Here is a 144179-nt window from a genome sequence, read left to right as displayed (position 1 = left end):
CAGAGAAGGCACAAACTTCCGAAATCATGGGAAAGAGGAATAACACTGGAGCAATGAATGCCCACAACCCCACAACATCAGAACCTGATAAAACAGAAAATCAAAGATTTCTAGAGGATCAAATCAGGTAAATAACTGTAGAAATAATAGAGGTGCTTCGAAAAGAACTCAGAGAGAGCCAAAAAGAGATAAAGGATGCAATTAATGAAGTAAAGGCCTCAATTCAAAGCACAAACAACCGATTAGACCACATAGAGAACAGAATCTCGCTCTTAGAAGATGATCATTCCAAAAATGAACGCATAGTTTCTAATCTAGAAAAAAATATCCAACAACAGGAATCTGATATTGAAGAAATATGGGCCCATTTTAAGAAAGCTAACCTAAGAATAATTGGAATAGAGGAGGGAAAAGAAAGTGAAACCAAAGGGGTCAACAATCTCTTCAAGGAAGTAATAGCAGAAAATTTTCCAAACATAGAGCAAGAGGTTGATACACAGGTCCAGGAAACTTATAGAACTCCCTTTAGACAGGATCGGAGAAGAGGATCCCCACGCCACATAATTGTCAAAATGACCAATGTGGAAGCCAAGCAGAGAATCTTAAAGGCAACAAAAACAAAGGGCCAAGTGACATTCAGAGGCAAGCCAATTAGAATCACTCCAGACTTCCCAAAACAAGTCATGAGAGCCAGAAGGGCTTGGAGTAACATATTCCAAACTCTGAAAGAAAACAACTTCCAGCCAAAAATTTCCTACCCAGCAAAACTTTCTATCAAATTAGATGGAGAAATAAGAAGCTTCCATGACAAACAGAAACTGAAGGAATTTATGTCTTCAAAACCAGCACTAGAGAAAATACTCAAAGAGATTAACTACAAAGAAGAAATAGGTAACACACACCAGAACCAGAGAAACAAGAGTTTCCATCCAACAGTCAACTAAGATTAGTTATCTGTGGAGATTCATTACTTATGTTAGTCTTTTATCTATCTCTAAATTGTATTGTTTGCCTTTATTGTTGTTAATTTTTAAGATTTCTAGTTGGAATATTAATATACCTTCAGATATAGCATTTGGAAATATTTTATCCAATTCTATTAGTAACTTTTAACTCTGTTTACATTGTCTTTGGATATACAATATTTTTTTTTATTTTTTAGGGAGTTTGTATACTCTTCTGTTGCCTTTGCCATTGAAATCATATCCAAGAAATCACTGCCAATTTCAATGTTGTGAGGTTTTATGACCCAGATTTTCTCCTAAAAGTTTATAGTCTTAAGATTTATATTTAGGTCTTTTATCTATTTTGAGTTAATACTTGTATATGGGATTAGGTAAAGGTCCAATTTTATTCTTTTCCATGTAATTATTATTTTTCAACAATATTTAGTTAAAAGATTATTATTTCCACCACCAAATGTTCGTGGAAACCTTGTCAAAAATAACTTGACAATATAGGGAAGAATTTAGCTCTAGGCTTGTATTTAACTCCAATGGTCTATATATCTGCCTTTAGAACAGTACTACACTGTTTCAATTATTGTACCTTTATATGGTTTGAAATCAGAAAATATATATCTGCTAGCTTTGTTCTTTTTCAAGATCGTTTTGGGTATCTAGAATTCATATTCCATATTAGGATAGATTTTTTTCTGAAAAATAAATATATAAATATATGATAGTTTCACCTAAAAAAATAGAAAAAAATATTCTCTGGTAAGAAAGAAAGCAAAAAGAAATATTGAAATGTTATCTTTAAGTCATCAAAAGCTTGGTATCAGACAAATGAAACTGTTATGTGAGATTATCATTGTTAATTTTGGATAAATTGCTATAATACTTGATGTCAACCACTAAGCCAAGCATGGGAAGGAGGGATGGGGAGAGAATGGGGTGGGGATCGGGTGGGGGCTGACTGGGTGATGTGTGTATGTATGTCTACAAAAGTTTGTATCCCACTATGATGTATGAATACAGTGCACCAATAAAAAAATAAATAAAAATAAAAATAAATAATAATTAAAATAAAGGTCAGGGGAAGGCAGTGAATGAAGAGAGGGAGAAGAAGGGGTTGGGTGACAGGATCCTGCAGAGAGAGAAAGAGAGAGAGAGGGAGGGAGGGAGGGAGGGAGGGAGAGAGAGAGAGAGAGAGAGAGAGAGAGAGAGAGAGAGTGTGTGTGTGTGTGTGTGTGTGTGTGTGTGTGTGTGTACCCAGGTAGTCCTACCTTCAGCCTACACCCTCTACCTTCTTTAAATTTTTTTGTTTTGAAACAGGGTCTTGCTAGGTTGCTGAGACTCCGGCTATGGTGCTGAGGTTGTCCTTGAACCTGTGATCTTTCTCTCTAGGCCTCCCAAGTACTGGGATTATAGGCATGCACCACCATACCTGACTGTAACAGGAATTTCTACTAGCTGCTTGATGCCCTTGACTCTACTGTCCCTAGAGGTCCTCTCTAGTTTAAAATTTGAATGTTGGCCATTTCTTTGCTTGTTAGAATTAAAGAATAGAAGAGAAAATGGTGGCCAGAAATGTTTCGCCATTCCACTCCTCTATTCCCCCCTCTACACACACACACACACACACACACACACACACACACACACGAAAGTGTGTGTATAAGGCCTGGTGGTAGAATTTGTTTCTGATCATGTTCTATTGTGTGTGGGGGGGTACTGGAGATTGAACCCAGTGGCATTCTATTTCCGAGCTATACCCCCCCATCCCTATATTTATTTATTTATTTATTTATTTATTTATTTATTTATTGTAGGTCTAGGGATGGAACCCAGAGGTGTTTGACCTCTGAGCTACACCCCCTGCCCAATTTTTTATTCTTTATTTTGAAACTGGTTCTCATTGCGTTGCGAAGGGCCTCACTAAGTAGCTGAGGTTGTTCGCGAACTGCAATCCTTCAGTCTCAGCCTCCCGAATGCTGGGATTACAAGCGTGCATCACCACGCTGAGCTTCTATTTTTTATTTGAAAACACAGTCTCTGAATCTTGCTAAGTTGTTGAGGCAGTCTCCATACCTGCCATCCTCCTGTTTCATTCTCCCTAGTACTGGGATTGTAAGTGTATGCCACTGTGCTCAGACCATGTTCTGTTTCTTTCATTCATTCTTTTTTTTTTTTTTTTCAGTACTGGAGGTAGAATTCAGTGACCTTCTATCACTGGGGTGTACCACCACCCCTTTTTATTTTTTATTTTGAGACAGGATCTCACTAAGCTACAGAGGCTAGCCTCAAACTTGGAAACTGCCTGTCTTGGCCTCCCGAGTACTGAGATTGTAAGTGTGTGTCACCACGCCTAGCCCATGTTCAGCATTTTGAGCAGTTATTTTTCTAGATCTCTGCTTCAGTAATCCTTACTGTCTTTCCTAACTGACCCATATTCTGTAATCTTTTGCCTGCATATTTATTTTCAGCCACTGATCCTGACACTGCTTCTAGTATTTTACCTTTTCAGTTCTGTCAGTGTACCCTGTATAACAGGACTTGTTTGGGCTCCATATCCATAAAGAGAGCGTTTACTTAACAGTAGAGTAGGTTCCGTTTCTTTGTTGACTCAGTTCAAGTCCTGGTGGGGGGAATGCCTTGGCTTCACAAGCTACCTTATAACCATCAGCGTCACTTCATTTGACTGAGGTTGGGGGTGGAAGGTGGACCGAAGACCAAAAAAGAATATGGTATTTAAGCTGATGACCGCATTAAGCCCTTCTCTCAGCGCAAACTATGTAAGAGATGATTCTTCCAAAGGAAATGCAGAGCTATAAATTTTCACTGAGATCCAGAAGGAGAGAGAGTTCACGAATGACAGTGTGGGCATGGGGCAGGCAGATCGCTGATGGAAAGATCCCCAAGACCAGGGCTGCGGGTGGGGGCCTTTTACCAGCGGGAGCCTCATGGCTCCACTTTCTATCAGTCCCCTGTGATGGCACCATCTCTGAATTCCTGGACATCCTAATTCTGGAATGTTTGCCTTGAGCATTTCCTTAGCTTGGCGGAAGAGGTGACAGCCCAGCCATCTTTGTCAACATTGTTTCTGAAGCAGCATAGGCGAAACTGAGAAATGGGTGTGGCTGTCCTGAAGCCAGAAGGTGTCCACTGCCATGGGTGTCTTAGCTCAGATCAGAAGACACTGCCACTGTCCCCTAAGAGACCGGCCAGTCATCTGAGGACTCAGGCACAGGACGAGCTGAGAACCCCAGGTCTGTTAAACTCCATAACAGGCTGCTCATGCCCAGCTGCAGTTTTCACAAATGCTTTTGTCTGTTAAAAAGCAGTAGAGTTAGCCAGGTGTGGTGGCGCGTGCTTGTTATCCCAGCATTCAGGAGGCTGAGACCGGAGGATCACAGTTCACGAACAGCCTCAACTACTTAGTGCTGCCCCCCGCAATTTAGTTAGACCCTGTTTCAAAATAAAAAATAAAAAATAGTACTGGGGGTGTAGTTCGGAGGTCTAATACCCCTGGGTTTCATCCCCAGACCCGCAAAAAAAAAAAAAAAAAAAAGTAGTAGAGTTGGGTGTGGCCTCACACACCTGTAATCCCAGTATTTGGGAGGCTGAGACAGGAGAATCCAGGTTCACAGCCAGTCTCAGATACTTAGTGAGGCCCTTTGTAACTTCAGTGAGACCCTGTTTAAAAAATAATTAGCCAGGCATGGTGGCACATGCTTGTAATCCCAGCACTTGGGAGGCTGAGACCAGAGGATTACAGTTCCTGGACAGCTCCAGCTACTTAGTGAGGCCCTTTGCAACTCAGTGAGACCCTGTTTAAAATAAAGAATAAAAATTAGGGCAGGGGGTGTAGTTTGGAAAAAATAAAGTAAAATACATAATAAAGAATAAAATAAAATAATAAAGTAAAATAAAGAATTAAAAATAGGGGTTGGGGGTGTAGCTTGGAGGTAGAATGTTCTGGGTTCCATCCCCAGTACTGCAAATAAATAAATAAATAAATAAATGGCTGAGAGTGTAGCCTTTTGAGAATATAATTATATCTTTTGTAAAACCTTCATTTTGTAACCTTGTTTAAGATCACATTCTTTTCTTTTTTTCTTTTTTTTTTTTTTTTCCAGGTCTGGGGATGGAACCCAGGGGCATTCTACTTCTGAGCTATACCCCCAGCTCTATTTTTTATTCTTTATTTTGAAACCGGGTCTCACTGAGTTGCGGAGAGCTTCACTAAGTAGCTGAGGCTGTTCACGAACTGCAGTCCTCTGGTCTCAGCCTCCCGAATGCTGGGATTACAAGTGTGAGCCAACACGCCCGGCTCTCACATTCTTTTTTAAAGTTATCTTTTCTTTTTTTTGATGGTGGTACTGGGGTTCCTGGAAACCCTTCTACCTCTGGGCTACACTCCCAGACGTATTTTATATTTTTATTTGGAAACAGGGTCTCTTAAGCCAGCTTGGCTGACTTCGAAACTGTGCGATTCTCCTGTCTCCGCCTCCCAAGTGTGGGGGTTAAAAGCATGCGCTACCATGCCCAGCTAAAGTTATCATTTCTTAAAAATTGCAAACGCCAACCCCTTCCCTAGCATCCCTTCTAGCCAATCACATAAAGATTGTGAAGCTATGTTTCCACCAACAGGAGTATAGTATAGAAGCTCCTTGTTAGGAATAAAAGGCCCAGTGGGCTTCTGGTTTATTGTGCTTTAGCTAGCTATTTTTGAACATGTGTCTTTTCTTATGAAATTTCTTTCTAACGGCATAAAGGTAGAAGGCCTCTGTGTTCAACCTCCAGTGTCCCTCCCTTTAAAAAAAATAGACAAAGCTTAAACAACTGGGCCACTTCCTGCCAAAGTTTCCCCAAGAAACCCTTCTTTCCAGCTTTCCCCACTGTAGGACTTTGTGCTTAGAGGCGATGCCCCTGAATTTGCTTCATCTGCAGTTTCTATTTAGAGGCAATCCCAGACAGAGAAATATTTGCCATAAATTGTTACAGCGATGTGACAATGGCTCTTCTGCCGCTAGGTCACACTGCCATTGGCCTCCCCCTTCTTCCAAGGCTTGTTCACTCTCTGGGCTTTCCTCAATTTCAGCAGTTCCGGTGGCGTGGAACTGCCTGCCCAGCCATTTATCACCAGTGAGAACAGGGAGAGCTGTGACCCTTTACATCTCCGCACAGTGATTCTAATCTTGGAAGGCTTCCCAAACACCATCGCTCCCTCTGCCTGGCCCGGGCCTCTTTTCCTTTCTAAGTGTGACATATTAGGGGCTCAGATGCAGGGCTCTCCCGCTGTGTAGGAGCTTGTAGGTCACAGTGACATCCAATAGATTCATTAACATAGCGACCGGGAGAGAGAGAGAGAAGAAAAAAAAAAAAAGAAAAAAAGAAAAAAACCCGCTAGGCAAATCTTCTGAATGCTGAGCCTTGTTCTAAATCCTCATATAGAATCCTGATAGACCCGTGGGAGGGAGGGATTTGAGGCACTGTTTTACAAAAGAATTTCAGTGAGCCACAAGCATGGGAGTGGAGCCTCAGGATGGAAAGCCATTGCACTGCAAAGCCCTACTGCAAACAAACTCAGCTATGGGGAGAGTCCTCCCTAAAATAACAGCATGCGGTGGGCATTGGGCTGCCCAACTTTATTGCAACAGGTGAAAGTATTTTAAAATTTTGAACAAAGTTGAGGAAACCCAGATAAAGCCAAGAATTCCTTTTCTCCCGTCAGTGGTCCTCTTGTGGTTTACTCTCTTAGAACATGGTACTTTTTTTTTTTTTTTTTTTAGTCCTTGTTCTGTTTTGCAGAATCAGGGAATCTTTTTGCAACTTGCAGACACGTCTATTGATTTTGATGGGTCCACCCACCTTCAAGGGTGGGAGTTAGAGTGTGTTAGTCATATGCAAAATTCCCAGAGATGTATTCCTGGAGGAAGCAGGCCTGAGTGAGACCTGCTTTATCCCTATTCCAGAGGTCACCTATAGCTATCACCTATGAACAGGTCACCGACCCAGTGACCTGTGGGGTTTTGCCCATCAGCACAAGACTGTGTAGTCCATACACAACAGAACCTCTACATGTAGGGTCTGAACAATGGGCCGTCTTGAGTGCAGAGCCACATTTGGGGGGATAAGAGTTGTGCATAGGGAGTTAAGGAATTCAAAATTCAAATAAAAGAACAACAATTCTATGAGATTGAGTTGGGGGGGGGGTGGATTGCTTTTTGTCCCATCCACTTTTGTGGCTACAAATCCCTAAAAACTTGTAGAATTGCTTATTCTAGAAGTCTCAACTGGAAGACAAATCCATAACATTTTCCCAACCTTAGCCAGCCACTTCCTATTAAGATAGTGTACATTATAAGAACTAGATTTAGAACTTAAAAACAAACAAACAAACAATTGACCTTTCTCTACTTTTTGACTACATATAATCAGACACACGAGGAGGTCACATATTTGCTTTTTAAGTGATCCTCTTTCTTTCTCTTTACAGTTTATTTTGGTGGTGAATTGCTTTGGAGAAAAACTAATGATAGATGTGGCTTGTTTGGTACTGGTGTTTCTTCCTTAGTAAACCAAATCCCAAGAGAGGAGAGAGGAGCAGTGAACAGCTGCACTGTCTCACCCCAGGAGACTACAAATCACACATTCCTTCAGCAGAAGAGGAAGGGTCCCATGTGTTGGTGGCTAACAGTCATGGTCTCTTCACATTGTTGGTCTGGGTCCTTCTTATGTCACAGCAAAAGGGATGGGTGTGGGGAGATGAGACAGACTGAGCAGGAGAAGATTGGTGCTTGAGAAGTGATCAAGGTGGGATACTTCTTAGAAGCACAGCCAGGATGGTGCAGAGAAAGGTAAGAAGGGTCAGACCAGGGCAGGGGCAGGACTGCTGAGAGGGCATAAGCCATCTACCAGGCACCGTGGCCATGTGCACAGTTCCAGGGCCCCATTCACCCTTGAAAGTATGCAGTGTTGTTCTGTTGAGCCTGTGGGTCCCAGGAAGGCCTTATGACTCTACCCCCCTACACCCTGCCTGTAGCCCCAGCCTTTCTATTGTGAGTCCTGCAGAGACTATGTGGCAAGGAGTCTGCCTTGAGGGCTGAGATGTCTGTTCACTCACAGAGGCTGAGGCCAATGACCAGAGAAGAAGTGAGTTTTTGAAACTTGGCCTTCTAAATTGTACTTCATGTCCCACAGGGTTTCCACCAGATCTTTTTCTACACTCGGGGCTTGGCCCATATCCATCCATGTGATACCTGAGGTCATAGTTTGGGTCTGGGATAGGTCGTCTCATCAGGCCCTCAGCTGTATCAGTAATGGTAGATGTGATCAGGACAGATGTGGCAATCCCACAAGAGCCCAGAATCAACACAGAGGACATAAGGTACTCATAGAAGAGGGAACAGAGTTCAGGATTGAAAAGTCTAAAACTGCAGCTGGAATGTTGGGTTAAAGTTGGTAACAATTGCCGGGCGTGGTGGCGCACGCTTGTAATCCCCGCACTTTGGAGGCAGAGACAGGAGGATCGTGCAGGTTCGAAGCCATCCGCAGGCGCTGGCTGGCTCAGGAGACCCTGTTTCCAAATAAAAATGTAAAAATAGCTCTGGGAGTGTAGCCCGGAGGTAGAAGGGCTTCCAGGAACCCCAGTACCACCAAAAAAAAAAAAAAAAAAGTTGGTAACAATTAACAGAAGGCACTGCATGTCCTATTCTTAAGGCAAATGGCAGGGACAGGAGTATAGGGTTAAAATTTAAGTTGGAAACAGTTCAAAGAAAAGTACTGTGGGCTTTATTTGTAACATGAGTAGTAAAAGGGCCTGCCCAACTATATCCATTGTTCAGGACAAATAAAAAAACATCAAAACTGGGAAGCAGAGCTAACATAGTGGTGCATGCTTGTAATCCCAGCATTTGGGAGGCTGAGACAGGAGGATCATGGTTTGCAGACATCCTCAGCTACTTAGTGAGGTTCTTTGCAACTCAGTGAGACCCTGTTTCAAAATAAAGAATAAAAAATAGGGCTGGGGGTATGGTTCGGAGGTAGAATACCCCTGGGTTCAATCCCCAGTATGGTCCCCCAAAACCAAAAAACAAAACAAAAAGTCTAGGAAGCAGGTCTGATCACCAACTCTTGACCCAAAGTTACTGGAACCTTTCAAATGCCTGTATTCCCCAGTAGCTGGAAGACAAGAGAATTGTAGATTGGAGGCCAGCCTGGTTAACTTAGCAAGACCCTTTTTCAATAAAAGGGGTTAGGAGGTTGGGGGTGTAGCTCAGAGGTAGAATGTCCCTGGCTTCAATCCCCAACACCATGAGAAAATAATAAAATACAATAAATACATTTCTATTTAAAAAAAAAAATAGATGGGGTAGGTACCTACCTCAGTTTTAGGCACATTTTGGACCACATGCAAACATTTTGACCATGCAGTCAAAGATGTTAATTTCTAGTTCTCAAACATACATATGTTGTTTACCCCTTGACCTCCTTGCTACTCTGCCTATGGGATTGACACCTTGCTATCCTAATCGATGTAATAAATGATTCTTTCTAACTCTCTCTTTGTTGGCTGTGTTTGATTTCCATTCTGCATGAGCTAAGGGACCCACTGAGCTAGTGACAATACTCGGTGGCCGATTCTGTTTCTCTTCAGAGCGACAGTTCTGCACCCCACCTTTAAGGTGCCTGAGCTCTTCTCGTCTTCCCTGGACTTTGTCCCAGTGTTTCTCACCTGCCTGCTGTCCCGTTACTTGGGCTCAGGACACTCATCTTTTACTTACTCAGGATTTTGGTTCATTTGAGGACTCTCCTTGCTCTGCACTAATCTTCCAGTGCTCTCTTTACACTATCTCACATTTAAACTCTACAAGAGACAGAATTTTGCCCACTTTTGACACCAATCATCCTCTGGTTATCATGAATTGCCACGTACCAGTGTGCAGATCCCCTGCCTAGACCTGACCTTAGCAGGGGCACAGGGGTTCTTTCCCCTAAAAAGGGACTGCAGCACCTGATGGTCCCCTCCTGGATACAAGACAAAGTGCGAAAAGGGAAAAAACGGGAATTTCTACTCTTCTTCAACAACCCAAAAGCACCCCTGATGCTGAGGGCTCTTAAGAGCCCACCCTTGGCAAGGTTCCTACCGCATGTGGCACTTCAGTCCCAGCGGAGTCTGCAGGTTGCTGGTCTCAGTGCACCCGTTCGGTAAACCAAATCTTTGCTCAAGGCTGTGAATTCGAAAATTTGCTGAAGGAAGTGGTGGGAGCCGCATTACTTAAATCCTTTGAAAGTTGCCTGAATAAAGCACTTCACTCAGGCGCACAGAGAATAGATCGGCCTGACCCTGCGGGGCATCCATGAGATGACCTCAGAGCTTTTTTTCCTGCATCTGGTTTCTATGAAGGAGAAAAGCTGGAGCTGAACCAAGGAAACAAAGATGTTGAGTTCAGACCCCCTCCCGCCCCAAGCCCTTTCATCTTGACTCGGGTTCTGAGTCCAGATCATTTCCATCAGAGAAGTTTTAAAAGCATCCACACATAATGTCAGCCCCAAATATTATAAAATCATCCTTTTACTTTAAAGTGAGAGCTTCATTTCAAAGAGCCTTTCGTGTTTCCATTTCTTGTTCCGCAATTACTACATAAGTCATCAGGAGTGGACCTGAATACTTCTCCCAGTTCCCTCTGGTGCCTCAAAATGCCCTCTGCCTTGCGGCGGTCACATTGATTGAAATGCTCCCTTGCGCGGCTCTGGCAGCGCCGATTGTAAAGTAAGGGTTGTTTGCTCTTTGGGATCTAAAATGATTATGTGGCAGCTTCTCAGGCAACAGCTAGAATCCAGAAAAGTAACAGCAGAAGGAAATGGGCATCTCTTGCAGGAGGTATAGCTTTACTTTCTTTGCTTCTTTCATTCAGTCTTCCTTTAAAAAGCAGATAAGGAGGTATCATTTATTGAGAAGGAAGTGTGTGCATTAGCTACCATGGTAACTTAGGTTACTATTGGCACTGTCCGGGCCAATTAAGGCCCTTTCATAATGCTCATGTTTTTTCTCTGACTTGAGAAAGCCACTCAAGTCAGAGATAGATAAGTATCTTACAAGCACTAAGCATCAGGCTTCGTATGGCCCTCTGTTGACTTTCTTGGATATCTGACTGTGCACAATGCAGCTGCATTGATTTCCAGGTCTCTGGGAGGACCTTGGGTCTTGGACTGTGGCCAGCATGGGGAAGGAGCTCCTGTGGCAGGGGTTAGTCTTGCCACTGGACCATTTTGCACCTGCTTCCTATTCCCTCTGCAATTAGATCCTGTGCCTCTCTGTGCAGTTCTACGAATGTCTCCTTTCCCAGGCTCATGGTCTCAGCTAGCAATCTCTTTGGTGCTAGAACTGCATGTCTGCGAGATCGATTTGTTCATCTACCAGTCTTCTATCCATTCATCCACCTATCTATTTCTATAGTAACTGTCACATACCTGGTGCTGTCTTTGATTCAGGGATACTGAGATGAATAGGACATATTCATCTGAAGAAACTTATAGTTTAATGGACAAGGCAGACAAAAAAGGCCAGTGATTTTATATATGGATATATAAAATTCACATGACATGAAGGATTTACAGGAAAACATTTCATTTCCACTCTTGTGCAGATCCCATTTCTACTCCCCACTAACTCCAATGAATTAATTAAAATTCTCTCAGGGGTGTGTGCACATACATGCCCCATGTATCTGGATTGGGTAGACACACAGCAGCTGCCACGTGGACATGGGGATTCTGCTTGAAGTGGTGGAGTGGTCCTACTTTAGAGGGACCCTGTGGAGCCATGTCCTGTTCTCAGTATGCCAGCAAACATGCTCTTATTCTTTCAGCTTTATTTACATACTTGTGGGTTAACTTTCATAGGTTACTGTGATAGTTATGACATGCACCAGTCTAATTGCCTGCTGATCTTGATACTTAGCTGCTTCCTCAGCCACTTCTTTAGAGGCCACAAGGTACCCTAAAACTTACATTCTAAAACCTAAATGAGTCATTTCCACAGTTTCTTTGGCCAGGCCCAACCCTGTGACTTCACACTTGATTGGCCATGATGGGTATTGACCATACTGTACAATAATGGACAGGAAAGAAGACCACATCAGATTAAAAGGGTAGTTGTCCAACTCAGGAGCTTGTAGCTGAGTGCCAGTGCTTCTGGCATAGAGAAAATATATACTAGTAGAGGATTTCCAGTGGAGAAAAGCTTGTAGATGTTCAATTCTTAAGCTCTGGGATAGCAAGCTTAGTTATGTATTTCTCATTGCTCGGTGTTCATGGCATACAGATTAGAAAATATTTCAGAGGTTGACAGTATTAAACACTTTATTTGACAACTTTAAATGAAGAATGTCTGTATTTTGTTTGTAATTAAGCATACATATTAGGCCTATAATTTTAAAAACGTTTCTTGAGCCACTTTAAATTCTCTTTGGGGGTTTCTCGGGGATGACTTTTTTGGGTAAGCAGCAGGATCAAGCAGGTAGGGCCTTGGGTTTCCCTCCTTCTCCTACCTCCACTGCTTCAAAGCTCCTGATCTTTTGTGTTGGGTTCTGAGTGAAATTTCTTTTGAAGAAATAGCTTCATTAATTAGAAAAAAAAAGGTTGAAATATTCTCTGGGTTTATTTTAAATTGGATATACAGTGATAATACTCTGGTGATATTTCTATAAGGTCATAGGGATGCCTAGGGAAGGGCACCTAATCTAGTCTTTGTAGTGCAGAATGGCTCAGGAAAGACCTTCCATAAAAAGGGATTCCTGCATGGGTATAGGTGGGGCAGGGCGATTGTGTACCTTCCAGGCAGAGGGAGCAGCATCTGGAAAGTCCCCAAAGTAAGACAAGGAAAGTTTAGCTTCTGCCAGGCGTGGTGGCACATGCCTATAATCTCAGTACTTGGGAGGCTGAGAAAGGAGAATCACAGGTTCGAGGCCAGCCTTAGCAACTTAGACCCTGTTTCAAAATGAGAAAATAAAGTAGGGATGAGGGTGTAGCTCAGAGGTATAATACCCCTGGGTTCAATCTCAAGTCCTCCCACAACCTTCCCTCCCAAAAAGAAAAGAAAAAGTTTAGCCCCTTCGGAAAAGTTAGGTCATCCAACATGGCCAGAGAGTTTGGCATAAGACAAGCCTTAGAAGGTGAGGTGCGATGAGGTGAAACCTACCTTCCCGCCATCTCCCTTCACTAATGTTCTGACTTTGCTAGTGTCTCCCAAATTCTTGAACTTCAAACCCAGTGAGGGTACCACGCGTTCTTCCCAGTCCATGCGGCACTGCTGAACTTTGACCCCAGCCACTTTCTCAGAACACTTTCCACATGACCAAGCCTGGGCCACTGGATGTGGAATCCAGATAGCTCGCCTGACGTTTGCTTTATTGCAGTTTACATTTACTAACTTCCCAGATTCCTAAGCCCCATTGAGTCTGAGGCCTAATTTGTCTCAATCAAGTGCTGAACTGCTCTCAGAATTGGAAATACCGGATAATTCCTGCTCTCATGTTCTGTTGAGCACCAGGCTGGCTGCCAGCAAGGGAATTCTGGGCTCGTCCAAATCAAAGAGCTCAGTTGAGAGTCCAGGGAGCCAGCTATCCTTTCTGGTGGAGAAACCATCAAGTCCTAAGCTGCTATTATGGTCTTCAAACTGTTGATTGTGACAAAGCAAGTTTTGTGTACAGGAAATAACCATTTCCTTTCTACTTTAGAGGACCTAAGAAAATGTGATCTTAGATAAGGCCATAAATAATTACATAAACAATTACTCAGCCTTTGCCCTTTTTTTTCTTTTAATCCTATACTGGTACTTTAGCACTAACATCAACATTACTGTTTCCCTTCGGGGAATGAGCCTTTGCCCTCCAGGACGAAAACACTAATGGAAGGGAATGTTTGATGTCTCGGACACAAGTGTGAACAGGGTGCAGAAGAGAAACAGGGGAGGTGGGGGCTGCGTCTCGATGGATGGGGCCTATCTATCAGGTCTTCAATGCAAGACTGACTTGTAGGAGATGAGAAGCTGTCATGAGGAGAGCGCTGCGTGGAGAATCAGGAGACTGAGTTTCACTCTTTGTCCAGCTCCTAACTAGATTTATGACCCTGGGCAAATCACTTCAACTCCCCTAGTTTTTTCATCTACCAAATAGAAGTAGTAATATGGTGCTCAGCCATCTCACAGGATGAGCTAGTCCATATGAAAACCTCTTTAAAAGATTATGTATGTGTATGTAATATATACTATATGTATATTTTATATAACATAATACATAACAATAATATGATATATAATATAATATAATATAATATAATATAATATAATATAATATATATCCCACAGTATGGGTACTATATCCCATTCCAAATATTGTGGCTACTTCAGGACTTCGTAACAGAAGAGGAAGATGAAGTAGAAGAGACTCAGAAGAGATAAGTAAGTAGGTAAAATAATAATAATAATAATAATAATAATAATAACAGCAACAACAACAACAACTAAATGGAGCACTGTGGACAGCCTGTACAGTAAATACAGGAAAGGCTGCAGGTGTTTCCTATCCCTACTAAGAACTGAACAAGAAAGAATGGGTTTAAATTCCAGCCCAAGGTATTTAGGTTAGTAGTAAGGATAATTTTGTTGTGTTGTTTTGTTTTTCTAAAGAGCTGTTAAAGCCTTAAGATGGTCAGGAAAGGAAGGTTGTGGTTCTCCCCCACAGGGAGTCTTTAAAATAGGGAGAATGCCAGGTGTGGTGGCGCACACTTGTAATCCCTGTGGTTTGGAAGCTGAGACAGGAGGATCGCACAGGTTCAAAGCCAGCTTCAGCTATTTAGTGAGGCTCTCAGCAACTTAGTGAGACACTCTTTCCAAATGAAATATAAAAATAGTTCTGGGAGGATAGCCCAGAGGTAGAAAGTCTCTGGGCTCCACCCTCAGTACCACAAAAAAAAAAGAAAGAAAGAAAGAAAGAAAGAAAGAAAGAAAGAAAGAAAGAAAGAAAGGAGCTGTCTAGAGCTGTCTTTGTGGGACACTGTTCAATGGAGCATATTTGCAACAGTCTAAAGTACAAGAAGCACAGAGATGATACTTGGCACAACTTTGTTTTTTTTTTTTTTTTTTTTTTTTTTTTTTTTTTTTTTCAGAATCCTGAGAGTCACATCAAGGCCCCACTCAGCCTTCTGGACACAGTAAATGGAAAAGGTGTGTCTCCTCTTCCTCAGACCTCCATTTTGCCTTGTTCCCTTGTAATTCCAAATGTTTTGTGATATATCTATATAGCTCGAGGGCTATGAAAGTCATTTGCTTTAGGACGAATCAAACATTTGACTGCTCTCTCTTAAGTGCTTGGGCTGATCCCCACTTTGGAGGATTCTGTAATTCCATCCCAGTGCATGTACAGTTCTGTTCAGGCCTGGTGGACACTGGGCCAACCCAAGCCTGGCGATGATTCTTACTGCAGTGGGCGTGGCTCAGGGATTACCAGCTGGCAGGAGACATTGGGACCTATAGAAAATGCTTGATTCTTTTCCAAACCCTATAGTGAAGAGAGTGAACCAGGTCTTCAAAGTGGCCAGGTATAGACCTCATCCAGGGCAAAGACAAGGGATAGTTGACACAACCAGCCCAACCTGTTGGAGTTGTTCTGGGATATTTTTGAACAGACACCATGATGAAACCTGGTTTCCACTCTCAAAAGATGAGAGCCTGCAAATGACAGAGGCCCTCAGTGGATTTGCCAATCTGGCTGTGAGCTATTTCCACTCTTTCTGCCGCCTCTGCCCTCCTATGGCTGTGAGGAGGACTCAGGCCTGCAGGATGCACTGATGGGGCTTCTGATTTCCAGTTGTGATATTTGGGTCAGACCCATTCCTGAAGTGCTCTGCTCTTTCTTAAGCTTATTTCCCATCTGATTATACCATTGCTTGGAGTATGTGCCGCTTTTTTCCACCCTTCACCACTGGGGACCCTGATTTCTCTGTATTTGTGTAGCCAGCAGGGAAAATGACAGAAGTAGGAGGGAGTTTCTGTTGTAACATCTATTTTTAGTGGCTCATAAACTCAATATTCCTTGGCCCGAAGCTGCACATGCTTGGTTTCAGCCCAAGGGGAAGTTACTTTGGAAAGTTTGAGCAAAATCCTCTCCATGGCTGCTTCGGGTTGGTAAGGGAGACTGAAATAAATGGACTTTTGGAAAAACAGGTCTGTAACTTTAGGCTGTGGTAGAACTGGGTGCTAGAGTACTATGTGCTGCATCCCCTTCCAGAGCCTGTTAGAGGAGGGACCGCTGGACACTGAGGATGCTTTGTGACAGACTTTTCTTCTAGTCCCAGGCAAGTGGCAGACTGCAGCCCCTGAGGGGAGAGCTGATGGCTGAGCAGTCGCTAGGCTCCAGGGTGATGGGAAAGGAGCAAGAGTTGAATCCAAACTCAGGAAACTCATGGTCTAGTCAGATCGCCATCTCTTACTAGCTATACAGTCTTGGAGAGATCTATCCCCTTCCCCAGGAATTGGTGGCCTTCTCCATCAAATGATGCCTTTTGAATTCAAATTCTGATCTCAGAGGATAGAGATATATTTCTTCTTGAGATGAAAGTACTCAAATAATTGTTGGAAAATAATCTTCATATTTTATAGATAGTGCTGGCAAGGAGTCATTGAGACCGAAGAGCAGACTTTTCCTGATCCCTTATGAGTGAGAATAAAAAAGTGGCACTCTAGAGTAAAAATACGTGGAGAATTTCTTGTTTGTGGAGAGTGGAGTTTCATGAAAGATTTAAATTAAAATGATGATTTAAAAAAAATCCAGAAATTCCATATTGTTTCCCAGAAGTGAAGCTATTTATTAAAGTGGAAGAAAGCCAAACTCAATTCTTTCTCCCAAAAATGAAAAAAATAGTTCATTTGTTTATTCATCTATATATTTCTTCAACTAATATTATTGAGTTCACAAATTTATACCTTTACCTTGAAATGAGACAGGAAATGGACAGGAAAGAACACTGGTTGACTGTCTTGACACAGAAGGTGGGCCTTGGGACCAGGAAGGACCCAGCGCATCGCTGAACAAACAGGGTGACCAGATGGCTAGATTATATGTTGTGTTTTCCAGGTTTCAGGAGCAAATCCCTGTGCCCAGTTAACTAAGTGAGATGCCACAGCTCTGTTCTGAGACCATTGGCAGGTGGCCATCACACCTATATTAACCTTCTCGTTTCCTTGCTCTGTTATCATTCCCATGGGAAGCTCTGAGTTCCCACATGTCCTCAGCCAGGAAGGTCAGCGTGGACACGGCTGTGAATGTCAGGGTGTGGCTGATAAGCACCAGCTGCTGGACCCTACTTGGACTAGAGCGCCATATCCTCTTTCATATCAGCTCCTGCAGCAAAGCCAGAGACCAGTCCCATAGCCTGATCCAAGCCAGCTTTGTGAAGGGGAATATTGTGGGGAGTTTGATTGGGTTTCTTACCAACCAGACCACATAGACCAGGTATTGGATCTACTGCTGTCTAAAGCAGAAATATGTGAACTTTTATCAGTCGGAGAAAACAACTAATAGAGCTTTAAAACACACACTTTAAAACACACACACATTTATGCTAATACATAAAAATATTAAAAATGTACATATTATTGTTAACAAACTCCTAGTTTATTCCACCGTGTTGGTCCATGAACCATACTTCCAATAGCAAAGTTCTACTTTAGTCTCCCCAGTGCTCCTCCCCAGAAATAGAGACCTGATCATGAGTTTGGTAGGTTAATGATACTATCTCCCTGTGGGCCAAGGTGGTCACACGTTTTAGGGAGGCTAATCAGAGTTTTTGCCCTTTTGTTGCGGGACAGAGCTCTATCCTCTCTACTTGCTAAAATGTGAGTCAGAGCCACTACCAGTAATGATTTCCCGCTCATGGAGGGATTGGTCTAAGAAGATGCAACAGACACGTGGGAGATGTAGAGCCTCAGAACACAGAGGAGAGGGACTGTGTTCATTCTGGTCCTAGTCATTTTAAAGGGCAGCTCTACCTGGCTCTTCTGTGCTTTTCCTCATGAGTATGAAAATTACCCTTTATTGATTGAACCAGTGGTTTTCAACCTGGTTGTCATTAGAATCTGATGCTCGGGCTTCTGGGGATTCTGATTCAATTAGTCTGAGTTAGAATTGGGGCGTATGATGGGCGTGGTGGTGCACACTTGTATTCCCAGCATTCCGGAGGCTGAGGCAGGAGGATTGTGATTTGTGGACAGCCTCAGCTACTTAGTGAGGCCCTTTGCAACTCAGTGAGACCCTGTTTAAAATAAAGAATAAGCCGGGCGTGGTGGCACATGCTTGTAATCCCCGCGCTTGGGAGGCTGAGACAGGAGGATCGCAAGGGTTCGAAGCCAGCCTCAGCTACTTAGTGAGGCTCTCAGCAACTTAGTGAGACCCTGTTTCCAAATAAAATATATAAAAGGTCTGGGAGTATATCCTGGAGGTAGAAAGCCTCTGGGTTCCACCCCCAGTAACACCAAAAAATAAAAAATAAATAAAGAAAGAATAAAAAATAGGACCGGGGGTGCAGCTCAGAGGTAAAATGCCCCTGGGTTCCATCCCAAGTACCACACACACACAAAAGAATTGGGGCATATGTTGGTCTTAAGAATCCCCAGATAATTCTAAGGTACTACCAAGATGAAGAGCTACTAAAGTAAGTTGGTTGCAGGTAGGTATCCATCAGCAACCTTGGAGGGGGTCTAAAATAGATTCTCAGTAATCACTCGTCTAGGAGAAAAATCAGACTGAGCAGGATGGCTGGAACCAGCTTCTCGGAGGATAGCACCTACCGAGGACTTGAAGAGGGAGTGTGAGGGCCATGCCCCGGCCTTCAGTGACTCTGTTCCCTACACCCTGGCACAGGGTACCATCTCTGACCTAGGTGTAGTGTTTCCATCTTGTTTGGGTCTTTAGTTGTTTCCAAAGGGTTAGTTCTTGCTTTTGATTATACATTCCTAAAGTGTAGAAATAGTACCTGATGCCTCTTTCCACTGTGTGTGTATTTACTGGCATTCCTAAGTACAGGTGATTAGTGGTAGCTCAGCCTGCACCACTGTTGGTCGGCTTCATTGTTCAAACCTAAATCTTCCAACTTCCCCCTTGATTGGGAAGAATCCCCAGGGCAGCCCGGTAAGTACTCAGCATGTGTTTGGAGAAAGGGAAAGGAAAGTTCGTGGGGGCTTATCTTATAGTTTAGGCCCACTTGTTTAGTGGAGAGTGGATGGATCGTGCCAGAAGAGGGGTATCAAGGGCTTTTGAACTCTCTTGCCACTTCAAGTTTAACAGCTTGTTCTCTTGAAATAGAAAGAGCTGATTTTTTTTTCTTTTTTTGTCCAAGTTCAGGCCCCTTTTCTCAGAAATGCAGTTGCCTGTGGAAAACTGACACTCCCTCACAAGTCCTTAACAGCTGTCAGCCCCAGAGCAATAGTAATTATTCCACAGCTTTCTTGCTAAATTCCAGTGATCATCTCTGCCGGGGCCTGGAAGCAGATGTCCACTGGGGTTGGTGGAGCCTCACGAAGCTCTCTGGGTGGTATCCATCCCCTGCACTCAGGAGGACGTGCCCTGGGAGGCTTCTTGGAGCTTCTTGGGTGTATGTGCAGAGGCCTGGAGAGTGGGTGGAGAGCTCTCAAGATGAGCCTCTGGCCAGATCTCTGAACTTAAAGAATGATGATCAAGTAGACGTAGGCCTTGCCAGAAAAAAAAAAAAGTCCCCAAAGCTCATTAACTTGTAGAAAATCTTCCACAAATATGAACACTCTCATTCTTCTTCAGTGTTATTCATGAGTGAGAGCAATAGTATGTATAAGATGCCTTCTGTCAAAAGCCCTCTGTTAGGAGTGCAGAGCTTGGCTGTGGTCCTCAAGATTTTATTCTGTCACTAATGGTCCAATCTAGCAACAGTTTTATAGTTTAGCAAATTAACAAAGGTCGGTAACCTTCAAATAACATGATGGCAACTAATTATAATTATTGGCAAGAATGGTAGAAGGTGATTTTCAGGTAATTTGGATCTACATAGGTGTCAACTATTTTGTTTCATGGAGATTTGGCAAAAATAGAAGGCTAATTGGACAAAAACTGTTGCCTCCTAGATGTAGGCTTGATATATTAAATGGTTCCACTTTGGCTTAGTGAGACAGAAAATTCATTTTTCTAGCTCATTTGAGGACTTTTGCTGTGCCTTTTTTTCTCTCCCTCCTTCCTCCTCTGGGCTGAGTGTGATTCCCAGGTACTTCCTCCCAGCATACCTGGAAAAGCTCTGAGTATAGGGCAGGGTGGGCCAGTCAAGCCAGAGCTACTTACTGCAGGGGCTAACAGGGCAATGGGCAAGTGGCAAGGGATGCCTGCCCCAAGAGCCGTCCTTCCCAGGCCATGTGCTACAGGTGGGACCCAGCCAGGTCTTCCCAGCTGGCTCTGAAGCCATGTGCCTCAGTGACTGATCTTCCCATCCCACTCCAAAGGACTGCGTGCCAGGGGTAATGGGAACATCTCTCAAGAGTGTGTTAATCCATCATTCCTGAGAGGTTTACAAACACCACTCTCCTCAGTTGCTTTCTAACTTGGCTGCAGATCTTTCTGTTGATAGTCTGAAAACACCTCTCAGTGTCATATTGAAGGGTATTTCCACTTTTTTCACTATTAGACTGTGAAAGTTCCAGGACTCATGGTTTGTATATTACATGTGCCCACAGTTTTTGTGTGTACCACTCTGTTGCCATGTATCATGGTATATTTTAATTAGAGATGGTCCTCAACTTGCAGTGGTTCAATTTAGGATTTTCAACTTTATGATGGTGTGAAAACATACTCATACAACCATTCTATTATTCCTTTCATTGCAGTATTTAACAAATTACAGGAGATATTTAGTTCTTTATTTTAAAGAAGGCTTTGTGTTAGATATTCTGCACAATGATAGGCTACTCTGGGCTAAGTTATGATGTCCAATAGGTTAAGTATATTAAATGCATTATTGACTTAATGATAAGTCAACTCATGATGAGTTTATCAGGACATACTCTCATCAGAAATCAAGGAGCACCTGTCTTTGTGTACTCTTTTCTCGCTTAATAACCAGCAGAACTATACCTTATTTATTTCTGTAGACTCAGCAAATAACAGCACAAAGTTCTGTGCACATTGTAGGTGTTGATTAAACTTTATTTGAGTGACTGCTGTTCTTGGACTACATAAGACTTTTGGTGATTTTCCAGGAAAAATGAGACCATGAAGAGTTAAAATATAAAGAACTGTTCAGTGTCAATGTATGAGTAGGGGAAATATATTTGACTTCATGTTCTGAGCCTGAGTTAACTTTTGTTCTTAATTAACTTTTGTTCTTAATCAAATTATTGGTTAAATCAATATTCTGTCTTACAAATAAGATTCTGAAGCTTTCTAAAATAATCATATGATATCTTAAACATTGAGGCTCTTGCTAAGTCACTGAAACTAGCCTTGAACTTTCTATCCTCCAGTTTCAGCCTCCTAAGTACTCAGATTATAGGCCTGCAAGATCACACGTTAACTTCCCTTGAACTTTCTTTTAACTTTCTTTGAACTCTATTATTTAAAATAAAAGCAAGCTGTGCCATTAAGTGAAATTATATATATATATATATATATATGTAAGTTATATACATATATATGGTACAGTGTGTAGCACATAAATATTAGCTATTAAGTTAATGTAAATAAGAAAGTGTCATTCAATATAAATCACAGTTAATGTCAAGAACTCTTCACATTTTTTAAAATCAAAAGCAAATAAAAATAATGTGAAAAATTCTCTAGATAAATATACAGAATAATTTTTGTATCTGAAGCTCTTTTTGTTTTATAGCTTTTATTCTTCAGCAGTTCTTCAGTATTGCAAAGCAAGAAATAATATCTTCAAGCTGGGCATGGTGGTACACAGCTGTACTCTCAGTACTTGGGAGGCTGAGACAAGAGAATCACAGTTTCAAGGAAAGCCTCAGCAAGTAGTGAGACTCTCAGAGCCTAGCGAGATCCTGTTTCAAATTAAAAATAAAAAAAATAGGGCTGGGATGTAGCTCAGAGGCAGAATGCCTCTGGTTCAATTCCCAATATATATGAAAAAAAAAATGGGATGGGGTCTACAGAGGTGAGTTCAAACTCCAGTACTGAAAAAAGAGAGAAAAAGAAAGGAAAGAAAAGAATTTATAGATGGAAAGATTGATCATTTAGAGCCAGGCATGGCAGTACACATCTGTAATCCTAGTACTTGGAAGCTGAGACAATAGGGTCACAGGTTCAAAGCCAGCCTCAGCAACTTAGTGAAGCTGTCAGCAACTTAGACTCTCTTTTCAAATAGAAAATAAAATAGGGCTGGGGTTGAAGCTTGAAGGTAGAATGCACCTGGGTTCAGTCTCTGGATCCCCCCCACCCCGACAAAATTGGTGGCTTAGAAGCAAAACATGGCTAGATCCCAGGTCTTCTTGCCCAGTCTTTCTTCAGTGGCTTGACTCTGAGCTTGGTAGCCTGCTAGTTCTTGTCATACCTCCTTATGTCCTTTGCAGGACGCTCAGTGAGGACAGTTAACTGATTCTGGGTCCCGATGCTCCTCTAAAATGGGGCTCGGTTAAAGGACTGAGAAGAGAGGATGTCTCCATCCTTGTGTGTGGCTAACAGCCCAGGTAATTTATACTGGATGCAAATGTTCTGGCTTATGGTTTTGGAGGCTGAGAGGTCTGTGGTGGAGGGGCTTAAGCTGGCAGGGGCCTTCTCAGCCTGGTAAAAGGCCTCACATCATGAACTGGGCATGGTGGCACATACTTGTAATCCCCGCGCTTGGGAGGCTGAGACAGGAGGATTACACAGGTTCGAAGCCAGCCTCAGCTACTTAGTGAGGCTCTCAGAAACTTAGTGGGACCCTGTTTCCAAAAAATATATAAAATAAGTCTGGGAGTATAGACCAGAGGTAGAAAGCCTCTGGGTTCCAACCCGAGTACCAAAAAAAAAAAAAAAAAAAGAAAAGAAAAAAAAGAAAAGAAAGAAAGAAAAAAGGCCTCACATGGTGGCAGGATAAAAAGAGAGAGACAGAGAAAGCAGCAGAAAGGGGACCCCCCTAGGATGGCAGCATTCTCTAAAGAATCTACTCACTAGATAACAGCTTGAATCCAGGCATCCTTAAAGTTCCCATCTCTTAGTATGATTATAATGGCAATTAAATTTCAGCATAAGTTTGGGAGGGGACAAACATTCAAACTGTAGCAAGAGGGATTGGAGGAGAATGTGCTTTCCTTACTTACTGATATCTTCCAGGGGTGGCCACTTCCCTCAGGGATGCAGAGGCTGCTGGTGTTCTTAACAACCTGGGCAATTGGGATGGAGGTGTCCTTACAGGGCAAGCATTTCCCTCCCCATCTCCACATCTCCCCATCCCTCCCAGAGAGATGACCAGGTCCTACCATCCATGTGGTCTTCCTATCTCTCTCCAAGTCTCACTTGGTTGTAGGTGGGTCCCTGTGGGTCCCCATCCTTCCCTTTATACAGATTAGGCATTGTTTCTGGCCTCCCGTTACCCTGGTGTCCCCATATATGGGCACAAGAGTCATTCCCATTTATGGGCTGTTCTGCTATTTATGGACAGGAAGACAGACAGGAGATGACAACCCTCACAGAGTGCAAGGAGCCACTTCACATGGCTCGGAAGCAGGACCCAAAAGAGGATGAGGAAGCAAGGATGAGTCACACATGCAGGGCTGGGCCCAATCCTGACTTCATTTAAAATGTTGATATTTTGTTCATTCTAGATTTTGAAAAATTTTTTTGCGTTAAGACAGTGTTCTCTTGCTTTTTCATGTTTTTGATGCCCCTTACCTTTAGACCAGGTCAGCAGTGTTTGAATTGCTGGTTCTGCCAGCTTATGTTTAGCTACCCAAGGTCTCCTCGAGGGTCTCAGAGCAGATCCAGCCCTGGTGTTGGTGCCTTTCAAGAGGCAGCCTTGGTCTCTTCTTAATTGACACAGGGCAGGTGGCAGTGCCTAGCCCAGGTCAGAACTCAACAAGGAAAGGAGCCGTTTTTCCACTCTTGAGTATGGAAACCACTCAAAGCTGGTAGGAATTATTTCTGTCATAATTCATTTGTTCATGTGGAATGTGGAGGGTAAGGATGTCTGTGGATCTCTTTCCTGACATGGAAGGACTTTTTTTTTTTTTTTTGCATCTCATGAAAGGCAGCTGTTTGCCTGCCTCCAAGCTTTCTCTGCACCTTGCTCCTCCTGGGTCCCAGCTCTTCTCTGCTAGTGTACCCATTCACACATCTGCCTCCCCAACACCTTGAGCTTCTCTCTGCAGGGAGAAGCGGCATAGAGAGATTCAGCACCCGCCCTGGACCTGCTCAATAAATGTTTATGGAGTGAAGGAACAAATTAGGCAGTTTCTGGCACATGCAAAACATTTCTGGGAAACACCTTATTACAGTGCTTTTTCTTGGCATGAACTCTTTGTACCAGAAATTCTTTAATGAACCCAAGCCAGTGCTCTCTGTGAATGCCATCCAGCGCTGTCTTCCACCATGTCCATTTGTGAGAGTTCAGTTGACATGCGGTGTAGTCCACTTAGGGAAGTTCTGATAAGGCCCCTGGGCCACGTGGCCTGGGTAATCCACTAGGGGTGTTTGGTGAAGGAATGCTGAGTCTCTGGTGTGTGTGCTTGGGGAGGGGGTGCGCTGAGCTCTCCCACCCCAGGCATTTGTCTGTGCTGTTATCTCTGTCTGAAATGCCTTGGCCAGGTCAATTTCCACTTGTTCTCCCTGTGTCTAATCAGATTTTGCTTCCTCCAGGAAGCTCCCTGGTCATCTAGACGGGGTCAGAGCCAGGGTCCTTTCATAACTGGCCAGTGTAGTCCTTATGGAAGCATGTGTACTGCTGGAGTCAGGTCCGAATGGGCAGTTAACTCTCTCGAGTAGCATCTTCTCTGACCCCACTGCACCTGCACACATCGGCACCACGTTGTTTGATGCATTCCTGTTCACTTATCTTTTTCTCCTAGTGACTAGTAGCTCCTTGACTTTTCTTTAACTCTTTTCCTAGTGTCTAGAACAGAGCAGTTCTTTGACAGATGTTGGGGGAAGGGCCGGCCCGTCCACTGGCTGTCTCTGAGGCTTCATTAGAGGCCCCTGCCTTTCCCAGTGCGTTCTGTGAGCGCTCCTTTGCCATTCCTGGGTGTCTTATTTCCTTTATTACATTGTAAAGTTCCTTGTGGCAATTGAGCATGCCTTTATTCATTTCTATTATCTGTTATTATTATAGTCCAATATCAGACACACACCATAGGTGCCAAATAAGTGTAGAAAATATTTATAAACATATTTCTTTTAAAAGCTTTTTTTTTTTTTTTTGGCCAGGCGTGTTGGGAGACATTTAAAAAACATCTCTAGGATGTAGCTTAGTTGTAGAGTGCTGAGATAGGAGGATCACGGGTTCGCACCAGCCTCAGCTACTTAGTGAGACCCTCTGCAACTCATTGGAACCATGTTTCAAAATGAAAAATAAAAAATTGGTCTGGGGATATAGCTTTTTTTTTTTTTTTTTTTTTTTTTTTGGGTGGTACTGAGGATTGAACCCAAGGGGATTTTACCTACAAGCTATATTCCTAGACCTATTTTTTACTCTCTGTTTTGAAAGAAGGTCTAAGTTGCAGAAGTCTTTACTAAGTAGCTGAGGCTGGCTGCGAACCTAAGATTTTTCTGTTTTAGCCTCCAAAGTACTGGGATTACAAGCCTGAGCCACCATGCCTGGCAAGAAAAAACTTTTTTTTTTTTTTTTTTTTTTTTTTTTGGTGGCACTGGGGTTCCTGGAAGCCCTTCTACCTCCGGGCTACACTCCCAGACCTATTTTTCCATATTTATTTGGAAACAGGGTCTCCTAAACCAGCGCTCGCAGCTGGCTTCGAACCTGTGCGATCCTCCTGTCTCTGCCTCCCAAGCGCGGGGATTACAAGCGTGCGTCACCACGCTGGGCAAGAAAAAACTTTTAAATAATAAATTATGAGTTGGGCATGTAGCTTGGTGGCATGGTGCTTAACATAGAATGTGAGGCCCTGGGTTAAATTCCCAGCATCAAAAAAAAAAACCCCTCTTAAATGGTCGATTATTATATATGCATTTGTTTTTACCTCCTGAAGTGCTTGGCTGATTTACTATGAACTAAAACCATGTGACACTCGGTTTGGATGTGTGTATGTATGTATGTGTGAACCCAGGGGTGTTCCACCTCTGAACTATACCTCCAGCCCTATTTAATTATTCTTTATTTTGAAACAGGGTCTCCGTAAGTTATCAGGTGCTGCTGGCCTTGAACCTGGCTCCTCCTATCTCAGCCTCCCAAATGCTGAGATGACAGGCATGCACGCCTTGCACCCAGCATAAACAATGTGTTTACTTTTTTTCCTCTTGACAGTACTGGGGATTGAACCCAGGGTTTTGTGTATGTCAGGCAAGCACACTACCACTGAGCTACATCCTCGAGATGTTCTTTAAATGTCTTCCATTACCAGATGATTAAGTAGCACAACTAGACTTCGGTTAGCCTTGATAATAGGAGAACAAGCGTGGAGACAGTGAGTACCATCTGGGCATCTGGTGCATCCCACGGTACTGTTACTTCCTGGGATATGTCTTTATTCAGCACCAGAGGTGGGGCCCAAGACTTTAAGCTGGGATCCCTGGGATTACCTCAGAATGGCAATGCAAGCCAGTGGGGCTGGAGTCTGCGTCCTAAAATGAGGACAGGGCTGTACAACATCCATGCTGGTGGGTGGAGAGCTAGAACTGGATTCCAAGTAGAGGTTCTTAAAAAAAAGAAACGACTAGAGAGAGCTCCGAAAGGAGGTACTAGAAAGCTTTCCAGAGACAATAGGCCTTGTCACCGCAAGACTGTGATGAGTCTCAGGTAGAGAGGGATGGTTTGGGGCAGAAAAGGGCTGGCCACCATGCAGTGGCAAGCTTGAGGGCCACCACCGATGCCATGTGTGTCTGAGAGCATGATATAGGCAAAACAGTCCAGCCTCGCTGTCCAGTGGTGGAGGCCACAAATACAGACACGGTGGTGGTTATCTTCTCTGTTCTGAGCAGCCAGATTCTAAGAGCAATGCTTCTCTCATCCTACAGTGCGGCAGAAGCAGCCTCGATAAATCTGGTTAGTAACGTGTCAGATGCAGTGCAGATAAAGCCCAGCACGCGATCTGCACTCACTGGCTGGCAGTTTGCACACAACCTGTGCTGGATAAACCAGGGAAGATGGGGACAAGCTCTGGGGAGGACAGAATGACAACACAGACCTCTAGGTTCTTAAAATTCCAGCGAGGTTTAGCAGGATTTTTAAGTATGGAGAAAACAGACTGGAGCCACTTTCCTCTCGGAAGGAGACACTTTCGTTCCCGGCCAGCTTACGTCAAAGCAGAAGACGAGGCTTTGATAAAACAATGTCTTTATTTCCTATGTATATTTCTTTGTTCCAAAAAGAGCACTAATGTGTTTTCATGTTGGGTTCAAAGAAGAGACTGTCCTGGAAAAATCATAGCTCCTTTGGAAGGGCAACCAGGACGTGAAGTCCTTACCACTAAATCTTTACCCTGCTAAGCTACCAACTGAATTTCCTGAGCCAGGGCGAGCTCTTTGGCTCAGGTGGTTTTTAATTAAGGCAATTTATATTCAAAGAATGTGAACACATGCAGGCTCACACAAAATCAATGCAGTCAAGAGAGGAAGTGGAGAACAGCCAGTGTAACCGAGAAGCACTTATGTCAAAGAGCAAAAATATTCTAATTGAATTTTTTGCTTAGGATATTTGTGGACGTAGCTCACTTCAGCACAAATTTGAAATGTGTTGCACACTATTTACTATTGTCCCCTCCTTCCTGGTCTACTCCTGCAAAATAAGGCTGAGTTCTATCCTAGATAGACATTGCCGCTCCTTTTTCTTACATTTAAACAAGTATGGATTCGGAGCGCCTGGTAGAACACACAGAACAACCTGCTGTTGCTTTTCTTCGGGCCGCTCAATGGGAATGAGGTCTTAATAAGCGTGTTCCCTTGAACAAGCTCCGCCGCTGTGTCATTTCCATGAAGATCTGTGGCATGAAAATATAATCTTGCGTTCTGTTACGAAATACATAAATGCAATAAAATAGTTGCTTTAGTTCTTTTCTGGAGGCAGAAGGAGAAAAATGTCAAACTTTCATTGTTCACTGTTCCTAACAGACCCCTTTTGTATAACTGGTATGACTTTTCAGCCCAAAGTTCTTCACTGCAGATAATAGCTTAAGAGGCTATCTGAACTCACTCTGTTATGTAGATGAAAGAGAGTCTTTAAAATTAATCTGTGGCATCTCTGAAGAAAAAAAAGAAGGGCATGCATCCAACTCATCTCCTTGGGCAAAAGCAGTGAGCAAGCAGAAGAAAAATGCCAAAATTCTGCTGCTCGAAAACCAAAGTTAGATGTGGCACAAGCTCAGCTTAGCAACCAGATTTTTGCTTCTGACCTGTCGCTGTTTGGAAATATGCAACAGCATGCTATTATTCAGTGTGATCACTAAATAAAAGTTAATATAAGGCATCTGATTAAATAACATGTAGTATAAAGATCAAGAATTGTTACATTCTTGTTTTGTTACAAAATATTATCTTATGAGATGCAGATCTTTAAGGGAGGTAAACTAATACTATTTAAAATTTAGAAGACTATTAGAAGACTGTCTCAACCAAGGGAAGCAACTGAAAAACGACGTCAAGTTAGATTGAACATCCCGGTAAACATGTACGACACCTCATCCTGGAGCATCTGTCTTATTAATAAAATTGTGTATCTCCAGACACATTAAGGAATTGAATACAACTATCACCAAAATCAGAGTTAAAGTTTTTCAAGTTAATACATCATTTAAAGTAGAATCTTCCATTAGTGGTATTTAAGTGAAGAGGATTGGAAGTGCTGGGTTATAAAAAGTAATAAGCTTTCATAGGGATCTGTTCGAAATAAGTATGCAAATCAATACTGTTTCTCTTTGCAAGCGTTAAAAACATATAAAAATACAGACTCTATTCAATGTAACACACACACACACACACACACACACACACACACACATACCATAAAATACACAGGGCTCTCAGTGATAGAGCATTTGCCTAGTGTGTACAAGGCACTGGGTTTGATCCTTAACATCACAACCAACAAACAAACCCCACAGTGCTATGGTATAAATGTGTCCCCCAAATTCATATTGAAACCTAATCCCCAACTTGATATCATTAGAAGGAGGGTGCTCTGAGTAATGAGGGTTTCAACTTTATGAATGGGATTAATGCCCTAACAAAAGAGACCCCAGAGAGCAGCTAGCCCCTTGGACTACGGGAGGGAGGACACAGCAGACCCTGCGCCTGTGAGGAGCAGTCCCCACCCAGCCTGCCAGTGTCTTGCTCTTGGAGTTCCTGGCTTCTAGAACTGTGAGAAATAGATTTCTGTTATTTATAAGCTACCTGGTTTATAGTGTTTTGGTTATGGCAGTCCATACAGACTTTGTGTCACAAAGGCATAGAAAGATGCTAGACCTTCAGGTAGTGAAAAAAAGCCAATATTTTGTTCATTTATTTTGTTTCATTTTTTGAGAAATGTAAAAGAGGATTTGAATCATGGAAGTTTTTTTTTTAACCAGAAAAGATACAATATTTTAAAACTTGTTAGTATTGGGGATTGAATTTAGTGACATTTTACCTCTGGACTACAAGCCCGGGCTTTTATAGTTTTTATTCTGAAGCAAGATTTTATTAAGTTGCTAAGGCTGTCCTTAAACCTGCAATCCTCCTGTCTCAATCTCCCAAATACTGGGATTACAGGCATATAACACCGTGCCCAGGTAAAATGCAATTTTTTTGTGTGGTACTGGGGAGTAGAACCCAGGGGCTTTCTATCTCCAGGCTACACCCCCGGCCCTAAGTTACTGAGAGCCTCATTAAGTAGCTGAGGCTGGCTTAAAAACTGTGCTATCCTCCTGTCTCAGCCTCCCAAGCTCTGAGATTACAAGCATGAGCTACCACACCTGGCAAATGCAATATTTTTAAGTCAACCTCACAAATTAAGATCTGATTTTTGGCACCTAGCTAATAAAACTGTCAATAAGATTTTAGGAAGAACTTGACAAAAAAATATTCTAATGTGCATCTGGAATACTCCACATATAAGTATCTAGGAAAATTCAGACAAAGTAGAATGATGATATTGGATTTTTCTAGGTTTTAAAATGTATCATACATTTATTTTAATCAAAATACTATGGTATTATTACAGGAGCAGATTAATAGGATGCTATTCCTAATACCTGCACAGTGCTTGGAAAATAGAATATGTTCAATGTTTGATGAAAGAATAAATATACATATATATGCAAGAATGTACTATTTATTTATTTATTTATTATTTTGCGGTATTGGAAATGAACCCAGGGACATTCTACCTCTGAGCTACTCCAAACCCCTTAATTTATTTTGAAACAGGGTCTTGGTAGATTGCTGAGAGTCTTGCTGTACTGCTGAGGCTGGCTTGAACCTGCTATCCTCTTGTCTCAGCCTCCCAAGTACTGAGATTACAGGTATACACCACCATAGCTGGATAAGAATATGCATTTTAGTTGAAAATTTGGAATAACTTGGGTAGATTCATAATTAATTCTCAGATTGAAAGCCCTGTGTGGTGGCACACGTTTGTAATCCCAGCATTTGGGCGGCTGAGACAGGAGGATCACGGTTTGCATCACGGTTTGCAGCCAGCCTCAACTACTTAATAAGGCCCTTTGCAACTCAGTGAGACTCTGTTTCCAAGTAAAGAATAAAAAATAGGGCTGGGGGTGGATCTTGGAGGTAGAATGCCCCTGTGTTCAATATCCCCAGTACCAAAAAAAAAAAAAAAAAAAAAATCAAGCCGGGTGTGGTGGAACATGCTTATTATCCCAGTACTTGGGAGACTGAGACAGGAGGATCACAGGTTCAGGGTCAGTCTCAGCAACTTAGCAAGGCCCTCCACAATGTAGTGAGACTTGTTTTAAAAAAAAAATAGGGCTGAGGTGTAGCTCAGAGGTAGAATGCCCCTGGGTTCAATCTCCAGTATCACTAAAACAAAAACAAAACAAAACAAAACAAAACTCAATGAAGGTTACAGAGAAAATTCCATTAGAGTAGCACAGGGGAAAAAATCTTCTTAATAAGTCCAAGTCTCAGCTAATGCCTTCATTCTTTCTCAAATATGATCAACTTATAGACTGCTTTTAATGGAAAAAAATCTGAGTAGCCCAAGAAATGACTCAAATTATTTTAAAGTTGCAATACTTAAATATAAATACAAAACTAATTACGTACTTCTTAGCTTTTTGACTCGAAATATATTTGTTAGTAAAATATCCAAAAAATTTAAACGAACAACACTTTTAAGACATGATAGAAGGTATTCTGTTGAAACATAATTGCTGGTGTTGGGCTTAACAATAAGAACTTGTGTTTGGTTGTTTCAAATTTCACTAGATGATTTGATTCTTTTGATTTCTAATGTGATGGACCATTACTTGAGCCTTCATTGTTATCGTTGCTGTTATTTTTTAGTTCTTATATTTGTTCTTATTAATTGATCTGCTGTTGATTGTAGAGTCAATTTAGTACGTTGTCTGGTCTACGATGTTGGGTAGAGTATGGTATTGAAGGTACAGCCCCAGCTCTCCTCAAACACAAATGTAGATCATGAACTCAAGACAGTGGTTACAAAATACTCATCCTGATGGTCCAGAATATGCTTATATTACTGTTCTTAGAATGTAATCCAAAGGAAAGCCCTGAATTTAAAAAATTCTTTCAGCCAGGTGTGGTGGCGCATGCTTGTAATCCCAGCATTTGGGAGGGTGAGACAGGAAGATCCTGGTTCACAGACAGCCTCAGCTACTTGGTGAGGCCCTCTGCAACTCAGTGAGACCCTGTTTCAAAATAAAGGAAATAGAGCTGGGGGTATAGCTCAGAAGTAGAATGACCCTTGGCTCCATCCCCAGTACCTAAAAAAAAAAACTAAATAAAATAAAATAAAATAATCTTTCAAGACCTGGGCATGGTGGTACACATCTGTGATCTCAGTACTGGGGGGCTGAGACAGGAGGATTGCAGGTTTGAGACAGCCTCAGTAATATAGCAAGAGCTGTTTAAAAAATAAAAGGTCTGTTGGTATAGTTCAGAGTAGAATGCCTCTGGGTTCAATCCCCAGTACCACCTTTCCCCCCAGAAAAATTCTTTCAGAACTTGTGAATCTTAGTTTGAGAATTTCATGTAGTAATTAATTTTTTTATTTATTTCTAAAGCCGGGCATGATGGTGCATGCCTGTAATCCCAGGATTTGGGAGGCTGAGACGAGATGGAGGATTCACAGCTAGCCTCAGCTACTTAGTGAGGCCTTTAGCAACTTGACCCTGTTTCAAAATAAAGAACAAAAACTAGGGCTGGGAATGTAGCTCAGAGGTAGAATGCCCCTGGGTTCAGTCCCCAGTACTGCAAAACAAAACAAAACAAAACAACAACAACAAAAAATAAAAACAAAAAAAAAAAAAACAGGAGAGCAGAAGTTATTGGGAAATCTTTTATGATTATTACAAATGAGACTGAATTTGATCTGTATTTCAGCAGCAATCTTGGGCATGAACCAACTGCTAACTTGGGCACTACTAACCCTTTTCTGTAAATGTATACATTTGGCATTTGGATTAGAGGTCACAGTTGTGTCTGAGAGGTGATCACCCCAGCCACCAACCCTTTGGCTTGCTCACAATCATTCAGCTTCACCTTTCTTCTGGCTGCACAGGACTCTGGGCACAGAGCCTTGGCTGTGACTTATGCTAAATGCACACCCTGTACCTCAACCCCTGCGTCCTATCCAGCCACAGGGGAATGAATGGAAACGAATAGTCTCAGACCATGAGAGCCAGCCATTAGCTTGCAAGGTGTTATTCCCCTTCTAATTATAGGCTTTCAAGAGCTGACTGCTTAAGACCATGAGAGCTACTCCTCATTCCCAACTACAGGTGTCCCTCCCTGAACCACTGCCAGCTGCTCGGCAGCCCTGGGAGCCATGCAGATAAACAGCACCTGAGGTTACATCGCCTCAGCTGTGGCATGTGGAGGCCTGGCCCTCAGGTATCTGGGTGGAACTTGACTTAGTCATAGAGAGACTGGAGAGAATGTTCCTTTGCTCAGACCAAGTTAAAGTCACCTCCCCAGATAATCAAGAAAATATCACCTAAGCTATAGTGAGGGTTGTAACCAAGAGAAATCACCAGAGAAGGCAGAGTAGGTAACCAGAGAGCTCATACCATGTGAATTTACGAGTGTTAAATAAGAAAACAATTAACACTAAATATAGCTTGCCAATGCTTGAAGGCTTTTCTGCAGCTCAGCAAAATAGGATGCGAAAATTATCTCAGTTCCATAGTTGTTAGTAGTAACTACAGTAAGAGCTGGAGTCCTGTTTCTAGATGATCAAATTTGACTTGTTTGCATCTTGTGGGTAACCTGCCAAAATTAAGCCAGGTTGCCCTTATCCTGTACTTATATTATTGTTTTTATTTTTAGGATCCTCAAGGAAGGGAGTTTTACTTATGATCTTTAATAAGGAGCTCTTAAACATTAGTCAAAGTTTAAAAGCCAAATAATTATAAACATGTTCTTACATGCACAAAAGGGAGGATGTAAACCAAACTGTTAACAATGATTATCTCAAGGGAGTGATATCACACGGGGTGGAAAATGCCACTTTCTGTTTTATACACGTCTATTGTCTAAGTTTCTTTGTTTAATAGTGAGCATGTGACTCATGCTTTTAACTTTTTAAAAACATAGTTTTTATTTAGGATAATTTCATTCACTTACAAAAACTTAAACCGGATTCACACTCATGCCAGAGGCAGATATGATTCAAGGCATATCAGAATAGGTTGATATGAGTTGATTGACTTAGGAGGAAGTCAAGGAACGAAACTGACACCATCCAGCGTAGACCCTCTCCCTGCATCATAAATAAAATAAATAATTTTTATAGGACTGTTCTCCCCATTTTCTGAGAGTTTGAATTTCTATTATCTTGTAGAATATTAACAGTTTCGCTAAATTTATTAATCACATAAAATTATAGGCAAAGCTGGATGTAGTGGCGTACACTTGTAATCCCAGTATTTGGGAGGCTGAGATAGGAGGATCACAGGTTCACAGCCAGCCTCAGCTACTTAGGCCCTCCACAACTTAGTGAGACCCTGTTTCAAAATAAAGAATAAAAAAATAGAACTGGGAGTGTAGCTTGGAGGTAGAATACCTTTGTCCTTAGGTTCAATTCCCAGTTCTGAAAAAAAAAAAGAAAGAAAAAGAAAGAAAATAAAAAATAGGAAAGAAAAAGAAAAGTAGGGGCATATATTTTAGTACTTTATAGTCACATAATACATGCTGATATTAAATAAGGTACATTGTAAGAATGAACACCCTGGGACTTCCCTCAGAGCATCCCAGATAAACACAGCCCATTAAACACAACCATCTTCTGAGTTCAGTCCATTAATCATGACTCTTTAACTATTTTCCAACCACCGGGGATCACATTGGAAGCAATAGTACGATTGTTGTTGTCTTTCAGAATATTCTCTAATATTCCAATTAAAATTTTTTAAATTCTATATGAAATAGTTCACAGAGGTAGTGCTTTGAATCTCGTAATGATGTCATTTTTTGCACCCCCCCACACCCCCGTATTACATCTGGACTTGAAGCACTTAGTGTCTTGAAGCTGTAAGTGTATTGGTGGAAGAGTCTGTACTGAAACAGACACAACTCGAACTCTTGGATCCCAGTTAATGAACTGCTAAAGCCTGTAAATAATGGCACGCACCGTAGCCAGCGGTCATCTCGAGCCAAGCTTCGAGAGCCCTGCTCCCAGGTTCAGTCACACTAAATAGACTCATCTCACTCAGTTTCCATATCAGGCTCACTGCCTCTGCAAAGGCAACCTCTCCTGACTAGTAGTAAACATTTTGATTAGTGAGAAGTGTTTCCACATCTGCTTATTTCAAGCGTAAGTGCTTTTCTCCTTCTTACAGAAAATTTGGGATAAGGCAGATATTATCAGCCCCATTAATTTCTACTTGCAGTTTCAGTTAGTACATAAAAACAAGTCTAGAAAGACCAGAAAATGGCTTAAATTAACACAGCATTAGAACTGCCTCACCCAGTGCCAGGAAATGAGGGGAAACTGGCATCCTTAATGGAGCAGTGGTGAGGATTCATTTTTCCATCTGGAAGCTGAGCACGTGCAATTTCAGAGATTGAAAACTGGTGTCACTTTAGCACTACAGCCAACTAAACTTTATAATCCTGATAGTGAAATTCACATTTAAAAATGAATGTGTTTCTAGGGCAGGGGTGTAACTCAGTGGCAGAGTACTTGCCTAGTATGCATAAGGGCCTGAGTTCAATCCCCAGCACGAGGGGAAAAAACAAGTTTCTGTAAAAGTATGTAAATGAGAAATAAAATGGAAACTAAGTCAATTGTTTCAGAAGTAATCTGGGTATGGCTATGTTAAGAAGAAAAAGAAATCATGGGTAGGTAATCCAAGACCACACTTTGATCACTATTAATAAAGCCCTTAGAATTTGGAGACATTCTCTGCTCTTTTCTCTACCGGGTTTCAATTTCAACAAGAGTTGCTGGAATCTCCTTAGAAACACCGAATATCGGGGAAATGGAAGGAAAATTAAGTAACATGAAGAAACATTTTGTGCCATAAATTAAATCCTTTTGGGCGATCAATAGCTCGTTCCTCTGTTAGAACTGCCCTTTGGAAATTAACGGGCTTGGCTTTGTATCTCCGACTGTTCTGCACAAATGAACCAAACTGGGAATCAGTTGGAGCCACTGAAGCTTAACACAACTCCAGCTATTGTTTACATGGCTCCCATGAAACCCCTGTGCCAAGCTGATTAGATTTACAGTTCATTCGATAAGCTTGTCTGCTCATGGCACATGAGGCAGTGAACCTTTTCACAAGATGAAACTAGAACTGGAGAGGGGGAAAACACACAGAACCTTTAATGAATAAGGAGGTTGAGAGACTTTGGTGGGGAGCATTTAAGTTTTAGAAAGCTTCCCTCATGCTAGGATCTTTAGGCTCAGTGTTAAAATGACACTTGGTGATTTGCCCTCTGTTTACCAGAAACTCTGCAGTGCTATTTTAAAATTCTACAGCAACATATGCATACCTATGTTCATAGCAGCACAATTCGTAAGCCAAAATATGGAACCACCCCAGGTCCCCATCAACAGATGAATGGACTGCAAAATTATGTGAAATACACACGATGGAATTCTATTTAGCTATAAAGAAGAACAAAATCATGTCATTTGCGAGAAGATAGAAAGTCCTGGAAAGCATTATGTTCAGTGAGATCAGCCAAGCACAGAAGGAAAAGGGACATATGTTTAATATGCCCAAACTAGGGAGCATTGGGGATACCAGAGGGACTCCAGATAATGGAGGAGAAACCTCAGCAAAGTTTGAATGGAAAGATAGGAGAGGAGGAAGGCTGAACTTGATTAATGAGAGACTACATCCGAATATGTGTAAAAGTATGAATATGGCATGGTTACCCTGAACAATCATTGGGGGGAAGGAAAATGGGGGTGGGGGGAGAGGGCACCAAGTACAGTTTAAATGTATACCATTTATTTTCAATAAAAATTTTGTATAAAAAATTCTTTGTGACCCTGGACATGTTTAACACTGATTCAACTAAGGTCTAGGAAAGACTCCTTAAAATAATGATGAAGTGGGTCAGGAAGTACTGTGTGGGTCTGTGGAAGCCATCAGCAACCGCACAATGACAAGAGTCGCTCTTGTCTCTGGCTCTTCCCCCTCCCCAACCCCCAGGGGAAGTGTATAACTTATCCCAGTGGCACTTGCTTTGGATCTGTTATTAAGTGGTAGGAATTAGTCATGGAGCTATGAAATCATCACCCCCAAAACTCATTCTAGTCACCTTCTTCCAGTATAACTGATACCATCTCTCAAAGTCGTTGACTCTACAGCTTGGTCAACCATGGCCTAGTGCTATGGACTTACTCCATGAAAAGTTCAGAGTTGGCCAGCTGATGCCAACCATCAGAGGAGTCCTTTGTGGGAACTTGATACCACATCTGTTTTGGTTACCCACTGCTTCATCACAAACGGCCCTGAAACAGTGGCTTGAGACAATCATCGTTTTATTAGTACTGCAGAAGTCTGTGGTAGGGTTCAGGTAGGGTCTGACCAGGAGACTCATCTGCTCTACTTAGTGTCAGTTGGGGCCACTCAGTGGTACCCAGCTGGTGGCTGGGAAGGCTTGTGGGGTCCAGGGTAGCTTCATCCCATGACCTTAGCATAGACAGCCAGAAGGCTAGAACTCTTCCTCTCCACGAATCCTCATGTCCACGCCACTGGGGAAGGTAGACTTCTTACATGATGGTTCAGGGTCCAGGAATGAGTGTCCCAAGAGTCTCAGGAATAAGCTACAAGGCTCCTTATTTAGTCTTGAAAAATCTCAGAATTTCATATTTCTCTCTCTCTTCTCTCTCTCTCTCTCTCTCTCTCTCTCTCTCCTTCCCTCCCTCCCTCCCTCCCTCCCTCCCTCCTCTCTATCTCTCTTGTGGCCCTGGGAATTGAACCCAGAGGCAATGTACTTCTGAGCTATACCTCCAGTGCTTTTTGCTTTTTTATTTTGAAAAAGAATCTCTCTAAATTTCTGAGGCTGGCCTCAAACCTGAGATCCTCCTGTCTCAGTCTCCCAAGTACTGGGATTACAGGCATGTGCCACTATGCTTAGCTGGATTTGTTAATTTCTATTGGTCAAGAAAGTCACCCAAAGCCGGGCAAAGTGGTGCACATTTGTAATCCCAGCATTCGGGAGGATCGCGGTTCGTGAACAGCCTCAGCTACTTAGTGAGGCCCTCTGCAACTCATTTAGACCTGGTTTCAAAATAAAGAATAAAAAATAGGGCAGGGGGTGTAGCTTGGAGGTTGAATGCCCCTGGTTTCCATCCCCAGACCCACACACACACAAAAAAAAAGTCACCAAAGCCCATTCAGATTCAAGAAGAAGGGAAGATCCCACCTCTAACAGAAATGTAAAAATAAAAATGCAATCATTCTGAATCTGCTTCAAACACTTTATTGTAACCGGAGAAAGAGAATTCAGTATTATAAGTCATTTTTCAAATCTCTTATCCAGTAACAGAAAAAAATAACAACACATTCCTAACCCCCCCCCAAAAAAAAACAACAAAAAACTTTATATAGCCCCAAGTGAAAAAGACATTCCATATTAAAATGATATCATATTCCTTACCAGGTTTTGTTGTGGTTTTTCTTTTAACTAAGTTCTAAATTTGGTTTTGCTGGTGCCCTCTCCTTCCAACATGGCTTTTAATCCTGGCTGCCACCATTTGAGAGATCCATTAAAGAGAATATATGATCGAAACTCTCACGTGGCTTTCAAATAGATAGCTCTTGGCTAGAAACTTCACTATTGACCTTGAATAAATCACAGAGAAAACTGATGTTTCTGTAAAATGGCTGAGTCTGTGAGTGTCAAGGCCTGGGACTCACACTTGGGCTCCTTTCCATTTTTTCCCTCCTGGCCCACCATTCTTATTACAGCAACCACACTACCTTGCTCACTGCACAAGTCTCCAGAATCTATGTAAACTAGACCTGTGGCTTTAAACCACATCATCTCATCACTTGCAGGTGTGAACACAAGCCTCTCTCCTTCAGGTTTTTCATTTTCATTGCAATAAAAAGTCTCATTTCTAGTCTTCTCCAAGTTCAGGAGCCTCAGCCACGTTGTTCTAACACTCCACGGGTGCCTTTCTCCCCGGGGCCCTTTCCTAAGAGTACTCAGCTGGCACTGAGCTCCATCTAAGCATGCCATAGATACGGGTAAAGGGCAGGGTCCAGAGACAGACCCAGTTATTTACTGCTGGGTGGGGTAAGTGGTGAGGGGGGTGTTTAGGGAAATCTATCATTTGGACCATTTTCTTCCTGCTTCACGTCTCCATGTTCTCATTGCTTGGTGACAAAGGGATGGTATTCTGAAGGTGGCAGCTTTGTGATCATCTTGGGATAGCAGACCAAAAAGTGAAAACAAGTACACTTTCCAGTTCAGGGAATCTTGTCTTCCCAGAGCACTGCTGCTTTGTTCAAAGGACTTCTGGATTTGCAGCCAAATAGACTCTCACCCCACCATCCACCCTGTCCTCTCCGCTGTCCCTCCAACTTTCTCAAAATCCTGTGCTAAGCTGGGCGTGGTGGCCCGCACTTGGGAGGCAGAGACAGGAGGATCATGCAGGTTTGAAGCCAGCCTCGCTGGCTTAAGAGACCCTGTTTCTAAATAAAAATATAAAAAATAGGTGTCTGGGAGTGTAGCCCGGAGGTAGAAGGATTTCCAGGAACCCCAGTACCACCAAAATAGAGAATAAAATATTGGGCTGGAGGTATAACTCAGAGGTAGAATGCCCCTGAATTCAATCCCCAGTACCACTAAAAAAAAAAAAAAAAAAAAAAAAAAAAAAAAATCCTGTGCTAAGAATTTCCCATTGGAATTATATAGTCCATATTTACTTTTCCTAGGTACCTTTTAACTATTGGTAGGGTTATAGCACTAAAGACTGGGAGTCCCAAATGGTGCCTTGCTTGTTGGTGGACTTGATTGTAGGAGTTTTCTATTTCTGTTAGAATTACTAATCTATGTAAGGAAGAAGTGTCTTTTAGATACAGTGCACTGTTGGATATGCTGTTTTAAGCATCTGTACAAAGTTTTATGCATTTTCTCAAACAAACAAAATCTCTCCAACTTGAATTTTACTCAGCCATAAAGAAAAACACAATCCCATCATTTACAGGGAAATGGATGGAACTGGAGAACATTATGCTAAGTGAGATTAGTTAGACGCAAAAAATAAGAACTCAGATGCTCTCCCTAATGTGTGGAAGCTAGGGAGAAAATGTGTCATAGGAGGAACTCTAGACGAAAAAGGTGATACTATAGATGAGCAAGTAAGGCGACATCACTGAGGGGGGTGGAAGGGGGAAGAGGGAAATCCCCTAATGTACATGATGTACATTCACAGACATATCAAAGTCAATCACTAAGACCAACATGAGCAGGAGGGAGGGGGAAGGAATGGAGTGGGAATCAGGTAAGGGCTAATCGGGTAATGTGTGCATGTGTGCCTATATCATCTTGTACTCCACTAAGATGTATGATTACAATGTACCAGGAAAAAATAAAGAAAATAAAAAAAGAAGTCTTTGGCACACAAATGATGATTGGCAAAAACCCTTAGGTACCCAGTCAGTCATTTTTTTCAGCAACTCCCATGTTCCAAGCTCAGTGTTTGGCATGGTAGACACAAAAATGACTAGTGCACTCTCTACTCTGAAGGAACTTATAGTTTAGTAGCAGGCAGCCATGTGAGCAGATAAATTATAACATCACTCAAAATGAGGTAGGAGAGAGGTATATGCAGTGTTGACTAAATAAGAAAGCCTGGGCAGGAGGTGGACAGGTCTCTACTTAAAAGTATACTACCTTCTTCTTTGAATACTTATCCTAAGTGGCAAATGACTGGAGATTATATATATATGTATATGTATATATGTGTATATATATATATATTCCATATATATATTCCAAATATATATTCCAAATATATATATTTGGAATATATATTTTCCATATATATATTCCAAATATATATTATTCCAAATATATATTCCAAATATATATGATTTCAATGTCTGAAAATACTTGAACCTTGAATTATATTTTAAAAATATAACACTTAAATGACTTCTGCATTTGAGTTTATTATTATTATTATTATTATTATTATTATTATTATTATTTTGGTGGTACTGGGGTTCCTGGAAACCCATCTACCTCCAGGCTACACTCCCAGACCTATTTTTTAATTTTTGGAAACAGGGTCTCTTAAGCTAGCACGGCTGATTTCAAACCTGGGTGATCCTCCTGTCTCCGCCTCCCAAGCAAGGGGATTACAAGCGTGCGCCACCATGCCTGGCTGCATTTGAGTTATTTAAAAATACAGATTAGCTGGGCGTGGTGGCGCACGCTTATAATCCCCGCACTTGGGAGGCTGAGACAGGAGGATCGCACAGGTTCGAAGCCAGCCTCAGCTACTTAGTGAGGCTCTCAGCAACTTAGTGAGACCCTGTTTCCAAATAAAAAATATAAAATGGGTCTGGGAGTATAGCCCGGAGATAGAAAGCCTCTGGGTTCCACTCCCAGTGCCACCCCCCCAAAAAAAAAATAAATAAATAAAAATAAAAATACAGATTGGCACACACTTGTAATCCCCGTGCTTGGGAGGCGGAGACAGGAGGATCGCATAGGTTCGAAGCCAGCCTCAGCTACTTAGTGAGGCTCTCAGCAACTTAGTGAGACCCTGTTTCCAAATAAAGCATAAAACAGGTCTGAGAGTATATCCTGGAGGTAGAAAAGTCCCTGGGTTTCACCCCAGTACCACCAAAATAAAAATAAATAAATAAATACAGATTGAAACTGTATATAAGCAACCAAAGGCATCATTAGCTGACTGTAGCCAGCACATACTCTCAGAGAAATAGATGTGTTTGGTTATTTACAGAGTAGAAATTAGGAAATTCTAAAAGAACATATGAATCAAAAAGGTGACTGACTCCCATACTTTACCTCCCTTTCAACAGATGTGGCATTTATCTGTTTCTGTATCCAACAGCAAATGAGGGTGGGTTGGCTACTTGGGGACTGGAACTTCTAAAGCATTCGGGTAGAGAGGCGTTCAAGGCTGAAAAAATTCCCTCTGGTTCATTGGACTGGGCAGGGGTGTGAATGCCCTAACGAGGCTTTCCATTCTTCTCTAAGCAGGAAAAGCAAGTAGCACGTGTTCATGTTTGAACATCCCAGCCTAACTGACAAAATGTTGCTAGTGTTTTTTTCCTGCCAGAAAACACATTGGATCAAGTCACACTTTGCGAATAGCTACAATTTCTTCTTTGGGAAGAAGCAAACTTGGTCTCGGTGGACTCTTTGTCTGCCAAGACTGAAAGGGGTCTGAAGGAGCGGTCTGGGTTATGAAATCAGAAGTCGGGAAATCCTGAATCTTAATTTGATCAGAGACACAGGCAGTGTCTCTTATGAAAAGTCCCTGTTTCTGTGTCTTCAGACATACATGAACAATGGCTTTTGCCTTGTGGAGATGCAGCAACTGTAGGATTTCTAGATGCTTGAAACTGAAATGTGATGTATCAGTGGGTTCAGTTTTCTCCTTTGTCACCAGGGAACGTCCAGCAACAACAAAACTGTATAGAATGGAAAAGTTTGGCCCTTCACTTTTGGTCATGTGATCTGGAACAGCAAAGCCATTGTTAAAGGAATAGTCTCAGCTATTTGGTGGTCCACGTTTCTGCATTCTTCTCCTCTTTGTCATTTGTTCTGTATGGTTCACAGTGTAGAATTTATTGCATTGCCTTCCTTCAATGTCCTGTTAATATACTAGTAGAAGACATTTCCCTATAGGATACCTAATCATTCATGTGCAAATATTTGACTTGCTTCCAGATTGGAGAATTTGAAGAAATTTTAAAAGTCTGGGTTTTTTTTGTTTTTGTTTTTGTTTTTGTTTTTTTTGCTGGTTCTGGGGTTCCTGGAAGCCCTTCTACCTCCGGGCTACACTCCCAGACCTCTTTTTACATTTTTATTTGGAAACAGGGTCTCCTAAGCCAGCGCGTGCGGCTGGCTTCGAACCTGTGCGATCCTCCTGTCTCTGCCTCCCAAGCGCGGGGATTACAAGCGTGCGCCACCACGCCCGGCAAAAGTCTGGTTTTTTGTTTGTTTCAGAAGCTTTGTTTGTTACTGGGTATTGAACCCAACCCAGGGCATTCTACCTCCAAGCTCCACCCCTGGCCCTATTTTTATTCTTTTTTTTTTTTTTTTTTTTTTGTGCTACTGGGGTTCCTGGAAACCCTTCTACCTCCGGGCTACACTCCCAGACCCAATTTTCTATTTTTTATTTGGAAACAGGGTTTCTTAAGCCAGAAAGGCTGGCTTCAAACCTGCACGATCCTCCTGTCTCTGCCTCCCAAGCGCGGGGATTACGAGCGTGCGCCACCACGCCTGGCTATTTTTATTCTTTATTTTGAAACAGAGTCTCACTAAGTAGTGAGATTGGCTGTGTGTGAACCTGTGATCTTCCTGTCTCAGCTTCCCAAGTACTAGGATTACAAGTGTGCACCACCACGCCTGGCTCAAGGTCTGGTTCTTCTATACTGTTACATGTTCTCTTAACCACCCTGCCAATTTATTTTAAAGAGTATAAGCTGCTTTAAAATAAGAAGCAAGATGTATGTATTCAATAAGATAATGCTTGAGCCAGGTATGGTGACACTTACCTGTAATCCCAGTACTTGGGAGGATTTTATTTTTGAGGCCAGCCTTAGCACCTTAGCAAGACCCTGTTTCAGAATTAAAAAGGGCTGAGGGCATAATAGCTAAATTAAATAAGCAATCTATGTGTCCATCAACAAATGAACTACAAAATTACATGATGTACATTATGATGTAAGACTATAATACAGTAATAAAGGCATATTTTTAAAAAAGAGCTGAGGGTATAGCTCAGAGGTAGAAGCCCCTGGGTTTAATCCCCAGTAACAAACAAAAGATAAAGCTTCAAACAAAGTAACAATGCTGTGTGTGTGTGTGTGTGTGTGTGTGTGTGTGTGTGTGTATGTGTGTGTGTAGAACTGGGGATTGAACCCAGAGATGTTCTACTGCTGAGTTACACCCGAAGACCTATTTATTTTTTTTAAATTTGAAACAGGTGTCATGAAATTACTACATGTTGGCCTGGAACCTATGATTCTCTTGACTCTGCCTCCCAAGTACTGGGATTGAAGGTGTGTACCACTGGGATTGGCAATAGCAGTGACTTTTAAGTTGGCTATGATTTTAGATCAGTTACGACATGAGCCCTCCCCCTGGCTGAATGGATTGTGAAAAGAGGAAGATAAGTATGTGTTTGGAAAAGTCCCTCTGCTTTTGTCTCTCTCTCACCAGGCCTCCCAGCTGGCTAGCCTTCTGTGCTGTTTGTCTTTTGTGAAGTTATGATGTCGAGTTTGGGATTCCTTGTTGCTTCTCCAAACACTGGCAAGAGCTAGACATTGTATAGAGCCAGAGTGAAGCCCAAACTTGCTGCTAGCTAAATTTTAGGCACTAAGAAACTGTGATGTGACAGGAACTCTTTGCCAGGCTATAACCAGACAAATGGTTTACCCTGGTCATTTGAATGTGGAGCACAAATCAACTAATTCACATGTTCTCTTTTCCTGTGTTTAATGAGATAAGATATCTGGCCATTTTCTAGTCTAGAAAACTGAGTACTAGAGAAGTAGGGTCACTTGCTCCAGGTCCTGGTGGGCAAATGGGGAAGGTTAAGCTGCTTTTCTTGAGTGCTTACTATGACCTGACTGTACACACTGCAGAGATAACTGGTTTAAGACTTAAGCCGGACCTTTAATCCTAGGAATTGAGAGGTGGAGATAGGAGGATCTCAGGTTCGAGGCCAGCCTCGGGAATTTAGAAAGTCTACTAGTAACTCAGTGAGACCCTATTTCAAAATAAAACAGGGCTGGGGTATACCTCAGAGGTAGAATGCTCCAGTACCCCTTATCCTAAAACATATATATATATTTTTATAGAAAGCAAGTAATTATTTTCCTTAAATCAATTAACTTAAAAATTTTGACTAAAAAAAAAAATGTTGGCTCCATGTTTGGCCCTTCAAAACTGTGTGGGATGAGATACCTATAAGCAAACCATGTCTGTTTCTAATGATGGCTGGGATGGAAAACCAAATTTACCAGGTGGAGATTTCATCCCATTTTTGGGAGCTCAGTTCTAAATTTAAATTGATGCAGTTAAGGTTTGCATTTATTTCTGGCTGGCACAATGTGGCTTCCCAATTTAGAAAAAATTCCCTCAAAACAAACTGGAAAAAGGAATCCCACCTAAAATGGCAATGTGAAATACTCTACCACATTTTAACGAGCTCATGGTAAATGAATTAGAAACATTCAAATACAGTTTACTTTAAAATAGAGCTGGGTGTTAAAATAAAGGACAGCTGGAAGTTTGGATTTTTTTGATACAAACCAAAAGAAAGTTTCCTCTATAAAATGTACTATGACTTAGAACAAATAAATGTCACTTAAAAAAAAAAAGCATTAAGGTTCAGTGTGGAAGAGAAAACCCTTGAACACTTATATAAAGAGATAAATTTTAAAAAGCACTGTGGAAAACCCTGTCTTTTTCTAAAACAAAAATAAAAAATCCACCATTGATATGTAGAATTCCCATTTCAAACACTTTCTATGTGTATCTAGTTCCTAAAGTATAACTTGGGTCAAAATGCATAGCTCATAAAAGACATGCATTTGGAAAGCCTGTAAGTAGGTGGAAGTTCTAGTTTTTAATCACAACATTGTAAGTGCTTTATATCACAATAATTCTATAAACCTTAGGCAAGGCAATTCTGGGTACAGGTCATTCCCACTTCCTCTCTGGGAGCACAGAGGTGTAGGGGATTTAATGGTCACATGGGTAATGTAGCTCAGGGGCAGTGTTTGAAGCAAGGAATTGGGGTCCCACTGACTGCTTACTGCTCTGACATATGGCCGCCAGTCAAAGGACCCTGGGGATACATAAAACTGTGTAAGATTGCTACAGAAGGAGATTAAAAGATGTTTGATCGAAACCCTGTGCTGCATAAAATCAACAAATATGATATTCTCCGCTCTTGGTGATGACAAAGTCCATGTAACAGTGAACCTGACAGTGAAATGATTAAGTAGGTCCCAGGAAATGACATGGGTTTTTCAGACGTCTACATGAGTGATCAATATTTTAAAATTATTTGAAAGCTCCCCTACCAGAGGTGTACTATAGAATGAGTACATATTCTTTTGAAAAGTATGCTGATAAAACATAAAAATCCCCCAGCTTTCATCTGAGAAAATGCCTGTATTCATAGCTTTTCACTGTATTTATTTATTCATTCTGGAGATTGAACCCAGGGGCATTCTACCTCTGAGTTACACCTTTAGCCCTATTTTAATTAATTAATTTGTGGCACTGGGGATTAAACCCAGGGGTGTTGTACCTCTAAGCTGTACCCCTATTAGCTCTTTTAAATTTTTGTTTAGAAATAGATTCTCACTAGGTTGCTGAGAGCTTTGCTACATTGCTGAGCCTGTCCTCAAACCTTTGATCCTCCTGTCTCAGCCTCTCAAGTACAGGGCTACAGGCGTGTGCCACCACACTCCGCTACTGATTTTTAATTTAAATTTTCAGTGTATAGAAGTTTCTTCTGTTAAAGTATAATTGTGTTTTTCGATTCCTTTTTGTTCTCTAACCACCTTTTTTTCCTTTTTTTTGTTAGCTGTTTTTCTGGAGCCCTTTCTTCCTACATGTGCACACCTTGTTTTCTGTAGGCACATGTGCATGGAAGCACACACGCACACATACCACATACACTCCATGCCCTGTATGGCTAGCATGCCCTTATGACCCGCTGTCTCTCTCCCTTTGGTTTCAGACAAGTATCTCCCTGTCTCAGCTTTCTGTCTTCCATTTAAACTATGTATCTCACTCCCCAGATTTTTTGCCTTATGACTTTTTAGACTTTCAATTCTTTCATTCCTTTGACCCCAGAGACTGAGTCATCTGCAGTAGGTCCTGAACAACTTCTAAGTCCCCCCTTTATAACATACTTTTATAAAATACAGAACTCCGTTTTACCATGGGAATGACAACTAAATTACAAAATTTGATGGTGATAGGAAGCGATGACTATCTTCAAAGAGATTATGTTTGGAGTATGAGAATTTGACTCAACTTCAAGTATGTTTGGTATCCTAGGGAGGAGATAGGTAGGAGGCAGATCAATAGCTGATAAGATTTTCAACTGTAATGGGCCCTAGGCATACTCCAACACTAGTCTCATTCTTATTTTCTTTATCCAATCCTCTTCTCTCATGAGTATTGTTTAGTTCAGTAGTGCTCTGTGTTTTTGATAGTTAAATCTTATTTTATTTAGAATTCCAATTTGAGCAGAATCAGTGTTTGAGATCAAGTAGATAACACTGGCCATTCATATCTTTTTTTTGTGTGGTATTGGGAATTGGACTCGGGTGTTCTGCCTCCGAGCTACACTGTTAGCCCTAATTTATTTTTTTATCTGGAAACAGGGTCTCTCTAAATTTCTGAAAGCTTCACGAAGTTGCTGAGACTGGCTTTGAACCTGGATCCTCCTGTCTCAGCCTCCTAGATACTGGGATTACAGGCATGCATCACCATGCCTGGCTTCGTGCATCACCATGCCTGGCTTCATGCATCATTTACCGAAGACATCTTAGGAAATAAGTAATGAATGCTCCACAGAATTACTCATAGAAACAAGGGGTGATGTTCAGAATTGTTCACAGGTGGTATGACAGGGACAGACTCAATCAGAAGGAGTCCTTGCAGTGTCAGGACTTAATGTCCTGAGAAAACTGGTGAGTCCCAAGAAAATGGGCAGGATGGAGGCTGTTGCATTTGCAGAGCTCAGGGCAATAACTTCTATTAAGCTGTTCAGAAGTATTTCACAGCCATCGCAGCCCTGTCACTAGCTCCTGGCTGAGTGCTCCCCGAATGCAGTGAGGTTCATTGTGCCCAAATTTAATAGCTTGGACCTTGTCTCTCTGGAAGAAAGGCCAACTTGCATGAAAAAAATTATATTGCAGTTGTTTGCTATTTTACAAGATGATCATGTCCAATACTTTCTCAACCTTATCAATGTGAATTTGTTTTTTGGTTTTTTGGTTTGTTTGTTTGTTTGTTTTTTTTTTTTTGGTGGTACTGGGGATGGAACCCAGGGGCTTTTTACCTCCGGGCTACACTCCTAGACCTATTTTATATTTTATTTGGAAACAGGGTCTCTTAAACCAGCTGAGGCTGGCTTCAAACCTGCGCGATCCTCCTGTCTCCACCTCCCAAGCGCACGGATTACAAGCGTGCGCCACCACGCCCGGCTGTGAATTTGTTTTTTTTTAAAAAGTGTGACCTCTAAAAAACATCTACTGCATTTAAATTCACCTCATCCTACTTTAGACTACATTTGACCAGAGGTACCGATTGGGAAAGAAGGTGTACACATCCCCAGTATGCTGAGGGATTCATTCTGGCAGCTGCTCCCACCTGTGAGGACTTTAATGATGTTCCCCCAGCTTTTCTAAGAGGCTCAGGCTGTTCCCTTGGCACAAAATTTCCTCAAGGTGAAGAAGAGTGCCACCCCCCACTGTGCATACAGCTCTAGCTCTTCTGGGACTCTGCCTGCTTCCATTTCTGACACAGGAATGTCAGATTCCAAGGAGGCCTCTGCAGTACATTCCAGGATCTTTCAGGCCAGCACTTCAACCTTTCCACGCCATGGGGCATCTTTGGTCATCTGCTGAAAACCATGGACCACTTTTCAGAACAAGGGTTTTAGATATACAAAATAAAACACATGGGTTTACAAAGAAAACAAATTGTGCTGAAATACAGTTAATGAAATGTTTAAAAACTGTGTGCTATTACCAGGCATGGTGGTGCACACCTGTAATTTCAGTACTTGGGAGGCTAAGACAGGAGCCAGGTTCGAGGACAGCCTCAGCAATATAGTAAGACTTTCAGCAACCTAGCAAGACCCTGTTTCAAAAAAATAAAAACAAGCCGGGCGTGGTGGTGCACACTTGTAATCCCAGAACTTGTAGTTGAGAGGTAGAATGCCTCTTGGTTTCATTCCCAGTACCTGCCGAAATAAATAATTAAATAAATAAAATATCAGTAAAGAAGCTTATACATTTTAATAGCACACTCTTTTTTGGGGGGTACTGGGGGAACTCAGGAATGCTCTACCACTGAGCTACACCTCCAGCCATTTTTTTTTTTTTTTTTTTTTTTTTTTTGGTATGTGGTACTGGGGATTGAAACCAGGGGCATTCTACCTTCAAGCTAAACTCCCAGCCCTATTTTTTAATTTTTTAATTTTGAAACAGGGTGTCACTAAGTTGCAGAGGACATCACCAAGTAACTGAGGTTAGCTGTGAACCTGTGATCCTCCTGTTTGAGCCTCCCAAGTACTGGAATTACAAGCATGTGTCACCACGCCCAGCTTATTTTTTGACATAGTATACAAGGTCTAGCTTAGGGTCCTATGGGGGTCCTAAGAACTACTGTAACTCGAGATATTTGCAACAACTGTGTGTAATGTCATGTACAAATCTCCTGTTTTCAACTGGTGACTAAGTCATTGATCCTTCTCCTGTCAACTAGATATGTTGCCTACATTCATAATGGAAGGAAATGCCAAGTGGCAGTTAGAGGCAAGTGAAAATTAAAAAGTAATCTTTTTTCTCATCCAAGTTCAAAATAGTGCTCTCACCCCTAGTTTTTAACCTTGTAGAATAAGTTGCCCTAATATTGCCCCATAGAGAGGCCCCCTGACTAGCAGCGGGGTGAGGGGAGCCCCCAATGAAGTCATTCTTTCCTGCAGAGGGGCTTCTTCCCTACATCAGAACTCCTGAGGTGACTTTCCCCACAAGCTCTTCTTGTCACCTGGGCACAGATCCTTGGGAGATCATGGGCAAGACTTAAACTTCGCTTTTTTCTCATCTGCAGAAAGAAAACACCCACCTCCCAGGATGGTTAGGACTAAATGAGGAAACGAACGGCTGCTTTGTAAATTGTCCAGCACTATTAAAGGGTGTGTCCTAACAGCATTTTCGACGGTTAGGTGTTTGAGGAGCCCAAAGGCATGCAACTCCAGCTCCCAAGAGTTGGGCACGCGTCAAACACTTCATAAACCCTTCTAGAATGAATGGCTGTAGTATGCTTTTGCACGTGGACTCGGAGCTGCCGGAGAGGCTGCTAGGGGAGGTGAGGCGCGCTATCGGCTGCGCCTTTTTTTGCTGACAGTAAGTTGAGCGTCCCTGCAGCTCCAGGGCCCTGCAGGCTCCGCCGCGCCGGGGCGGGGTGCGGCTCGCGGCTTCCGGGCAGGTGAGGGCCGCGGGCGGCGGGGCGGGGCGGGGCGGGGCGGCGGGAAGGTGCCGGCGGGGGCGGGGCCACGCGGGGGGCGGGGCCGGCCGGCGCTCGTCACTCCATAAAACGCCTGCGAGTCTCCAGAGAACAACGGGCTCATTGAGCGGCGGGGCGCTGCGGGCGACGGGAGCGCGGGGCGGAGAGCGCGGCCCGTCCCGGGGGTGGCGCCGGGCGCAGCGGCCAGAGCAGGCGGAGGTGGCCGCGGCCGCGCGGCAGGCAGCCAGCCTCGGACCCGGCCCGGAGCGCCCGGCGGCCCGCAGGTCCCGCCCATGGCGGCCGCCCGGCAGCTGTGCCTGCTCTACCTGTCGGCGGGGCTCCTGCCCCGGCTCGGCGCAGCCTTCAACTTGGACACCAGCGAGGACAATGTGATCCGGAAATCGGGGGACCCCGGCAGCCTCTTCGGCTTCTCGCTGGCCATGCACTGGCAGCTGCAGCCCGAGGACAAGCGGCTGTGAGTTCCCCGGCGCTCCCACCCCCACCGGGGCCGCGGCGGCGCGAGGAGGGCGAGGCGCGCGGTTCCCGCCCGCCCCAGCCCTGCCCTGCCCCGACCCGCGGCCGCCCCGGGAGGAGGCCCCGAGAGAGTTCAGTATCCCCCAAAGAAGTGCTCTGCTGGGTCTCCGTCCGGCATGTTCGTTGGGACCCCGGCAGGTGGCACGCTTCGCTGAGTTTCACATGGGGCTGGGGGTGGGATGTGAGGTCGCCGGACGCTGCAGTGGGGTTGCTGGGAGTGTCGTTCCAGGAAGATCCAGGCCCTTCCCAACCTCACGGGAGCCCCGTGTCCTCGCAGAAGTTCGAAAGCCACTTTCATCCTGGGTGCCCTGGGTGACTTTTTCCCTGCAGGGCGGTGCTCCTGTAGGCGATACTTTTACATGCTCCCCCTTGCCCCCTTAAGATGGAATTGACCAAGCACCTGTTCCCAGGGCTAAATCAACCCTAAGAAAATAAGTTTCTCCGAGTGGGTGTGCCTGGGCCCCCCGGCAAGTTTCCTAATCTTTCAGTGGCACCCGAGACCCCCTGCGCCCCTACCTTGGGCCGGCTCAGCTGAAGGGTTAAAGCAAAATGTCCTAGCTGAGCTGGGACTTAGCAAACAAGGTTTGGAAGTGACAACCCCCACCAGAGCTGCGTTCCTCGCTGGAGAAAGTGGAGACCGGAGCTCATTGCCTCTCCTTTTCTTTTAAAAGGAGAGGTTCCCACGTGAGAGCTAACTCTTTAGACTGAAGAGGGTATTTTGGAGCTTAGTGGCCTTAATCGGTGTGGGGCTGCGTTCTTGATCCATGGCACGGAAAAACAGACTGACGACAAAAGGTCCCTTCCCCACCCAGGCCTTTAGTTGAACCGAGGTCCTTCCAGGACCAACAGACCAGAGAAGACAGAGTGCAGCCACGGTAAAGAGACTTTCCTCTTTATGGAATTTTAGAGCTGGAGGAAACCTTGATTTCAGCAGTTAGCTTCCTTGGAATTGTGGCTGTTGCGTTTCCTTGAATCTTAAAGTCCGGTTTCCACACCACCCCCTAGGGACACCTGCTAGGTGAAGCAAAGAAATAGCTTGAGGAGGGGCCCCACAAGCCTGTGTCCTGACTTTGCAGGCTTGACCAGCTGCATATACTCTGCTGTCTTTCAGAAATAATTGTTAAGCTGTAACTCTGAAATGAAAGGTGATTTCTGCTGAGTTAATGGTTGATGTTCAGTGTCTCAGTACTTTGTGTAGCTGTGCCTGCAGGCCACATGGAGTTGAACTTGTTAGTACAGAAGGGATTGTGGGCCAGAGAGGGAAAGCCTTCCCCTTGGCATTCACTGCACCACAGGCCCACTGAGACATACTGTCCAAGCAGAGGTTGTGAAGAGAAAGTACTCGGGCAAGAAATGTTCTTGGGATGGAAATTTGCAAATGCCTTTAGCTAGGAATCTCCTGTCATGAAGTGAGCCGAATGCTTGCTCTAACTCGTCACTGCCACTGTGCTACTTGGGTATTAGAGCTGCTGCGGGCCTGCCCCAGATCAGAAGAAGCCTCTGACTGGGGCCTGGGGCCTTCTAGGTATGCTTTTCTTTAGAGTTGACCCAGGGAAGCAGCTGGTCAGACCCTGAGATGCGGAGAGGCCCACCTTAAAGAGACTGTTTTTCCCTAGAGCTCAGAGCAGGAACCACACTCTGGGGCTGTGGTTTGTGCCTAGTGCCATCCCTGCCCTTTGGTAAAGTATTCTAGCTCCAGCAGTAGCATTGATCTTCCCAGGATAACCAGAACATGTGGCCCATATCACATCTATCTATTGTCTTCTTTGACAGGAAAGGATGTGGGTGTAAATGACAAAGCCAGTGAGATTCAGACAGCTAGTCCTGTTTCCTAAACTCTGGAAAAGGTGAATGGGTGTATTTCAGGAAACTGGTGGGAGAGAGACCTGCACTTGGATTCCTTTTTGGCCGTTGTTTACTTTGCGCTTTAGTTTCTCTATCTGTAAAATAGAGCTATCACTGCTCAGTAAGATTGTTGTGAGGATTAAAAGAACACACAGAGCGCTAAATGCCTGCCTAGTGTGGGTATGCACTAAATGATAGATGCTAATGATAATAGATTAGAAAGCAGTAGGGATGTTCTTGCTGTGTGTCAGATGCTAAAGGTGTTCTAGACACTCTGTGCCTAAGACTGCCTAAGAGTAAAGCCAGAGGTTATTAGTGCTTGAGTAATTAATATCCTAAACTCTCAATTACATTCATGAAGCCTAAAGCAACTAGTTAGTCCTAATTAGACTAATACCAAAAATAAGTTTACTGAAAAGCAGCTTTGAGGCAGAAGTAAAATCTCATAGATGTGTGGGAACACCAGATAAATGCTTTATTATGGGAAACCCATAGATTTTGTGGTTTGAGTTTTCTACAATGCCATCTAATAAAAACATCTTTAATTCTACTTAAGATTTTTATATCAGGATAATACTGTCTGAGCTCAAGACCCCAAATAAATTGGATGTTCTGAAAGCTTTGTAAAACTTCATCCAGGTGTTCAAGCTGTGTGTTTTAGGTGGTCACAGAATGACTGAGGTCAAGGTCTGAGCGCCTTGAGATTTTTCATTTCTCTTAGGTAGTTACAATTGAGTCATCGTTAAAGGTAGAAGGTGTGTGGCAATGATGTGTATATACATCCTGTGAATCATTCCACAGCTTTTCTGAGAAGAGATGGAGCTGTATGTGGCCACAGGGCAGAACCTAGGAGGAGGAGGACAGGCTCTGTCAGTGATTCTGGATTGCTCCCAATCCTTACATTCTTCTTTGGAGACTATCTCTTTAAAATTTTCTTTTCTTTGTACTAGGGATTGAACCCAGGGGCATTCTACCTCCAAGCTATACCCCTAGTCCTTTTTACTTACTTATTTGGTACTTGGGGTTGAAACCAGGGATGTTCTGATTCTGAGCTGGATCCCCAGTCCTTTTATTTTATTTGAAACTGTCTCGCTAAGTTGCTTAGGCTGATCTCAAACCTGCAATCCTCCTGTCTTAGCCTCCCAAGTACTGAGATTACAGGTGTGTACCACCACACGCTGCTGGAGACTTTTTCTTTTGATCACCATTCTCTTCTAGAAGCTTTCCAGGCCCACTATCGTTACTTTTCTGACTCTACAATGTCCGTTCTTGGATTTACTCAGATTTGTGATGTTCTATCTTTTAAATTTGTTTTCTAATTTAGAGATAATGTTTTCTAACTGCCTCCCTTTACAGATAAAAAAAACTGAAGTTGAAAACTGTGAAATACATTGTAAGTCTCACAACTCCCTAAGCAAAATCTTAACAGAATCTGGATTTAAAATTGGTATTTCTACGCCGGGCGTGGTGGCGCACGCTTGTAATCCCCACGCTTGGGAGGCGGAGACAGGAGGATCGCGCTGGTTCGAAGCCAGCCTCGCTGGCTTAAGAGACTCTGTTTCCACATAAAAATATTAAAAAATAGGTCTGGGAGTGTAGCCCGTGGGAGTGTATCCCGGAGGTAGAAGGGCTTCCAGGAACCCCAGTACCACAAAAAAAAAAAAAAAAAAGAAAAGAAAAAAAAAATTGGTATTTCTAGCCGGGCATGGTGTCGCACACTTGTCATCCCAGCATTCAGGAGGCTGAGACAGGAGGATCACGGTTCACAGCCAGCCTCAGCTACTTAGTGAGGCCTTTTGCAACTCAATGAGACCTTGTTTCAAAATAAAGAATAAAAAATAGGGCTGGAGTGTAGCTTGGAAGTAGAACGCCCCTGGGTTCCATCTCCAGTACCGGAAAAAAAAATTATATTTCTGACTCATGCTCATGGTTTCTCTAAAAGAAAAAGCCAGAAGTGTCCTTCAGATCTGGAGAAATTGGCAAGCGTTTGAGTTTTGGAAATGTACTATATTGTGCTTGATTTATTAAACTGCTTTCCATATGGGTCAGGGCTATCTATTTAAATATTGGTGCTGAGACTTTTCCTATTGACCCTTATTCCAACTGGCCATAAGTTCTTCCTTCTGAAAAAGGCCAGTGAAGTGTGACCCGCTAGCCAGGCATCAGAGCTGTGCTCAGGATGTGTACCTGAGCACTTGCTTCCTTCCATTCATTCCTTCTGTCAGAGTGCCATGTGGCCCAGCGCCATCTTCCAGGACTTGCTGGTCACCTTGTGTCCCGAGAGTGGAAACAAAGCAGAAATGAGCAGGGAGACTGAGAGAAGATCTTAGGATTCTATAAGAAAGTGGAGATAGACAAATTTAATTTTAACACAGGCTGGTGTGAGGATTGTAGGTGTCAAAGTATAGTACAGATTGTCAGAAAAGTCAGGTTAAATGTTCATAGATTAACATTTTCTATGACAATTACTCTGCCTTCTTAGTTGTATGGACTACGTTAGAATAACGATATATTAAGATTTATTTATTTTTTTATAACTGGAGAGTGCTGGAACGATGGCACAAGGTTCTCTGAGGACCTTGGATCGACATCTTACTGTGACCAATGAGGTCACTGAATTCTGTGGCATTATTAAGAGGGACCATGGAGACAACAAAATACTATCAAATGCTTGGATGGCAAGGTCCCTGAAATGCTGATTAGTGCTGAGTCAGCCTACCTTAAGAATATAATCAAATCTCAAGAATCCATCGTACCCTGCAGCAATTTCTTCTTTTTCTGGATGTTGATAGCACATGTGTCTGACAGTTCTGATATTTGACTGGTATCCTGCATCTTCAGGGGATGATCTGATCTCTCCCAACTGGATTACAGGTTATGTGAAGACAGGAATCTTCTGCTCATTTTTTTGCATGATAGCACCTAGCATGTGCCTTGAAGATACAATGGACTCATATCATACACTCAGTTTAACTTGGGGAATTAACTCTTCCTTGCTGAGGGTAGTGGGAGTAGAGAAGGTTCTTGTTTTTCCCTGCTCAGGCCTTGATGTCTGTGGTCCCTAGGGAAGAAGAAGCTGTAGAAAACAAAAAAGTAATTCTTTTAAGTTTAAGCACCCAGGTCCTGGCTTAAGGCTTTTCATAAGTAATTTTTAATTATACTTGGCTTTTGCCCTAGAGGCAGACTTTAGAACTTAACCCCAGAAAAAACAGGTTGACCTGCACTGCAGTGAGTGCTCAGGATTTGCTGCGTTGGTTGGTTGTTATTAGAGTCTTGCTAGAGAGGCATGGCTGTAGAATAGAGCTCTTGAAAGCAACTCAGCAGTGATGTGTGTTCCGATAGGACTAAGCACATGAGGGTTCTTGTAAGCTGTAGTGGAAGGGTTGGTCAGATTCTGAGCTCAGCCCAGATCTATTCCATAAGTGTGGTCCAAGATCTACTCTTACAGCTTTTGGGGCTTGAGCTAGAGGAGCAGAAGGCAGCACATGGTGTAGTAGATAAGAATTGAGCCCAGAACCAGCTGGAATCAAATTTGCTTTGCCATTTGCTTGCTGTGGCATTGTGCAGAATGCCCCTCTGTGCCTCCTCTCCTCAGTTGTAAGGCAAGGATACCTTGCCTGAGATGAGTTCTGGAACAGAGGGGGTATTTAAGTAAATGTGGACACTGAGGCTATAAGAGGTGAAGTGGCCATGGGGTGTTGGGCAGAGTCAGTCTTAATCTGTACAATGTGGATTCTTCCTTCTTTGGGATTTGATTTTGATAATGTTTTAGTGTACATTTTTCCATTCTTCCATTCATCAGTTCATGTATGTTGGAAAGTATGTCTCAGAAGAAGCATGCCTGGTAGCCTTTTGTAACTGCCAAGCAGTAAATCCCAGTGAGGTTTTGTCATTCAGAGGAGATGAATTGACAAGTGGGCCAGCATCATGAGGCCCTGGGATGGATAGTGAGTGCATGGTGTACCCTTGCGGGGTGGGTTGGGCAGTGACGGGGTGGACTTGTTGGTGAGGATACCAGCTGTCTGGTTTCCAGGACTTCTCAGACCTCTGACTCTGGAAGCACCTCCACATTCCCATCCTTAAGAGGCTGGGTCATTTGCACTCTGCTCAGGGCAGGGTTGATGATTTATTTTTCTTAGTTCTTTATTTGGCATTATTGTATGGTAGGAAGGAGCTTGCATGGGAGTGAATTTCACCGTTGACACAAACCTGCCTAAGGTTGGGAGATAAATGGTCAAAGTGTGAAAGTAGTGTTTTACGAGCAGATTTATTTGTTAAGCCAGAATTTAGAATTGCAAACAGTGATCTTTTGGAACTAAATTTATAAGCTGGAGACTTCCGGGAAGATGGCGACCGAGAAAAGCGGGGCTTAAGAGTCCCGCTAACAACCAATCTCCATTACCACAAAAAGAGCGCCTTTCATAGCCAGAAAACACCATCACCAGAAAAACAAAAAAACCACCAGGCTCCAGAGAGAAAGCGGACTGAGAACAGAGCTCAGGGCCACAGAGGAGACACACGCGCCCGAGGACGCGGCAGCAGCGCCATACTGCCGGCGGCAGCGGCGAACTCAGCGGACGGCTACAGCAAGCCGAGGTGAGCCGATGCGGAACAGCCAGGCGGGATCTTTCGGCGCAGACAGCATTTAAAGCTCCCAGTGGCTGAGCTCAGCACACGCTGCAGGGATTCAGAGTGGAAATCAAAACCAGAGAAGAAAAAATACGCCAGCCTCATGGCCGAGGGCGTGGCAGAGGCGCCATATTGCCACCGGCGGCGGCAGCAGCAGTGAATTCACCGAGTCCAGTACAGCTACATCTGCGTACTCAAGAACAGTGAGTCAAATTGCGGGCCACAGAGGAGAAATCCCAGTACTGTAATCCCTGGGACTTGACCCAGTGGGGGAGTGGTGATGGCAGAGATATCACACCATAGGAGAACGTGCAACCTGGCACCCCCCACAGTCTAAAGCAGCCTCTATCGACTCCCTGGGTCGGAGACTCTGTGATACAACCCAGTAAAGGAGTAGTAGGGTCTGAGATAATACAGACTCGAGATCCAGAGCACCTTAAGTGAAGCCATAGTGACTCAAGGGAAGAACCCAGAGAAGGCACAAACCTCCGAAATCATGGGAAAGAGGAATAACACTGGAGTAATGAATGTGCACAACCCCACAACATCAGAACCTGATAAAACAGAAAATCAGAGATTTCTAGAAGATCAAATCAGGAAAATAACTGTAGAAATAATAGAGGTGCTTCGAAAAGAACTCAGAGAGAGCCAAAAAGAGATAAAGGATGCAATTAATGAAGTAAAGGCCTCAATTCAAAGCACAAACAACCGATTAGACCACATGGAGAACAGAATCTCGCTCTTAGAAGATGAGCAATCCAAAAATGAATGCATAGTTTCTAATCTAGAAAAAGATATCCAACAGCAGGAATCTGACATTGAAGAAATATGGGCCCATCTTAAGAGAGCTAACCTAAGAATAATTGGAATAGAGGAGGGAAAAGAAAGTGATACCAAAGGGATCAACAATCTCTTCAAGGAAGTAATAGCAGAAAATTTTCCAAATATAGAGCAAGAGGTTGATACACAGATCCAGGAAACTTATAGAACTCCCTTTAGACAGGATCCGAGAAGAGGATCCCCACGCCATATAATTGTCAAAATGACCAATGTGGAAGCCAAGCAGAGAATCTTAAAGGCAACAAAAACAAAGGGCCAAGTGACATTCAGAGGCAAACCAATTAGAATCACTCCAGACTTCCCAAACCAAGTCATGAGAGCCAGAAGGGCTTGGAGTAACATATTCCAAACTCTGAAAGAAAACAACTTCCAGCCAAAAATTTCCTATCCAGCAAAACTTTCTATCAAAGTAGATGGAGAAATAAGAAGCTTCCATGACAAACAGAAACTGAAGGAATTTATGTCTTCAAAACCAGCACTAGAGAAAATACTCAAAGAGATTAACTACAAAGAAGAAATAGGTAACACTCACCAGAACCAGAGAAACAAGAGTTTCCATCCAACAGACAACTAAGATTGGTTATCTGTGGAGATTCATTATTTATGTTAGTCTTTTACCTATCTCTAAATTGTATTGTTTGCCTTTATTGTTGTTAATTTTTAGGATTTCTAGTTGGAATATTAATATACCTTCAGATATAGCATTTGGAAATATTTTATCCAATTCTATTAGTAACTTTTAACTCTGTTTACATTGTCTTTGGATATACAATATTTTCTTTTATTTTTTAGGGAGTTTGTATATTCTTCTGTTGCCTGTGCCATTGAAATCATATCCAAGAAATCACTGCCAATTTCAATGTTGTGAGGTTTTATGACCCAGATTTTCTCCTAAAAGTTTATAGTCTTAAGATTTATATTTAGGTATTTTATCTAGTTTGAGTTAATACTTATATGTGGGATTAGGTAAGGGTCCAATTTTATTCTTTTCCATGTAATTATTATTTTTCAACAATATTTAGTTAAAAGATTATTATTTCCACCACCAAATCTTCGTGGAAACCTTGTCAAAAATAACTTGACAATATAGGGAAGAAGTTAGCTCTAGGCTTGTATTTAACTCCAATGGTCTATATATCTGCCTTTAGAACAGTACTACACTGTTTCAATTATTGTAGCTTTATATGGTTTGAAATCAGAAAATATACATCTTCTAGCTTTGTTTTTGCTTCGAGATTGTTTTGGGTATCTAGAGTCCATATTCCATATCAGGATAGATTTTTTTCTGAAAAATAAATATATGATAGTTTCACCTAAAAAAAAGAAAAAAATATTCTCTGGTAAGAAAGAAAGCAAAAAGAAATATTGAAATGTTATCTTTAAGTCATCAAAAGCTTGGTATCAGACAAATGAAACTGTTATGTGAGATTATCATTTTTAGTTTTGGATAAATTGCTATAATACTAGATGTCAACCACTAAGCCAAGCATGGGAGGGAGGGATGGGGAGAGAATGGGGTGGGGATCGGGTGGGGGCTGACTGGGCGATGTGTGCATGTATGTCTACAAAAGTTTGTATCCCACTATGATGTATGAATACAGTGCACCAATAAAATAAAATTAAAAAAAAATAAATTTATAAGCTGGTTATTAATTTGTCCCAGAGTTGGGCAGGTAGATGGACGCTTTACCAGACTTGGTTCCCATAGCCTAGTAACAGAATGAAATGGTCACCGTCTAACCCATTACTGTCTGGCTTTTCGGTTTAGACAAATAAGACAAGACAGTTCCAAGTGATCACACTGACCCGAGGCTGGCCTGGCCGTAGAACACCACACTGCACAGGCCAATGCAGGAGCAGACCCTCCCCACCTCACCCTCATGTTGGGTTCCAGTGTTGGCTGCTGCTGTCACTTCATCAAAGCCCAAATGGGTAAAAAGATAGGCAGAAAACCTTTAAGTCATTAAGACTGATAAAATGGTAAAAACAGGCTGTTCTGAATTTGGAGGATGAGAAAGAAGTGCCACAGAAGGAAAAATAAATGACATGGAGCCACAAGCGTCTTCTTGATATTTATTTGCCAACCAGCTGTATTCTGCATGTCATACAATCTGAAGCTTACTTTTTGGGGAAAAGTCATGTCAGATCCAGTATAAGAAAAACCTTTTAGTGAAATATGCTTCCTAAGCCTACAAGTATAGAAACAAAAACAAACATTGGAATAATGTGAAAGGGGCACATCAGTCTTAATACAAAGAATAAACAAAGCATAGGGTAATGCCTGTTTGCTCCAGATCTGTTTGCTTAGCTTGGTGATACCAGGGTCACTATGGTTTCTTCATTTTGAAAAGCACATTCATTAGTAGTGAGGTTGTTTTAATTATGTACACCGGTGTCCAGCAAATAGAATAAACAACTCAGACCTGGGGGGAGGGAGAGGGTGTCACTGGAAATACCCTCTGTGTCTTTGCAGGTCTGAGACTCTTCTGTTTAGGATGTCCTGCTGTTGATCAAGGATCAGTCTCCTGTTGTCCTGACAAAGCATTGGGATATAAAGTTAACTAAAGGATTCTAATAATCCCAATCAATTGATTTGCATCCAAAACAACTGTTCTGGGTATGGGGGACTGCTGGCAGCTCAGCATGTGGGTCTCTGTTCGTTCTCAGCCTATTTCTGCTCATTCCTCTGTGGGATGATGACTGGACTTCCTAATGCAGTGTGGTTGCTAGTTTCTTTAGAACACAGGTCATTGAAACAGTAAAAGTAACCGAATGGAAATGTTTAGAATTCTCCAGGGATCTGGAGAGATTAGAGAAAAGAAAAGTACTTGGAATACCTGAATGTGAGCTGTGGAGAACCTGTGGATTGGACTTAAGGAATCCAGTTTTGCTGTGACAGATATACCAGTGTTTCCAAAAAAAGGGAAAGTTTAAAGAGGCTCAGATGTGATCAGGTGGATGTGATTCTAGGAAAACAGTATTATCTGCCACCGAGGCTTTGTGGCAACTAGTGACACTAAGCCCAGATGCTAACTTGAGACAGCTTGGGAAAAAGTTGAGAGCTGACTTTAATATCAGTGTGTTAGTCACCTTCCTGTCACTGTGACAGAATACCTGAGAAAATTAATTTAAAAGAAGGAAGGAGCCAGTTATGTGATACACACTTGGAGTCCCAGTACTTGGGAGGTTTGCCATCACCTCAGCAACTTAGGCCATCTGCAACTGAGTGAGACCCTGTTTCAAAATAAAAAAATAAACTAGGGCTGGGGGTGTAGCCCAGAGGTAGAATGCCTTGTATTCCATCCCCAGTACCACCAAAATAAAAAGGAAGGGGTTAATTTGATTCATGGTTTCAGACCGTGGTTACTTGGCTTTGTTTTAGGCTTGTGGTGAGGCAGAACACATGGCAAGGAGCACATGGTGAAGCAAAGCTGTCATCTCATAGTGGCCAGGAAGCAGAGAGAGAGGCGGCTGGGGCCCCAGTCTCCCCTTCAAGGGCACACCTACAGTGACCTAACGTCCTTCTACTAGGCCCCACCTCTTAAACGTTCCACAGCCTTCCAATAGCTCCATAGACTGGCAACCAAGCGTTTAGCATATGGGCCTTTGTGGGACATTTATGATCCACATCATGATAATCAGGGCCTTCAAGAGGTTCAAGGAGAGGGGACCTAGGGAAGGATGAAGGAGAAGACTGCCCAAGTAGATGGTCCAAAGGTCAGGAGGGGACTTTAGGGATCAGAGAAGCATTTTAATTCTAGAACACTTTAAAGCTATTTTAATACTATATTAGATTAAGCCAGTAATCTAATAAGCAGATAAACCAGGTAATCTAATACTTGTGTTGTATTTAGAAAGGGTACAGGGCTGTACTGAGATAACTGAGAAAGGGAGGTAAAGGTTTGGCAAGGCATTCTAGGGACCCTTGCTCAGAGGGTGATCCTAGGAGGAGCTCTAAGAGACAGTGAGATTCCATTCCACCGAAAGCTTAGCAGCAGTCAGAAGCTTTTGGAGAATATTTTTCAGTGTCTGTATGAGCTCATAATTTCTTTGTGCATATAGGTTTATTTATATTTGCTTTCTATTTCCATCTAAAAGACATAGGAAATTTTATCTTTATTTGAGCATGAGAAAAAAAAATGATGTGTTCGGACGGAATGTGCTCCGGACTTGGCAGAGAAACCATGGCCAGCCCAGCTTGTTTGGGTCTTTCTATAGAAATCATTCAACAGATGCCCACGCGTATGTGCTAGAGGTACAGCTGCACAGGGGCAGACAAACAGCAAGCAAAATAAATAGATATATTATTTTAGATGATATTAAATGATATGGAAGAAAAAAAAAGTAGAGAAAGTCAGTAGGAAGTGGCATTGGGCTAGGGAGTGGATGGCAATAGGAAGCCTTGGAAGAATCCAATGAGCAGGTAAAGCTGCAAGTGAACAGTATTCCTGGCATAACAGCTAGTGCAAAGGCACTAAGGCAGCAGCATGCTTAGGAAAAGCAAGGTAGTCTCACTGAAGGCCAACTGTATTGAACCTTATGGGTCATTTTATTCTTGGATGAGATGAGAAGCCATTGGTGGGTTTTGGAAAGAATATGACATGTTCTGACTTTGATTTTAAATGGGTTTTTTTTGGGGGTCTGGGGGTGGAACCCAGAGGCATTTGAACTCCCAGCTACTTTCCCCACCTAATTTTTTAAATTCTTTCTTTATTATGTATTTATTTATTTATTTATTTGGTGGTAACTGGGGATGGAACCCTTCTACCTCTGAGCTACACTCCCAGACCTATTTTTTATATTTTATTTGGAAACAGGGTCTCTTAAGCCAGCGAGGCTGGCTTTGAACCTGCGCGATCCTCTAGTCTCGGCCTCCCAAATGCTGGGATTACAAGCGTGCGCCACCACGCCCGGCTTAAATGGATTTAAATGGTTTCCTCTGACTTTGGTTTTAAATGATTTTCTCTGGCTGCTACATTGCTATATGAGTTGTAGTGACACTAGTTAGGAGGGCCTGCAGTAACAGATAAGAGATGATGGTTGGCACCAAGGTAGCAGCAGTGAAAATAGTAAGAAAGTGGTTGGATTGTGGCTATATTTTGGAAGTAGAGGCAGCGTGATTTCCTAGGGACCATAGGAGGTGAGAGGCCAAACTTAGAAAAGAATATGTCCAAGGTTTTTGCTTGAGTATCTGGAAGGATGAAATTGTATTCTTGTTTAGGGAGGGTAGTGAGAGTGATAGATTTTGGAAGAGAAGGCAGGGAATTTTCTTTAGACACATTAGGTTGGAGATATAGAGATGTGCAAGTGGACTTTATTGGTAGGTGGTTGAATGAATCTGAAGCTCAAGTGGAGAGGTTTGGACTGACAGTACAAATAGAGGCTTCTAGCATGTATTTAGAATGATGAACAGAATGGTTTCCAAGGATGGGGCCTAGTACTGTGCTCCAGGGTACTCCCTACAGGTAGGAGTCAGGGGCATGAGGGCAGCCAGCCCTGGAGACCAAGACCAATGGCCAGCAAGGTAGGAGGACGAGATGTGTTGTCCTGGAAGCCACCTAATGAAGGTATCGCAGAGAGAGAGAGTGACAGGTCAGTCGTATCAGCTGACACTGAGATGATCACTGGATTTGGAGGCTCTTGGGACCTGACAGCATTGGAGAAGTAGGGAGAGCACTGCCTAACTGAGTTGGCTGTGAGAGAATGGCAGAGGAGGGGCTGTAGACAAAGACCAGGAAACGCTTTGTTGAGGATGACTTAGCAGAAAAGGAAAGGTTGATGCAGGAGAATAGGATTGCAGATGTGGTGTCTGAGTAAGTGAGACCACAGGTGGGAGTGGTCACCTGCTTCCTGGACCCAGGTCTGATCTCATGTCATAGTCCTGATTTGAAAGGAAGGCAGAGTTAAGGGCACAGGTGGGGAGTTAGGTATCCTGGTGGAAGGCTGAGAATTGGTTAGGTCTCTTCTAATTTCTCAGTGAATAAAATAGGTCATTAGCCCTAAGTTACTCAATGCTTGTGTAGAATTTTGCCTCAGAGGTGTGAGAACTTTATTGCAGAGGTATGGATTTGGTTCCCAACTCCTACACCTATTGATTTGACCTTCTGTTAGCATGTCCTCATCAAGCACCAATGGAGGCACTAGTCCTCTGCTTCAAGGGCAGGGAAGAATGGATGTGGGGAGTATAAAGCGCTGACAGAATACCTGGCATGTCCAGTAAAACCAGCCTGTACTGTTGTGGGTACCTTATAATACAACATGAATGTAGCTCCCCATATTGGGGAGGTCTTATTTTCACAGTCTAGCCAACAGCAGGAGTTAGCTTTTGGGGATCAGATGAAAGGCTAAGTTACCCTATGTGGGAAGGCTACAGCTGGAGTGAGGGGCAGTTCATAATGGGCAGATGGGAACCATAACAGCCTCTGTATGAGGAGAGGAAGGGGGATTAAGATCAGTTGAAAGTCTCAATTTCCTAAGGCTATATTTGAGTTGCAGAGAACCACAGCTTTTTTTTATGCTGAATTCTTCCAAGGCTCATCTGAGGTGTGGAGAGAACTTTTCCTCTGTGGAGTAGCTGCAGGTCCAGAGTTTGGTACTGTCTTGAATGGTGCTGTCTCCAAATGCCCTGAGACGAGTGTGTACACCAGGATGTTGAGTGGTGGGTGTGGGAAGGGAGCTCTCTGGGCTGGAGAGTCAAGGCCTCTCTTCCTGTTCCTGCTGGCCCAGTTGATTGTCTGTAATCCTAGCCAATTTATCCAGCATTCACTGCACTTAGTGAATAACAATGACCTATGGTCTCACTGAGTTGTCTGGGGTGCGGAAAAGGAGGCCAAGTCACTATTTTGGATTCTAAACTACTGTGGGTTTTCAAACTCTTAGCCAAGATAAGTGGAATAGATCTTGAGACAAATCCAAATCTGAAAAGAAATAGAGTATCTTTGAAGTTATGCAAAAGTATGAATAATCAGGATGTTGGTATCTATTCCATGGGTATGCCACAAACTAACTATGGAACATCTTCCTGAAGGTAGCATGATGATTTGTTATTTTTTGAAAGGCCACATCATTATAGTGCAGGATGAAATATAAAAATTTTAATGTGAATCACAAACGTTTAAAGACATTTTAAGTTTCTAGTGGTCACCTGTGCTGTGCCCCATATGCATTCACCTGCATCCATCATTGAGTGCTTTTGTGGAATGGCTGGGAAACACCAACAAGTCCAATGTTATTTCTATGGAAGGAAAACAGAGATCCAGAAATCCAAGGGACCGCAAGTTAGTGGCAATATGGATCCCGAAACCTAATTATGTGGTGTCCAGTTCACCTAGTGCTCTGCCATATACATCTTTCGGTGAAGTTGCCCATTCTTGGAATTAAACTTGAGCCTCATAACCTTGCCCTTAATAGAACAGTATTTGTTTTTTAGGTGTCTTCCACATAATGGGCTAGGCTAGAGCAAAGACACAGCCACCGTCACCCCTTCCCCTGCTGTTGGAGGTCCTCCACATGACCACAGTACTTTTTTTCAGCGGAGTGTCAGAATTCTTCAGCCCCTGCTGATGTATGGTGTTTGCACACATGACAGCACCTGTTTGCCCTCTTGACCCAGCCAAATGCCTTGCATGTGGAAGGCACTCCATAAATGTCTGCCTGGTGGAAATGAGCCCTTTTGGCTTGTGAGCCTCTTAAGAGCTAGGCTGACATCTCCCACTTTGGGTTCAACTCTAATACATAGAAATGGATATTCAGTAGGTATTTGCGGAGTTCTATAAGTTGATTTAAATCCTCAAGTACATTAAAGACTTCAAGAGAATAGGTACTGGGTTGATCATTTCTTTAGAATAATACTTTATGCCCCGGTCCTTTTTTTTCTTCTCATTTGTGGTATTGGCAGTTGAACCCAGGGATATTCTACGTCCAAGCTATCCCTCTAGCCTTTTTATTATTTACAAAACAGTCTGTTTAGGTTGCTGAGAATCTTTCTATATTGCTGAGGCTGTCCTTAAACCTATGATCCTCCTGTCTCAACTTCCCAAGTACTGAGATTACAGGTGTGTGCCACCACGTCAAGCTCACACCTTGGTGCTTTTAAAAAATGTGTTAAAATATGCCTACCATAAAATTTATCATCTTAACCAGGTCTGGGTGTACAGTTCAGCAGTGCTAGTGTATTCACATTGTTGTGACACCTGGTACTCCTTAAACTTGTTCTGTAGTGCTCAGGAATGATGACTACCATAAGAGATTGGCCACCTAAACTTGGAGTATGGAATTGCACCAAATTGTCTATCGCCTGAGAGTATATTCTAGTGTGGACTAGTGGCAATGAAATTATGCTTAACAAATTTCTTGTGGAAGTTAAAATTTGGTCTCATAGCTTACTATGTGTTTTTCTAATTTCATAAGGGCTGCTACTAGTTGAATTCAGTGCTTGTGTTGAATTCCATCGGCGGGACTCTGGGGTTCTACAGCAACATCCTTGAGAAACCAAAGTAATTTGTTAACAAGTTTTTAATTGCATTAAAGAGAAAATTGCAGGGAATAAAAAGCCTGGCCATCTTAGTTTACTTATAATCTTGCTACTCTTCTATGAACTCTTGGTAGCTTTAAAATGAAACTGAGAGTGACTTTAGTCCCATACTGCAGGCTAAGCTGGGGTTCTGTATGACAATGGTACATTTAGGGGTCAAAGTTCGAAAGGAAGCGCCTGTTTGTTCAGTAAGTACCAATTGCAGTAACAGCTGTCCTTCGTAGTAGTACGGCCATCTTTAACTTGTCTTGCAAATACTTTTCTTGTTCACAGACCCCACCCCCACCCCCACCCAGTTTCCTTTAGAGTCCTGTTAGTCTATTACCTGGGAGCAGCTTGCTTTATTTATTTATTTATTTATTTATTTATTTATTTATTTCCTTTCCTGTCCTTTCACTCACTGATTCTGCAAAGACTATTTCTCTTTTGCCCATATCCTTTTGAGGAGTTTTAGGCTCTCTTTGTTCTTAATAATGTTTTCACAATGAAACTTCTAGTATGTTCTTTGGGAGTTGTCAGAATAGACGTGTACTGGGGGTTTTGAATTCCGAGGGCTCTGAAGGCAGGGAGTTGGGTCTGGTTTCTTCTCCTTTGCCTGTTGCTTAGAGTTTTAATGTGGAACCAGACACTTGTCACTCCTCAGAAATAAATACATACTTTAAAGAAAATATGAACCCAAGGTACAAGACACAAGTGTTGTCATGTGTACAAAGAGAGTGGACATATCCCAATATTATTACCCAGTAATGCTTTTGTGAATTTCCTTACCATTGAAACTACTACTTGCAGAAGTTGTGAGGATGCAAGGGAATGGTCCAGAAAGGTAGACCACCACTCTCATTTTATAGATCAAGGAATGGAGGCCTAGGATGTGTCATGATGCAGCTACCTCCTGACAACCTTTCCCACAAGCCCCTTGGTTGTTTCTCCTTGGCTTACCACTGGGGCCCAGCCCAGCCCTCACCCCATGCAGGGGTCCACCTAGCCACTGTGTTTATTTTTATAAAATATCACCATAAGCTGAAGCAGATCTGTCCACTTCCTACCAAACTTGTCTCTCTTTTTCACTTTAGGGAGTTGTGAGGTATAAGCATTTCTCAGGAGGAACTGGCCAGGATTTGCCTTTAGAACCACAAATGCAGAAGCAGCTGTGTGCCACCCCTTGTTACCTTTCTGAATGTGGAGCCTTAGTTCCCTCCACACCTTCTCCACCGCTTTAGATTCCATGAAAGGCGAGGTCCTGATTCAGGCTGTGACTCACTCTGTGCTGGGTACACCGGCTCCTCCCTGCAGGAAGTGGTGGCTGCAGGCAGGTTGGGCATCACAGACTAAGGCATTGGGACCCTGTGGCTGTATATAAAGGACTTTCTGTCCTTTAGCTCTGAGCTGTGGGATACTCCTGAACTGAACTGATTCATTCGCTTGTAAGAGGAGCCGATGAGGGATGAGGAGTTTGTTGGCTGTTTTTCCGTAGCTGAGATGTTCCCTGGAATGCCTTCAGTGCTACTCCTTCATCAAGGTCCTTGCAATCTACACTGCGCTTTGTTTGACCATGAACTGCGCTGGAAAGCTTGTCTGCTCCTTAGCTACCTGTGCTGCCTTTCTGTAATATCATTTAACCTCTGCCTTCACTGCCATGTTTGCACTTTATTGCCCAAATTGTCAGCACGGTGGTGGTGCGCAGTAGGCATGTGTTGATATGTTTTAGGTGCATTGCAATACTTCTGGAATGTATATAATTTTTTTTAACTTTTTTTCTTTTTGCCTATAACTGTCTAAAAGGATAGTATGCATGAGCTTGTTTACTCTGTGACTTTTGATTTTTACTTCTGATTTTTGCCATTAATTTTTATCTCTATGACTGTATGTCATTTTCTTTGCCAGATTTCCCAGTGACTCCAGTGCTCATTGACAGACACCATAGATAGATAGATAGATAGATAGATAGATAGATAGATAGATAGTAAGTACTGGGAATTGAACCCAGAGGTCTTCTACCTCTGAGACACACCCTTATTTGTATTTATTTTTATGTAAAACAGGGTCTCACTAAGTTGCTGAAGGTTTTGCCAAATTGTTGAAGCTGGCATTAAAGCTGTGATCCTCTTCTCTCAGCCTCCCAAGTACTGGGATTAAAGGTATGTGCCACCACACCCAGTAATTGGCATCAGGGGTGTGTGTGTGTGTGTGTGTGTGTGTGTGTGTGTGTGTGGTACTAAAGATTGAATTCAGGGGCATTCTACCTCAGAGCTATATCCCCAGCCCTTTATGTTCCTTATTTTCATATTTTGTTTTGAAACAGGGTCTTGCTAGGTTACCAAAAGTCTCACTACCTGCTGAGGCTGTCCTCAAACCTGTAATCTTCCTGTCTTAGCTTCCCAAGTACTGGGATTATAGGTGTGCACCACCATGCCCAGCTCTGAAGCCGTTTGTGAAATTACATTTTAAGTTTATCCTTAAAAAGATAATACAGTTGCACAGCACAAATATAAACATGAGTGTGTAGTGAAAGTCCCACTCCGTGCTTGGTCTGTAGTCATCCTGTTCTTCCTGGAGACAAGCATTGCTTTACCAGTTTGTCGTGGGTCCTTTGAGAGGTGTCTGCTTTTGTGTGCATGTGGTTTGTCCCTCAAAGGTTCATGTGTTTAAGACAGTGCTCTATAGATGTGGAGAGGCGGTAAGGCCTAGTAGGAGGCAATCATTGGGGCTGAGTCTCCTAAAGGGATTCTTCAGGTACAGCATGCGGGAGGCCCTGGATTTGATCCTGAGCAACACACACACACACACACACACACACACACACACCCGCTCAAGGGACCCCAATTAGTTTCCTTGAGAATGGGTTATATAAAGAGTGAGCCTGAAAAAGCTGGGCATGGTGGTACGTGGTAGTAATCCCAGTACTTAGGAGGCTGAGACAAGAGGCTCATGGGCTTAAGGCCAGCCTCATCAATTTAGCAAGACTGTTACAAAATAAAAAAATAAAAAGGGATGAGTGTGTGGCTTGGAGGCAGAATGCCCAGAATGCTGGAGGGATTTGTAAGATCACGCATCATGCCCCATCACTGTGGCCAAGTTTACAAAGTACTGGCATTGTTTCATTTGACTCTTGGAGCAGCCGTATTAATATCCAGCTAACAGGGTGCATTTAGGACTTGAACCCATTACGTCTATATGTAAATCCCTTGGTATTTCTTATTATTCCCTGACAGTCTGTTATGGGGCAAATAAGAAGGCGTAATCTTTCTGGAGATAGTAGTTGCTATTAAGCAAGTATCACATTCTCCCAGTAATAATAGGCCCAAGGAAGATTAATCTAGTATATACCAGTGAAGTAACACTAGTTGCTAAAATATGGAAATACTTCCATTCTGGTTGGTAAATAGCTTTGCTCCAGACTACCTAAATGTCTTTCCCCACTGTCATGGCCACTCTTCCCATAGGAGCCCCTCCTGTTCCCCAAATGTGCCCCCCATAACCCAGAAACTAAAAGGGAAATGTCCCACTACAGAAGGGAGCCTCTGGGATACAGCTGTGCAGATTAATTGGTTCCCAAGCCATGCTGGTCTCTAAATATTTTAAAAATATCAAGTACAGAATGGAGTGTAATAAACAGTACAAACATGTAGCCACATCACTAGTTTCTGTAAACATACATACTTTTAAAAAATGCATTCTTTTTTAATTCACACTATTTTATTTATAAATCCAGCTTTTAAAAGAAGCCCCAAGCTGGGCGTGGTGGCCCACGCTTGTAATCCCCGCGCTTGGGAGGCTGAGACAGGAGGATCCCACAGGTTCGAAGCCAGCCTCAGCTACTGAGTGAGGCTCTCAGCAACTTGGTGAGACCCTGTTTCCAAATAAAATATAAAATAGGTGTGGGAGTATAGCCCGGAGGTAGAAAGCCTCTGGGTTCCACCCCCAGTACCACCAAAAAAAAAAAAAAAAAAAAAAAAGAAGCCCCAAAGACGTTTTTTAGTTTTGCTTTTGTCTTCCTGGTCTGTGTAGGTCTGAGTCTCTGGAGCTGGTCTGAGTGTTTGACTCAGGACTCACTTTTGTTCCACCACTGTAGCCTCAACCTCATGACCCAAGTGGCAGGACCCACGCTCGAGGCAGGTGTGAGAGGGACGAGTAGAAGGCTCATGTGCACCACCTTTTTGTTTTTATTTTTGAAATAGGGACTCACTAAGTTGCTGAGGCCGGCTGAGAACCTGTGATCCTTCTGGCTCAGCCTCCTGAATACTGGGATTACAGGTGTGCATGGCCACACTCAGCTTGTACACCACTTTTTAAGGAAAATTCTTGAAAGCAGGGCTGTGATACATTGTCACGTATCCCCAGTTTATGGCACGTCCAACTGGAAAGGGAGCCTAGGAGAGGGAAGCCAATTATTCAGGGTGGCCTTATCCCCAAATAAAAAATCATCTAGCCCGGTGTGGTGGCACACACTTGTAATCCCAGCGTTTGGGAGGCTGAGACAGGAGGATCGTGGTTCATGGCCAGCCTCAGTTATTTAGTGAGGTTCTTTGCAACTCAGTGAGATCCTGTTTCAGAATAAAGAATAAAATTATAGGGTTGGGGGTGTGGCTTGGAGGTAGAATATGCCCCACCCCCACCCTAGGTTTCATTGCCAGTATTCCCCCCCCAAAAAAAAAAATCTACTGTGGAAGAAGAAGAGAATGATGCTGGGCATTGGCCAGCAGCCCTGGTGGCTGCTGAACCTGTTGTTTCAGTTATCTCAGTTAGAAAATAAACTATGTGATCGTATTAATTTCCTTTTCAAAACACTGGACAGTTTGGATTTCCTAAATGATTGGAAAAGTGAAATGGATGTGGTGACCTACCAAGTATGAGCTCTTTAAATATAACTTTTTTCTTCCTAATTTTTATTAAAAACTTTACTGAAAAAGTGAAGCTTGTTCACTTTTTTCTTTGCAAAGGAGCTATGAGTATTTGATAACAGCTTTTAAGAAACACTTGGTCTATAAAAACTTGCTTGGTTACTACATAGTCAAATATTAAATTATTAAGAGTGGTGGTTAATCATAAAATAAACATTCTCTTGACAAAAATTCACTAAGCAACTACTACAGTCAGGCAGTGTGTGAAAGCCCTGGATGGGAGTGTGGCTCCCATTCCAGTGTTGACAACTTCTTAAACTTGGTTCCTTGACAGGAGAATTCACTAGAGATTGGACTCCTTGAAGGGCAATTGTGATTTGGCAGCTGAAAAGTCATGTATCTGATCATTCAGAAGCACAGGAAATGATTAAATGCCACATTTGACATGTCATGGCCGCTGCTTTGTGAAACCGAAAGAACAGGGTTGCTGGGAGACAGTCATTAGAACCTGGGGCTTTCCTTTTTTACTGTCTTAAAGCAATAGATAGTAGTGTCTTTATTGTATTTGAGTGATATCTTACCAGTTTGAGTTGCTTGGCTAACTGAAAAACCCCTTACAGCTAATAATTTTATTTTTTTAAACAAACTGGTTGTAGATTTATGCCTATACTTTGTAAATTTTGATTGATTGGAAGTGGAATTCCTGGCCACTTTAATAATAGGCCAGTGGCTATTATAATTTTATATGGTCAGTGCTAATGGTATTCTTTTTCCTTGAGGTTTTTTAAATCCTTATTGGAAGCCAAAAAGCAAGGATTGCTGACCCAAGGTCACACCAAAAATTGATCCCAGGGAATAGAACCAGAACTCTTTCCCCATCTCTTCCTTTTGCTGATCTTACCACTCATGTTGGTTGGTATTCCATTTAAGTTGTTTAAATCAATGTTGTGATTTCACTTTTCCCCAAGGACATGGTATAGATTTCTGAGCTACAGGAGTCAGATGTGTGGGTAACAAAAATAGGTTCTGCCTTGGTTGAGCCCTGTTGTTCTTAGTGACGCACCTTTAAAAAAGTGCACAGAAGCTGGGTGTGGTGGCGCACGCTTGTAATCCCCGCGCTTGGGAGGCAGAGACAGGAGGATCGCGCAGGTTCGAAGCCAGCCGTGCGCGCTGGCTTAGGAGACCCTGTTTCCAAATAAAAAATGTAAAAATAGGTCTGGGAGTGTAGCCCAGAGGTAGAAGGGCTTCTAGGAACCCTAGTACCACCAAAAAAAAAAAAAAAAAAAAAAAAAAGAAAAAGAAAAAGAAAAGAAAAGAAAGAAAAGTGCACAGAATCAGACAAGAACTAAATCCCATAAGCTCAAACATCACTTGAATCTCATATGCAGTCTCATCACTGAGTCCTGGGCTTAATTCCAGTATTCTCTTTCAAGGAGACAAGGGGATAGGGTGGGGGAAGGGCCCTTGTGAAATTCTGGGAAGGTCAGGGAACAATTACTGGTCTTGTGATCTAAAGTCAACAAATAATTCTTTGGGCTTCTGTGGCACAGATCATAAAGCACTTAATAGACCTTAATTATAACTGACATCTTGTAAATACTTCTAAAAAATGTGTCTAATTGAAGTGCTCTAGGGTTATCTGACCAAGCAGAAAGCAGACTAGGGGTACAATGGTTCAGAGCAAGATCTGGGAGCCAAGGAGTTTTGGACACAATTCCTGTGTTGTCACTTACCAGTTGTATGACCTTGGACAAGTTACTTGTCCTCTGAATTTGGTTCCATGTATGTTAACTGTTAATAAACTCATAGAAGAATGCCTCGCATCTTATAAAAACATAAGCGATGATAGCTTGTTTGCCCTAATCTTCAGAGAGGGTATATTTTTCTTGTTAGATGATTTCTTGGAAAGTCATTAGAAATCCAGTTTTTTGAATGTGAAGTTGTAGTTTATAGAAAGGAAAGTCTCAGCCTTATAGTCAGCTTTCCGTATAATGAAAAACTCCAGGGCTTGGAGGTGAACATTTTTGTTCCACTGTGAGTTTTAGCTCATGCTTGCCTAACTGGACCAGCCAGTTAGAGTCATTAAATAGGGAATTGGTTTTTCTTGGCCAGATACCCTTGAGGTTACAAAAACTAGTCCCTGATTCTTGCCCTCAAGGAGTTTATAGCAGAGTTAAGTGGTGGTGGGAGAAATCTTTGCCAGGGTGGTTCTCTTTGGAGACGGTGAAACTTAAGTAGGGTCTCTAAGGCAGATTCATAGTAAAGCTTGGAAGTTGTAGGTGAGGAAGCTATGTAGGACGTGGGTGGGTGGCAGGGAACACAGGAGCAGAGGCACAGGCCGTTGGTGTGCTTGGGAAGTGAGGGGAGTAGGGGCAGCTGGGGTAGGGGGCACCCTGATGGTGGAGGGTGGCTCCAGTTGTAGGGGAAGGCTGTTGGGCATGTCAGGGAATGAGCAAGCTTCAGAGTCCATCCTCTAAAATGGAGAGACCTGCTCCTCAACTCCTGAGACATATTTCAATAAAATCACATGTGAAGAACTTTCTAAGTATAGAATGCCCCACAAATGTGACTAGTTTGTGCACTGCTTGGCTTTGCTACCTTCCTTGCCAAGAAAACCTCTGTGATGAATGAGTAGTACCTACTGAGAGCTGGGATGTTCCATCTATCGAGCGACAAGGATGTGCTAGGTGCTGCATGCAGGGCAAGAGCCCCCTGCACCTGTGGGGCTAACAACATTCTAGTGGAGGAAAGGCGGGGAGTTTGCATAGCATCATCTCAGGTGCTGAGGAAGACTGGAAATAGGGTGAATGTGGGGAGCAGGTCTGGGGAGAGCTTTAAGTTAGGATGATCAAGGAAGGGCATCTCTGAGGCAGAGGACAATTGAGTTAGCCCTGAGGAAGGTGAAGATCCCAGGCAAGAATGCGCTGAGCTGAAGGCAGTTGTAAAGGCCCTGTGTTGGGAGGAGGCTGATGTGTTCTGAAGGACAGAAGGAAGGTCAGTGTGGCAGGAGTGCCCTGCACAGTGATGAGCTGGAGAAGCAGATGAAGAGCAGTTCCCCTAGCACCTCATTCCAGCAGCCCGGGAAGCCACCGGAGGCTGTAAGCAGAGCAGGGGTGGAATGTGGCTTAGATGAAAGTAGAACAGCATTTGTTCGCTCTGTGGCGCATGGACTGGGGTGGGGCCAGAGTGGAAGCAGACAGACCATTTAGAATGATTCTACAGCTGTCCAGGTATGGCCTGACGGTGGCTTAGACACTTGAAGCAAAGTCATACCCAGAGTGGAATGCACAGAAGAAGCCTGGGAAAATTATTGATGCAAAAGATTTGGGATGTGAGGGAAAATGAAGAACCCAGAATGGCTTCTGGCATGAGCACCTCGAAAGATATGGTACATTTATCATGATAGAAAAAGCTTATGCGGGCCTGGCAAGGGAACGAGGAATTGGGGACTGGCAGGTAGGTGCACTTTGGAGAACTGACAGATTTTGCATACTGTGGAGGTGCAGCTGAGCTGTTTTGAACATATTGGATGTGGAATGCTATGTGGAGATGTCTAGTAGGCAGGAGGTGTCTGCGTATGGAGTCAGGGAGAGACCTGGGCTGGAAACATGTTCTGAGAGCCATCAGTAAATGGATGTTTCTGGCCACAGGATGAGACTTAGGAAAGGCTCTAAGATCTGATGGAAGAAGAGCAGCCAACTCAAATGAGGGTAAATATGGTGAATACCATATTGTGACGCTGACTTGTACATTATCTTTCTGTCCTTCCTCCAACTATCCGGTCTAGTTCCTAATTGAATTGGATTATGTCAGAGCTAAATAGGTACAGGCAGAAATAGATCCTTAGATCTCTCTCTTCTTAAATAAGAGAAGCAAGTTTCCAGCTTAAGTCTCCTTTTGGGGGTTATAGGAACAATCACAGCAGACAAAATACACAGGTATTAGGACACTTTCCATGAGGAGAGAAAGGTTAGAAAGGGAGGTGCTGCCTGCCTAGTGCCCTCTAGTGTATTGGGAGCACCCGCTCTGAAGAGGTGCCCTGGTGTTCCTCCCCCCTGCCAACTTAACCAGGGTTGTGATTGACCCATTAAGTTCTATGTTTTGCCTCGGGGTGGCCCCTCCATTGCTCTGAGCTGCTGCAAACTCCTCTAACAAGCTAACATTTTCAAATCATACAATTAGACATCAGAACAGTAATCCCAACCCTCATAGTTTTAAAATCACATAGTACTTAAAGATATATGTGTTGTCTTGTCTGTTGTTTTTTTCTTCCTCCATTTTATTTTTAGCTGGATGACTCACATATTAAGGTCAAGAAGGCTTTTTTTTTTTTTTTTTTTTTTTTGCGGTACTGGGGCTTGAACCCAGCGGCCATTCTTCCTCTAAGCTATACCTCCAGTCCCATTTATTTGTTCTCCATTTTTGAAACAGGGTCTCACTAAATTGCAAAGGGCTTCATTAAGTAGATGAGACTGGCCATTAATCAGAGATCCTCCTGTCTTGGCCTCCCAAGTAACTGGGATTACAAGCATGCACCACCACACCCGAGTTCATGAAGACATTTGACATTCTGGGGATTCCACTTAAACAGTGTAATGAAATGTGGTTTTAGAATTTGATGCAGAAAGAGGTAGAATGTGGCCAGTTTCTCTGTCCAGCCTCCCTCGATCTTCATTTCTTCCCTCCAGGTGATGAATTGATGAGACCTTCAGAGGTCTCAAGTGCAGGCTCATAGTTGACAGGTGACCCATGCAGGTCCTCTCTGAGCCTTCATCCCTGTTTCTGTAAACTTCAGAGCATAGGTGCCATCAAGCTGGGCTCTCCTTGAGCTCCTCCAGGGAATAGGGACCAGTGGGGGCTGAGAGGGCTGCCATTCCCAGTTACAGTGCACAGCAACAGGGATGGGGGAAGGTAGGCTCTGCTGCGGAGGTGAGTGAGGAGTTGGACGCTGGCAGGTTTGTTTTGGAGAATCAACGGCATTCACATAGTATGGAGGTGCAGACGAAGAGCCTGGTAGAGGAAGGCAGTCAGATGGACACATTTGGTCTGGTAGAGTCTACATGGTTGTGGAAGGGAGGTAATGATGGTGACGAGGCTACAGTGTCACGGGCTGCTGCAGATAGTGCTCTTGCTGTATTTTTTCATCTGTACGCAGCCATGTGGAGAAGCCACGACAGGTCCAGTAAATTCAGTCAGAACCATGAAGCCTCTTAGTGCTGTCGTTAGACAACTAGAACCGAGATCTAGCGTCATTCCACAGGTTGACACTTCTTAAGCCTTCTCTTGAAACTGTCACATGGGTTCATTTGGTGTTTCTTTTGGCTGGTGTGTTACAGGTAAGGGCATTTGCCTTACTTAGAGCTTTGGAAGCCTCCAGCCTGATTTGGTTTCCCAGCATGCTTGTGTACTTGGGCGAACCAACACAAGGCCAGTGTTCCTAAGGATTGATTTTTGAGGGCTCTGTTTTTATTTTATTTCTTTTAAATGCATTAACCAGTAGGAATTGCTGGAGTTTAGAACCACTGTCTCCTAAGAAGTTGGTTAAAGTGGGGAGGTGGGCCCAGTCACAGCTAGGACAGAGCGGGTCATTCAGCAGGGAGCCGGCTCAGTATTTGCTGAATGAATGGTGCAGGGAAGACTGAAAGGCTGTGTTCTCATGCCAGCAGCCTGCACCTCTGGGTCACTTTTACTCAAGGTTTGCAGGCAGAACCTTTTGTTTAAAACAGTGCTACATTAACTGTAACCTTTTATGTGATTTAAAAAAATCACAGTACAAGTGGACACAAGCACTTTTTTTTTTTTAATGAACATACAAGAGCCTTCAAAGGGGTCTCTCGTTCACTGGTATTGGGCCAACAGTAAGGGTGGGGTATTGGCAGGAGATACTGCTGTTTTCCTTTGCTTTTAGAGATCTATTTTTAGAAATACTGGAAAGTTTAAAGTTCCTCCAAGTTTTAACCCATTTCATCTAAATTTGTGGAATGTTTATAAAGACTTATCATATATAATATGTAATATAGTTATATAGCTACAATAGATTATAATTATGCCAGGCGTGGTGGCGCACGCTTGTAATCTCAGCATTCGGGAGGCTGAGACCGGAGGATCGCGGTTCATGGACAGCTTCATCTACTTAGTGAGGCCCTCTGCTACTCAGTGAGACCTGGTTTCAAAATAAAGAATAAAAAAAAAAAAATAGGTCAGGGGGTGTAGCTCGGAGGTCGAATGCCCCTGGGTTCCATCCTCAGACCTGTTAAAAAAAAAAAAGAGAGTATAATTATTTAATAATTAATTATAGTATGTTTAATCTCTAAATTATGATTCCCAACTTTTTTTTTGTAGTACTGGGGGTACAACCCAGGGGCTTTCTACCACCTCTGGGCTATACTCCCAGACCTATTTCATATTTTATTTGGAAATGGTCTCACTAAGTTGCTGAGAGCCTCACTAAGCAGCTGTGGCTGGCTTCAAACCTGTGTGATCCTCTTGTCTCAGCCTCTCAAGCATGGGGATTACAAGTGTGCGCCACCATGCACTGCGATACCCAACTATTTTAATGCAGTTGCCATTTGCATTGAAATATTCATAGAATTGACAACTTGGGACTTACTGGGTTAAGTCTGCTGTGTTGAAAACTGAATTTTTTTTTTTTTTTTTGGTGGTACTGGGGATTGAACCCAGGGGCATTCTACCTCCAAGCTACACTCCCAGACTGATTTTTTTATTCTTTATCTTGAAACAGGTTGTCACTAAGTTGCGAAGGGCCTTACTAAGTAGCTGAGCCTGGTGGCAAACCATGATCCTTCTCAGCCTACCAAGTACTCTACTTACAAGCATGTGCTATCATGCCCAGTTATAACTGAATTGGTTTTAATTGTATAAGATACCAGGTTAATTGCATTGAGCATACTCTTAAGTGCCAGGCACTGAGCTGGGTGCTGGGGGCATAGCAGTGGTTGGCACAGATTTGGCCTCTGGCTCCATGGAGCCGACCTGTGATGAGGCAGAGGGACTGTTAGCAAGAGCCATTCATTTGCTGACTGGTCACTTCTGTGAAGGAGAAGTAAATGAGAAGAAAGAGATGGACCTGGCTGGGAAGGCAGGGAGGGTGATGGGGAGGATGTCATGCAGAGGTCCTGGGTCGCGAGAGGAGGTTAGGGTGGGAAGGTAGAGTGAGAGTCAGAGTCATCCTGAGTAAAGCATGTAAACCTAAAGTGTTTTTTTTTTTTTCCTCCAGGAAGGTTTTTTTTTTTTTTTTTTTTTTTTTTTTTTACCAAGTCCATTGTCAAACTCAGGTTCTTGGTATCTGAACATAGTTTTATGTGAATAAAAAGAGACACAGAATGATGCCCACAAAGAAATCTATATCCTAACTGCCAGACGTGTGTATGGGTTTAAGTAGTAGTAGAGGGACATTTTAGATTGCTAGCTAACTGACCTAAGTTAGGGATATTATCCTGGATTATCCAGGTAGGCCCAGTGCGGTCACAGGGATCTTTATAATTTGGAAGAGAGAGACAAAGGTTAGGCGCATAAATTCTCTGCTCTGGACTTTGCAGATGGAAGGGACCATGAGAAGGAAATCAGGCGGCTTAGATAAAAGCTTGAAAGGACAGAAAATAGGTTGCTCTCCAGAACCTTTGGAACAGAACACAGCTCTGCTGACAGCTGGATTTTAGCCCCAGAGACCTGTGTTGGACTTGCGACCCAAGGAACTGTAAGATAACTAGTGTATGTTCTAAGTCATTTGAGTTTGTGGTAACTCCATTACAGCAGTAGTAGAAAACCAACAGAGCTGCCCAGCGCAACATCTACTTGCAGAGGTGGCCATTACACCAGGTCGCCTGTTCGCACCAGCCCATGATACCTGCCTTGTTCACAGAGCAGTGGAGAGGGCCTCCACAGATCACACCTGCAAGGTAGCTCAACTGCAGTCATCCCTCAGTGATCCTTCTTCCGAGAGCTTGTTGTGTGCCTGGCCTGTGCCCAGAGCTTGGGATCAGTCCCTGGGTAAGGACATCAAGAAGTGGGCCCTGGCGGAGCCTCTCTCCAGATACCTCCAGCCCTGAGCCACACCGGGACCAGCGAGGGCCAGGAGTGCATGGCTAAATGTGAAACCCAGCAGTGGACGGAACACTGTCCACTATCATTGTCATGATAGCAGTGACTTTTCCCTGAAAAAGAAGTTGGCTCCCTGTCACAATGACTTGTAGGAAAACTAGAGTTAATCTAACCTTTTTATACTTAAATAGTTTCCTTTTAGGTTGTTTCAAAATGATCTTTAGGACTGATATAATAGGACAAACTAAATTCAGTAATGTTTCCTGAAGTATAGCCCACTACTGCTAGATATAACATCTTGTGAGTGCAGTGTTCTCAGATGTATTTTTAAATCTTCAAATAACCTGTCACCAGAATAGGGGAAATAGTCATTTCATTACTTTAAGGGGGGGGGGGGATGAGCTAGACGCAGTGGTACGCACCTGTAATCCCAGTACTTGGGAGGCCAGGACAGGATGATTGAAGGTTCAAGGTCAGCCTCAGCAACTTAACGACACTGTTTCAAAATAAAAAAATAAAATAGGGCTGGGGGTCTATCTAACTCAGAAGTACTGGGTACAATCCCCGGTACCACACAAAGAAAAAAAATATATATATACACATACATGTGTGCATGTGTTTAGGGGCTTGGGGTACCTCATACAGGTGTTAGTCAGACGGTCTGGACAGAGGCCAAGGTACAAGGCTTAGATAAAAGTACCAACCAGCTTTGATGTGAATTTCCACTTCTGACAATGTGGGGAAGGCAAGGAAGGAAGATCTGAAGGTAGGGGGTAAAGAGCACAACTCCTCAGCAGTCTAGCAGGCCACTGGGTACTGTACGCTGATAGTAGCCTGGGCTGGTGACAGGCTGGGATATTCTTGTTACCCACCAGTCTTTGAAAAACAAGCATAGTCCTCTTAGAGAAGGGACAGTTTCTCTCCATGGACACCTGGGGAGAGCAGAGGGGCCCTTATAAGGCCAGTAGAGCTTAGGTGACCAGGCAGCTGCCCTCAGGTAGCCTGATCACACAAAGACTGACCACAGGACTCCCAGGCCACAAGAACTGGCCAGTGCCTGAGACCTCGGCCAGAAGACCTCGCTGTGTAATTCAGGCCGCTGTGTCAGTCATGTACTGCAGCCAGCCTTATGTCTGAGGCTGGGTTGTCCATATCATTTGTCTTCCAACCTGGGGCATTTTTGAGTAAAAAGGGGTAGGGTGAGTGTTGAGCTTTCAACAGCAGGTGTGACCAAGGACTGGCCTGGAGAAACCTAAACATACAGTCAGTCTCCCTTAAGGCCTGGAAGCATTAACCGCTTCATGAGACAGTCTGATGACCAGAAGTGGCTCAGTAAAAGGTGGCTTTGTGTGGAAGGGCCCAGGTGCCCTTCCCAATGTGCCTATCCACAACATAGAGGCTCTGTCTGTAGGAGTCCAGAAAGGGTGTTTCCTGCATATCCTTGAATATAAGGCAAGATCTGTTTTTTTTATCCCCAAATTATTATTCCTTAGATTTGAGCCTTTACAAAATTGTTCTTAAGAGATAACTGTGGATACCTATAGAAGTTAAATTTGGTTGTAAAATATTTAAAATAAAATACACTTAAATTCATTTAAAGAAGGAGGCTTACATTAAAATTCACATTCAGTACTAATTCCTAGGGATTTGACACCAAAATTGCAAGTCTTGGATGTTATAAATTTTAAGTACCCTGGAAATGTTCTGGTAAACTAAGCTAGACATTGCTCTCTGACAGTAATGTTAAAAAAGCATTATGGAGTTTGAGTAAAATTGCTTTATGAGAGACGAATAAAACTCTAAACATGTTAATTATAATATAATTTGAAATGGCTGTATAAATTGAATGATCAAATGTTGTCAGTGGATTATTTCATCGACATTCACACAAGTGCAGTATACAAATTAGCCAAAAAACCTCTTTGGGTATTATCCCCCCCCCCCTTATGCCCATTCTTCTAGACATATACAGTATTTGTAACATTACAGGGTGTGTGAGGAAGGAGCAGTGATAAGAGAGAGGCTGTGGTAAACAATCAGAAGAGAGATGTTCACCTTTAAATTTAGGCAGATGAAGCTGCAGTGGAAATCTGATTCCTTTGAGAAATGACTGGAGTTTTGCTTGTGGTTCCAGATGGCAAACTGGGCCTCTGGGTTTGCTTCCAGCTCCTCAGGCTCCTTAGTGGCTGAGCCATTACTAAAAGGCAGAAAGCACATGGGATCTGGTATATGACCTTACCAGGGAAGGCACTGCAGTCTGGAGCCATTGTGAGGGTCTGGGGAAGAGGGGGAGATGGTTGTGTGATGCCCTCTCACCCGTAGTCAGACAGGGTCTGGGAATGAGGAAAGGGTCTGGTAAGCCACAGACACCAAACGATGCCATTGTTCCCCACCTCTGTACAGTGTAGGCTGCTGGTCATTACCACCCTGGCCAAGAAGACTCCATAGCATTCTTTTAGGGGGTGGTAAATGTTGATGTGTACCTTTTACAAAGCTTAAATCGATCGCATTGTACAACATTAAATTTTTATAGAGATAGGGAAGGCCAGGTCATGACACTTAAAAAAAAAAATCATACTACCCCCCCACTAGTACTATGACTGAGTGTGAGTAGTGCTGACTCTTTGAGAACTAAGCCCTCTTCCTTCTGGCATTTGAAGGCTGGTGTGTAGGCTGGTGACTGCCACCACCACGGACCCCACCCACGACTCCCTTTCAGAATTCCTGCTCTGGGTGAGACCAAGCCAGAAATGCTTTTTATTCAACAGCCAAACAAAACCCAGCCTGTGACAGGAGCTAGCCTTATGAAGGCAGTGGCCAGGGTGAACTCACAGAAAAGCTAGAAGAAACAGTCTAGGGACACAGAGCTCAGAATTTAGAGAACATGTGGAATGCACAAAATAAGAATAGGATCTGTTATGTAAAAGGCAGAACTGTGCACTCTGCCGCACACTTGTAATCCTAGTACTTAGGAGGCTGAGACAGAAGGATCACAAGTTGGGCTTCAGCAACTTAGCAAGACTCTGTTTCAGAATAAAGAATAAAAAAGGCTGGGCATATATAGCTCAGTAGGAGAACAGCCTTCAGTTCAAGCCCCAGTACCTCCCCCTACACACACACACAGCTTTTGACTATTGAAATTTAGAGTTTCAGTAGGCTGGAAAACAAAGTTGAAAAGCATTAGAACCAGGGAAAGGAGAAGAAAATGAAAGAAAAAGTAGGTTACCCCAGGAAACCAAACACCTGACTAATTAACAGAGGTTCCAGAAAGAGGACAGAGAAGATGTGACTGAAAGGATGCATGCATGATAAGAGGCATTTCCTGGAGGTTAATGTCCTAAGCCTGGAGGGTGAAGTACATGAAGAGAGGCTCAAACACACACTGTCATGCTGTCCAGGATGCCTGGGGTCAAGTAGGAAGCTTGAAAGTCACCCTCAAAGGAGCGTGAATCAGTAGGAGCTACACTGGCTGCACTGGGTGCCAGAGTCCCTTAGAGAAAAGTCTCCTACCAGATCACTATGCTCAAACTCTCAGTCCAGGAGGAGAACAGAATAAAGACAGTTTGGGGGCTGGTAGTACAGCTCAGTGGTAAAGAACCTGCCTAGCTGGTATGCCTAAGACACTGGGTTTGATCCCTAGCACTGAAAAAAAAAAAAAAAATGGCAGGACTTGGTTTACATATCATATGCTGTCAGGATGATATTTAAGAAAAAAAATTAGAATAAAAGGATAATGTTGGATCCTAGGTCTAGCCTGACCCTGTGTAGCAGGCTTAGAAGCAGTGGGTCTGTGTTGTGAGGGGAGTCTTGAGGACAAGGTCTTAATCTAATACAAGGTATGATTGGAAACGGAGTAGATTGAGGCTTGAAAAAAGGCAAACAATGTAAAAAAAAAAAAAGACAATAAGAAACACCCAAAAAAAGTAGAAGTCATGGTCTAAAGGTGAAGCACACCAAGCAACTGACAGAATTATAAGAGAAGCGAGTGCATTGAACCTTGACTCGAGAAAAGGTTTCCTCTGAGGACAGGAACAGCTGATACAGGTTTCACGTGGAAAGAGGGTAATCTGAATACAGTTTGGTTTGGCACTAAATAATATTTACCTGGCTATGTAAAAACAGATGACCAAACTGGTTATAAGACACAGCACAAGTGATGGTAGTTCCCATAGTATATAAAAATAAAGCTGACAGTTGGTAGGACTTGGAGAAACCAAGAGGAAAGTTCGGGTCAGTGTGCTTGACAGCTTTGTCTCACACTGGAGAATGCAGACTTTTATCAAATGTTGAATGGAAAATAGAAGCTAAGGATTTAAAACTTAGTAGCAAATAGGAGCCAGGCGTGGTGACACATACTTGTAATACCAACATTCGGGAGGCTGAGACTGGAGCGGACAGCCTCTGCAACTTAGTGAGACCCTGTTTCAAAATAAAGAATAAAAAATAGTGCAGGGGGTGTGGCTCGGAGGTCGAATGCCCCTGGGTTCCATCCTCAGACCTGTAATAATAATAATAATAATAATAATAATAATAATAATAATAACTTAGTAGCAAATAGAACTAAGTATGGTTAGGATGGAGTGGCAAGCTGTAGTTCTGGCCCTTCCATTTTCTTTTTGTGGGGCAATGGTTACTGCCTAAAGCTGGCGAGTGAAGAAAAAAGTACCACAATCTAGAGTTAAGGTGAAGCAAGTCCAGAATAAAAAATGAGATTCACCTGAGTGGGGCTTAAGATGAGTTTGGAATCTGCCTCTTTCCACTCTTCCAAGTTCTTTACTTTTTACTTCTTGTCACTGGTCTATATTACTTTACCAAAACTGAATATTTATTGAAGGTGAAGATGGTTTTAATGTAAGAGAGGGACAGTTACCAGAGTAATGTCAGCTTCTAATTTTTCAGGTCTTAATTTGGATGAACCAAGGCAGCTGTATTTTATATTAAGCAATAATAGTGTTCTTGTTCTAATGCAGCACAATTTCACATTTCCTGGGACAAAGTTGCATAGCCAGAGGCAGAATCTTTAATCCTTGAGGAAATGAAGTATTGCCAAACACAGTGAAGCAAAGCTGCTATTGTCCTTAGAATCTTAAAAGTGCTCCAAGTGTCCAGAACTATTTTTTTCTTCTTTTTTTGTGGTACTAGGGATTGAACCTAGGGGCATTCTACTCTGAGCTACATTCCCTTCCCTTTTTTGGGGGGTTGAGGGTACTGGGGGTGGAACCCAGAGGCTTTCTACCTCTGGGCTATACTCCCAGACCTATTTTCTACTTTATTTGGAAACAGGGTCTCACTAAGTTGCTGAGAGCCTCACTCAGGAGCTGAGGCTGGCTTCGAACCTGTGGGATCCTCCTGTCTCAGCCTCCCAAGCACGGGGATTATAAGCGTGCGCCACCACGCCCAGCTCCATTCCCTTCCCTTTTTACTTTTTGTTTTGAAGCAGGGTCTAGGCTGCTGAGAGTCTTGTTGCATTGCTAAGGCTGTGATCCTCCCGCTTCAGCCTCAGCCTCGCAAGTACTGGGATTACAGATGTGTGCCACCATGCCTGGCTTGCTTCGTGCCTTTGGTGGAAGAAGCAGTTGGGCACAAGTAATCCAGCTGTTCTTGGAGAACTTGAATATAGGGGCAGAAGTGTAGTGTCTCTGAAGAATTTTGAAATAGTTGTCGCTAATAGCATGGTGGCGGGTCTTGAACCTTTGTGCCAAGAATTTGGATCTAGACTCTGAACACTTGAATTTATATCATACTCTCAGTTACTGTCACACTTGCGTAGTTTAAAAATTAAGTTGCATTTTATGATTTTTAAAGTTTATTTCTGCCGGGCGTGGTGGCACACGCTTGTAATCCCTGCGCTTGGGAGGCAGAGGCAGGAGGATCGCACAGGTTTGAAGCCAGCCGCACGCGCTGGCTTAGGAGACCCTGTTTCCAAATAAAAATATAAAAAGTAGGTCTGGGAGTGTAGCCCGGAAGTAGAAGGATTTCCAGGAACCCCAGTACCACAAAAGAAAAAAAAAAGTGTATTTCTTGCCTTTTGAGATTATACCGCAGTTTTGCGAGTGTCAAGTCTTCCTTTACTCTGGTTTTACTATATGTTGGACTCCCCAGGCAGTTTCTATTTCAGCATAGATTTGAAGCTCAACCGGGGTATCATCCCTTGGCTCTGGAAAGTAATCTTTTTTTCTTTTTTTTTTTCAGTACTAGGGATGGAACTCAGGGGCATTCTATACACTCCAAAATAGAACTATACTGCCAGCCCTATTTTTATTCTTTATTTTGAAACAGGGTCTCACTGAGTTGCGAAGGGCTGCCTGCGATTCTCCTGTCTCAACCTCCCAAATGCTGGGATTACAAGTGTGAGCCACCGTGCCTGCCTGGAAAGTTATCTTGAAAGTGATTTTCCCTATTCCTTTTGGTGTCTGGGACAGTCTTGGTTCAAAACCAGACTGTGTCCTTCATTTCTATGGATCTGAGAATAGACGTTTTAGATGCTATTTTGTTAACACCCATTATTTCCCTGTAAAGGTGTGAGTGACTCCCAGGGTCCTGTGGGCCTGTCACTCTGAACACAGAACTGTCACTCTAGTCTGGCTCCCTCCACGCAGGCTGGGAGCCTCCATGATGATGAGCTTGGCTGCTGAAGTGAATGGTCAGGGGCCCTGGCCCAGGAGCTGTCTGCAGGCCTCTTGATAGTACCCATAAGCTGGTCCTCACACGGAACCATCTAGGCAGCCCGGGTCCCAACGCTTGGCATCGAGAAGCTCAGGGAGGAAAGAAAACCGAAGTAGAGCAGAAGTCTATTTGGGCCTGGGCTGCTGATCCCTGGATATAGGCTGACCTCCACTCCACTTTCCTACTCCCACTCTGCTAGCTCGAGCCAGCCAGTAGGTAGGTGCTGAACTGCTTGTGTTAGACCAGCCCCCAGGAAGTAGGTGGCTTGTTCCATAGTACCACTGTTTGAACACAGCTGTTTTTGCTTATTCTTGCCAGACATAGCTGTAGCTAATGGACTGTGACCTGCGTTCCACGCAGAATTAAGAGACTTTGCTTATTTCTCAAACCTGAGAGGGCAGCTCTGAGGATTAAGGAGTTGGTTGGGTCTCCTTCTCTCAGTGACCTGTTGCTCTACCTTCTGATACTAGGGGTTAGCTCCGTGCATCCAGCCCAGAACAGGCAGCGGAGCGTGGCGCCCTCTGCCGTCTGTGCTGCTCTTGCTCCTGCGGCCGCGGGAATTTGCTGAGGGCAGCCAAGCACCCCTCTTCCTCCATCCGGGATGGGGGAAGGATGTGCCAGACCCGGCTCAGGAAACCGCGGGGAGGCACTGGCCACAGCTAACGATATTCTCCATGGTACATTCCCTTACTTTGGGATTATCTTTTCAAATTTGTGTCCTCCAAACCACCCTGCTGCTTCCTTCATTCTGTGTGGTCACTTTGGACCTGCAATAGCAGCAAGTGCAAATGGGAGGAGCTTGTCTGGACGTGGAAAGCCTTGTCACCACTGGAACCAGCCAGCGCCCTTCCCATGCCGGTAGCCTCCGGGTAAGGGGATGTAGAGGGTGGAGGTACCAATGGGACAAGCTCCACAGCTCTTTAAGTTGCAGGAAGCTTCAGATCCCTGCTCCATGCTGGGTACAGGAGGGCATATGTGAGCAGCAGGGGCACCTGGGGCTTTCCCCTTCCCCTTCTCCCCCAGAGAGAGCTCTGCCCACCAGGCTGTCCCTCCCTGACTGTCCTGTCACATCACTGAGCCCCACTCTTCCTCTATGCCTTCCTCCCGTCCTCTGCTGGCTCTCACCTGGCCACCTCCAGCTCTGCTGTCACCTGGTGACAACTCTTCCTCCCAGGCAGGTGTTCTGTCTCTCATCATCTCTACCTTCCTGTGGTGTAATGAGCGACTTATGGATCTGGCTTCCCCAGAGCTGGAACTGGAGGGATGGTGGCTCTGGGTGAGTGTTTGTTGGATGAGTAAGTGAATGAATGAGCAGATGGAGTAAACAGAAAATAACCAGCCCCCTGTCTGCTTGGGCCCTGGATCCTCCTTGGATGTGGTTAAGAAGTGGTTGGTGAGGACCGGGTAGCACAGTGGCCCCTGGGCCGCTCCTTAGCACCTCCCTTGGCAGCTGGCTACCTTTCTCTACCCCCACCTTGCTGCAATAATGTTCTCATTGTTCTGCCCTCAACTGGGCCAGGACTAGTTCTTAAATCTGCCAATATACAGAATAGTTTTTCTTTCCCTGTTTCATTGGTATGAGTTTTGCCCTTTCAACTAGGTTGTAAACACCTTAAAATCCTGAGTTTTGTCCTCTAGAAATCAGTCTCTAAAGGAATGGAGACATTGCTCCAGGGCAGCACTGGGCCTGCTACCAGCTAGCTTTGTGGTCTTAAGGACAGGGTAATTAGCCTCCCTCCAGGCCTGTTTCCTCCTCTGTAAGGTCAGAGGGCTGGACCTTCCTCAGGGCTTCCAGCCCAGGGTCCCAGCTCCTTGCTTGTCCCTGCCTGTGTCCGGCACAGGTTCCATTGCTGCACCTGCAAGTAACAATGCAGGGTGGGTAACAGCGTTGCCGGGATAGGCATGGCCTCAGTCTGCCCTCCACTGAGAAGTCTTCCACACCAAGGACCCTGACAGGCCTCCTTGAGTCTGCACTTCAGTTCTGTGCTTTGGTGGGTGATGTTTCATTCCTTTCAAACTGTAGGGCAGATGTGGAGGTTGAGGTAGATTGTGTCTACCCTAGGGGTCTTGGAGGAAGAACAGTGCCAGGCCTCGTTCTCCCCCTTGTTTTCCAAGTGTACCTTGCCTCCAGTTGGATCAGCTGCATCTTTGTATCAGTTTTCTTTTTCTTTTTCCTGTACTGGGGATGGAACCCAAGGACATTCTGCCTCTGAGCTACACCCCCCAGCCTCATTTTTTATTCTTTATTTTGAAACAGGGTCTCACTAAGTAGCTGAGGTTGTAGGTGAACTGAGATCCTCCTGTCTCTGCCTCCCGAATGCTGGTATTACAAGCAGGCATGGCCACCACGTCCAGCAGATGTGTCAGTTTTGCAAAACATGGGATCCTACACAGGGTTCACAGCAGCATGTGTTTGTTTTCCTTTTGTACTTGAGCTGGTGGAGGCCAGGAAGGGCTTACTTTCTGTTCTGAGGGTTTATCTTTTGTATGCATTCCCTGCCCTTTCTCAGCTTTCAGCCCTGAGCTCCTCTCTGCCCAGGCAGGTGTGTGCTCTTTGATTTTTGTCCCGTTGTCCCCTTAGGTAGACCCCCCCAAATTGTAAACTGATGGTGAGAAATGAGCCCTCCTGGATGTGACGTGGTGACATTTTAAAGGTTGTAGGTTTGTATTAGGGCCGTTCATGGCTGAAACACTGGAATAAAAGGAAGGAGTTTGGCTCCTCCTGACAATGCCGCATGCATCCCCCATCCTTTGTGAGAGACAGGATGATAGTGGCGGGGCTCATCTGAGATGACATGAGTGTCCAGATGTAAGAAGTGACTCAGGGAGACAAAACACCACGTTTTGCACCTTAAATAGTGACTGTTTGCCATTTATATTCCATTAAAGCTAGGGAAGGAAAAAAGGGAAAATTGGAAAGAGGCCAAGGCTGCAAAAGAGTAGTTCAGCTGAGTTGTATATTAGCTAAAGACTAAGTTCTAAGTTAGTAGATAAATTGAAGATCTGGGATCTACTCAGAATTTTCATTGCAAATAACCTCAAGAAGGCTTAGTGTTAGAAACCAACATATTACAGCTTGCTTGCTTGTTTGTTTTTTGGTACTAGAGGTTGAACCCAAAGGCATTCTGCCTCTGAACTACATCCTCAGACCTGTTTTATTTTTATTTTTTATTTTATTTTGAAACAGGGTCTTGCTGAATTGCTGAGTGCCTCACTAAGTTGCTGAGTCTGTCTTGTCTTAGCCTCCCATGTACTGGGATTATTGGCATGCACCACCATGCCAGGCTACATTATTGCTTTTTAAGCATGGTGTGAAAGCTGGGCATGGTGGCACATGCTTGTAATCCCAGCATTTGGGAGGATTGTGCTTCACAGACAGCCTCAGTTACTTAGTGAGGCTCTTTGTGATTCAGTGAGACCCTGTTTCAAAATAAAGGAGAAAAAAATAGGGCTGGGAGTGTAGCTCAGAGGTAGAATGCCCCTGGGTTCCATCCCCAGGACCAAAAAACAAAAACATGGTGACTGTTCTTTCCTTCTGGTACTAGCAGTGTTGGTTGTTTTTATTAGGTCCATATGCTATCCTTGGCTTAAGTTAGGGATCATATTCTTGAAAGATATGTCTTTTAAACACCAGAGTTGTCCAGCAAGAACTGCTGATACTCTGAGACTGGCTTGCTTTCATTTTATTTCAGCAGCATCGTCTTTTACCTTACTTGTGGAGTGGTATTTGTGTTGGTCCCTGAGCCACCCATAGGAACCTTTGTTCCTCTCATTACTGTGTTGCTGAAGAATTACAAAGTCTTTGGCAAATAATAGTCCAATAACTCGGAGTTCTGATTAAGTGTTAAATGTATACTGAATTCAAATTCCCAAATTCTGTTTCATCACCAGGTTGCTTGTGGGGGCACCTCGGGCAGAGGCCCTGCCGCTGCAGAAGGCCAACAGGACAGGAGGCCTGTACAGCTGTGACATCACCTCCCGAGGACCTTGCACACGCATTGTATTTGATAATGATGGTGCGTTCTTCTGCCATTCTTGCCCTGCCCACCTGTACCCTACTTGCCCATTCTATGAGGGAGTGCGAGCATTTGTTCTTGCAGAGGGGACCTATTTTAAATGCATCAGTATTGTGTTTTATTTGCCCTGAACATAATTACTTTCTAAAAGAGGCATTTTTCTGCCTCTAACACACGGTTTATTTCTTAACTAATATGATGTATTGATGATGCCACCTAGTGTTAGATTGAAGATTTACAGGAGGCTGTTGAAAATCTGAAAAGAAGAAAATTGAAGTGTTTATCTTATATTCAGGTAGCCAGAAGTTAGCAGTCACTGTTAAAATATTTGGGAGAAAGACTATTTTTATTATTATTTTTTGCACTGTTGGAGATCTAACCCAGGGCCTCGCACATGCTAGGCAAGCTCTTTACCACTGAGCTATATCCCCTAACCTGAAATTTTAAATACCATACCTCTCTTTTTTGAGAGCTAACCTACATGAATAAAATTTGCCCTACTATCTATCTATCTATCTATCTATTTATTTATTATTTTGCGACACTAAGGATGGAACCCAGGGGCATTCTACCTCTGAGCTATGCCTCTAGCCCTATTTTGTCTCACTGAGTTGCAAAGAGCCTCACTTAGTGGCTAAGGCTGGTACCCTACTATTTTAGATGATGACTCATTGTGTAAGGACTTTGGGTGGCTGGAAGACACCATGTAATGTAGGCCATGTTAATGTCTAATTTAACTGTTTTCCCATAGGTTGAGCAGATCCATTAGTGTGCCAAGAAGCTCCTACCAAACCTAATCTAATAGGCTTGGTCTAAATAGGTAGATCATGCTTATCTTCTCTTGCTTCTTTATTATAACATTTGGTTGTTTTTTTTTTACTTGTTAGAAAATAATGGACGTTAATTGTAGGAAACTTGTAAAGTACTACGTTCACATATAAAGAAAGAAAAAAACCTCATTGGTAGCCTCAGAATCTAGACATATTTTCTCTCTAAACATTTTGGATTTTTCCTTCTATTTAAAGTTTAGTTTTTATCTTTCTCTGTAATGATTGAAGATTGAAAATCATGCCTGTGTTGCTTCTCCTTGAGGAAGGCAAAAATGTGGATATAGGTTTATATGGTGGGTTTAAATTGATAACCAGAATGAGCACATGATGGTATTTGTGGTTTCTCTCTTTTTCTGGTGGACCTGTCAACTGAGTGAATCTAAGGCCTTGTCTCCTCATTTCCAGTAAAGGACATTTTTTATGCTATTATTTAAAAAACTAGGGAATACATAAAGAAGCACCCACTTTCATTAGTTTTGATGGTGGTGGGACTTTCGAGACTGGACTTTACATTGTCGCTTTAAGGGCATTCTATTGGAGGGCTATGTCTTAGTCATAACATTTTCAAATAATTTTCTATGGGAGACCTTGGGTTTCAAGAGAGGGCAAAGGAGATTCTTGAGCAGAATAGGCTACCCTGTTCTGAAGCATGTCATTTATTATAGAATTTTAATCTTTCTTTCTCCCTTTCTCCCCTCCTCTCTTCTTTCCTTTCCTGTGCTGGGCATCAAACTCTGAGTCCTGGGCAGGTGCTTTGCCACTGAGTTATACCCCCAGCCCAGCCCTTATGTATTGAATTTTTGCATATATACCCCAGTAACTATTCCTCTGTTTTGTTGAGATGAGAAATCATTTGTTTAGATTGAATAAATGGATTTATTGAGTAGCTAGACTTGGAGCCAAGACAATTTGGAAAGAGTTTCATGTGTTTTTGTTCATCTGTGGGTTCATGGCCTATTCCTTGTAACGTGTGTTGCTTTCTTTCCACAGCTGACCCTACATCGGAAAGCAAGGAAGACCAATGGATGGGGGTCACTGTGCAGAGTCAAGGTCCAGGGGGCAAAGTGGTGGTATGTGTAGAAAGTGTGTTAATTCCATCTATTGGGATGCCTTTTATGTGCCAGCATCAAGATACAGCAGTGAACAAAGCAGAGCCCCTGCCTTCCTGGGGTACACATTCTAGCAAATTTCAAACTTTAAAGCAGGAATTGATGTCAAGAATAAACCAGAGGGGAGAGGGCAGCTGGAGGAAAAAAAAAAAAAAAGAATAAACCAAAGCTTTTCTTAGAAACTTTCAGATTCAGATAACCTTTTTTTGGAACGGGAGATCAAACCCAGGGGCATTCTACTCTAAGCTGCATCCCAACCCTATTTTATTTTTTATTTTAAAACGGTATTGCAAGGTTGCTGAGACTGTCCTTGAGCTTGCGATCCTCCTGTTCCAGGCTCCCAAGTACTGGGGTTACAGGTGTGGGCCACCATGCCTGGCTTCAAAGAATTAATATAAACCTCTACTGAATATCCTTATAACTCTAGATGGTCTTATAAAGAAAACAAAACTAGGCATATTTTCTGTCCTAGGAACATTGTAGTTTTCATAGATAATTTATAAAATAAGGGAATGGTTTAGGAAAGTAACATAATTTTGAACTCCTATTTATTTTTGAGCTTCTTTAAAGAGAAGTGTTAGTAAAGAAAAGAGTTTACTAGATGGATTATTGTAGGTGGCTCCAGATCTGGTTGCTATAACAAAATTTATATAAGAAATTTTAAAAATGAGCATTTTAGTGAGTATTGAATTTAAGGGTTGCATTGTAGGAAATTGAATTGGACATTATAAAGTACTTTTAAGCTGGGCGTGGTGGCACACGCTTGTAATCCCAGCATTTGGTAGGCTGAGACCAGAGGATCGCGGTTTGCAGACAGCCTCAGCTACTTACTGAGGCCCTCTGCAACTTAGTGAGACCCTGTTTCAAATTAAAAAGAATAAAAAATATGGCAGGGGCTGTAGCTTGGAGGTCAGATGCCCCTGGGTTCCACTCCCAGACCCATAAATAATTAATTAATTAATTAATTAATAATTTTAGACACCCAGAATGTGTTACATGGAAAGAAGCCATGAATACCCTGTAGAAATTATAGAGATTATAGAGATTTCTTCTGGCAGGGTATTTCTCTCTGCCTTTTTAAAAGAGACAAGCTGAGGAAAATAATCTCAGAACTCAGAATATATCTAGGGATTTACTACAAAGAAACAATGTGGGTAAAAAGAAATGTCTCTGTTTTAGCTGTGTATGCTTGATCCCCATGAAAATATGTCCATAATTTCTCTCCTCTAGAATGTAATTATTTTCACACTGATGTAGAGGTTTTACAGCCACTAAAAGCCAATTAAGTTAAGAAAATGAAGTAAGGTGTTTCCCTTTGTTTATGTGACAGGTAAATTTACAGATAAATTGCCTGTGGATACAGATTGGCATTCAATATTTGGATTGGAGCGTTTCTCTCTGAGTGAGAGTAAGGCAGAAGTCTGGGTTCCTGTATGCTTGTTAATAGGCTCTTTAGTGCCATGCTGGGGAAGACTTGCTGGTTTGGGATCCAGTCCCAGAATGAGGACAGGTTTAATCGTCCTGTTTAGAATTGACTTCTTTATTATTGACAATTTTATCAATTTGTGGTTTTTATAACAAGGTTTGTAGACATGAATGGGCTCCTTCCTTCCATGTGTTTGCAGACATGTGCTCATAGATATGAAAAAAGGCAACACGTTAATACGAAGCAGGAATCACGAGACATCTTTGGAAGGTGTTACGTCCTGAGTCAGAATCTTAAGATTGAAGATGATATGGATGGAGGAGACTGGAGTTTCTGTGATGGCCGATTAAGAGGCCATGAAAAATTTGGTTCCTGTCAGCAGGGTGTAGCAGCTACTTTTACTAAAGACTTTCATTATATTGTGTTTGGAGCCCCGGGTACTTATAACTGGAAAGGTATGATGTTTGTATTTACAGAAACAGATAGTAGACTTTCTATATAATTCTTATGATATATACAATGATTTAAAACCTTTTAAGTTAAAAAAGTGTTAAAAGACATTTGTACATTATGAAAGTGGGTAGAATGTTAAAATTGCTAGTATGATTAAGAATGAGTAATGGAAATTTTTAATGTTGAAAAAAATTTTTTCATCTACTACTGTACATTAATACAAATAGTTAACTTTTCTATAGGAATATAATAATTAGCAAGTTATTTTGCATTTCATGAAGTTAGAAGTTCTCATTTAAGTTAGTGATAATGAAAACTAAGTGATAATGAAAACTAAGAAGGATTAGATTAGGTGGTATCTATAAATATAACTGTGATAATAGGGACATTTCATTATAAATCATCTTAGAAGACCATGTTTTTACTAATAATGTTTTTACAGTAGAGTTAGAAAGGCAAGTGACTAGCAAACTAGGGAATTTTGATGTGATAATTTCAGTCAATTTGAGGAAAAATTGTTTAATGGTATTGTCTAATTATTGTTATGAGGAGTAAAAGATTCCAGGAGGGAGACAGAAAAATGACCCACATTTTATGACTGGATGAACCTGGTCAATTCCTGTAGTGAAAGCTTAACTTCTGAAAAATTTAAGCAGATTTAGAAAACTGCTGTATCATAAAATATAATTAACCCAACTCTACGATGAAGAGAAATGCTTCTGATTTGGAAATAAAACTTTTTGGGGAGAAATTTATTAAAAATTATATAACATTTTTATAGGGAAATTTTTCCCTCTTCCAATAAGAAATGTCTAATTTTAATTGCTATCAGAAGTGATTCTCAAGATTATTACTCTGTAGTCAGTCAAGGTAACCTTGGGGTGTATTCTTTTCACCTACTCTGCCCTTGCTCCACACCCAACAGACTCTTTGATGGAACAGTTCATCAGGCTATTTTGACCTAATTGAAATAACTTGTTGAGTTTAGAAATAGTTCTATTTTATCAAGAATAGATACCATATGTAGTAGAACAGCAAGATACTCACCAGTTATGTGTATTTTAATAAATAAGAAGTATGTCTTATCTGCCTTATCAACTCTGATTTAAAATATTGATAATTTTAAAAAGTTAAAACTGATTTATTCCTGCTATATGCAATTTTTTATAATTGTAAAAGATTTTCAAAGATGAACTGTCAGACCAATTGAAAAGAAGATCAGTATTTTTCATTTTCCCCCCCATTACTGGGGATTAGACCCAGGGGCATTCTACCTCCAAACTGCACTCCCAGCCTTACATTTTTTTTATTCTTTCTTTTGAAACAAGGTCTCAATAAGCTATGCAGGGCCTCACTGAGTAGCTGAAACTGGCTGCAAACCTGTGATTCTCCTGTCTCAGTTTCCCAAATAATGGAATTTCTAGTATTTGTGCCACTATGCTCAGCTTATTATTATTATTTTTTTTTTGCTTTTATACCATAGGAAAACAATTGATCTAGGGTTATAGAGAACATAAATATCATTTACATTAAGTTCATGTCACTTAAAAATTAGATTTGAGCCAGGCATGATGACACACGCTTGTAATCCCAGCACTTGGGAGGCTGAGACAGGAGGATTGCATAGGTTCAAAGTCAGCCTCAGCTACTTAGTGAAGCTCTCAGCAACTTAGTGAGACCCTGTTTCTAAATGAAGTATAAAAAAATAGGTCTGGGAGTATAGCCCGGAGGTAGAAAAGCCCTGGGTTCCACCCCCAGTACCACACATACACACATACACGTACACACAAATTAGTTTTGTGTAGATCTTATTGATTAAGTACAATCATTCCATTTTCATCTACTTTTATAGCGTCATAAAGATCATTAAAATGCATGGGACATCTATTTCAGTTTATAGAATTAATCTTTTTCACATAAAAATTTACATGAACATGTTTAACAACCTTAAAAGTCACCTCTTTCCTCTGCTTTTTCTTCCTTCACTTTTTTCTCTTCTTCCTGATAATGTGGGGGATGTTTATTAGGAACCATTTATTTTATTTTGTTTCATATTCCATTTTTTGTTTTATCATTTCATTCCTTTAGGGATTGTTCGAGTAGAGCAAAAGAATAACTCTTTTTTTGATATGAACATCTTTGAAGATGGGCCTTATGAAGTTGGTGGAGAGACTGACCATGATGAAAGTCTCGTTCCTGTTCCTGCTAACAGTTATTTAGGTAGGAATGAGTGCAGGTGACATACCTATGGTTTCAGACATTGTATGATTCTACTTGAAGAGCCCACAGGCCCTAATTCTCCAGGCTGAGAATAGGCCAGGTAGAAGTAAGGTCCTTGGCTGCATTTGCTGGAACTAGATAAGCCATGGTGATCTAGCAGTGACCTGTCTGCTGGTCGGGGTCCTTCTCTTCTGATCTGGGTTTCTTTAAAGAGAGAAGAAGCCTGTTACCACCTAAACTATCGTTCCACTTGGAACTCTGTTTTCTGGGCTTATGGCAGCCTCTGTACCCTGAAACAGGCTTTTTCTATGGCTATGAGAGAAAGGCTGGGTATTCACAGTTGGCTGCTCTGCCTTCCCTCTCCCTCCAGAGCCTCTGCTAGAGATATTCTTAAGAGCTATATTTAGAAAGTTACTCTTAAGTGGCAGGTCAAGACCTCCAAGTCCTCTTCTGTGCGTGCCATTCTCTAAGAGTTGGTCCTGTGTCTGGATGGGGGGCACATGTCACAGGGCTCCATGGGTGGCACAGGGGCCTCCTGGCTAAGGCTGGGCAGGACTGCTAAAGCAGCTCAGAGGACACCAGATTGTGTCTAAGTGCCAATTCCTTAACTCCTGAGGCTTGTTTGCATTACTAATGGGTGTCCTAAATTATTCCTGTGCATTATGGTAATTACACAAAGGCTTTTAAAAGCTTTAATTCTTGGTATGAATTGACATAAAGAATAATTACTGTGTGTTTCTTTGAGAAAAATATAAAAAGTCTTCTAACTAGTAACCTGTTTTTTAAAAATGATGACAAGAAAAGTACCCACATGCTAGAGATATTACTAAAACAATAGAAAGTAAACAAAAAAGTAAAAAAAAATATATATATATAAATAATTTCAAGCATTGTGCTTATAAACATACACTAAGTTGTTACAATTGTATAAATATATGTTAAAGGGATTATTGATTATAAAAATAAACACTTTTTATATTCTCCATCTCAAAATGAAAACTTGGTATGAAGGTAGAAAAGAGGGAAGAAAACAATTATACTTACTATTTGTTAAGCACTTCTTAAATGCTGTTAGTACTGTCCTCAGTGCTCTACATCTTTAGTACTATATATAAGTAGTATTGCCCCTATTTCTTCTTTTCTTTTATCTGATGAGTGAAACCGACTCAGGGAGCTTCATTTCCTAGCCCAGGGGCATACCGTTAATAATCTTCCAGCCAAGGAAAGAGATACTCATGAAAATGCTGACATTGGGAAGCCTCTGGGGGTGAGCAGCCTGGACAGGAGCAGCCTCGCAGGACAGGAGGGGAATCAGGGGCCATGGTTTGCTGGCTCAGGGATTAAATGTGAATTTGAAGGTAAAATGTTCCAAAGTAAAATCATCAAAACAATATTTTATTTGAACTTATATTAACCAACAACCTCTTTCCCTCAAATGTTTTATTTAGGGATTATTTATGATGAGAAGTATTTAAGTTTAGTGGATGTGATCAAGAAATCAATACTTTGAGTCTTTAAGAAACACGTAGCCGGGCGTGGTGGCTCACGCTTGTAATCCCAGCATTCGGGAGGCTGAGACCAGAGGATCACGGTTCATGGACAGCCTCAGATACTTAGTGAGGGCCTCTGCAACTCAGTGAGACCCGGTTTCAAAATAAAGAATAAAAAATAGGGCAGGAGGTGTAGCTTGGAGGTCGAATGCCCCTGGGTTCCACCCCCAGACCCGCAAAACAAAAAACAAAAAACACGTCCATGGTTTTTATTAACAAATGAAAGTGTGGATGAATTTCTTAAAAAGCAGATGTCTGAGAAAGATACCAAGTTTGTATTACATTTTGCCTGTCTGTGCTGTAGGCAAAACTGTCACTTCAAAAGATCAGTAGGTTTGGGAACAGAATGACCTGCCTAAGCTGTGGAAGCTCCCGAGGAAGGCAACTTGCTGGTCACAGTGGTGGCTTCATAATCTGGAGAGAACAGCAGCGGTGGTCCTGCTTCTTACCAAGCCATAATTATTTTTTCTCCAATCTCTTCCATCCCATGCACGTGTACAGGCCTGCTGTTTTTGACCAGCATTTCCCATACAGATCCTGATCAGTTTGTTTATAAAACACGGCCTCCCAGGGAGCGACCTGACACATCCCCTGATGTGATGATGAATAGCTACCTAGGTTTGTGACCTCTGAGATGACAAATAAATTGTCTTGGTCATGGTCATTTAAAATTTTTTTGATTCATACAGAGCATAAATCTTTTTATTTCCTATCTCATTTCAAGCGAAATACACAGAAAAAGCATGCCATTGGTTGAGGCTCTACTGCCAGATGGTTTCGGAGCTGGATTCAATTATATCACCCTGTTCTAAACTCATGGCTCATCATATTTTTCAACTCACTTCGCAATTTGAGAACTGCAACAGTAGTGGTGAAGATTTTCATAAATAAAACCCCATAGAAAGGGCGAGCTTATATTATTTCAACATCTGCCTCACCCTTATATAGAAAGATTTGCTTAATTTCAAGAGTCATTGTGGGCATTTTTATTTGCCATCCAGCAAATCTCAGCATTTAATAATCTGACAACCTACCTGATGCTTAGTAATTGGATATTCCCATGTTCTGTGCCTTTTGAATACGTAGGTAACTGAATACTAGTGACAGTTTACTCACCTCTGTTGTTTATACTAGGTTCTCAAATACTGCATATCATCCGTCATGGTTTTATTTGCATGTTTGTGTCTGAGAACTAAGTGGGTTTAAAACAATGGAATACCCTCCATAATCTGTTAAAGATGTTAGCATTTTTTTCTTGCCTGGTGACCAAGGAGATTGATGAATATATATTTTGCTCATGTAAAAATACTGGTCACTACATTACAGCATGCATTTGATAGTGCTCCGAGTCAGTTTGTACTCTCTGTACATGTTGTAGTGTTCTCATGACAGCACGGTATCTAGTGTGCTCTCCTTTCATCATAGTGTTAATATTAAAATAGGTTTGAACTGATTCTTAAGCTGCATGAAGAATACATCCAAATTCAGGTTATATATATGCTAAATAGCATATATACATTTTTTTAAAAAAAGTCTTAATATGCCATGAAAAGCAGAGAAATAGCCCAAGTACTTTGTTCTTATATCATCTTTGCCCTATAACTCCTATTATGAATATGATTGCTGGTGAGAAGGGTCAGAAGGAGGGCGAGTTGGGAAGCCGGAGGAAAAGGTAACTCTACCTCCAGAAATTCAGGATTGATATGAGAGGCTATATTCTTTTTCCATCTAGGCTTTTCTTTGGACTCAGGGAAAGGTATTGTTTCTAAAGATGAGCTCACTTTTGTATCTGGTGCTCCAAGAGCCAATCATAGTGGAGCTGTGGTTTTGCTAAAAAGAGACATGAAATCTGCACATCTTCTCCCTGAGCACATATTTGATGGGGAAGGTCTGGCTTCTTCATTTGGATATGATGTGGCAGTTGTGGACCTCAACAAAGATGGGTAAGAAAGTGGTAGGTGCTTTTATACTGGTAATCATGGCTGGCTGCTTTGACTGGCTTCTATAGTTGTTTGTTTTTTTTTTTTGGTGCATTATAGTCATACATCTTAATGGGGTAGAAGATGGTAGAGGCATACACGCACACATCACTCATTTAGCCCTTCCCCATTCCCTCCCCCTTCCCTCCTTCTCATGTTTGGCTTAATGATTGATATGTTTGTGAATGTACATCATGTACATTAGGGAATTTACCTCTTTCCCCCTCCCATCCCCTTCAGTTAGGTCGCCTTTTTGCCCATCTATAATTTCTCTTCCTCCTTCCACAGTTCCTCCTATGACCCATTTTCTCCCTAGCTTCCACGTATTAGGGAAAGCATCGATTTCTTACTTTTTGTGACTGACTAATCTCACTTAGCATAATGTTCTCCAGTTCCATCCATTCCCCTGTAAATGATTTAATTTTGTTCTTTATGGCTGAGTAAAATTCCATTGTGAAGCCGGGCGTGGTGGTGCACACTTGTAATCCTAGCATTTGGGAGGCTGAGACAGGAGAATCGGGGTTCAAGGGCAGCCTCCGCTACTGAGTGAGGTTCTCACAACTCAATGAGACTGTTTCAAAATAAAGAATACAAAATATGGCTGGAGGTGTAGCTCAGAGGTGGAACGCCCCTGGGTTCCATTCCCAGTACCACGCACACACAAAAAATCTCACTGTGTATATATATCCCATAGTTCTTAATCAATTTATCTGTTGATGGACATCTTGGCTAGTTCCTGAGAATTGTCATTTTTTTTTTCAGGGTAGTTGATTTAAAGAATGATTAATTAATTTGAAGAATGAATTTTGCTGCCAGGTTTTTTTTTTTTTTTTTTTTTTACCATTCCATCCCATCTTCATTAGGCATTCATGGTAGAATATTACATATATTCAGTTTTTATTCATGTCATTAAATCATGGGTCCATGAGAATTTGAAAAAAATTAAGTTAATTTTACAAGCTGGGTGTGATAGTACATATCTCTCATCCCAGTACTTGGGAGGTTGAGACAAGAGGATCACAGGTCTGAGGACAGCCTCAGCAGTTTTGTAAGGCCCTTCACAATTTAGTGAGACTTTGTTTCAAAGTAAAAAATAGGGCTGGGGTGTAGTTTTGAGGTAGAATGCTTTGGGTTCAATCCCCAGTAAGAGAGAAAGAGAAAAAAAAGGAAGGAATAAAGGTCCTTATGATTCTGTTCTCTGATTTTATAAGCAACCAGAATGCATTGTTAAGGTAGGACCTGGTGGGCTAGGGATTTAGCTCAGTGGTAGAACATTTGCTGAGCATCCATGAGGCCCTGAGTTTGATCCTTATCACTGCAAACAAACCCTGAAACAGGGCAGGGATAAGGATCGGTAACATAGATGACCTGTGACTGTTGGTGAGAGCCCATGGAGTGGTGAAATCTTGGCTAGGTGTCATGCTGTATTGTGGCTCTAACTTTAGCAACTAGTTTTGAGTTCTTGTCTTCAGTGTTTTTCTTGGTGCATTTAAAATAGGCTGCCTTGAAATTATTTTTTTTTAATTTTTTTGTGATACTGGGGATTGAACCCAGGGACATTTTACCTCTGAACTATATCCCCCAACCCTGTTTTATTTTTATTGAAGCAGGGTCTCTCTACTTTGATGAGTGTCTCACTACTTGCTGAGACTGTTCTCAAACCTGAGATCCTTGTCGCAGCCTCCCAAGTACTGGGATTATAGGCATGAGCACCACACCCAGCTCAAATATTTTAAATGATGAGACATAAATTCTCTACTTGAAGACTTTCTATTATATCTCTTTGTGTGTCCTTAGTACCAGGGCTGGGTATATTCTCCCCGAGCTTACTGATATTTTAGCCAGTGGTTCACTGTTCTCCCCTCCAACCCCTCTTACTGTGTTCTTAGGTGGCAAGATATAGTGATTGGAGCCCCACAGTATTTTGATAGAGATGGAGATGTTGGAGGTGCTGTGTATGTCTACATTAACCAGCAAGGCAGATGGAATAATGTCAAGCCAATTCGTCTTAATGGAACCAAAGATTCTATGTTCGGCATTGCAGTAAAAAATATTGGAGATATTAATCAAGATGGTTATCCAGGTAGATAAGATTGTGAAATGGTTATGATTTATATAGATTGATTACTTAGTTGTATAAATAGTAAGTGCTTATATCCTTTTATTTTAAAACATTGTATTCGAGTGTCTTAAAAGTGTTTGTAAAACTGTGATGTTGTCAACAGATATTGCAGTTGGAGCTCCTTATGATGATATGGGAAAGGTTTTTATCTATCATGGATCTGCAAATGGAATAAATACCAAACCAACACAGGTAAACATAGAATCTGGATTTCTATAAGTAGAGTTTCAGTTTTTTGCCTTGCAATGCAGTATTTAGGTTTATGTGAATTTTCACACTAACCTTGTTTTATTTGTAAGTCTATAATAGTATGAATTTTGTTTTTTAATGTATTACTAAAAGATAGCCTTGAAATAAATATGTAAATGTAATGACCTGCTTGTTTTAATTATAAAATTTCTTAGCTAAGTTAGGAAAGCAAAGGAATGCTCTGCCTGACAGCACAAAGAGGTATAAATGTGATGTATTTTTCTTAGAAGCACCTTAACAGAGCTAAACTGGGTTTTAAAAAAAAAACACAGAAGGGGTTGGGGGATGTAGCTCAGTGGTAGCATACTTGCCTGGTATGCACAACGGCCTGGGTTCAATCCTCAGCACCACAAAAGAACAAACAAAAGATTTTCACTAAAAAAATTACAGAAGATTGTAATTACATGGAGAATTCAGATACCAAAAATTTTAAATTACTTTTGAAAATAAAGCTTTTGGAAGACAGGTAAGGAGGAGGGATTTGAATACCAATGACTTAATGTAATAAAATAGACATTAAAATGGCTTTTTTATCCTTTGAAGTACTATGTAAATTATGATTTTTATGAAATAAAATATATGAGGTATATATGTATATTTAAAATTTATAGCTTATAAGTGAACTCAGACTTCGGTTCTGAGTTTGTGGAGCTGGGCGTGGTGGTGCACTCTTGTAATCCCAGCATTTGGGAGGCTGAGACAGGAGGACCCAGGTTCACGGCCAGCCTCAGTTACTTAGGGCCTCCGCAACTTAGTGAGACCCTGTGTCAAAAAAAAAAAAAAAAGATACTTGTGTGTCTTTTTCAAAGCATAAATAAGCCTCTTAGTGTTTGGTGGCCCATCATCCATTCTGATGCCCTTTTATTTCAGGTTCTTGAGGGTTCATCACCTTATTTTGGGTATTCAATTGCTGGAAATATGGACCTTGATAGAAATTCCTACCCTGATGTTGCTGTTGGTTCCCTCTCGGATTCAGTAACTATTTTCAGGTTTGTTGTCTTTGACATTAGTTAAACATGTTCTATAATCGGGTTATTCTAAAGTTTTGGCCATTTGGATTAAGATTTATAACACCTATAATTCATAGGGAAAAAAGACTTGTATGAATTTCAGAGATATTTCTTTTTCTTTTGAGCTGGATATATTAATGTAACAAAAGTACTTTGTAAAATTCTGCTCAATTTGTAAAATTGAACAAATTCAGGAAAAGATAGGTTAGAATTAGTGTAAATTTTTATTTTTAAATATATCTTTAAAACCTGTCTTTTGATGAAAAAGTAAAACATGAAATTTGACAGTACAAACAATAAAGGAAATGCCCTGTAATTCACCTCCACACCTCTCTCTCTCTCTCTCTCTCTCTCTCTCTCTCTCTCTCTCTCTCTCTCTCTCTCTCTCTATTACTAGGGATTGAACTCAGGGGCATTTTATCTCTGAGCTACAACCCCAGATTTATTTATTATTTTTATTCTTTGCTTTGAAACAGGGTCTCACTAAGTTGTGGGGAGCATCACTAAGTAGCTGAGGCTGGCCACAAACATGTGATCCTCCTGTCTCAGCCTCCCAAGGTACTGGGATTACAAGCATGTGCCACCATCCCCGGCTCACCATTGACTTTTTTTTTTTTTGGTGGTACTGGGGGTGGAACCCAGAGGCTTTTTACCTCCGGGCTATACTCCCAGACCTTTTTTATATTTTATTTGGAAACAGGGTCTCACCAAGTTGCTGAGAGCCTCACTCAGTAGCTGAGGCTGGCTTCGAACCCGTGCAATCCTCCTGTCTCAGCCTCTCACCATTCACTTTTGAACTCCAAAAATCTAATTTATATTCTGCTAGTCTTTTATTTCCTGATTGTAGGTGTATAATTACCAAAATCAAGATTATATGTATGTATATATATATATGTATATATATAATTTTATAACCTGTTGCTTTCCATTTGTGATACACAGTGGACTTTGCCTATGCCATCCAGTGCTTTTCTGTAATGAAATCAACAGCAATGTAGGAGGTGTCACACAACAAGTTCATGGCTTATTTATCTACACTGCTTCCCCATTCGCTCTGTTCTCATGATACAGAAATGGCAAACATCTTATGTTTGTTCATGCACTTGATTATTTCCATATGATAAATTCCTGAATGTGAAATTACTGTAGATGTTTGAAGACTTGATTCAAGTTCACCAAGTTGACCTCCAGAAAGGTCATAACTGTGCACACAAGTTGACTTGGAGACTTCTTTCTCAGTACCTTCATTGATGCTAGAAATTACCATTTAAAAATTAATTTTTAAAAAACCTTATTTTATTTTTTATTTTTATTTTTTTGCGAGTCTGGGGATGGAACCCAAAGGCATTCGACCTCTGAGCTACACCCTCTGCCCTATTTTTTTTTTTATTCTTTTTATTTTTTATTTTTTGGTTTCTTTTTCACCCAGAGGCTTTCTACCTCTGGGCTATATCCCAGACCTATTTTATATTTTATTTGGAGACAGGGTCTCACTACATTGCTGAGAGCCTCACTAAGTAGCTGAGGCTGGCTTTGATTCTCCTGTCTCAGCCTCCCAAGCGCTGGATTACAAGCATGCGCCACCACGCCCGGCTATTATTCCTTATTTTGAAACAGGGTCTCACTAAGTTGCAGAGGGCCTCACTAAATAGCTGAGGCTGCCTGTGAACTGCGATCCTCCGGTCTCAGCCTCCCAAATGTTGGGATACAAGCGTGCGCCACCACGCCTAGCTAAAAAACTTTAGTTTTAAAAGTAGCAGATTCTGCCAGGCGTGGTGGCGCACGCTTGTAATCCCCGTGCTTGGGAGGAGGAGACAGGAGGATCACTCAGGTTCAAAGCCAGCCATGCTGGCTTGGGAGACCCTGTTTCCAAATAAAAAGGTATAAAAATGAGTCTGGGAGTGTAGCCCGGAGGTAGAAGGGTTTCCAGAAACCCCAGTACCACCAAAAAAAAAAAAAAAAAAAAAGAAGCAGATTCTAAGCCAGGCATACTGGTATATGCTTATAATCCTAGTACGTGAGAGACTGAGATGGGAGGATCACAGAATGTCAGCAAGTCTCAGCTACTTAGTAAGGATTTCTGCAACTTAGTGAGACCCTGTTTCAAAATAAAGAATAAACAATAAGGATGTGGGTATAGCTTGGAGGTAGAATGCCCCTGGGTTCCATCCCCAGTACTGCGATGAATGAATGAATGAATGAATGAATGAATGAATGAATGAATAAATGAATAAATAAATAAATAAATAAAATCTGGTTACCAAGTTTTCCAATAGATAACCAAACTTTAGATAAATATTTGCCTCTGTTTATGTTTAATTGGTATTTTAATATTCTTACTTTGCTGGCCACATAATTAAGTTCCTGGCAGTTAAACCTTATGCATGTGTTTCTTCTTTTTTTTTTTTAAGATAATATGAAAGCATATTTCAGAATCCTTTGATAATAAGAGGAAACTTTGACACAAATGAGTAAAAATAGGTATACAAGTGAGATAAAGGAAAACCTAGAAGCAGGAAATGTGGCAGTATTTGCCCTCTTATTGTTCCCTGTCTTTGCCCTCAGTGGAGTCGTACCCCTCTCCAGCCTATATCAATAGATTGGTTCCAGAAGTTCAAGATCACTGTTTGGTACTTAGAATGCATTCAAACCACTGTGGATGGCTAGGTTTACCACAAGCCCACCAAATTCAGCCTAAGTGGATCCGTATGAAACCATAGGCTCATTCTGAGTTCTGGTGGGAGTGTGATGAAGGTGAGAGGTGAGGCAGGACGTCCCCAACATGCCGTGTACTTGCATTCCTGTGACTGTGCAGCGCTCCAGCCATAGGCGCTTGGTGACCTCTTTGGCTGCCCAGGGCAGTGGAGAACACAGGAGGAAGAGAAAAGATGTTTTCACATGTGGATTCAAAAATGCCAAGTGTTTATGGGCCTGGGGCAGGACAGAGATAGGCTAGAGAAGGTATAGTCAGTTCTTAACCCATTAACCCCAAGGTTTCAATTTCGCAAATATTTCAACAAAATTGATACAGAAATATTAAAATAGGTTAGAAATAATAGTCTAGAGCTTATATTCAGAGGTAAATTAATATGACAAATTACTATGTTTATGGGGGTGTAGCTCAGAGGTAGATGCCTCTGGGTTCCATCCCCAGTACCGCAAAAATAAAATAAAATAAATAAGTAAAGCTAAGTAAAATAAAATTATTTTTAAATGTACATATTCTTTGACTCAGAAATTCTGCTAGGGAGCCAGGCGTGGTGGCACATGCTTCTAATCCCAGTACTGGGGAGGCTGAGGCAGGAAGATCACAGGTTCGAAGCCAGCCTCAATTATTTACTGAGGCTCTCATCACTGTAGTGAGACCCTGTTTTCAAATAAAATATAAAATAGGTCTAGAAGTGTAGCCTCGAGGTAGAAAGCCTCTGGCTTCCATTCCCAGTACCACCAAAAAAACAAAAACAAAATAAACAACCTGCTAGGGTTTTATTCCACAGACGAACTCAGGTGGATGCATAGACTTGGGTATAATGGTATTTATCAGACCAGGAAGCTCTACCAATGCCTACCAATTGGTGCTGACCAAATAAAGAACATGGCGTTCATAGTCTGACCATTAGCCATGAAAAGCTATGAACAAGATCCTGAGTATAGCTAGTATAGTTATGAGAAGATGTCTGAAATGTCAGTGAATTAGACAAAGCAATACACAGAACAATATTTGTAAAAAGCTATCATTTAATTGAAACTACATGTATTTTTATCTTTAATTTTAGATAATAGTTGTAACAAACACATATAGACTGATATGTCTGAAAGAACATACAAGCTCTTTTGGGACTTTGGGTATAGTATAATGGAGAGATAATATTTGTGCAAAACTGGGACTTAAGTGTTGAATATATTAAGCTGGTTAATTTTTAAATATATTACACTTTAAATATTCTGTAATTTAAGTTCTATGCATATCTTTTACCAGTTATTTCCTTCAACAATGGGAGAAAATCACAGGTTCACACATTTTCCTGTAGCTTTTAAGTTGCATCCAAACACTGAATATTTCATGTAGTATGTGGACAAATCTCACATTCACAGTAGTAACAAAAGGCTGAACTTGTTTTTTCCTTCCTTGGCCTCAGGTCCCGGCCAGTGATTAGCATTGAGAAAACCATCACAGTCACTCCCAGCAGAATTGACCTCCGCCAGAAAACGGCGTGCGGGGCACCTAGCGGAATATGGTGAGAGTCCTCTGTCCTGGAGACCCTGCTCATGTCCTCTGCTTTGTGATGACCCTGTTGTCTTGGAGCCATGGGGGAAAGGGGAGAGGAATTCATCAAGTGCGTGCCGCAACATTTTACTCATCAGTGGGCAGTGGGGGACTGGAGAGCTGGGAATGTGTAGGGATTTTTCCACTGCAACAGTGCACCTTTTAAAAAGTATGTGTTTGATTTTATACAGCCTCAAGGTTAAAGCCTGCTTTCAATATACTGCCAAACCTGCTGGTTATAATCCTTCAATAAGTAAGTACCTAGTACTTAAAAATAAATATTTTCTTCACCAGGTTGAAATTCTGTGTAAATCACAGGAAAATAAAACTGCAAGGGCCAGAGTAGGCCCATAAATTGTTTAAAGAATTAAACGTATCTGCAGGCTCCCTTTAATCAAGAGGGCACTGAGTATCGAGAGAGGAAAAGCTCTACATTTGGTCCCAATTTGGATTTTCCAGCGCATATGGTTTGAGACAACATGCCTTGGAAAAGTACTTATTCGCTACCACAATGGTTTCCTCTGTTTCTGTCTTTGAAGAGCAGTGTGGAAAGTTGGTTTTGTGGTTGGGAGGTAGTAGGTGGTGGTTGTAGAAGGGCAAGTGAGGCGGGAGCAGCAGGGAATCCTTGCCAGGTTATGTTCGCTCCTTGCTGGTCCTCTCCCAAGGAGAGCCAGATCACCCAAGCTGTGTGTTCCTGCAGATCGGCCCCTGGGTATTTAAGGCTGCCCTGAAGGGCCAGAGACTGAGGCTCTGCTCCTGCTTCTGAGTCCTGCTCACTGTCCCTGCAGTCCAGGGCAAGGCCCCTCACCCTTGACTTTTAATCTTCCTATCAGTTAAAAACACTGCCTCTAATAGTCATCAGTGCCCTGGAGTATGGTGTGAGCAAATTAAAACCGTGATGGAAGACAGTTTTCCCTTTACAGGATGTTGTTCTGCTCCTTCCTTTATAATCCAAACTAGGACCCTTGCTACGCTATGTATTTTGACGTGGCCGATGATGCTCTAACACGGTGACAGCTGGCAAGGTTCCTCTGGTATGCTTTAGCAGCACCACACATTTTCAGGGGCGAGCTACCTGACCCCATCCGGAGTCAAGGTAGGGGATGTGAGAATTTAAAGAAAATTCTTTCTGCTGGGTGTGGCGGCACACACCTGTAATCCCAGCTACTTAGGAGGCCGAGGCAGAAGGATCCCAGCCAAGTGAGACCAGCCTAGGTAAATCAGCAAAAACCCTGTCTGGAAATAAAAAGGGTTAGGGATGTAGTTCTGTGCTTGCCTAGCATGTACAAGGTCCTATGGTACAAGAGAAATAAAGGGACAGAGTAAAGGAGGGAAAGAGGAAGGGAGGGAAGGGGAGGAGAGAGGAAATCCTTTGTCCACAGAGAGCAAGAAAAGAACGAGGGATGCCTGTCTCCATCAGCCCAGGATTCAGATGTAGCTATGCAGCATCATGGGAGCTTTGTGAAGGGCTGGGTCAGTCTCTCCCACCTGTTGTCAGCTGCTGCCCCACCTTGAGTAATGAGTTCTCTGAAGTTTCTTTTTGTTATCTGTGGTATTATTTTCTTTATTTTTACTATCCCAGAATTTAACCTAAGTCAAACTAAGTTGTTTATCTGAAACAGAAGAATAACATTGGGGACTGGAGCTCACTATGGTGAATTCTCTCATAGATCTGAGCTGTTTTAAGCTGTACTTTTTATTTTTATTTAACTTTATGTAAAGTTTTATTAATAGTAATCAATGTACCCAGTTAGGAAAGAAAGTGAAGGTAAAGATTCAACGAAATGTGAAAAGTAACAGTTTAAATAAGCATACTGTGTTTATAATAATTGTCAAGATGCCTGTCTTCACCCAGTTCTCACCATCATAGGCCCATGTAGCCGTCATCTTTTCAGATTTTTTTTTTTTTTTTTTTTTGGTGGTACTGGGGGTGGAACACAGGCTTTCTACCTCAGGGCCATACTCTTAGACCTATTTTATATTTTACTTGGAAACAGGGTCTCACTAAGTTGCTGAGGGCCTCACTAAGTATCTGACGCTGGTTTTGAGCCTGTGTGATCCTCCTGTCCAAGCACTGGGATGACAAGTGTATGCCACCACATCTGGCATCATCTTTCCAGATTTTAAGCTAGCTCCAGGTGGTCCCTTCATTTCACCTTCAGCTGGGCTAGGTCATACTGTCCAGCCTCGCAGTGGGACCTGCTGACCACTTTCTTAGTGTGGGTGTGTCATGACTGGCTGATCAGGGGAGCTATGGCCTTTTGCTTTGCTTTTAGGTGCAGCCAGTAGAGTGAGTGTGTGTGTGTGTGTGTGTGTGTGTGTGTGTGTGTGTGCGTGCGCGTGCACGTGCATGCGCATGTGTGTGTGTGTACACTCTGGAGATTGAACCCAAGGGTGTTCTGCCTCCAAGCTACACTTCCAACCCTATTTTATTTATTTTGAAACAAGGTTTCACTAAATTACTGGAGCTGGCCTTGAATCTGCAGTCTTCCTGTCTACAAGCCTGTGATTACAGGCATGTAATCCTGGTTTGTGTGGCTTTTAATGACCAAAACAAAACAAAAAACCCATACACAGTGACTCCTGGATCTTTCAGTATTGTTTGTGTTATTCTGCCCTGTACAGTACCTTCCAGTTACCAATCTGGAAAATGAGCCATTTGCCCTAATATGAATGGATTAGAGACAAGAAAAAAGTGATTTCTTAGAGAAAGGAAATGGGGAAACACTTATTCCATTATAATGGTCAGTTTCTCATTCTCAGTTTACCTGTAGAAATGAAATCTTACGGGAACACTTCCGAAATTAATATAAGAGTAGTGACAAGCCAGGTATGGTGACACATGCTTATAATCCCAGTACTTGAAAGGCTGAGATAGGAAATTACAGGTTCAAGACCAGCCTCAGCAGCTTACTCTGAGCAACCTAGTGAGACCCTGTTTCTTTTTTTTTTTTTTTTTTTCTTTTTTTTTTTAATTTATTTATTTTTATTGGTGCACTGTATTCATACATCATAGTAGGATACATACTTTTGTAGACATACATGCACACTTTTCCCAGTCAGCCCCCACCCAATCCCCACCCCATTCTCTCCCTATCCCTCCCTCCCATGCTTGGCTTAGTAGTTGACATCTAGTATTATGGCAATTTATCTAAAATTAAAAATGATAATCTCACATAACAGTTTCATTTGTCTGATACCAAGCTTTTGATGACTTAAAGATAACATTTCAATATTTCTTTTTGCTTTCTTTCTTACCAGAGAATATTTTTTTTCTATTTTTTAGGTGAAACTATCATATATTTATATATTTATTTTTCAGAAAAAAATCTATCCTAATATGGAATATGGACTCTAGGTACCCAAAACGATCTTGAAAAAGAACAAAGCTAGAAGATATATATTTTCTGATTTCAAACCATATAAAGCTACAATAATTGAAACAGTGTAGTACTATTCTAAAGGCAGATATATAAACCATTGGAGTTAAATAAAAGCCTAGAGCTAAATTCTTCCCTATATTGTCAAGTTATTTTTGACAAGGTTTCCACGAACATTTGGTGGTGGAAATATTAATCTTTTAACTAAATATTGTTAAAAATAATAATTACATGGAAAAGAATAAAATTGGACCCTTACCTAATCCCATATACAAATATTAACTCAAAATAGATAATAGACCTAAATATAAATCTTAAGACTATAAACTTTTAGGAGAAAATCTGGGTCATTAAACCTCACAACATTGAAATTGGCAGTGATTTCTTGGTTATGATTTCAAAGGCACAGGCAACAGAGGAGTATACAAACTCCCTAAAAAAGAAATTGTATATCCAAAGACAATGTAAACAGAGTTAACAGTTACTAATAGAATGGGATAAAATATTTCCAAATGCTATATCTGAAGGTGTATTAATATTCCAACTAGGAATCCTAGAAATTAACAACAATAAAGGCAAACAATACCCTTTAGAGATAGGTAAAAGACTAACATAAATAATGAATCTCCACAGATAACCAATCTTAATTGTCTGTTGGATGGAAACTCTTGTTTCTCTGGTTCTGGTGTGTGTTACCTATTTCTTCTTTGTAGTTAATCTCTTTGAGTATTTTCTCTAGTGCTGGTTTTGAAGACATAAATTCCTTCAGTTTCTGTTTGTCATGGAAGCTTCTTATTTCTCCATCTAATTTGATAGAAAGTTTTGCTGGATAGGAAATTTTTGGCTGGAAGTTGTTTTCTTTCAGAGTTTGGAATATGTTACTCCAAGTCCTTCTGGCTCTCATGACTTGGTTTGGGAAGTCTGGAGTGATTCTAATTGGTTTGCCTCTGAATGTCACTTGGCCCTTTGCTTTTGTTGCCTCTAAGATTCTCTGCTTGGCTTCCACATTGGTCATTTTGACAATTATGTGGCGTGGGGATCCTCTTCTCCGATCCTGTCTAAAGGGAGTTCTATAAGTTTCCTGGACCTGTGTATCGACCTCTTGCTCTATGTCTGGAAAATTTTCTGCTATTACTTCCTTGAAGAGATTGTTGATCCCTTTGGTTTCACTTTCTTTTCCCTCCTCTATTCCAATGATTCTTAGGTTAGCTCTCTTAAAATGGGCCCATATTTCTTCAATATCAGATTCCTGCTGTCGGATATTTTTTTCTAGATTAGAAACTATGCATTCATTTTTGGAATGATCATCTTCTAAGAGCGAGATTCTGTTCTCCATGTGTTCTAATCGTTTGTTTGTGCTTTGAATTGAGGCCTTTACTTCATTAATTGCATCCTTTATCTCTTTTTGGCTCTCTCTGAGTTCTTTTCGAAGCACCTCTATTATTTCTACAGTTATTTTCCTGATTTGATCTTCTAGAAATCTCTGATTTTCTGTTTTATCGGGTTCTGATGTTGTGGGGTTGTGGGCATTTATTGCTCCAGTATTATTCCTCTTTCCCATGATTTCCGATGTTTGTGCCTTCTCTGGGTTCTTCCCTTGGGTCACTATGACTTCCCTTAAGGTGTTCTGGATCTCGAGTCAGTAGTATCTCGGACCCCACTACTCCTTTACTGGGTTTTATCACAGAGTCTCCGACCCAGAGAGTCGATAGAGGCTGCTTTAGACTGTGGGGGGTGCCAGGTTGCACGTTCTCCTATGGTGTGATATCTCTGCCACCGCCCCTCCCCCACTGGGTCAAGTCCCAGGGAGTACAGTACTGGGATTTCTCCTCTGTGGCCCGCAATTTGACTCACTGTTCTTGAGTACGCAGATGTAGCTGTATTGGCCTCGCTGGATTCGGTGCTGCTGCTGCCGGTGGCAATATGGCGCCGCTGCTACGCCCTCGGCTGTGGGGCTGGTTTTTTCTTCTTGGTTTTGGTTTCCACTCTGGATCCCTGCAGTGTGTGCTGAGCTCGGCCACTGGGAACTTTAGATGCTCTCTGCGCGGAGAAATCCCGCCTGGCTGTTCTGCAGTGGCTCACCTCGGCTTGCTGTAGCCGTCCCGTGAATTCGCCGACAGTATGGCGCTGCTGCCGCCGCGTCTGCCGCGTCCTCGGGCGATAGGCCGGTTATCTCCTCTGTGGCTCTGTTCTCAGTCCGCTTTCTCTCTGGAGCCTGGTGATTTTTTGTTTCACTGGTGATGGTGTTTTCTGGCTATGAAAGGCGCTGATTTTGTGGTAATAGAGGTTTGTTGTTAGCGGGGCTCTTAAGCCCCGCTTTTCTCGGTCGCCATCTTCCCGGAAGTCTCGAGACCCTGTTTCAAGCAACAAAAAGATAAAAGGGTAGGGGTGTATCTCAGAGGTAGATTAACCCTGGGTTCGATCCCCAGTACCATCACCCCCCCCCAAAAAAAAAGAGTAGTGACAGTCTTTCTCCTGGCTTTAACACATTTGATGCTATGTATATTTTATTTTAAAAAGTACTCCATTAAGCAAGTGTGTATTGACCTCTTATTATGGGTGGAACTATTTTCTTCAAAGACATTCAGAATATACCTGCTGTCATTGCTTAAACTTCCACAGTATTGGGAACTTCTAAATGAAATAAAACGGGATTCCACAAGCTGCGTAAGTTAACACATCTGGGATCTTTTCCATTGTTCTAAAATGTGAGCTTCTTGTTTGATCAGGATATTTCAACTTTCTCAGATGTAGTGTCGGTGTAGGTATCTATAATTGAGCTCTAATGGGTGTAATACTGGATTTGCCCCTCAGAAGGTCAGCAGAGCTGGTCTGCCCAGGGGGACTTCTAGATGATATGACCTGTTTGGAGGGTTAGAGAAGGTTAGCTGGGTTTGGTAGCTGAACGGTTTTAATGCACCCACAGCCTCCTTTACTCTTGCCTGGAGGGGCACTCAGCATGTGAGACTTTGTCTAGTTCTTTGTGGAGTTAGCAGGTCACTGACAAATGGATGAGGTCAAGGCTGCAGAGCACCTAAGATGGAGGAACGTTCCATTTGGTGGCTGCGACATTTAAGAAATCTTCAGATGGACAGAAATGACTATTGAAATTGTCTTTTGGAACTCTTTCTAAATTTTGGTCTCACACAGCTATGGTTTCAGCATAAGTGTGTGTGTGTGTGTGTGTGTGTGTGTGTGTGTGTGTGTGTGTGTGTGTGTGTGTACATACAGGAATGCATGCATGCACGGGCTCACACATTGCTACAGAGCCAGTTCCTCTGCTTTTGTTCATCTGTTCTGCAGATCATGTTTCTATCAGGTGTTATTATGCTGGTTATTTGGAATTCAGTAGAGAACAAGACCAAGCACCATCCTTCCTGGGCTTGGCTCCCTGTGGGAGACAGTCGGGCAGTCACAGCCCAGTGGTGTGGAAGGATTGGAGACAGGGAGGCCTCAGGGTGGTACAGGGAGGGGCCAGCCTGGGCTCCCTGGGGAAAGTAAGCTGACCAAAGGCTAGGGTTAAAGGCTAGGGTTAGCTAAGTGGCCAGGGATGGAGGGGAGAAGTAAAAGCAGCCAGCCTAGGGAGCAAACGTGGGAGGGAGGGCACCCCAGCCGAGGTCTAGAGGCACATGAGACCTGGGTACCCAAGTAGAGGGATAAGTCTGCCATCTTTTGTGTTGACAGAGACTTAGAGCTGGCGATGCCTCTGTGCCTCTCTGTATGGTCCTGGGTCTCCTTTTCTTCATCTGCAAAAAGAGGGTATTAAAATAGATGCTCTCAGCCAGGCGTGGTGGCACATGCCTGTAATCCTTAATCCAGGTACATTGGAGGCTGAGATAGGATGATAGCAGGTTTGAGGCCAACCTCAGAAACTTAGTAAGATCCTGTTTCAAATATAAAAATAAGCTGGGTGTGGTGGTACATGGTTGTAATCTCAGCATTTAGCTGAGACAAGAGGATCTCAGGTTCACAGCCAGCCTCAGCAAACATAGCAAGGCTCTTCACACTTAGTAAGACCCTGTTTCAAAATAAAAACAAAATAGGACTGAGGGTGTAGCTCAGAGGTTGAATGTCCCTGAATTCAGTCCACCATACAAAAAAAGAAAAAGATGCTCTCAAAAAGTTTTATCCTAACTGAAATGTTTTAGAATTTTAGTTGTTCAGCTGGGTATGGTGGTGTATGTTTATAATCATAGTACTTGGAAGGCTGAAATAGGAGGATTGAAGAAGGACTGTAGGTTCCAGGCCAACCTCAGCAACATAGTGAGACCCTGATTCAAAATAAAAGAATAAAGTAGGCCTGGGGGAGTAGCTCAGAGGTAGTTTGGCCCTGGGACCAATCCCCAGTATCACCAAAAAAAAAAGAAAAAAGAAAAAAGAAAGAAAGAAAAGAAAAGAAAGAAAAGAAAAGTCAGTTGTTCATTTTCTGTGGCAGCGTTTTTTCTGAAGGATGCCTTCTTGGGCCCTTTGCACACATTGGTTTGCTTTTCCCACCCGGTGGTTAATGGGTATGTAATGAATATAAGTAATTTAAGTGTTGTCCGTAGTTAGTAGCTATATCCAGTGACCTGACCAAGAACGCATTCTGACGTCCAAAAATGAGATTCTGATCATCCAAATCCTGGCTTGCCTCGCTGTTCCATAGAAGTAATCAGGAGCAGCCTGTCCTTCTAGATCAGTGAAGTCGGAAACTTTACTTGAGTTTTGCCGACAAAAGGGCCCTCGAGCCTCTATAAGAATTATCATTTGCTATTGAATATTTTCTTGTTGTTAAACGAAAGGTCTTATCTTACTCCCAAAGACTTCTCCATCTCTAATACACATTATTCTTTTATTTAGACAATTGTTCTTTATCAGTGCTTTTTAAACTTATTGTGTGGGGCATTCTACCTCTGAGCTCATTTTATATTTTTATTTTGAAATAGAGTTTCACTAAGTTGCTGAGGCTGACCTCAAACCTGTGATCCTCCTTGTATCAGCTTCCCAAGTACTAGGATTACAGGTGTGCTTGGCTTAAACTTTAATATGCATAAGATCACCTAAATATGCAGTTAAAATGCAGATTCCTATTCAGCTGGCAGGATGTGCTGCTTCCCAGAGACCTTCTTTGAATAGCAAAGTCCCACAGTCATTGAAGCACCCTGTTTGGAGGGAGAGAGCCCTGCAGTAGTGTGCAGTTTCTAGTTACCTTTAGTGTTCTGTGGTTCCTAGAATTCAGCCAGAAACTGAGTCTTTGTAGCTGCTGTGGGAAGGTTTTAACTTATTCTGGAGCTCCCCCACGTGGCCCAAAGAAAATTTAACTTCAAGACATTGTTAATAGCAGTAGGAAGGAAAGGACAGTCGGCTTCAAAACATCACCAGTCTTCAAAATGCACCTCACCAGGAAGTAGGAAGAGAAGCAAAGGCAGTGAGAAAAAGCGTTGCTTTATGAGGAATTAAAATATTTTAAAAGGTGTTCATGGTATGTGAATTGAACATGCTATGTTAATATTATTTTGTTAAAAATTATCTAGCAATTTTGGGCACGATCGAAGCTGAAAAAGAAAGAAGAAAATTTGGGCTGTCGTCAAGAGTTCAGCTTCGAAACCAAGCTTCTGAGCCCAAGTATACTCAGGAGCTGACTCTGAATCGGCAGAAGCAGAGGATGTGCATGGAGGAGACCCTCTGGCTGCAGGTGAGGGCTGCGACAGGCTCTTCAGCCTTCAAAGAGAGTGGAAGATGGGTTGGATGGCAACACACGTAGATTTCTAAAACTGGTTCTAGCAGCCCACTAATCCACATGCAGTCATTATTTAGGAGTCTCTGTTTGCTGGATACTTTGCAGGAAAACATCAGAGACAAACTGCGTCCCATCCCCATAACTGCTTCCGTGGAGATCCAGGAGCCCAGCTCTCGCAGGCGAGTGAACTCACTGCCAGAAGTTCTTCCGATTCTAAACTCGAATGAACCCAAGACAGAGCATACAGATGTAAGTCGTTTTGACTGTTTTTTGCCAAAAGCTTTTTGCCATATTGTAATGTTAAATCAGACATCTTTGAAGGCAGTACAGCCTTTTTGTCCTTAATATGCTTTTTAATATATGCAAAGTCTGAGGAGACTTGTTTCTCAAGTTAGCAATGAATATAAAAACCCCTATTATTTTTTTTCATTAGTTTTGGCCACTGTAATTTCTTGAAGCTATAATTAGTAGAACCTCTATTCTCATTTTTTTCTCTGTAGCTGTGTGTAGAAAGAAAAACACATTGTATGTTACTACTGAGGATAGTAAGATGTAGAAAACAAATTGTTGTTAGTCAGAAAACTGAAATTAAGGAATATAAAAATTTAGAGCAAAAAGTATTAGCAATGAAAATAGCCATTTAGTGTCTGATGTAGATTTGGTCGTATTTGGAATTTTTTTTTTTTTTTTTTTTTGTGGGTCTGGAGATGGAACCCAGAGGCATTTGACCTCTGAGCTATACCCCCTGCCCTATTTTTAAAAAATTCTTTATTTTGAAACAGGGTCTCACTAAGTTGCAGAGGGCCTCACTAAATAGCTGAGGCTGTCCACAAACCACAATCCTCTGGTCTCAGCCTCCAGAATGCTGGGATTACAAGCGTGCGCCACTATGCCCAGCTGAAAAATATTTACATTATAGGGCTTGCTGGACATTGCATTTGAGGGTAGATCTGTTTGCTAGGGCATATACTTTTATAATCTTTGATCATTTTGATGTTATTGGTTGTTATGTTACTATTTCTTGTGTACAGTCTCAGGTCCATATCCCTGTTAAATCTAATGGGAAAGGAGATAGCCACACTGCTAATTTCCTAGCATTATGTTGCCTATATTATAGGGCTCATAATAATGGCATCTTATCTTCCTCAGAGGTCAGCTGTGAGGATTAAATGAGTTAACATGTATAAATAATTTGTTAGCTAGCATCATTATTTTTCATAATTCTCACAGTCTTATAGAGTTGAGGGGGGATCCCCTTATGGTCCATAATGAAACTTAAGATTGAAACGTTCAGTACTTTCTGAGGCCACATAGCTAATTAAGTGGCAGCGCAGATTTGGAACCCAGTTTTCTGTGGGTGCATTCACTGCTCACACCTGCAGCACCAACCTGCCTTGATGCCCTTGTCAAAGTGTTTTGATAAAGGGGTGGGAATTAGGTATATGACAAAGTCATTTAAAGTTGACTTCTGCCATGGGAAATGGAGTGTATGGGACTCTTTGTAGATGCCTTCTGATTTTGTTTTCCTACAGGTGCACTTCTTAAAAGAGGGATGCGGAGATGACAACGTGTGTAACAGCAACCTTAAATTAGAATATAAATTTTGTACCCGAGAAGGAAACCAAGACAAATTTTCTTATCTTCCAATGTAAGAATCGCCCTATAGCACTAGCAAAGATGACTCTGGCTTCTTGGTGGCTTTTTGTTAAGGGCAAGTTCTGAAAGGCTGGGGCTGGGGCTGGGGCTCGGTGGTAGAACACTTGTTTAATGTGTGCAAGGTCTTGGATTTGATCCCTAGCACCACAAAAGAAAAAGGCAGGGAGGGAGGAGTTACTGAACATATATTGAGGACTTTCTCTTTTTCTATGTTGTTTATTTAATAGTCAAAATGGCATACCAGAATTAGTTCTGAAAGATCAGAAGGATATTGCTTTGGAAATAACAGTGACAAATAGTCCTTCCAATCCACGAGATCCCACAAAAGATGGTGATGATGCCCATGAAGCCAAACTCATCGCAACATTTCCAGACACTTTGACCTACTCTGCATATAGAGAACTGAGGGCTTTTCCTGTAAGTGTTTTTAGAGACTATCTAAGAGGGAAAACCGGTGCCATGTGGCACATGACTATGCTGTGACCTGCTGCATTTTTCTGTTACAGGAGAAGCAGCTGAGTTGTGTGGCCAACCAGAACGGCTCACAAGCTGACTGTGAGCTTGGAAATCCTTTCAAAAGAAATTCCAGTGTAGGTGATGCCTTTGCGTACTGTGTTTTTCTCTTCTAAGTGCTATCACAGTGTCCATAGGCTTGGCCTGTGTTAACAGCTATTTTTAATTTTTTTTTTTAGGTAACTTTTTATTTGATTTTAAGTACAACAGAGGTCACCTTTGAAATCACAGATCTGGACATTAACCTAAAGTTGGAAACGTAAGGGTTACTTCCACCTTTCCATTCAGAAGTATTTTATGAAAACCCTTGTAGTCAATGAATTGGCACTGATCTAACTCATAAAGGAAGTATAATTGTAATGAGAAAACTGACTGTTAAAATAAAACCCCATTGTTTCCTTTTCATTTTCAGAACAAGCAATCAAGATAATTTGGCTCCAATTACAGCTAAAGCAAAAGTGGTTATTGAACTGCTTTTATCGGTCTCTGGGTAAGTGTTTGTGTTTAGCATAACAAATCAATGTTTGAAAGAACCATTTACCATCCTCACTAAAACTGGTGTTTTTTAATTTAACAGAGTTGCTAAACCCTCCCAGGTGTATTTTGGTGGTACGGTGGTTGGTGAGCAAGCTATGAAATCTGAAGATGAAGTAGGGAGTTTAATAGAGTATGAATTCAGGGTAAGTTGTTTCTTTCCTTGTGCCAGAAGCTGACATAGCCTAGATATCATCTTGAATATGTAATTTTAATAAATGAGTGACATAAATAAATAAGTAAAGTTCAGTCAAAACTGAACTTCCCAGTTTTGAAGCAATATAAATGGTTTATAGTAAAAACTATATTCTCCAGAATGGAGAACAGCTGTCTTTTAACATAGGCCCTTGATGCAGAATCTGCCATTTGAGTGGGGGTAAATGGAGATTCAACCCAGGGCATTCTACCGCTAAGCTACATCCTCAGACCTTCTTCCTTCTTTCTTTCTCTTTTCTTCTTAATTTTTTTTTTTTTTTTTTTTTGTGTGTGTGTGTGTGTGTGTGTGTGAGAGAGAGAGAGAGAGAGAGAGAGAGAGAGAGAGAGAGAGAGAGAGAGAGGGAGAGGGGGACGGAGGGAGGGAGGGAGATAGAGATCAAACTAAGGGGCATTTTATCTTCCAGAGCTTTTTTTTTTTTTTTTTTTGAAACAGGGTCTTGGTAGGTTGCTAAGAATCTCACTACATTGCTGACAGTGTCGTCAAACCTGTGATCCTCCTATCTCAGTCTTCCAAGTTCTAGGATTACAGGTGTGTACTGCCATGCATAGCTATTTTCTTATTTTTTAAAAAATGTTAGGTCTCGCTGGGCGTGGTGACGCATGCTTGTAATCCCAGTACTTGGGAGGCTGAGACACACACACACACACATACAGTAATATTTGCTTTCCTCTCACAAGCCCAGCTTTTTGATGGTGAATGTAGATTTGGTACATATAGGTAAGGAAGGCTAATGATTGGCTCTGAACCGTGTCAAAGTAGGCAATCACAGTGCCTCTATGTCCAGTTGCACGAACATAAATAAGTGGTATAAAGTTGGCTCATCACTTATATGTGGGCTTGGGTCTTCAAGGTTTGAGTCACATTCCTGAAAGCATAGTGAGTATTCAGGTGAACATTTAAAATGTCAAGAACAAGCCCACCCTGACTCTAGCAAGATGAAGAGGCAGAATTCTCTGGTATTTCAGTGTTACAGACACAGCCGAGACTGAAAATGGTGGTACTTAGGATCTCTCTGCAGACTTGGATGGAAAAGGAGCCTGTGGGTTCTGAAGCATCCTCTTCACAAAAAGGACTCTGACCTCTTGCTTTGGCTCCTGCTGCAGAAAGTTATTTCTAGCTCAGACCCTGAGATCCATGGCTGTCATATAGTGTGACACAGTCTCCTCTGGGTGGTAAAGGACAGAAGCAGCTGATTTTCATGTTGGTGGGGATTTTCTAGAAATGGGTTGTTGGTGCACTGCCAAGCCAGGCAGCCCCAGCACAATTCACAAATCACAAATCCAGGACTTTGCTTGTTGGGGCTTGTTGGGCACATGGGATATCAACATTGCTCATTCTGTTGCATGCAAGAGTTGTTCTTAGACTCAATTAGTAATCATTTCTCTTAGACCCTTTTTAAAATTATTATTCTATTTTTATTGACAGTAATTTCTAAGTACAAATCTCTGTTTTGAGGACCCTACCCATGAGTCCATTTTAAAAGCCTATGTTATTATTACAGGTTTATGCCAGATGTTTTCTCTTGGCAATAGGAGGTGCTACTTACTTTACATTAAAAGGGTTTTGTTGAAATAATCTCTATTATTTTCTAACAGGTGATTAACTTAGGTAAACCTCTTAAAAATCTCGGCACAGCAACCTTGAATATTCAGTGGCCAAAAGAAATCAGCAATGGCAAATGGTTGCTTTATTTGGTGAAAGTAGAATCCAAAGGATTGGAAAAGGTAGTTTGTGAGCCACAAAGTGAAATAAACCTCCTGCATCTAAAGGTATGTCAGTGGATTGTCTAGCATCTCCATGTGTGTCACTAAGAGAACTGACTTCCAGGAGGGAATCCTGACTCTCCAGGAAACTGGCACTCTGGCATGTTGACTCTTTGGGTTGTTTCTTCTGTAGTTGAGTAACCATGTCTGGCTGAGGCAGTTTTGCTGACCAGTGACCATTGTGGTGCATGAAGTAGAGTAACTCAGTACTTTTGAGATAGATGGCATTTTCTGAACTTGTGTGGCCCAGAATGATATATGAGGAGAATGGGGATGTGCTTCTGGGGCTGAGCCAGCCAGTATCAACTCCAAAGAGGACCAGTACAAGCTCATTACAAAAGATATTGCCACCTGAGCAAATGATCTTGAAACCTTTCTATTCTTCTTTCTTTTTTTAATCAAAGCGTATCCCTCTCTATTTCTCCACACTTATGTAACTGGCTTATATATATTCCCATTTGATGAAGGTTTGCATTGTCAATGCATTCCTGTTTCTTTTATTTTCAAATCTTTCTCCTCTCCTCTCCTTCCCTCCTTCTCCCCACCCCCGCTCTTTCTTTTGTCCTGGGGATTGGTTTCCAAAGGCATTCTACCTATGGGCTCTACCCCCAGCCTTTTTTTATATTTTGTTTTGAAACAGGCTCTCATTAGGTTGCTGAGAGTCTCACAAAGTTGCTGGTCTGTTCTTGAACCTGCAGTTCTCCTATCTTAGCCTCCTAAATTCTGGGATTTCAGGAGTGCACCATAGCACCTGGCTTTTAATTATTTTTATTGGTTCATTGTAATCATAATAGTGGGATTCATTGTGAAATATTCATGCATGCACATAACATAATTTGATCGATTTTATTTAAAATTCTAAGGTGGCTGGGTATGATCAGTGTTCATAGCTGCCAGCTTATAGTGTTCTCTGTAATAGTACAAATAAGATGACCCATTATTCTTAACTTTTATTATACATTGACCATACTTAATGCAATAATCTGAAATCCACAATGCTCTGATAATCTGATTTTGGATTTTCAGGTTAGGGATGTTCAATTAGTAAACTCTGCAGAAGTACTCCAAATCTGGAAAGTTCCAAAATCTAAAATACTTGTTCTGAGCATTTCAGATGAGGATGACTGCATATATAAGGAAAATATAGAAAAAAATAAACAGAAAAGCTCTCCCCTGGCCTGATTTTCAGTGTTCTTCTCTGAATTAGTCACACCATGGTTCTTTTTGCTTCTTTCTCTGTTTTTCTTCACTTAGTCATTCCAGATGTGCCGACTTTCTCCCACAGGTTCAGGACTGAGCTGGGTGCCAAGGGTTGGGAATAAGAACTGATCTCTGATCTCAGCAGCTCATGGCTTGGTGCCATTTGCTTACATTTTGGTGGGGATACAGATAAACAAAAGGAAGTATCACTTTCTCCAAGTATAAAAGCCACGGCAGAAATAAATGGCTTAAGCAGTTCTGTGAATCCGTTACTGGACTTGAAGTTGGGTGGGCATGACACTTGCTGGTTTTATGCTCAAATTATTTCTGTACCTTTGATGGTAGGAAAATGGGCAAAATTGATTTCTGAATTTGAGAATTTGGCATTATTTGGGATGTTTGCATGGCAATGACAAAAACTACACAAAATGGATTATTTTGGATATAATTCTTTCCAGGAGTCTCACAACTCAAGAAAGAAAAGGGAGATTGCTGAAAAGCAAATTGACGACAGTAGAAAATTTTCCTTGTTTGCTGAGAGAAAATACCAGACCCTTGTGAGTATTATTTTGAGATCTGTGAACCTGTAAGTAAATAGGGTAGGGGCTTTGCAGGATGCTGAATTCTGACGCCGTCTTCTTCTCTCTGCAGAACTGCAGTGTGAACGTGAGGTGCGTGAACATCCGGTGCCCACTGCGTGGGCTGGACAGCAAAGCCTCTCTTGTTTTGCGCTCAAGATTATGGAACAGCACATTTCTAGAGGTGTGACCTGGCCACAAGTCTGACCCCTGGAAGTTATTACCCACTTCCTAGGCTATCTGTCACTTTCCTAATGCATCCACTGTCTCCCAACAGGAATATTCTAAACTGAACTACTTGGACATTCTCGTGCGGGCTTCCATCGATGTGACTGCTGCCGCTGAGAACATCAAGCTGCCCAACGCAGGCACTCAGGTGAGCGGCTCCCTTGCTGGGCTCAGGCCCAGAGCAACCCACTACCTCCACCCAGGCCCATGGCCCGAGCTCATGCACCCTGGTTCTCGTGACCCTTACAGCCCCGTTACCCCCATTACGAGGAAACAGATAATGTCTTAAGGTGCTGCCACCGCACCCTGTATTATAATAGGCATTAGGAAGAAGTAAGTCTTAGATCTTCCGTTCTGCAGGGCCTGTGGTAGATTTCAGAGCTATTGGCTCTATATTAGAGTAGGTGTACCTCACAGCCCTACAGAGACACAAGCCTTAGCATCCCTGATGCTACAGCCATTCCTGAAGCCTCTACCAAGTGTGGCCAGCCGCATTTACTTGAAAAGATCTCTCTATTAAATGAATTCAGAATTGAGCTTGGCAGGATAAGTCACTGGTGATGTCCCTTGGAACAAGTGTAGAATAAATGGTTTCAGCCAGTTAGCAACCTTTTTAGGAATCGAAGGAAACTGTCCTGCCTGCTTAGACATGCCTCTCTTATTCTGTTCAAAGAGATGTTCCTGACTCTTTAATTATCCATTGTGCAGGGCTCCTGGCCTGTGATCTTGCGTGGACAGGGCAGCTGAGGGACGGTCTGCTCAGTTAGCTTACCCTGGGCCCTTACCTCCTGCATCACACCACCACGTATCTGTCAGTCCAGCCTAAAATGTGGCTGAGCATTTGCTGAGCAGTGTGTTTGAATTTCTAGCAGCTGTTATTTTTGTGTTGTGTTCTATTGAAACTTCCAGGTGGCGTAATCAGAATTTGTTGTCAATCTGTGTTTCCTGTATCTTGTCTTTGAATACTCTGAAAAAACCTAAATGCATGTCTTTAATGTACCCTCACATTTTATGTGGTTTGCTTCTGGACCATTGTTTCAATTTGTAAAGTAATTTTGAAGCTTGATCATTTGCTCTCTCAACTTTCTATGTCTAAAAACTTTCTTTTTCAAAACTGAGAAGCATGACTTCCATGTTCTCTTTGAGGTAATTAATGAAAATCCTGGACAGGACAAGAATCAGGACTTTGAGGTGAACCACCAGTGATGATCTCCTTGTGAGGATCTGGAACCCACAGACACTTGCATCAGTGACAGTGTCAGGGTGGGAATCGTGAATGGGAATGTTTTGCAGGAGAATCTACAGAAAGAGTCTGAATTGCTGCCTTTATATGCCTCTGCTGGTGAGCTTAGGGAAATGCTTTGGCTTTGCTTATTTAGCTAACTGAAATCCAGTGAGTCTCCCTAATTTTGGCTTCTCAAATATAATGTGGGCCTTAGGATGTCCTTCTAATTTATCATCCAAACCAGAATACATTTGTCTGAGACAAAGGCTAATCTGGGCAGGACGCGGAGACAAGTGTATAAACTAGCGTCGTCCCAGACTCACCAGGATGTGTGTGGTTACTCTGGCTATCAATTGCCTCTGCAGGTTGCTTCTGCCCAGCTTTCTATATCACTTCAGTACAGCATCTTAAACCTTTGCCCATTTGCCCCTTGAATATTCCCTAGCAGTGCTTATAGCTATGGCATTTATCCTGAGATAACTTTAATGGATTACAGAAATTTACCACACCCCCCAAATTATTAAATACTAGTCATCTTATACATTTCTGTTACATTAAGATTAGAGACAAGTTCTATTTAGAAATAACCTCTAGAACAGTTTTTATATTTTGTTTTCACATTGAAAACAGTTGCATTTGCTTCAGCCTTAAAGAGCACGTTATAGAAAATTAAATGAATGTGACAGCAAAACTGGACTTTTATTTTTCTAAACAAGGAAAATTAAGGGTCTTGCAAATAAATTACACTACACTCTTCCTGAGAATCTGAGGACAACTTTATAGTTTTTGTAACTATAAGTCATCAACTCAGAATCATAGAGATTTTAGAGCTTGGAAAAAGTTCAGCACTATAAGGGGAAGGGCCTAGCATCAGTAAAATGTCCACAATTTCCTAGATGCTTTCTATTTGTTTAAACTTGAGAGGAATACTAAGGTAGGCATTTTACAGTTGAGGATGAGGACTCACAGAGGGGATGTAACTTGGGGTCCTCGATTAAAACCCATAACTGCCTGGCTTGGTCACTATTAAGTCCCCACATCTGATGTTCAGATGAGAAAACTGTCCAAAAGGTTGTTCCTCCCTCTAGGTCCCATGACCAGCAGGTAGAGTTGAGAACAATCTCAAGAGTCTTCAAGGTGATAGAACTGGGCACCTGGTATCCAATCTGAATGCTGAGTCACACGTAAAAATGAGGTTTTCTTGGGCATATTATGTTCTTGGACTTGGAGAACGTATGCCTCCTAATGGGAAATGGAGTCTTTGCATGGTCCTACTTTGTTAAGTAATTGGTGGATTTGTGAATGGATTACTAGTCTCATATCTAGAGCCCATTTCTTTTGAAAATTGAGACATTTTTCTCATCTCTGGTCTTCTGATCCTCTATTTTCTGTGATTTCTAAGCTACAATAGCTCAAATATCATACCTATACTTTTCTTTAGCATTTTAAGGTACAGTTTTTTGGGCCTGAAGATTTGAACTTAATTCTAGTGTCATCCTGCCTTCCTTTCTTATTCCCTCACTCATTATGGGTTGCAGTTCCATCTTCATCTTGATTTCACCTATCCTATCCTTTCCAGTCCGAAGATCATTTTCTTTGGAAAAAGAAGCAAAAAGAGGTTGTGGAATTTGATCATGTGTTTTTTACTTAACACCAAAAACAATTTGTTTTTACTCTAATCCTACTTAAAAAAAAAAAAACTAAGAAAAAACTTTGTTTCTTCGTTATCTAATCAATTTCAAGAGTTTTGTTATATATCTCTCAATAAAACACTTTTTTGTGTGTATGGTACCAAGAAAGAGACCCAAGGGTATTCTACCTCCGAGCTACATCCCCAGGTCTAGTTTATTTATTTACTTATTAAGTTTTATTTTGAAATAAGATCTTGCTAAGTTGTTCCTTTATTTATAAGACAAGATCTTAACAAAGTCAGAAGTTACACATTTGAACCAAGTTAGATGGTTACATTTTAACATCAGTGAAATTCTTGCAGGTAACACTCACCTATTAAGGACACATGTGCCCTCTTCTGTGCTAGAGGCTAGAAACAAACTTTAATAAGATTCATTGTAAAAGCCTGGTGTGGTGGCCCACACTGGTAATTTATGTATTTGAGAGCCTGAGACAAGAGGATCGCAGGTGTAAGGCCAGCTTCAGGATTTTTTTGAGACTCTCAGCAACCTAGTAAGACCCTGTTTCAAAACAAACAAAAGTAGTAAGGGCTGGGGGTGTAGTTTGGAGGCAGAGTGCCCCAGGGTTCAATTCCCAGTACCAATATATATACATACGCATACTGTCAAGAATTTTATCTGGCAAATAGAACCAGAAAAGAATGGTTGAATTAAAAAATAAAGGAAGGGACTTCCGGGAAGATGGCGACCGAGAAAAGCGGGGCTTAAGAGCCCCGCTAACAACAAATTTCCATTACCACAAAATCAGCGCCTTTCATAGCCAGAAAACACCATCACCAGAGAAACAAAAAAACCACCAGGCTCCAGAGAGAAAGCGGACTGAGAACAGAGCCACAGAGGAGATACACCGGCCTTGCGCCCGAGGACGCGGCAGACGCGGCAGCAGCGCCATACTGCCGGAGGCACCGGCGAATTCACGGGACGGCTACAGCAAGCCGAGGTGAGCCACTGCGGAACAGCCAGGCGGGATTTCTCCGCGCAGAGAGCATCTAAAGCTCCCAGTGGCCGAGCTCAGCACACGCTGCAGGGATTCAGAGTAGAAATCAAAATCAAGAAGAAAAACGCCAGCCCCATAGCCGAGGGCGTAGCAGCGGTGCCATATTGCCACCAGCGGCAGCAGCAGCGAATTCAGCGAGGCCAGTACAGCCACATCTGCGTACTCAAGAACAGTGAGTCAAATTGCGGGCCACAGAGGAGAAATCCCAGTACTGTACTCCCTGGGACTTGACCCAGTGGGGGAGGGGCGGTGGCAGAGATATCACACCATAGGAGAACGTGCAACCTGGCACCCCCCACAGTCTAAAGCAGCCTCTATCAACTCTCTGGGTCGGAGACTCTGTGATACAACCCAGTAAAGGAGTAGTGGGGTCCGAGATACTACTGACTCGAGATCCAGAACACCTTAAGGGAAGTCATAGTGACCCAAGGGAAGAACCCAGAGAAGGCACAAACTTCCGAAATCATGGGAAAGAGGAATAATACTGGAGCAATGAATGCCCACAACCCCACAACATCAGAACCCGATAAAACAGAAAATCAGAGATTTCTAGAAGATCAAATCAGGAAAATAACTGTAGAAATAATAGAGGTGCTTCGAAAAGAACTCAGAGAGAGCCAAAAAGAGATAAAGGATGCAATTAATGAAGTAAAGGCCTCAATTCAAAGCACAAACAACCGATTAGAACACATGGAGAACAGAATCTCGCTCTTAGAAGATGAGCAATCCAAAAATGAACTCATAGTTTCTAATCTAGAAAAAAATATCCGACAGCAGGAATCTGATATTGAAGAAATATTGGCCCATTTTAAGAGAGCTAACCTAAGAATAATTGGAATAGAGGAGGGAAAAGAAAGTGAAACCAAAGGGATCAACAATCTCTTCAAGGAAGTAATAGCAGAAAATTTTCCAAACATAGAGCAAGAGGTCGATACACAGGTCCAGGAAACTTATAGAACTCCCTTTAGACAGGATCGGAGAAGAGGATCCCCACGCCACATAATTGTCAAAATGACCAATGTGGAAGCCAAGCAGAGAATCTTAGAGGCAACAAAAGCAAAGGGCCAAGTGACATTCAGAGGCAAACCAATTAGAATCACTCCAGACTTCCCAAACCAAGTTATGAGAGCCAGAAGGACTTGGAGTAACATATTCCAAACTCTGAAAGAAAACAACTTCCAGCCAAAAATTTCCTATCCAGCAAAACTTTCTATCAAATTAGATGGAGAAATAAGAAGCTTCCATGACAAACAGAAACTGAAGGAATTTATGTCTTCAAAACCAGCACTAGAGAAAATACTCAAAGAGATTAACTACAAAGAAGAAATAGGTAACACACACCAGAACCAGAGAAACAAGAGTTTCCATCCAACAGACAATTAAGATTGGTTATCTGTGGAGATTCATTATTTATGTTAGTCTTTTACCTATCTCTAAATGGTATTGTTTGCCTTTATTATTGTTAATTTTTAGGATTTCTAGTTGGAATATTAATATACCTTCAGATATAGCAATTGGAAATATTTTATCCCATTCTATTAGTAACTGTTAACTCTGTTTACATTGTCTTTGGATATACAATTTTTTTAATTTTTTTATTTTTTAGGGAGTCTGTATACTCCTCTGTTGCCTGTGTCATTGAAATCATAACCAAGAAATCACTGCCAATTTCAATGTTGTGAGGTTTTATGACCCAGATTTTCTCCTAAAAGTTTATAGTCTTAAGATTTGTATTTAGGTCTATTATCTATTTTGAGTTAATATTTGTATATGGGATTAGGTAAGGGTTCAATTTTATTCTTTTCCATGTAATTATTATTTTTTAACAATATTTAGTTAAAAGATTATCATTTCCACCACCAAATGTTCGTGGAAACCTTGTCAAAAATAACTTGACAATATAGGGAAGAATTTAGCTCTAGGCTTTTATTTAACTCCAATGGTTTATATATCTGCCTTTAGAATAGTACTACACTGTTTCAATTATTGTAGCTTTATATGGTTTGAAATCAGAAAATATATATCTTCTAGCTTTGTTAAAAAAAAAAAGAAAACCTTTGAGTTCTTAAAAGTAACCACATTTATTAAAGAGTCTTTAGAAAGGTAGAAAGATGTTGGAAAGGCATTTGGTTGGAGTCTCTGTATTACTAATGTACCCTACATGTGATATAATAAACATTTTTCTATTGAAAAAAATAAATAAATAAATAAAAATAAAAAATAAAGGAAAAAGGAATTATTTGTTAGGTGTGGGTTTTAAAGGACCTGCACACTTTTGGCTGTCAAACATAAAAGAAAATACGATAGGTTAAAAAAAAAATAAGCACCCCATTCTTCAGGGAAATGAGATTTTCTTTTTTCACTCTAAATTTAGAAAAGAACCTGAGATTTACACCCTTTTGTAAGGGAACACTCACTAAAAGTGGGTGGTGTCCTTAATAGATAATTTTGTAAAATACAGCAAAATCCCTTCACTGGATGATTTCTTTCTTTTTTTTTTTTTTTTTTTGGTGGTACTGGGGTTCCTGGAAGCCCTTCTACCTCCGGGATATACTCCCACGGGCTACACTCCCAGACCTATTTTATATTTTTTATTTGGAAACAGGGTCTCTTAAGCCAGCGCGGCTGGCTCCGAACCAGCGCGATCCTCCTGTCTCCGCCTCCCAAGCGCGGGGATTACAAGCGTGCGCCACCACGCCCGGTGTCACTGGATGATTTCTTACACCAGTGCTCACTCAGTAAGAGTGGAGACACTCCGTGTCAGTGTGGTGTGGCTGCAGTATGAAGCAGCTGGCCAGCTGGCGTAGTCTCTGCGTGGCTCACACATGGTGGAATTGAATGTGTCCGTAGAGCGCAAGCCCTTTGCCACTCACGGGCACATGATGGACGAGGTGCACACGTGTAGGTCATCCCCATGGAAATGCCCAAGTTTTAATGAAGCGATGCAATGCCCAGCTGATAAATTGTTTTCTAGTAGAAGTAGGAAATGGAGTGCTTTAATGAAGAGAATTTTAAAAAGCATTATGGTGTCATGTAGTAGTATTGCAGCCCAGTAGAGAATAGAAGCATATGGGTAGCACCCAGAGTTCAATCTTAATACAGAATATTTGACTAAAAATATTTCTTACAAGTACTCTGAGTTTCATTTACTCTTTGCTTTATATTCTCTTAATTTGGAAATAACCAACTTTTTAAACCAGCAGCTCTCAAATCATTATAGTTTCCAAAACCATGTATATAATAGTCACTGGGTGTTTTGCATGCTTTGAAAAACAATGGTTGGCATCAGAAAGTCTGCTTGAATTCTTTGTTTTGGTTTGGTTTTTTGTTTGTTTGTTTGGTTGGTTGTTTTAGCTTGGTATTGGGGATTGGACCCTGGGGCTTTCTACCTCCTATCTACACTGCCCCTTTTTCAGAATTTTTTGTTTTTTTGAAACAGGGTCTTGCTGAGTTATTGAGGCTGACCTTCAATAGAGATCCTCCTATCTGACTCCCAAGTACTGGGATTACAGGCATGTGCCCCATGCTCACCTTTGAATTCTATATTTTGAGTTGTAGGTTTGATACATTGACCCTGACCAAGAGAAGAAATGCTTATTTATCCCACAGTTTCATTAGCTATAGTTTAAATTCCAAGTTGCCTCAGAATGAATCCAGGGTCTAGTTGGTCCACATGTACTTTGTAGAAGTTGGTACCCATCCATTTCAAAAAATTGTATTACTTTGAGGGTCTTTAGTTTGATATCCCTAGAAAAAGATAAGATGGTTCTGTTAGGCAGCTTTATCCCTATTTTTATATTTACAAAGTTTTTTAAAATCCAAGTATTATAGGCTAATTGTACAAGACTGGCCCTTTTCTTATTGTTAATGGTTAATTAAAACAATGTATGAGCCAGTCAGGGTGGTACATACCTGTAGCCCCAGTACTTGGGACACTGGGGCAGGAGGATTGCAGGTTTGAGACCAGCCACTTACTGAGACTCTGTTTCAAAATAGTAAACAAAAGGGGTTGGGGGTGCAGCTCAGAGGTAGAATACCCCTAGGTTCAATCCCTCGTACCACACAGGAGTGCACACACGTGTGTGTGCGCGCACACGCACACACACACACACACACACACACATAAAAAGAATACCAGGTTAAGGGCTAGAGGTGTAGCTTAGTGGTAGAGTGCCTGCTTCACAGGTATAAGGTTCACACACCAGAGCCACAGAAAAGAAAGGAAGATAAAAAAAAAAGAGATACTAGGTTATATAATTAAAACAGGATTGGCTGTTTATTGAGAATTGTTGAAGCAGGATGATGAATACATGATGGTTCATTACACAATTTCTTCTACCTTTGTTTAAAAAATTTTTTTAAAGATAAACTGGCAGAGAAATAGCCACTGTATCAAAATACAGCCCAGCCCTTTCCAGACTCTGGGAAAGATCTTCAGGGAATGTGATTCTGTTACAAAAAGAAAGGATCTTCCACCAGAAAGACAGCTCATCTGTCCATAAACTCCGTGCTCTAAAATGTGTTGAGAAGCATAGTTGTAGACACTGAGTATTAACTGGCGCTTACAGTGATGTGCTTTCTTTTGTGCTCTGTAGGTTCGTGTGACTGTGTTTCCCTCAAAGACAGCAGCTCAGTATTCAGGAGTTCCTTGGTGGATCATACTAGTGGCTATCCTTGCAGGCGTTTTGATGCTTGCTCTATTAGTATTTATACTATGGAAGGTAAGTCATATGTGGCATTTGAGTCTCATGATATAAACTGTTCTACATTTTTAAAAATGTGAATTAACACTGATAGTTTTTCTTTATCATTAGTTCCTTCTCAAAATTTTATTATGAAACTTTACCAATATTTAGTAAACTTGAGAAAATTTTACAATAAATTCCTGTATATTTATCTAATACTTTGTTTAAAGGTATTTAACTTATACATAAGACTTTTTTAAGTGAATAAAACTTGGTATGTCTTGCATGTAATACAATGAAATAACATATTTGAATTTTACTACCTTAGGATTTTCCTTACTTATGATCCAAGTATGGATCTAAGGCAGGTGTGGTAGCACATGTTTATAATCCCATTACTTGGGAGGCTAAGACAGGAGGATCACAGGTTCAAGGACAACCTCAGCAAGACTTTTATCAACCTAGTGAGACCCTGTTTTAAAATAAAAATAGCCGGGCGTGGTGGTGCACACTTGTAATCCCCGCACTTAGGAGGTGGAGACCAAAGGATCGCACAGGTTCGAAGCCAGCCTCTCTGGCTAAAGAGACCCTGTTTCCAATAAAAATATAAAATAGGTCTGGGAGTGTAGCCCGGAGGTAGAAGGGTTTCCAGGAACACCAGTACCACCTAAATAAACAAATAAATAAAATAAAAATTAAAAATAGGGCTGGAGAGCTGGGCGTGATGGCACATGCTTCTAATACAGAGGCTGAGACAGGATTACAGCCAGCCTCAGCTACCTAATGAGGACCTCTGCAACTAGTGAGACCCTGTTTAAAAATTAAGAATAGCCGGGCGTGGTGGCGCACGCTTGTAATCCCCGCGCTTGGGAGGTGGAGACAGGAGGATCACGCAGGTTCGAAGCCAGCCGTGCTGGTGTAAGAGACCCTGTTTCAAAAATATAAAATAGGTCTGGGAGTGTAGCCCGGAGGAAGAAGGGCTTCCAGGAACCCTGGTACCACAAAAAAAAAAAAAAAAAAAAAAAAAAAAAAAAAAATTAAGAATAAAATATAGGCATGGGGGTGTATCTCAGAGGTAGAATGCCCCTGGGTTCAACCTCCAGTTCTGGAATAAAAAAAAAAAAAATAGTGCTGGAGTTGTAGCTCAAAGGTAGAATGCCAAGCTGGGTGTGGTGGCGCACGCTTGTAATCCCCACGCTTGGGAGGTGGAGACAGGAGGATCGCGCAGGTTCAAAGCCAGCCGCACTGGCTTAAGAGACCCTGTTTCCAAATTTAAAAAGTATAAAATAGGTCTGGGAGTGTAGCCCGGAGGTAGAAGGGTTTCCAGGAACCCCAGTACTACCAAAAATAAAAAAAGGTAGAATGCCTATGAGTTCAATCCACAGTGCCACTAAAAAAAAAAAAAGTAGGGATCTAAGCCAAATTGTTAGATATCAGATTCATCTGAAACTGTATTCCCTAATTTCAGCAACTATAAAAAATGTTTACGTGGGTGTGGTGGCCTGTATTCCCAATACTTGGGAGGCTGAGACAGAATGATTGTAAGTTCAAGGCCATCTAGGCGACTTGGCAAGACCTTGTTTTAAAATAAAAAATAAAAAGGGCTGGGCTGTAATTCATTGGCACTAGTGGTAGAACACTGCTGGGTGCGATTCCTAATACCACCAAAAAAAGTTCATGGTGGCTATTGAGTTGTGTTATACTTGCAGTTAGATTGAGAGTAGAAAATGGTGAAATTAATGAATGAACACCATGTGGATAGGGTTCAGATCAGGTCTGCAGGGCGCGATATGTTGTGCTTTGTGAGGATCCTCTGACTATGCATAGTGTAGTATGTTCCCCCTGCCTCCTACCTGAAAATAGCCTACATTATAAAAAAAAGTGTGTGAGAGACAGATAAAACATACAGATTTATTTTATTCCTAGTGAATAAAGCGTATCTATAGTATCTTAATTATAATTCCAGGTTCCAGAAAGTTCTAAAAAATGAAAGTTTGTAATGACTTATTTGGTGCCAAAACCTGACATGATATGAAGAGAAGCTATTTATAGTCCTTATACTTTAGTCACTAGTTTTACTAAAAAAAATTAACATATTTTATTATAGTGGCATTATAAATGTAGCACAATACATTTCTAAAATGCCAAAAATTTTGGATTTTTAAACACCTCTGGTCCAGAGGGTTTTTTGTTTTGAGTGTGTATGTGTGGTACTGGAGGTTGAACCCAGGGACCTTCTACCTCTTAGCTATACCCCCAGCCCTATTTTATGTTTTATTTTATTTTATTTTTGATGAAGATTTAAAGAAGTTTATTAAAAAGATAGAAATACGGAAGATAGTTACAGCCCCATGCCAGAATGGCATGGGGGGGGTGGCTCAAATGAATCCCCCACCCCTATTTTATGTTTTATTTTGATGTTCTAAGTGGCAGAGGGCCTTCCTAAGTTGCTGAGGCTGGCTGTGAACTTGCTGAATTAGCCTCCAAAGTACTGGAATTACAAGTGTGCCACCACCGCCACCTGATCCAGAGGCTTTAGCTGAACCAACAGCCCTGTAGGATCAAACCATCCTTTTCTTTTCTTTGGATCCAAGAGTATAAATGGACAAGGCTTCAAAGATGTTACATTCAGATATTGGGCATCCCTTTTTTGCTTTATTCTAAATAGCCACATTTGACTACTCTTCCAAGTAACTTCTTATTGCCTCTCTGAAATAAATTTGTTCTGATATCCTCCAAACACGTGATTGAAACTTGGAATTTATTCACACCAAGATTCCTACTAACGTGAGGTTTTAGGCAATTTTGCCCTTGATGTTTACTCCAGTTATTTCTCTTGCAAACACAGCCAGATGATATAGGAGTTGTCCTAACAACTTTTTTCATTTCAAAAAATAAATCTGGCAGCCAGGCATGGCAGTGCACACTTGTAATACCAGTACTTGGGAGGCTGAGACAAGAGAATTGCAGGTTCAAGGCTAGCCTCAACAACTTACTGGGACCCTCAGCAACTTTGCAAGAGCCTATTTCAAAGTAAGAAAATGAAATAGGGCTTAGAGTGTAGCTTAGAGGTAGGGCGCCCCCTGGGTTGAACCCCTAGTACCACAAAAAATAAACTAAATTTAGGATTAGGTATTTGAGGATTTGTGCTTTCTGGAAGAGGTCAAAGGACTGTCTTTTCAGAGAAGATCTTATCAGCCTTTAAAAGCCACTGAGACAAAGCAGTGAGTTGAAGGTTAGGAAATCTAAGCTCTATATAATCTCAGGCAAATCATTTCAGCTCTCTGGGGCTTTGTTTGGCCCTAGTTGTTGAGTAAGTAGATTGGACTAGAAAATTAGATAATCTAATTGGTTTGTTTTTAAACTTGCAAGTATCCACACTCCCCAGGAGACTGTAATTAGATAACTTCTACAACCCCAGTGAAAGTCGTTGTTTATTTATGTTTTGCAGAACTAGGAATGGAACCCAAGGGCATTCTACCTCTGAGCTACACCCCCAACCCTATTTTTTATTTTTTATTATTTTGAAACAGAGTCTCGCGAAATTTTAGAGAGCCTTGCTGCGTAGCTGAGGCTGGCTGTGAACCTGTGATCCACCTCTCTCAGCCTCCCAGGTACTAGGATTACAAGCGTGCACCACAACACCAGGCTGAAAGTCATTCTTAATGCTTTGTACTTTTCTTTCATAAACTGAATTGTTTTTAAACTCAGAAATTTAGAAATTCTTTAGAAAGAATCCCAGTTCAGTAGCCTTTAAATTGAATTTTGTGTGTAAATATATATATATATATATATATATATATATATATATATATATATATATGGTGAAACTAAGTAGATGGAAATCTCTGCTTTATCTCTTTTAAGTACTAGTGTTTGCCAGGTGTGGTAGTGCATGCCTGTAATCCCTGTATTTGTGTGAGGCTGAGACTGGAAAATCATAGGTTTGAGGCCAGCCTCAGCAACTTAGCAAGACCTTGTTTTGGAATAAAAAATAAAATAAAATAGGGTTGAGGGTGCAGCGTAGAGATAGAATGCCCCTGGGCTCAATATCCAGTACCAAAAAAGAAAAGAAAAAGTATAGGAGTTTTGCATAGAATTTTTTTTTTGGAAGTAAAAGTCCTCTATGATGACCCAGTCACCTTCTTTTTTAGATGAAATTGCTTATTTCCAGGGATATTAAGAATGTTGCTACATTGGATCAAAACGCTTGGTCCCTGGTTCATTCTTCTTCCAACCCTATTAACATTTATTGAATGTTGACTGGGTGCGTTTACTGTGTATTAATTACTTTGATCTTCACAAATAAGTTTCAAGATAGTCTAGTTCAATGCTGCCCAACAAAATTTTCTGTAACTGTGGAAGTGTTCTGGATGAGCATTGTCCAGTCTTATGTGGCTGTTTAGCTCTTGGCATATGACTAATATAACAGAATTACTGAAATTTTATATTTAATATAAATTAAACTTGAGTAGTCAGTGGTAGCTATTACATTGCACAAGTGGATCTTTATTTTTTACCTTCATAAGTTGCCAGAATTTTCCAGAAAAGATTTATTCAACCAAGTTATATTTCAAAAAGACCGTTTTATAGCTTTATGAACTAGATAAAAGTAAATAGAAAAAGTGCTCCATTGAATGAAGGAAAATATAGTAGAAAGTGGAGTTATACTTGTATACTTTTTGGAATGACCTAACCTGGGGGACACAGGTAACTACCATTTAAGGGTTAAGTGTGGTTCAGAATGTGGGGAAATGACAGCAATCATTATTTCATGACAGCGTATCCAGATTTGTATTGTGATTTACCTCACAGATCCAAGGGCCTCAAGTAGATGAAATTTATTTCATAAAATTTACTGTGAAAGGCAGAAAAATACAGTATGCCTATATTTTATTGGGATTCGTGTTATATTTTATTTGGATTCATGTTAAATTTTGCTTTGAGGATTTATTTTCTAACCTTTGTCTCAGTGGATTGAAGAAGTCAGTCTTTTGCCTTTTTGGAGTCTTTTCTTCTACAAGAAGAAACTACCTGAATATTCAATCAAATGTGCACAGTTTCCTTTTTAGGATGGATTTTTCTTTAGTATTTCTACTACAAATATAAAGGCTGTTAGCCAGCTCCTTTCATCCATTTGACCAGAGATCCTTGGTGATAGAGTGTGTCAGATGCTGTCACAACATAACCATCTCATTTCTGGTTGGTCAACTGTGGTCTCTTTGTAAATGATCTGAAAGTAGAAAGCAGGTTAAAATATGACATGTTCTTTTGTGTAGCTCTTATCCACAGAACTGTAAAATTGACTAAATACCTTGCTTCCTTATAGTGTGGTTTCTTCAAGAGAAATAAGAAAGATCATTATGATGCCACATATCACAAGGCTGAGATCCATGCTCAGCCGTCTGATAAAGAGAGGCTTACTTCTGATGCATAGTATTGATCTACTTCTGTAATTGGTAATTGATCAAAGTTTTTTAATTGCTAGCTGTGGGACCTGCTTATGGTTGTGGTGGCTAACTTTGAAAGCAACAGCTTGCTGTGTGTGTCCCATTAACAGATGTTTCCAGATGTCCACACTGGCTTGCCTTGCTTGGATTTATTATTTTATCGATTTTATTTGAAAGTACAGGTTTTTTTTAAGTTCACAAAGACTCTTTTGTTACAGGTGAGTTATTTTGTATTCTTGTTAAGCATCACCCACAGCAATGAAGAAAATCACAACCTTTGGTACACACAAAAGGAGGCTTTCAACCTCCACAGTAGTCCACTCTGCCACATGCTGTTAATCCAGTATGTAGCATCCCACTTGGAATTTCAAAGTCACATGAGAAATCTCCCAGATTTCTTGTCCATTTTGGAATTTCTCCGGGAGAGAAGCTTGTGTTGACTGCCCGATTAACCTGTTGCATGCTGGCAACGTGTGTCTCTTGATGAAGAGGCTTTCTCACTGTCGTCCTTTGCTCTCCTTGCTGTAGAGTGATGGGGCAGGCTTGGAATGCTTTTTCTGTTGCTTGGGAATTGTTTTATGCTAGCTAAGCATGCAGCTCCTTTTCCTGCATACCTCCTTCAGGCCAAAGACCATTACAACAAAGAATGATTGTCAGCATAATGGGTTTTATGGCCACCTTCAGGAAATGGTCCTTGGCCAAAGTAACCTGCAATATACAAAATTCTAACAGACAAAACTGTAGTGAACAGAGTTTATGTTGTAATGGGATTTGACCATGTTTCATGTTTTTAGAGATTTTATTCCACCTTGAGCCTCATATGATAGTAGACTCATATTTTGCTCCTCTGATTTATAAATATAGGGAAAGGGGAATTTTTGATGATTCCTTTTTCCATTTCTGTGGGTAAGAGAATATAAAATGATTCCTGTGATCCCTTTCCATGGTACTGTGATAACAAATCTGCAACATTGCCATTTTGATTTTACATTTCACCCTGAATTTTCTTTTTTAAATGGATCAGGCAACAGTCATATTTTGTAATAGATAAGTCCATTGGCTTATTTTGCACAGAATAATAAATGTGTTTTTGTAGAAATGTCCTAGAACAAAACTTCTCAGCTGCCAGGTGTGGTGGCACACGCTTGTAATCCCAGCACTTGGGAGACTGAGACAGGAGAATCACATAGGTTCGAAGCCAGCCTCAGCTACTTCTTGAGGCTCTCAGCAACTTAGTGAGACCCTGTTTCCAAATAAAATATAAGATAGGTCTAGGAGTATAGCCCGGAGGTAGAAAAGCCCTTGGGTTCCACCTCCAGTAATACACACACACACACACACACACACACACACACACACACACACACACACCCTCTGCTCATTTGGCTTATTGATTCAGTAATAACTAGGTACATGATTTTGTCTCACACACACACACACACACACACACACACACACACACACACACACACACAACTCTGCTCATTTGGCTTATTGATTCAGTAATAACTAGGTACATGATTTTGTCTTGCCCCCTAGCGTTTTTATAACAACATCCTTCAATGTTCTATTCCTGTTGCTGTTACAAAGTATCTTTCTCATCCTTTTAAGATGCAGTTTTAAATTTGAAAACACATCTTTAAAAAAACATTTTTGAGTATATTCTAAAAACATACTTTGGATCAAATTGAATGTTTTTTAAAAAGTGAATAATAAAATAGTTAGGTGTGGTGGCACATGCCTTTAATCTTAGTATTTGGGAGATTGAGACTAGAGGATTGCAGGTTTGAGACCAGTCTCAACAACTTAGGGAGATCCTCTGCAACTTAGCAAGACTCTGTTTCAAAATTAAAATAAATAAATAAATAAATAAATAAATATATAGAACCAGGTGTGGTAGTATACGCTTGTAATCCCAGTACCTGGGAGCCTGAGACCAGAGGGTCACATGTTCAAGACTAGTCTCAGCAACTTAGTGAGACCCTGTTTCAAAAAAAATAAAATCAGGCTAGTGGTACAGCCAAGAGGTAGAGCTCCCCTAGTTTCAATCCCTAAAATAAAATAAAATAAAATAAAAGAAGGGCTAGGGGTATAGCACTGTGGTAGTATGCCCCTGAGTATTTAACCCCCAGTACTACACACATACAAAAAGACTGAATAAAATATATATTCAACCCAAGTGTGGTGGTGCACGCCTCTAATCCCAGTACTTGGGAGGCTGAGACAGGAGGATCCACAGGTTCGAGGACAGCCTTAGCAATATAACAAGACTCTCAGCAACTGTGGGTTGGGGTGTAGCTCAGAGGAAGAATGCCCCTGGATTCAATGCCTAATACAAAAAAAAAAAAGAAAAAGAAAAGAAAAAAATTGGAAATTTGAACGTAAATGTTGTCTTTCTTTTTTAAAAAAATTAGGGCATACTCCCAAATTAAGTGCAGTGATAATTTCCTTGAGTCTGATGTTGTGGTCCATGGTTCACTGTATTGTTGGGCACAATTCTATTGTGATTAATGAAACAGCTTAACCGGAAGTGTAACAGCAAATACAGACATGTAAATTACCTTCTAGCTAATGAGATGTGATATGTATATTGAGGCCTCAGTGGACAGGAAAAGATTCTTAAATTGACCCATTGGGACACAGCATATTCAAATAATCATTTGTAAAATATTTGTGACCTATTTTACCAGTGGGAGAGGGGCATAAAGTATTTTTTTTATTTATGCCTGTATAAATTGTTCTTAAAATGATCATTTAATTCAAAAATTAAATATTTTACATAGGACAGTGTGTTTTTTAAAAAACTGGAAGCACTTAAAAAACTGTTAAATTGTTAGTCAAGTATTTTTCTCCTGGTTGTACGGTTGTTCTCCTAAGTTTATTCCCTTTGGATATTATTTCTTTTCATTCTCTTGTGTTTTCTTAAAAGAAAACAGCATTTTTTTCCTTAGTGCAAAGACAGACACAGCTGGACAGACAGACCATTCCCATTTGGTGGACTTGATTTTTTTTATATTAATTAAATTTGTGTCTATTTTTCTCTCCTTCTCCAGTGTGGATTCTTTAAGCGCTCTAGGTACGATGATAGCGTTCCCCGATACCATGCGGTAAGGATCCGGAAAGAAGAGCGAGAGATTAAAGATGAAAAATACAATGATAACCTTGAAAAAAAACAGTGGATCACAAAGTGGAGTGAAAATGAAAGTTACTCCTAGATGGGCCAGAAAAGCTTCAGAGTGCCCAAAGTACTTTTCCCCCCATCTCAAATGCAAGTGGATTTAAAAGCCTGTTCAATACCTGGATTGATCTCAGACTGACTACACACAGTACGAACCTACAGTTTTAACTGTGGATTTTGTTACGCAGCCTATGGCTCCTGTTTTTGCACAGCCAAATTTAAGACTTTTGGAATGGATTTTTCTTTAGCTGCCTTAATTTAAATTTCCGGGTTGCCTTTGTTTTTGGTGTGGCTGATTTACACATGCCGGGGAAGGGCCTGCCCAGGTGCACCTGTGGGATGTCCTCCTGATAATGTAGCTGGAGGAAAGAGATCCACGCTAACAGCACGGCCATCATAGCCTGCCGCCACTATGAGCATCCTTCCTGTAGGATTGGAGAACCTGCAAGAACTGTCTCACAGCACAATGTTCCACCATCAGAGTAGCTAACTGTGTCTCAGTTTAAAGTGCTATCCTAAATTAAATGTGCAATCGAAGGTAATGTTGCCATCCTGCCCTCTTTCTCTGTTTCCTAGATGTGTGAATCCTCACACACACCAAATGCACACAGGTTTCCTTCTCTGTTTTCACTAAAACACACAGGTGCAGCAGACTTGGATGCTAGTTATAGTTGTTTATATATGATATTTATTTTTTCTTCAAACCATTTTTGTTATTGACTAACAGGCCAAAGATCTTCAGGTTTGTTTAAGCAATCAGAATCAGAACACAAGAGGTCATTGATATGACCTCAATTTTTACTTGCAAAAAGAAATTTTTTTTTTATAAATGTACCAGAGAGTTTTAATGTTGTAAACTTAGCTGTAAATTATAACATCTCCTTCAGGGCAGCCCCTCTCCCCAACTCAAAAGGTTTAAGGAAAAGAATTGATTGTAAGATGTTTAATTGTTACCAGACATCCAGTATATTTTAGTTTAGAGTTCTGTGTGATATTTTTAGTTTCATGCTATAACTTCAGAAACTCTTGGGGAACATGAGTTTGCTCATTGAACTCTAGGGTATGTTTACTCACTGCTGAAAACACTGTATATTCAGGACTTGAATGAATCGGTGAGTCCCTATGGCGGATCCAAAGCGATCCAGTGTAAGACTACTGAATGAGCGTCTGCTACCCAAACCGGGCTTTAGCGGTGATTCTGGTCAGAAGGAACAGGATGGCTCTTAACTTTTTAAATGCTATTGGAACCATTTAATCAGTGAGTCAGTGTTCTGCTTTTTAATTTTATTTCTTTCCCTATCTAAATTCCCAAATGACTTTGGGACTACTTTAACAGGATCTTTTAAAAATGGTGGATGGGAGAGGTAGACGGTTATTATTCTATATATTCAATGGAAATTGAATATATCTGAAAGCTGAATTTTTTTTTAATTATTGTGCTTCAAAATGTTGTTATATGGGGAGCAACAGCAAACAGGTGCTAAATTGTTTGGCCCTAGGATAAACAGTGTCTCAATCTTTTAAAAGAACAAAATACAACCATCTATGCCATCATTGCTTTGGAGTTTAAATTTTTTTTTTCTTTTCACAATCTTATATGCTTAAGATACTAAGAACTTTATCTGGTTGTACTTTGGAATTTTCATTCACAAAAACAATTTTACAAATGATACGTTGTTTACAAGAATTTCTTTCAAAAGGTTATAACAGTGTTTAAAGTATCAGTTTCTTGCTTGGGTAACTTGGAGCCTAACACCCTGGCTTTATAGGATACTAAGAAACTGTTATTTTGACAGTGTGTGTAGGCCTTTGTTATAAAAATGAATGTCCTGAGAAGAGGGGTGGGAGGGTAGTCCACAACAAAGAGACAGAATGTCTATGGTATTTAACTTTATAGTTGTTAATGTCATCTCAAGTCAAGTCACTGGTCTGTTTGAATTTGATACATTTTTATACTAACTAGCATTGTAAAATTATTTCATGATTAGAAAATACCTGTGGATATTTGTATAAAAGTGTGAAATAAATTTTTTAATGAAAATGGTCATTGCTTAGTGTAACACAGCACTGCATATGTGAAACACTCAAATTATAAATGACAACCCAGTTTGCCTTTCTTTTTAGTTTATAAAACCAAGGTTTTTTATGTTTTTATGTGTTCTTAATGTCCCATATAATCTCAGAGCAGGCAAAAATGTTAGTACCCAAAGAAATGCAATATAAATGTAGTTGAATTCTTCCTCTTAAGCTGCTGTTTCTTTTTTATTTCTTTTTATTTTTTATTCTTTATTTTGAAACAGGGTCTCACTGAGTTGCTAAGGGCCTCATTCTCAGCCTTCCAAAATGCTGGGATTACAAGCATGTGCCACCATGCCCGGCTGAATTGCATCTTTTTTAAAATCCATGTTGAATTTGAAAATAGTCCAACATGTCATTATACTAATCACCAGGACTAATTTGGCAAAATCAACCAGTCAAGATATTTTCTTCACCAAAGCATTTCATTTAGATATAAGCAGTTCAATGAAACTTGTCTAGCTAGATTATCACAGCTTAATTCAATAAAATAAAGCATGTTTATCATACCCAGACGATGTAGCATGCCCTGGCTCAAATACATTTCTAATATAAACTTTATTATCGGTCTAATATATTGAATAATAGTTTTCTACTACCTTGATACTATGTATTCAGTATTAGCCTTCTTTGTTCTTGGAAAACAGGTATTACCGCTTCAACAAATATGTAACATGTTTTTAGTGGTACAGCTGGTGGCTATTTTTTTTGGTCTCAGTTCACATATCCAGCCCTATGGATACACCCAGATTAGGTCATAATCACTTGACCACTGAGAGTTGATCAGCCACGGCCTCACTAGGGCTGTTGTATAAACGCCGTGATGGGCTGGAGGTCACGGCGGTGCTTTTTATGACTCTTCTGATTCTGTTTTCCTCACTTTCAAAAAATGTATAGGAATGTCTGAGTGATATGGTATCAGAGAGCTGTTGCTATAACAGAGGGAGCCAGGAGAAGTGTTGAAAACAGACCCATGCTAGAAGACGTCATAAATTTCTCACTATTCAATTTTCTAGAACATCTATTAGAAACCACAAACTCAAGCTGGGCGTGGTGGCGCATGCTTGTAATCCCAGCATTCCAGAGGCTGAGACCAGAGGATCACAGTTCACAGACAGCCTCAGCTACTTAGTGAGGCCTCTGCAACTTAGTGAGACCCTGTTTCAAAATAAAGAATAAAAAATAGGGCAGGGAGTATAGCTCAGAGGTCAAATGCCTCTGGGTTCCATCTCTAGACCCGCAAAAAAAAAAAAAAAAAAAAAAAAATCACAAACTACAGGTTTATTGTATGTCACTTTGGTTATCTTAAAGCTCAGCAGATAAGTATTAGACTCACCAATAGCCAGTAGATAGATTTAAGTGGACATTTTGTTAAGAACCTGTCATTGTGAGATGTGATTTAACCATTTTCCAATAGGGAGTAAAAAAAAAAAAAAAAAAAAAAAAAAAACATCTAGGATGTTAAATTAGGCTCTGGAGATTTCTGTACCAACAAGATTGGTTCTGACCTTTCATAAGAAGCTTATAAACTCAAACAACAGATGATATTGACAATAATAAGTGAATTTACTTTTTCTAGGTAGCAGAATTAAACACCTTGAATTAAGTTACCAATGGTTAACTGGGCATGGTAGCACATACCTATAATCCCAGTGCTTGGGAGGCTGAAACAGGAAGAT

At 41.7% G+C, this 144179-nt stretch overlaps 1 protein-coding gene across 6 annotated transcripts; it reads left to right on the top strand.

Annotated features, from left to right (window-relative positions):
- Positions 1 to 50523: 50523 nt before the first annotated feature.
- ITGA6 (integrin subunit alpha 6) lies at positions 50524 to 140461 on the top strand (the record flags this gene model as incomplete). 6 transcript variants are annotated; one of them, XM_080689200.1, is made up of 26 exons in its annotated part: positions 50524 to 50705; positions 90071 to 90195; positions 92016 to 92095; positions 93760 to 94015; positions 96102 to 96233; positions 98285 to 98401; positions 99516 to 99726; positions 101652 to 101845; positions 101988 to 102076; positions 103004 to 103122; positions 107283 to 107381; positions 107602 to 107663; positions 116304 to 116464; positions 116615 to 116758; positions 118042 to 118157; positions 118393 to 118582; positions 118672 to 118755; positions 118858 to 118937; positions 119091 to 119168; positions 119256 to 119358; positions 121025 to 121198; positions 122851 to 122949; positions 123044 to 123154; positions 123248 to 123346; positions 131707 to 131832; positions 140300 to 140461. In XM_080689200.1, the coding sequence occupies 26 exons, from the start codon at positions 50524 to 50526 to the stop codon at positions 140459 to 140461; spliced, it is 3393 nt and encodes a 1130-aa protein (XP_080545326.1). The 6 variants fall into 6 exon arrangements, with proteins under 6 accessions (XP_080545326.1, XP_080545328.1, XP_080545327.1 ...); XM_080689202.1 differs by lacking the exon at positions 98285 to 98401 and having other exon boundaries at positions 121025 to 121153; XM_080689201.1 differs by lacking the exon at positions 98285 to 98401.
- Positions 140462 to 144179: the final 3718 nt, after the last annotated feature.

This window comes from Muscardinus avellanarius, assembly GCF_963383645.1.
Source record: "Muscardinus avellanarius genome assembly, chromosome: 2".
Classification (NCBI taxonomy): Eukaryota; Metazoa; Chordata; class Mammalia; order Rodentia; family Gliridae; genus Muscardinus; species Muscardinus avellanarius.
The sequence above is the reverse complement of the archived record's forward strand: the minus strand, read 5'-3'. Positions and strand labels throughout refer to the sequence as shown.